The following is a 144,179-nucleotide window of genomic DNA, read 5'->3' as shown; positions in this document are numbered from 1 at the left end:
TGATCAATGGGATATACTGAACAGGAGGAGGAGCTTGAGGCGGCATTCAGATGGAATATACACACATACACCACAGACACAGACAATCACAGTGAATGCTTACAAAAAACAGAATATCTATAAAAAAGAAATCGATCAGAATAAGCACATACAGACATGACTAACCGATTGACCACCCCAAACAATCCACATCCTAGAAAAAATTCCGCATGACCCCTACACATATGTGACCAAAAGCTTTATGCTATGTAACAAACATACACTCGAGACCCCGTATCAGGCAGAAAAGAAAACTACAGACTACAACTGTTATCGTATCATACAATCAAACTATAATACCTCAATAACCCTCTCAAGACATAACCAAAACTTCTATAAGTAATGACAACTTGAAAGACTGCACCTGCCCATCCCACGAAGCATATTTATTGAAAAGGGAAAAAAGTGCAGTGAGGGGAATGAGTTTAGTGAAATGTTCGTTTTAATAAATTATTAACAATTGGTGAAATTTTATTAGGTTGTAAACCTTAATAAGAAAACGACGGTTCATTTTTAAATTGTTAGTTACAATTTATTAATGTGAAACGGTACTTTTAACGAATCTCGGACTTCGATACCCAAACTCAAGTCTCTAAATGCATATTCATTGATTAAAAATTTAATGTCTGAAGTGCTCTTCTTTTTCAGTGCGTGCATTTTTGTGACAGTTGGTTTATTTTTATTTAAAATTAAGGTGCCTCTGAAGCGCACGTAGCGCATGCAAAGTGAACGGTAGGTTGATTTTAATTTATTAGAAAAATGTGTGTTTGGCGAGAGCGCGCGTGCCATGGTAGTGTTTAGGATTCATTTTAAGAATTAATCGTGAATTTTAGGATAGCAAAAAATAAAAAATAGGAAGGAAAAAAAACCCGGAAGTGGGTATGTGTGTATGCAATGAAATGGAATGTGCACGTCTCAATCCCAAGATGTAAGTCAGCAGTCCAAAAGGGAAAAAAACCACGAACTAAAAATGATATGACACGATAAGGCAATGTTAGTGGATGTATATTTATTTGGTATGCACAATTTATTTTTTTCTCTTTTTTAAATTGTGTTGTTAGGTTACTATTTATTTTTAATTTTTAATTAATTAATTTATTTATTAAAATATGATTAAAATGGAATAAATGGGACACATGAATATATTGTAAATTTTGATGGTGAGATTTCATCAGTCCACCATGAATAAAAACTAGATCATCAAATTATAACAATGATTCTAGATTTATCCAATATTTTTCCGCTTATTTTCAGAATTGAAAATGATTTTTCATGAATTTAGGTATTGAATTTAGCATTTTTACCTTAAAATAATAGTTGGACCATTTGGCAAAGCATTTTCAACATATGAAACATTCTAGAAATATTTATATGAGTTATTGGAAATTTTTGAATTTTTATTGAAGTTTGTTTAATGTTCAATGGATTTTGAAGAATTTTTAATATTTTTACTTTATTTGTAATTTATTTTTTGAATTTCAACAAAAAAAACCAAAAAATTTTCCAATTTGGTAAAGAATTTTTTAGTTATTTTTTGTTTTTAAATTGATTTTTTTGTGATTTTTAAAGGAATTTTTAAGATTTTAGGTGTTTTCTCGAGTTTTTGAGTGGGTTTTGAAAATTTAAAATAAGTACCCGGGCTGCGTGTGAACAACTGCGTGGAAATGGCTGAGCACACACCACTGCAAGACAAGTCTGGACGCGCGTCCTTGCGTGTGAACGCCCGCAACAACTACCAACACCATGACCATGTACCATGATGTGTGACCAAGCACTAGGAAGACCCGCAAGCCGCACCAAAAAGTCAACTGCGGCGCGTGAAGGGGGACGTAACAGGGGTTTAGGGTTTAAGGGGCTTAGGTAGGGGGTGGGATAGGGGGCTTAGGTAGGGGGTGGGACTAGGGGCTTAGGTTGGGGGGTGGGGTTAAATTGGGGGGGTGGTAAAAATAGGGGTGGGGGGTAGGGCCAAAATGGGGGGGGGGGGGGGGGGTGGTAAAAATAGGGGTGGGGTAGGGTTAAATTGGGGGTTGGTAAAATGGGGGTGGGGTAGGGTTAAATTGGGGGTTGGTAAAATGGGGGTGGGGTAGGGTTAAATTGGGGGTGGTAAAAATGGGGGTGGGGGTAGGGTTAAATTGGGGGTGGTAGGGGTAAATTGGGGGTTGGGGGGGGGGGGGTAAAATGGGGGAGGGGGGTAGGGTTAAATTGGGGGTGGTAAAAAAAAGGGAGGGGTGAAAAGGGTAGGGGGTGGGACAGAAACGGGCGGCGGGGGGGGGGGAGGGTTGTGGTGCCCAAGGGGGGGGTGTCCAGGGCCAGGCAGGCGGGGTGTTTGCGGGTGGGCGGGCAGTGTCCAAGGCGGGGGGGTGGGTGTTGCGGACCAGGCGGGCAGCTGGTGGTCCAACGACCAGATGGGCGGGGGGATGGTGTCCAAGGCATCCAAGGCGGGGGCCCAGCGGGGGGGGGGGGGGGGGGGGGGTGTCCAAGGTATCCAAGGCGGGGGCCCATCGGGGGGTGGGCATTGCGGACTAGGCGGGCGTGGTTTGAGCCAGGCAGGCGTGGGGGTGTCCAACGACCAGGCGGGCGGGGTTTGAACCAGGCAGGCGGTCCAAGGCCAGGTGGGCGCGTTTTGAACCAGGCGGGTGCAGGGGGTTGCCCAAGGCAGGGGTGAAGGAGGGGAGGGAGGGTGGAAGCGCAAGAAAGGGAAGCGTGAAGGAGGGGGAGGCAGTGCTATGGGAGGAGGAGGGAGAGGAGGCGCTGCAGGAGGAGAAGGGAGAGGGAGCGTAGTGAAGGAGGGAGGGAGGGGAGGCGCATGCGAAGGAGAGAGGGAACGGAGGCGCAGGTGATGGGACGGTTGGTAAGTGGGGTTTTTTTTTTTATTTTTCTCGTTTGTGATGGGTTTATTGTTTTGTTTTTGGTTTTGTGTTTTTTTTAAAATTAATTTTATTTTTAAAGGTTTTATTATTATTTTTTTTGTTTTTTTAATGTTTGCTTTTTGTTGTTTGTTGTTTGTATTTTTATTATTTTATTATTTTTTGGAAAGGTTCGCTTTTGTTTTTTATTTTTTTTTGTGTGGTTGTTTTGTTTTTTTTTGTTTTTTGTTTTTGGTGTTGTTTTTTTTTGCGTGTTTTGTTTTTTGTTGTTTTTGTTTGGTGGTTTGGTTTTTTTTTTGTTTGTTTGTTTATTTGTTTTTTTTGTGTTTTTGGTTTTGTGTAGGTGGTAATTTATTTATTTATTTTGTTTGTTTTTGTTTATAAATCTATTAAAGGTGAGCTCACCCCCCAGGGCGAGAGTAAAAAAATTTGCATCGACGGGATCAAACGGGGCTAGGACGGCGACACGCGAGGCATAGACACCACGGGGCGTCCTGAGGTGCTTAAAATCGAAAACATGCACGTTCACGCGTGACATGAAAGATGTGGCCACACGTCGAGAGGAAGAAAAATGTCCGAAGGAAGGGGATTCACAAGACTGTCATGTCAAAAATCACTTCTGGTGGAGTTAAAAGGGGTTCAACATATGTGAAAAACACAAAAAACAAAATCGAAAACATATTGAAAAATTAGTAACGAAAAATCTAGCAGTTGAAATAGGGTGGAGAAAAAAGAAAAATGTGGGGAAAGATTGGCGGGACATAGCCGTCAAATGAAACTGGAATTCCGGTGAAAATAGGGCATGTTCACATGGAAAAATGAAAAAAATATGCACAAAAATGGCTCGAAAACGTGCAAAAATTAAGATCAGATGAACCGTGGATCAGAAGGACAGGGAGAAAAAAGGAAAAATATCAAGGGGAAGATGGAGGGTAGGGGTGTCATGTCAGATTGTTGTTCGGAAGAAATAAAGGTGCGTTCACATGGAAAATCATTCAATTTACGAGAAACGCTTCAAAAATTAATAATGCAAGAACCGTCGACCCAAATAGGGGTTGGTAAAAAGAAAAAATGGTCAAGTCGAAGGGGCAAACATGGCTGTAAGGTTGGATGTGGGTTTCGATGCACGTAGGATGTGTTCACATGTAAAAATATCACAACAAGGGATAAAGGGAAAAAGAGAAGGAACGGCCCCAAGGGTGGGCTGAACATGGACGAGTGGGTGGGAAAGGGACCATATCAGGGTAAAATTGGGTCATGGCATACATACATGATTAATTAAGGCATATGTAGGGGGGTATGCATCATAGATGAGTAGGGACGCGTCCCCACACTTAAAACCTTAACAGACAGGGTTAGATGCAGCAACATAGTCTAGGACTCATCAATCGACTGGAATCTGATGTCCCCACACTTAACACATAACATACACTTGAAATCATAAGGATAGGGTTAGAAAAACTTGGCCCGTTTCGCGTATGGTCGAAGGAACCGTCACTACTATAGAAGGGTTGGAATCGGCTGCAGGAGGTATCACAGATCGCTCCAGCGTTCAGCCAGCATGGTAGGGACCATGCATCAGCACCCAGGGAGGTATCTGGTTGATAAAGCCCATCGAGGTGTCGTGGACGAAGGATAGTCACTCAACTTACAGGCACTCAAATGGGATGAGAGAACAGTCATTCGCCCCATAACTTACATCACACGAGTGAATATTGATGGAAACCCAGATCTTACACCCGGTTTAGGAATCGACAAGGGAATGGTAGAGAGGGAGTATGCTAGGGTGTAGAGTTGATGGTGCATTAGTGCATCCAACCCTGTCTGGCATAGGTGCAAGTAGGAAAGCCAGGGAGCCTTGCAGTACAGTGTACAGAACAGAGTGACATGTCTTGTGCTGATGGTAGAGACCCATCCCATGGGTGCAAAGGAAAACAAGAACGTACCTGACTCCAATTGTTGTAGCGTTCCTCAATCCTCACCACTCAATAATTGATTGAAGAAGCACTAGTCACACTCAAACCCCCCTCTGTCTCACGCTCTGTCGATAGATATAGGAGGGCAACCCGTTCCTGAAATCCATTGATGTAATCCTCATTGTCACTTGTGCAGAGGTTGTATGCCTTGTGCACATGTGATGGTGCAATTGTGCATCCCGCCCTGTGCCGACATACGGTGCAAGAAGGAAGGCCAGGGAGCCTTATAGTGCAGTGCACAGGAACAGATCGTGCTTTGTGCATTGAGAGGCCCAGCCCGTGCGTGCAAAACTCCTTTCACACATCGTACCTCTCTGTTGAATGTAAAGGGCAAGGACTGGTCACTCATTCCACCTTCTGTCTCACTCACATTTGATAAATATAGAGGGTAGCCCATACTCACATCTCCATCCGATTAGGATGAAAGCTCGCATCGCTCAAGGGGTTGTCGATGAAGATCGCGTTGTCTGTTGCTGGCATCAGGGTGTTGAAGATGAGGCGTACCCAGGGAGGCAGCCAACACGTCTGATACTTCGATTGTTTGTAGAATATGTCGTTTGTTGTAGGGGTAAGACGGACTGATCAAGTTACAAAGACAGCGCACCAAGGGAGTTGGCTTTGAAAGTACATCTTGAAAAGTTTGGCTAGTGATTCCGCTATTCTGGACTATGGGGTGTTACCACCTTTTCCACAACCAGCTTCTTGCCCAAGGGTGTTTGCCACATTTTCTTGGAGCGAGGCCCGCTATAACAGGGAATTTCTTCATTTTTTCCCATAACAGTTATATATATATTTTTTATTTTTTTAAAATATTTTTTTTTCAAAAGGAAAATGGTAGAACCACCATTTGTCCGAACCATCCTCTCCACGGCTGATTGAAAATAGAGGATAAGAGATCAGGGGCAAGAGTTGGGGCCAGAGGGGACAGAGGGTTGCATGCACCTCTTAGGAGTGGCAAAAGAATGGCTATCAGAAGGAACATCAGAAGAATTATAGTGCCACGCCAATGGGGGAAAGGATGGGGTGACTATGATTGTCAAGATCCCCAAGGAGAGAAGTACTTCTTTTGGCGATAGCCATTAATCAAGAAGGGATCATTAGAGGCATCAACGATCTGCACCTGAACAGAGCCATTAGGGTTGATAGCAAGTACCTTGTACGAGCTAGTCCATCGTTGTTGAAGCTTACCACGAAACTTGCCAAATCTCAAATCATAGGCTAGAACCAAACTACCTTCGTTGAACTCCTTATGTTTGATGAAGATGTCAAGGTAAGCCTTACTCCGAGCTTGCGTGGCTTCCATGCACTATAGAGCCATCCTACGAGTCTCGTCTAAACATTCCAAGTGCAGAAGGCAGTGTTGCAGTGACTCATCATCTCCCAAGCATTCTTTAACTGCCACTCACAAAGAGGGTAACTCCAGCTCAATAGGGAAGACAGCTTTTGTGCCATACACCAGCTGGAAGGGTGTCTGTCCTGTAGCTGCTTTATGGGAGGTTCTGTACGCCTACAGGGCCTCTATAAGTCGATCATCCCAATAATGGTGATGTGCGGCAATCGTCCTTGTTAGGATCGAGGAGAGGATGCGATTGGTGACTTTGACTTGGCTATTGACTCTGGGATAGTAAGGAGTGGACTTGCGATGTCAGATCTTATACAACTCTGTCAGCTCTTCCATAACTTTATTAATAAAATGAGTGCCTCGGTCACTTACGAGCTCTAGGGGATTGCCAAAATGGGTGATGATATTCTCATACAGGAACAGGGCCACACTATTGCCACCATCCCACTTTAGAGCTTTGGCTTCACACCACTTCATGACATAATTCGTACATACTAAGATGTATCTGTTCTGCTTCTGTCTGGTGGGTGGATCAATGGGTCCCACGAAATCAATCTCCCACTTCTCGAATGGCTTTAGGGAAAGAATAGGTTGTAGTGGCATGGCACTTGTTTTGGTGGGTTTTCCCATTTGCATCTCTTGCAGTAGTCATATGCATCCTTGTGGAGGGTCGGCCACTAGTATCCTGCAAGTAGAGCCTTTTTGGCTGTTGCTTCTCCTACGAAGTGTCCACCACATGGTTCGTCATGGCATGCTTTCAATACTATGCTGATTTTGTCTCCTGCAACACATCTTCACAACACTTCATCTTTGCCTCTCTTGTACAGTGTACCACCTAGCAAGTGTAGGGGCCTGATTCTAACAGAAGCTTCTTCTTCTCACGACTTGGGATACCAGGAGGATACCGTTGAGTTGCCAGGAGGTTGGCTATGTCTGCATACCAGGGAGTAACTGTTTCGACTAGAAATGATGGGAACTAAAACGGGCCGGCACTGGCTCATGCACTAGCCGGACCTCTATCATGCGCTCAACAACCCCACGGCCTCGCGGCCAGGAGCGTGGATGACACATACATCATCTTCCTAAACATCTTGCGTTTGTATCACGTATCGTAGTCCAACTCTAACCCAATTAATACTCCTCAGAGGGAGTCCCAGCACATTGCCAAATAGCACGAAGTACAAACATAGGAGGTCCTCTCACGGCTGACTGTCACTACCTCACTGCGACTCTCCTACACCTTGGGGATTGGCCCCTCGATGTGTCGCTAAATATATATAACACAATATTGCACACATTTCCACTCAAGGTACCAATTGATTGTATCCAGGAATGTACCATACCTCACTTTACTTTCCCCTAGACCCAACGCCTAGCCTACAGCTTAGAACAACCTTACTTACTCAACGTTGGTCATGTCCTTCTAGAAAGTAATTGCCATGCATCCAGGAGGTATTGTCTGATACCCTTTATCATTTCTCTATGATTTATGCAAATTGTGAATGTCCGTGTGCTCAAACAATTAAGAAAATCAGCATTGGTGCACATGTGGAAAACATTTCTTTCAATGATTTTGACTATCGCTCGTATGCGGCGTTGCATGAACCTAGCATCGAGAAAACCCCGTGCTACTAGGTTCTTAATTTTCAATTAACGACCAACCTAAATGGTATGTATAAAAACTAGCAAGCTTTTCATCATTTCCTTCAGCTTTAAACACCTTTTATACACTCTACCCCCTCATCCGTTTAGGTTGTGCATTATTGATCGGTTTAGAGTTCATTTCCATGTTTTTTGTTGTATGAAAAGCAATAAAAACTCACTAGAACATAAAGGTAAGGCTGAACTGAGGCTAAACCTCATACTTCAGACCCCCCATACATCCACAAACATGGTTCTTATTTTTTCTTAATTTTCGGCACTCAAAATCCATTTTTCCCCTATTTTTTTCCATTTTTCCTATTTTTCTTGTATTTTTTACAATATTAAATGATTGAAAATACAAAATGAGTTGTGAGTTGTGGCCCTTAGGTTTCATTTGCAGCAAAAACACAAATTTAGTTGATGTGTCCTTCTATATTTTCCATTTATATCTCAAAAACACCCAATTCCCCCATATTTCGCGTGTTTTACGGGTTTTACACTATTAATTTCAATCACAACACTTATGATTTTTTGATTTTCTGAGCATAAACTGATCAAACTCATAGCAAACAACATTACAATGCATAATCATCCCATGGGAACAAATATTCATGAAGCAAATTGCATAAAATATCAATTTCCTTTGTAAAAATGGAATTACCATTCTTTGCGGGTTGCAGGTTTTTATTTGCCATGTCTCAGGATTGATTTCCAGCAGCCATTAATACTCATGACAGTCCACAATCAACAATCTTCATTCCTCTTGCACTACGGAGCAATCCGGTCTTCATTGGACAAGCATCCGTCATCCATTCTTCTTCTTTTTCTCCACCACATGAATCTGCCGTTAGGGGAGAGAAAGGGAGGAGAGAGAAAGACTAGATTCAGAATTCTCCAACCAAGCCACCATTTCTCAGGCGAGAGGCGGCGATATGATCAGCAGGGAGAAGGGAATGAAGCCCCAATGTCGATTGGGCAGGGTGTATTGAGGTTGCCATCTCCATTCTTCTCCCAAGAAGCGCATTTTTCGGCGCCATCAGGATGCGCCCTCTCCTCACGTTTTTCCTCTCCTCCTTCATGTGAAATTTCATGCTACATTAAAAGTTGCATGTCCCCCCCCCCAAAAGGTCATGACCACTTGACCAAAGTTTGGTCCACCTCTTCAAATCTTGCCCATTTCTTGGCTCCTTCCCCGTCCGGACTCCGAATCGAGCTCTGAAAAATCCTAGGCGTCCGGCTTGACATCTCGCATTGGTCGGTAACTCTTGTTAACCCACACGACCGTCTGAAAAGTTATGAAAAATCAACAAGTGTCGCTCGGGCGCCTTTAAAGCACTTTGATGCTTAAAATCGTCCTAGATCGAGCCGCCGCCTTCGACGTTGAATATTTTTCCCTTGATATTAGTAATTTTTAGCTATTTTTAAGCACTTCTCAGCATCAAAATTCCGCTCTCATTGGCGACCACGGGATAGGGCGACTTAGCTCGTCGAATCCCACAATAAATCTGCACAAAACAGCCAAACGAAGCATCAAGCTGATACAAAATAGATACATACTAAACACATCACAATGCTCACCCTACCCCCTGACAGAACCAAGGCATGATATCCATAAGGAGTAGGCCTAGCATAATCTGATAAAAGTCCGAAGCGAGTCACCAACCAACTGCTCAAACACGGCCAAACTAAAAAAACTGTCCAAGAGGTTGCCCCAAGTGGTGGTCTGAACTACCTACCTAACTAAGGACAACACAACTAGGAACTCCTACTAGGCGAGGACTCCTATAGCCTGATCAAGAAGTATTTTCTTGTAGTACATGTCTTCTTTTAGGGTTTTTATTTGATTGCCATACTCAGGTATGTAAAAAGGAGGGAGCTGAGCGTAGTAACCCAAGGAGAACAGGGCATCGACCTCAGGTCCTGTCTCAGTACCCAAGAACCTACCAAGCCCTCGCAAGGCGACACTTAATCCTTTTCTGATGCTCACTTTTATTTTCGCTCCAACCTTCCTTACTTTCTTCTTTTCTAGCAAGAAGCCACCCCTAGGAAGACAAGGTATCGGCCCCGGGTCTGACTCATCCCCAGGAACCTACCAAGCCTTTGCTAGGCGATGATCAACTGTTCATAAATTTTCCTTTGTTTTCCTCTTCAAGTTTTATAGGGGTTAGAACCCCTTTTTACACACCTTCGTATATTTATTTGTTGTCTTTAAGATATTCAGGGTTTCTTTTTCTTTATCATCTTTTTTTTCCTTCGACAGGCTTCTCTATCTGCCTCACAACTAACAAGAACTCCTAGAACGGCTGCCTAACAGGCTAGCAGAATAGGGTCACTAGGACTCCCTTCTAATACACGTCTTTTGATGTCAGGCAATGTCTTTACATGAGGCAACGACTATTCAAACCTCCCTCAGACATACTTAACCTAAACCTGGGACTTCATGCCTTGGGACTCCGGTCCCCAACAAGAACGAAAAACCCCTTAACAAGTACACAAACACATATAGCACAACAACCACAATACTCATAAAGGAAGGATATCACCTGGATAGGGCCACAAGAAGCTTCCACGCAGCAAAAGGCTCCTTCCAAGCTCTTCTTCCGAACCTGTCTAGCACAAAACTCAAACAAGAAACCATTAACCGCACCTGCACTAAACAGACAACTGGCCCTCTTGGCCTAATGAAATAAAGCACTTCACCACAAAACTAAATCGGCCCGCTTGGCCTAACAAGATAGAACACTAAAACCTCGCAAACTGGCCCTCTTGGCCTAACGAGATCAAACAAAGTAGCACCTACACATCCCTCCCTGAAATAGTGCGGATATACAATAATATGCTCCCTTCCAAGGAGGAAAAACAGGCTCGTAGCCCTAAACTAAATGCATAAGGTTATGACCCATCCCTTCGGCATAAATAGCAAGAGGCGTACGCATAACATGTTGTCTAATCAACCTATGGGTCCCAGATAATAACGATAGATTGGTCTCGGCTACTTTTTGCATCACCCATATCAACCATCGTCTGCCATATATTGCATGTTCTGATAACATACCCCACAAGCGATCGGGTCCTGTTTCATCATTGATAACAATATCCAGACTAGGACCACAATTAAAGAAGAGGTCTTCTTCATAAGCAAGATTTGCTAATGAATCTGCAAACTGATTCCAGTAACGCGGAATCAGCTGAAAAGACACTCTCTCAAACTCCTCAAGTAGGGTCATAGCAGTTCGATGATACATACAGAGAATGGGATTCTGCACTGTGTATGTCCCATCTAGCTGATTCAGGATCAACTGGGAATCCCCTTTGACTAACAATTGACGAATACCACCTTGTTTGGCAATATACAGTCCCATAATCAAGGCTCTATACTCCGCCATATTGTTAGTGAATCCTACCCCAAATAAGCAGCCAACTTTATCGTCACTCTTCGTCGGGGATCTCGGATTACTACTCCAACACTCCCTTTTTGATTAGGGCCCCTGGACGCTCCATCAAAATATAATGTATACGTCCACAATGGGTTTACACAGCCTGCCATCACAAACTCCTCTATTCGTAATTGTGGTAATCAAAGTTTAGCATATTGAGAGGATGAACTGACGGCTCCATCCCACCTTCTTCATTGAACTCAACAGGGATACTTGTCAACAGTCGTAAAAAGTGATGGCAAAAGACTTTAATCTCCCATACAAAGGTTCCGTCTTCTTGCTCAATCACTTTATATCCTTTGCTCCACCAGATGAGTTTCCCCTGATGGTATCTCTGCTCCAGATATGGGTGCTCCAAATAAGGGATTAACCGACCCATCCACTAGCATGGACCTGCAATGCATTTTCTTTGTATTAGCATACTTAGAAGTAATAAGGTTTAATCTTATTAAGATTAACCTTATTCTTAAACTCTACTCCCTGTAGATCAGCTAATAGGGCCGTAGACCTATTCTTCCCTAACCTGACAATCTTGTAGGGGCCATCCCATTTAGGTTTCAGCTTCCTAGAAACAACTCCCTACGCGCATCGTAATAGAGGACTAATTGGCCTTTTTTAAAGGTATATTTCTTCGCTCTAAGGTCATGCAACTGTTTCATGCGACGTTTAGCCACCTCTTGGTGTAATAGGCTTTGCATCTTGATTTCATCGAGGTGCGCTAAAGTCGTGAAACGTTCTAATAGGGCGTCCTCATTACCCAAAGAATGGTTTATTGTGAATCTGATGGTTGGCAACTCAATTTCTAAGGGTAAAACACACTCTTCACCATACACTAGTTTGAACGGCGTGTGGCCAGTGGCTCGCTTGAACGTGGTATTATATGCCCATACTGCCACATACAGCTTCTTGTCCCAGTCTCGTTTCTTTTCAGAGACTATCTTGGACAAGATACCCACAAGCTGTTTATTAGTACTTTCAACTTGCCCATTTGCTTGCAGATTATAAGGAGTCGTTTTATTGTGCTTGATTTTCCAGCTTTTGATCACCTTATTCAGGAAATGGGTTCCACGGTCCGACACTAATTCTTTCGGGGGGGACTAAAACGGCATATTATTTGCTCTAAAAGAAAACTAGCAGTTTCTTTAGCATCATCTTTCCTTGTTGCATGTGCTTCTGACCACTTTGTGAAGTAGTCAGTTACTACAATAATATACCTCTTTTGCGCAGTCGACGACAGAGTAATAGGACCCACAAAGTCTATTCCCTACTTCTCAAATGGAAGTATCGCCATAATAGGGGTGAGTAGTCTTTTCCTGTTCTCTCGACTATCATGTCATTGACAAATATCGCATCTCTTAACATACGCGAACGCATCCTGGAAGATGGCAGGCCACCAGTAACCTGCTCTTAAAGCCTTTTGTGCTGTAAGCCGTCCAGCAAAATGACCTCCGCAAGCGGAATCATGGCACTCTTCCAAAATGAATGGCACCTCGTCAGGCATCACACATCGGCGATAGATGTCATCAACCCCTTGCCGATATAATGTACCTGCGATCAAAGCAAACTTTAATGCCTGTTGCTTAATTTTTCTTCTCTCAGCTTTAGATAGTTCGGATCCAGCCTCTGCTGTCGATAAATAATGTGTTATTGCAGCATACCAGGAGGGAATATACACCGTATCTATCTTAAATAACGACTCCATGTCACTATCTTCAGCCACAGATTCTTTCGGCTTCCCAAAGTCCACAAGACATTCCACAATACCCTGTAACCTTGGTGGCTTACTCTTGATTTCATAATCAAACTCCTGCAAAGTGATTAACCACTTCGTTAGACGATCAGGCGGCTGTAGCTTATTCATCAATAATCGAAGCCCCTCCGCCTTCGTATAAAGCACAACTTTCTCATAGAGGATATAGTGCCTGAATTTCTTGGTCCCAAAGACCATCGCAAGACACAACTTCTCCATGTAGGTATAATTGATCTCTGAAATGCCCAATTTTCAACTAGCAAAGGCTATCGGATGATACCACTTTTCCTCCCAAATTTGGGCTAAACAGCAGCAGCTGATACTATGCATGGTGGCTGCTGAAAATATATAGAACACCTCGCCTCTTTTAGGTGCTTTTAAAACGGGAGCTTTGACTAGCTCCTGCTTCACATCCTCGAAAGCTACCTTACAAGGGTCACCCCATACAAACAAACAGCTAAAGGACAATAGATTTGTAAGCGGCAACGTTCTTTCTGCCAAGGCGTTTATGAATCTACGGTAATAACCAATGGAAGACAGAAAGCTATGAACTTCTTTCGGAGTGCGTGGTGGACCCATGGCAACTATGACTTTGACCTTCTCGGGATTTGTCACAATACCTACCGAACTGACCACATGGCCCAGCAATAGCCCATAAGGTATGCCAAAAACACACTTCCGTGGGTTTAGAGCGATGCAAAATTGCCTACACCGCTCAAAACATTTTTGCAAAATAATCAACTGCCTTTCTCTCACGGTGGTGGCCCCTAAGTCATCAATAAACACCTTCAACTCTTCAGGGGATATGTCACCGAATGTCTTATCTGCTGTTCGTTGCCACGAACCAGGCGCATTGCATAAACCAAAGGCCATCACATGGTACACAAAAGTACCAAAGACAGTAATAAAAGTTGTTTTCAACTTGTCTTCTTCTGCAATTGCCATCTGGTTGTATCTTGCAAAGCAATCCATAAACGAATATATCTCCCTACCCGCTAATTGATCCAAAATCTGGTCAATGAAGGGCAACGGGTAGAAATCCTTAACCGTCTGCTTATTTAGCTCTCTAAAATCTACACATAATCGGATTTGATTATTTTTCTTCTTTCTGATCACAACTGGTGAACACCATTCCGTGTGTTGCACAGGAAAAATCAAACCCGCTCTCGAAGCTTTTGTTACTCCTCAAACAGCCCGTCCCTGAGTTCGAAAGGCATATGCCTTACTTTCTGACGTACAGGGTGGCTTCCTTCCTTCAACGGAATTGTATGAACAGCGAAACTAGGAGGAATGCCTCTAAGTTCATCATAACTCTAGGCAAAAATATTGCGGAACTCTTGGATCAGAGAGACGTACTCCTCGCATTCTTGGACACTGAGCATGGACCCTAATTTGATTGGTCGCGACTCATCAGGCGTACCAAGGTCTAGCTCAATAACAGCTGCATCTCTTATACGATCTTGGGCCTCTATCGGCTCGTTCAAAGTGATCTGATAGATGTCTTCCGTGGTGGATCCCTCTTTGGACTCATCACTCGATGATGTCTCACTGGTGGATAAATCCTCTAATGTCTCCAATTCTGTGGAAGATAGAGGAGCTCTCTCACTCTGTGGGGACTCAGGATAGGCATCAATCACCACGCGCTGAGCACCTCTGCCGAATATCAGCCGACCGGTGGGTATATCCACTTGGCAGTCCGCTTGCAAGATCCAAGGTCGTCCAAGTAATACTTGATAACTTGGACGCCCTGCAAAACGAATTACCCTAAAGTCCAACAGGCATTCTACATTTGCAACAGTGACATGGACCTTAGTAATGCAGCCTTCCGGCTGTCTCAAACTATCATCTGCCATTCTGAGAATTGTGGAGGTATCTTTCTGGATCACAAGACCCAACCTTTCCATCAATTCAGAGCTCATAATGTTAATAGATGATCCCGTGGCGGCAATGGCATAATCTACTAATATCCCATCGACATAGGCTGCAACCCTTGGGCAATGCTTCTCAGCATGCTTGAACCAGTCATCACCAACTCGCACAATACCCAAAGGTTCTACGATATACCCGGTATGTAGGATCTTTCTAAATTCCTTGCGTACTCCTGGGGAAAGATTAATAAGCTGTAAAAGGTTCACATCTAGCTTGACTCCGCAAAGAGAGCTCGCCAAATCAAATTCATGATAGTTCGGCAGAGTTCACTTTTCACGCCAAACCATCTGCTCTTTAGGTCGCTGAACCGACTTTATTGCTTCTTTTTTAACTTTCACCTTCTTCCTCAGTGGTTCCTTATCCTTCTTAAAACCGTCTTTACTCTCCACGGGCTTTAGAGGTCCCCCTTCCATGGCATGATCCAGAACTTGTGTTCCTTTGTCGCCCTGTTTAGGATTTCCGTCGACATGCTTATCCTTGTCGGCCTCTCTACCCTTTTGACCTCTTGTAAGGACAGCTCGCAGATTAGAGGTTTCAGCGTCATTAACGCACACATCCTCAATCAAACGAACCCCACTACTACTAGGCAGCTCCTCCACTGTAGTCTTTGGTCGTTGGAGTATTTGTTTAGGTCCGTCTTTTCGCTGGGAATCATTATCAGCCTAACAATTTGATTAGGCACTGGTTGTTGAACCACAGCCATGGTATTAGGATTAACTGCATGGCCTCCACCATTTGGAGCCATTTGACTGCCCATAGGCATCGACATGCTAGGGGGAGCTGGTAATAAAGGCACATTCTGCATCATGTTCCCTCTCCCATTAGGATTAGCCATCGCTATCCCTTGTCTACTACTGCCATTGGCCGTCGCCATATTATTTCCCAATGCTAGACCCATATTCGAATTGCCTCTAGAGGCATAGGCTGCTTGTAGTCGGGATTCCACTTCTTGTGCTCGTGTAATGGCAGTATCTATATCCCCCAAAGGGACACTGGGCAGCTGCGGGGATAGGAATAGAGGTGTCCAACTTAAGGAAAACCTCTTTTAGTTTCTTTGCATAAGCACGAATATCCTCGTGTGGTTCTTGGCAGGTCACGTTAAGTACATGAAACCAATATTGCCCACCCCTTTCAGGGGCAAACTCCCTTCGAAAAGCTCCATAAAATGAATCAATATTCAATATGTTTCCAGCTTCTAAACCATGATACCATATGGCAGCTCTTCCTTTGAGAGTCATGTTGAAGAACATCATTAAATGTCATTCTTCTTGGATGCGATAGTTAAACATCAGCTTTTGAAACTCCCTGATGTGGAGTTCCGCATCTTCCTTAACTAGCCCATTAAAAATGGGTAACGGGTAACCTAGAGCCGACAAATCCGTCGTTCCTGTAGGAATTGCAATGGGCTGCGCCATGACGGTGAGGGCTGAAATGATGAACGGGTTGCCTCTTACCCGTCCAACCTCCAATCCTCACTAAGAGAACTAAAGAGGGGCACCACCTAGCCAAAGGGAGGATGGGCTAGGACATCCCTTTTCTCAAAGAGAATCAAGAGAACCAAGATACCAATTTACAAGAGAGAATATATGTACTAGACACCATATTGGAATATAAGAGAGAGAGATGAGAGGAGAGGGAGACAAGAGGAGAAGAGGTAGAAGAAGCTTGTCATTATACTACATGGAATGAGAAGATGAGAAGAGGGAGATAATAGGAGAAGAGGTAGAGGAAGCTTGCCATTATACTACATAATAAAAGAACTTACTCATGGCTTACCTCAAAGAGATGAGGATATTCTAGAATGCTCTCATGGACTTGTCATTGTCTTCCCTCCCCCTTCATTCTCTATGGGCTCTTTATATAGCCTCCATGAGGGATTAGATTAATCTAATCTTCTTGATTAACATAATCCTAGATGATGTATGGCATCTTTGAAAATATGGAGAGTAGTGGATGGGACAAGTCCCCACCTTGGTCATCATGCAAGAAGCCAAGGGTGGTGGTAGACAAAATAGAGAAATGGAGCTAGATTACAAGAGGTGGGTGCCCAAAGCACATTATTATAATATATTTACAAGAAGGATAGAGTGACCCGTGCAATTTGTAAATGTAGACGAGCGGTGGAAAGGAAGCTAGGAAAATAGAAGGACAATGGGAAAGAGGGCCTAGGCTACGGCCGGCCATATAAAAAAGGGGATGACCGCCCAAAAAGGGATTTAGGGTTTTGTATATAAAGTTGAAAAGTGAATGAGAAGCTCATTCTTGTGTGTGGCCAAAAGTAGCTCTCTTCTTCTTCTTCTTCTTCTTCTTCTTCTTCTTGCTTGCTTGCTTGAGATTGTGCTTGAGAGTGGGAGTGTGAGAGTGTGAGGGAGTGAGTGTGTGAGGGTGAGGGACCGGGGAGGAGAAGCTCTCCATCCTCTCCTCTCTTCTTCTCTTCTCTTCTCTTCTCTTCTCTTCTCTTGCTCGCGGTTATGGATCTTGGAGCATGGAGCTTGAGGATGGAGCTTGCTTGAAGCTTGCATTTGGATCGTGGAGCTACCGGAGTGCACGGGAGAGGAGGTAACTTGATTAGCATGGAGGTAAGCTCACTACACCCGTAGACATGGATGGCGCGTCGGCTATGTGAGAAGTAGCCATTAGTGCTCGTCTTGGAACGCTTGAAACAATAAGCGCTTTGTGGGTCTTGGCGGTTGACCGAAAGCTCCCACAACCCCCAAGCGTGGGATATCACCCTGGCTAGCCTTGTGTATTTGTGCCATGCTAGGCATTCTACTGATGTTGCATTTTAAGTTTCTCCTCGACCTCAAAAAGAGCCACGACCTCTACCGCCTCTACCATGCTGGCTAGAGTAAAGAACATTGTCTATGCTTTGAGACATACCAGAATCTATATTCAGCCCAAGCTTAACTTCCTCATGTAGTATCAAAGCAATCAGCTCATCCCAATTAGGGGATTCAGCTTTCATAGAAATGGACGTATCAAATGCTTTATACTCTTTGCCAAGTCCATTCAATGTCATTGCAATCATATCATCCTTAGACACTGAAGATCCAATGGTGGCAAGCTGATCCACTATCATCCCAATTAGGGGATTCAGCTCTCATAGAAATGGACGTATCAAATGCTTTATACTCTTTGCCAAGTCCATTCAATGTCATTGCAATCATATCATCCTTAGACACTGAAGATCCAATGGTGGCAAGCTGATCCACTATGTCCTTGATCTTTGTAATGTAGGCCTGAATGCTTCTGCCATTCCTAGACATATTATTGAACTATTGCTTTAGCTGAAATTTTCTTGCATGTGTTACATTTCCATAATTCTTCATGAGTATGTCCCATGCATCCTTTGGAAAACTACATCCAGTAATCTATATAACCATAGCATCTGATATACATAAGAAAATCCAATGTAACACCTTGCATGCTCTCTCAGTCCATAGCTTATGAGCCATTTTCTGATCATTTTTTTGGATTCCTTTCATGCATTTCAGGTTCAGCCTCATCACCTGTACATAAGTCCCAATAACCTTTTCCAACCAAAAAATTCTTCATACGAAACTTCCATAAATAAAAATTTTTGTTGTCTGGATTTCTCCCACAAATTGAGTGATAGGGCCTTGAGCATTTTCCATAGTTGCAGCTTAGGTATTTAGTGATGTATACAACCTATAAGTATCTGACTCCTTTTCCTATAGTTCAAGACCAGTTTCCTACAGTTCAAGACAATTTTTTTGACAACCTGCTTGCTATAAAGGGTTTCCAAAAATGAAAATGATCAAAAAATGGCTATATTTGACAGCCTGCTTGCTACATTTTCATAGTATGTAAGTAGTAGTACCAAATATAGCCAGCCCACTGCTATAACCAGCAGTATTTTCTCTATTAAAAAAAGAGTATGTAGATATCAAAATAGCCCCAAAACATCTCATTCATTTTCCACTCTATATAGGAGTTAATACTTGTCCAACCGGTCAGAATATATTGCATGCATATGTCAAGTGAAGATGATAGGTATCCTTCATGCAGACAATAACCAATCAATACCCTGGTATAACCAGCAAAAATTCAGTCAAAAATTTAGACTTTCAGCACTCACAATATCCCAAAAAGCATCTACCACTCAAGTGGTATGATCCAAGAATTTGTCAGTAGTAAATAAGCATCACATATATTTCAACCTTGTAGGTATATTGTTTCCAAATTCAGGACATCAACCAGTTCACTGTTTCCAGCATACAAATAAGCTCCAAAATTGAGCATTTAACACTCCAATATCATGCTCAAATACATGATAATAAGTGTATATAAATTTTTAGGATGAAAGCCACCAGTGCCTTGGAATCACCTTCTCTTTACTGCAGTAAACAACCAGTCTGCACATGTTTTTTGCTGAATATCTCAAAATCTGTGAGGAATTTGAAAAACCTTTCTTTTACAAAGTTGTAGATCACATTGAAATGGTTAGGAATTGTGGGCCATGTCTCTAAAAACCATTTCTGTAGAGTAAGATATGGCTTTTGCAAAAAAATGGGATGCAGGCACAGTCTCCTTTGATGACGTTTTCTTCAGATGTGATGTCTTGATGCCAAATGGCCATTGCCAAGCCTTCAGGCTTTAGGCATTCAAGCTCTGATACCATGTTGGAAGAGAGGGGGAGAGACAGGGTGGAGAGGAAGATGAGCCTCATCTCATTGTTGTTCTTCTTCCATTATTCTTCCATCATACAAACTGAAAGAGACTTACACACATAGGTATGACTAACCAAGTCTAATTGTGGTTAAGTCACTAACTACACTGACTTATTGAATGTCACACACGTGTACAACTGTATCCAGCTAATGTCCGTCACACACATAAAGATAGACTGATTGAAGAGTAACAAAAGCTTGATATTGTAACAAAAACTCCCTTCAAAATGCTGCAAAGAATAAATCGATTGTGGTTATGGTGTAATGTGCCTAGGTCCTGACACGTTTTAGTAGTCCATTGGGAGTTTGATCTAAAAGATGCCAACTAGAACTCCCATGGAATGTCATAGGGTTTGTTGGTTAGCCACTCCTAAGTCTACTCCACAACAAAACATATTGACTAACCCTATTAGGATCACTATCTAAGGTCAATACGTCATCACGATTTGAATGCTGAGAAGCCTCCCAGTTCTCTAGGACCGTCGTGCCGTAGGACGGACCCATCGGGGGTTCCGCCCACCTGCTTCCCTTGATAGCTTTAGTTTCCTACTTACCTAAGGGAACATTACTGGTAACACATACAAGTAGCTTCCTTAATTAACATGTTAGTCACATGTTCATTTACGTAATTTTATGCACTAGCATGAAAATAGATCAGACAAAATTCTTGAAAGTAAACTTAATATTAAATTTCAATTGAGATACAAATCCCATCCATAGGATGATTCCCGCAATTTGTAAGGATGCATCTAAATTTCCTCCAAGTTTCAGCCCTTGCACTAGTAACAGGGCCTCAAGATTCCTTCCTGACTCATGTAGATTATCTGAGTAGGACCCGGAGGCAGGGTATTTATAGTCAGAGCTCCCTGGCACGTGAGCATCCTCCTACGAACAGACGTTTCTATGAAGAGACCTCTCACGATGGGTTTGGTCCACATTCCCAGTGTGGTTATCAAAAAAGTCCCATTGGATAGGGTTGGAGGCTAGTTGGGGGTGCTCAACACGCCTTCTTAGGTGTTTCAACTTGAATCCAATTTGAAAGATTTTCTTCTTATCAATTCCTTTGTTAGATGACTCCTTTTCCAAACAGGTGTTCCTAAGTACAAACACAAGCAAAAGTGCACAATATTATGTACTAAAAAATTCTTTGTTCTCTTTGCCAAAGAAAATTCCGATTTGATGTGATAACATTTAGTCTTGACTTTATCCCTATTATTGTCTGAGATTCCTAGAGATAACCTAATTTAATTTCCTCATTCTTTTGAATGAAGTATCCTTGCAATGTTGATTGCAAATTGGGACATTGGCTTCCCTACAATGAAACCCTACATATTCATTTGAACTAGGGTTTGCCGCATAATTCATATAGTTACTTAAGGACTTTGAATTCCTTTTAGCTTCAATCAAGATGGGATTTGAATTCCTTTTAGCTTTCAATTCCTTTTAGCTTCAATCAAGATGGGATTTGAGAAGAATCATTCAACTCTTTAGGGTTTGAAATTATTTCAACTTCCTAGGATTCCTACATATTCTATCACAAGTTCAATCTATGTTTTGTGAGACGTAATAGGATTTCTTATTATTTCAACCAAGAAAACGAATGTGGATGCATAAAATCTATCTAGCTTAATTGCAGTTTATTGCATATTCTTGAAAATTTTCATATATATATATATATATTGGCATGAAATTTCCATGCAATTTATGTGCAATTTAATGGCTTCTAAGTGCAATTTTAATCGATCACCTAAGATGAATGTGATGAACAAAATTTTCGTAGTATGCTAATTATCTCGAAACATGCTCAATTAAGTTGTGATAGTTAATGTAAATGTTATTTTCTCCCAATTTCTTTTCCCTAATACAATGGGGTGCACTTGATTAATAAGATATGTGTTTCCCATGGTTGGGGTCCCTTGATTCACAGTCCCGTTGGTTTTGGTGGGAGTTTCAACGTTTGGAGAGATCTTTCACTTGGGGGCTATCGTTCGCAAGTGGATTTGATAGATAAAGAAGGATGAATGGATTTGATATGGGAGAGCATAATAAAAGATGGCTTATTTGAAGATCAATATAGGGGGAATTGAGCTAACTCTCTCCCTCATAGCCTCTCGGGGTAACTCCTCTCTTTCTCTCTCTCTCTCTCTCTCTCTCTCTCTCTCTCTCTCTCTCTCTCTCTCTCTCAAGCTCCTTCTCGCAATCTCTTGGAGGGGTATCCTTCTACCTCCCTCTATCTACCTCTCTCTCATAGCCTCTTGGAGTCTCCTTGGGCTTTTTTAACTTCTTTCCATGCCTCACGCTTATAGCTAAACAAGAGAAGAAGGATTGTGGCTAAGAAGAAGAGCTTTTTGTGGAGGGGATCTTGAAAAAATTAGCAATATGATGCTCAAATCACAATTCTGATAGTTCTGTTGGCTCTGAAAGGCGGGTAGAACCCCAAGACACTTGATTAGAAATCTTTTAGATCACTCCTTCTCTCTACTCGAAGTGTTGTTTACTACTTGTAAACTGCAATCGCGATGCGTACGATTTTGCTAATCCTTCTTTTTTTGTATTAAATCTCCAAAACAAACTGAAAAAACCACTTCCTCTTTTTTACATGACATCCTATTCTAGAAATCTCCATAGATTTTTAGGATATTTACAATAAGTAATATCTAAAATATCTAAAATATACTAGTTTTGCCCAAAAATATAATATTTTTGGACCATCCATACTATATATGTTAACACTAGTGATTAATATGGCTCATAACTCTTGTTCATGTTGTAACTTTCGTGAAGGATGGCTACAGTCCTTATCAATCGGGGAAAAATATCGAATTACGACTCTCAATTTTATTTATATTTTTAATTAAATAAAAATAGTTAGTTATTAATGTTAGTTAGTTTTTACTTCAGTTAGTCTTTAGTTAGTAACCTTACTAACTTATTAATTGATTGACTAACTTTCGAACTAACCAACTAATTTTTAATTGCGTGGAAGTATTACATATGCTTCTAGCCTCTAGGTTGTTATACCACATTGCGGCGCGTCCTTTCAAAGTCATATTGAAGAACATAATTAAGTGTCCTTCATGTTGAATCTGGCAATTGAACATCAACTTTTGGAATTCGTTAATGTGCAGTTCCGCCTCTTCTGCTGTTAACCCATTAAAGATGGGTAGAGGGAATCCCAAAGTTGCAAATCCACCGTTCTAGTAGGTATAACAATGGGTTGTGCCACCATTGTAACAACCGGATTTTCTACAAGGGTTTGAGCAATCAAAACTATAGCTCCACTCAAAGTGGAGGGGCTATTTGAAGAGGGGGAAGAACTAGAGCTTCCTCCCCCTAACGGATTGTGTAGTACCGAGCTAGGGTTATTAATACCCCGCCCTTGCAAAGATATTGGGCCAATCCTTTGTGGAGAATATCTTCTGTTTATCTCGGCTCATTGTCTAGCTCATTCAGTCCTTTCTTGATTTTGGAGCTCCGCTTGACGGCGGTCTTGTGAGTCTAGCTCACTAATTTTTGGCATACGCTAAACAATAGGTCCCAATCGACTAAGGTATAGAAACTGCCACTTGTAGGCAGCTCTCGGTAAATGCACCACCCATCGGGACCTAAAATGGGCCCAACACTAGCTATATGCACTAGCCAGGCCTCTCTAACACTCACAAGACAACCCCACATGGCCTCGTGGCTAAGAGCATCTAAAGGACACATTGCCCTGACTTCTAATATAGATCTTATGTTTGTAGTAGAATATAGATCTTCCTTACTCCTTAGAGGGAGATCCCATACATCTTGGTATAATATACCATTGTAAATACAAAGATAAAGGGGGCATCCCTCCGACTGAATGTTGTAAACCCACTATAGCTCTCCTACACCTTGGGGATTGGCCCCTTGATGCGCTGCTCTAACATAAAGCACATACAAACAATCTTCACTCTTATACATTTTAAACAGTCCAGGAGATTTGATATTTTCTTACCAAGCTTGCCCTAAGAAACCGTTCATCTACCATGCAATAGCTCGGGTTTCCTTACACACTCTATGTAGGTCAACGTTTGGAAAACAATTGCAACGTGTCTAGGTTTAATACCATGTTATGCTGAATGCAAGTGTGAATGACCATTGTGCTCAAGCTTTTTATATTTAGAAACCAACTAGGTGAAGTGAAAAACAACCCTTCAATGATTTTTCAACTAATCGTACGTGTGGTGTTGATAGAGACTAGCACCGAATTCCTTCATGCTACTAGTCTCCTTTACTCAAATGATAGTCTGTCCTATATATTATGCATAGACAAATAGATTAAAATTTGAATCATTTTCAGCAACTAACCACTTTCACAAACCCTCTTCCCCCTACCATTTAGGTTTTGCATTCGTTGGGTAGGTGTAGGGTTCATTTCTATGTTGTTTTTAATGTAAAAACCAATAAAAACATACTATGACATAGAAACAAGACTTGACTGAGGCTTGATTCTCATGCTCCAGCCTTGATATATGTTCAGAAACATAAAATTTAATTTTTTCTACATTTTTAGGTGCAAAAACTAAAATTTTTCTTATTTTTTCTATTTTTCTCCATTTATTTATTCATAAATATGTGGCATTTTTTGATTTATGTGTGTTGACTAATCATATTGACTGAACACTAGTTTTTATCAGGTTTTTATCCCATATGAACTTCATTCCCCAACCTGAAACGGAAGAAATCCTCATTTTCCTTCATTCAGGATGCATTTTGGATTTTAAATTATTAAATACGACTATGTACAACTACGAGTTCTGCATTTTATCATGTAAAACCCTCAAACATACTTCAAACATGATTCATACAAATTTTCCTTCCATGCCCACATTGCTAAAGCCATCAAACATCAAAACAATGAAATTTTCTTTGTAAAAATTAAGCATATTGCTTATTTGTGTGTTACGGGTTTTTTTAAAAAATGGTTTCAGATAGCCAACGGACTCCTCATCAATTCTCCGACCACACGGATGTTGCCTCTCATCCTCCTTTCAATCTTGGAGCAATCCGGTTGATGCCGGTGGACAAGCATCCTTCATCGCATCCTCTTCTTGATTTTTTGCATGTGAAGTGCCACTTGGAGGAGAGAGGAGGAGGAGAGAGAAAGAAAGTTTTGTTCTCTCTAATCATATAGCCATTTCACGAGGTGGAGGCGGTGATCGGGAGTGAGAAAATAGAGAAGTTGATTGCTGTGCTTTGTTGTATTTGTTGTTTTTAGCCCCCCATGAGCCTCCCACACAAATCGTCGCCTTGTGGAGGGGGGCGGCACGTTCTGCCTGGCGCTAATTTGAAACGGCGTCCCCCCCTAAATCACAACTAAATTTTTTGAAAAGGGGGGACCCGAGGGCCCCCACAATGCCCATGCCAAAATATTTTTTACTCCTTGGCTCTTTTCCTTTTGGCCCTGCCCGACTTCATATCTCCATTGTCCACGGCTTCCGAATTGACCTCTGAAAATTTATGCTTGCCCGACTCGAGGTCTCGTACTACTGGCCACTTGCTTTGGCTCGATTGAGCGTCTGTAAAAATTATGAAAAGTCCGTAAATGCTCTTCTAAACCACTTTGAAATCCTCTCTTTCACGGCTCATAAAAATTGCAAAATCTATCTTTATTGCTTCCGATGATGTCCAATTCCTACCTTAAATTTGCTCTTCTCTGCATCTTTCCCGCACTTTTAGTATAAGTGTTTATTGCTTTTTATCATAAAGAAATATACATGAAAATCCCCACTTAATATACCCATCGAATGCAAAATCTTAAGCGATAGGGGGAAGGGAATTGTAGGAGTTAAATATCATTCAAAATTTGATTTTATGCATGCTCTATCATATAGGATTTGTTTGATTTACATCTTAAAAATGGTAGTAACACAAGTTATTCTGGTGCTGCCTTAGCAAGGACGCTATATGCTAGAGTGGAATCATAAAAGGGCTATTTGTACACATCTACATTGTTTGGTTTATGAGTTTACTTATTTGTGCACATATGTCATTCACTTTGCATCCGAATTTTCATACATGGTATCATGAGAACTATCTTCAGGATGCATAGCACTTGTTTTCAAACGATTGGCCCACGTTGAGTGTGAGGACACCTTGAGTTGTAGGTCTAGTGTTATCATTTTCTTTTGGGGACTGATCTGGAAAAGGATTAAATTATCTCTAATAATTTTTTATTAAAAGACAATGCTATTTTTTGCATGTGTTTTTTGTTGAAATGGCACATCTTGGGACTAATCTAGGGTGTGTAGGAGAGTTGTAGTGGGGCTAGTGATAAGCTGGGGGTGCTTCCTTTGTTTATGTTACGAGATGCTAGAGTCACCAATATGTTTGGTACTCTCTATTGGTTGGAGTCAGGAAGGACATCACGTTGGACTACAATCTAGAGATGATATCTACAAATATGTTCTTTGGATAAATGAGTTCATAGTGTTTGTACTCTCCTAGCTACGAGGCTAGGGGTTGTATAGGTGAGTTTAAGAGGCCCGGGCTAGAGCCATAGAGCTAGTGTTGGTCCCGATACCCCAGAATTGTTTTTGTATCATAGCTCCAAAAAATGCTCAAATGCTTCACATTTATGTTACAAAAAGTACACCTATGTCATTTTACTGAAATCATTGATGAAAGTGATATAGAACTTGCATGTTCAACTCAAAGAGACATTTTGACCTAGAGGTGCACCTTATAGAACATTTAAGATACCACGTGAGTTTAAAAAAAAGGGTACTTTATTTAGTAAATGTTATAGGATTATATTTATACAAGGGATTTTTAATTACAATTTGAAAAAAATCTATAAGTTTAGTAAAGTAAAAGGGATCATTTTATGGCCTTATTGGATGTAAAGAAAGGGTATCTTTTAATACCCTTTAAACACATGTTATATAGATGATTTCTTATAGATACATCCCCTTGAGCATTTTGACATGGACCCCAAATATTGGAATATACCATTCTCAAATGATAACTACTCACTTTCCCTCTCTTTAGAAGTGGGAGCCTAGATTGCTTACCAAATTAACAAGCCATATGACATACATTATCATAATTTGCATATCCAAACTGCGAAAGTCCATGAACCACTTGTTTAGACTACGTCTATTTAAGTATTTGCAAATTGACATGTCAAATCATTCTATGCCATAGTGTGTGTGAGAAGCAAGATTTTTGATTGAGCTTTTTTGGGCAACCTCAATTTCTTGTTCCACATAGTCCACTTATTCCTCCTCTTCTCTTGTGCACATATCAAGCACCACTACTACCCCCTACTATCACCACCATCTCCACCACCACCACCACCACCACCACTATCGCCATCCACCACCAGCACCACCACCAGCACCACCACCACCACCACCATCGCCACCCACCACCACCACCACCACCAACACCACCATCTCTACTGCCACCTCCACCACCACTATCACTACCACCTCCATCGGTTCTATCACTATCGTCCCCTCCCATGTTTCACCCCCCATGTTAATTACCTCAAGTATAGGTCTCTCTCTCTCTCTCTCTCTCTCTATCCCCCATCTTCCACCAATTATTCTCTCTCTATTTTCTCTCCTCCCCATCTCTCTCTCTTTTTCTCTATCTATCTCTCCCAGTGTCCCATGTAGCAATCTCTCTCCTCTCTCTGTCTCTCTCTCTCTCTTTCCTTTCCTCTCTCTCTCTCTCTCAAATAGCCGCTCCTCTCTTTCTCCCCCTCTTACACACACACACACACACACACACACTCTCTCTCTCTCTCTCTCTCTCTCTCTCTCTCTCTCAATTAGCAACTTTTCACTTTCTCCCTCTCCTGTACTCACCCTCTCTCTCTCTCTCTCTCTCTCTCCCCTTGTGCGTTCACAAAAACACACACACACACACACACACACACACACACTCTCTCTCTCTCTCTCTCTCTCTCTCAAATAGCTACTCCTCTCTTTTCCCTCCTCACACACACACACACACACACTCTCTCTCTCTCTCTCTCTCTCTCTCTCTCTCTCTCTCTCTAAATTAGCAACTTCTCTCTTTCTTCCCCTCTTAATTTTGCAATGGTCATCCATCCATTTTTTACAACCCTCTTATTTTTGCAAGGGTCAAGGGTTTGCATGAGGTCCACTGTCTTAGACACTTTGGTTGTTAATATCAAGACGAAAAGAATATCAGATTGTTACTTTCACATGCATATATACATTCACGTACCTCTCACTTTTATGTGCATGATGTGGTATTATATCGTGATATATCACTTCCATTGTGCACAGATAAGCAAAACTACATCACACATGTTTTCACTACTTTCAATTGAGCATTGTTGTGTGGACTTACTACAAGACATCAAACAATTTGTTACATTCATTGCAATAATGTGTGATATCTATTATTTTTCACTTTGTTTGAATAGTTAATATCGGGAAAACAATATTACCTCATTGTTACTCAATCCACTTATACATTCACATGCATGCATGTTTCTACACTCCACCCTTCCCTAGATATTTTGTACGTGCTTTATTTACACATCTTGTAGTATTGCAATTGAGCAAATGCCAATACATAATCTCCTTTACTTGCACATTCCTCTCTCTTTCTCCTCTTCCCTCTCATCCTTATTTCAGGGGGGAAGGCAAGAAGTGGGTTTTGTGGGGCAAGAAGTGCATTTGGGGCCGGAAGGAGAGCACTGGGTGGCAGGGGGTGACAAGAAGTGGGTTTTGTGTATATGTGGGCGGGAGGGGAGGGCCAAGGAGTTGCTTTGTGTGGAGGGAGGGGGAGCAAGGAGTGGGTATTTAAGCCCTTGAAGGGGATGCTCGTGCCCCCTTGTTGGGGTGACCATACCTAAGCTCGCACAACCCGCATCATCCTGCGCTCCTCTAGCTCGCTGCCTCTCATCCATATATCCCGTGCATCGCCTCTCTCTCTCTCTCTCTCTCTCTCTCTCTCTCTCTCCACACACACACATATATCCATATATACATCTATATCTATATCTATATATAAAAAGCAAAAAATACTTTTGCTTTTTCGAAATTAATTTATTAATTAACTAATTAACTAATTAAGTAACTAATTAAATATTTAATAATTAATTAACTAATAAAATTATTTATTAGTTAATTATTTAATTGATTATTTATTTATTAGTTATAAATTACTTAAATTAAAATCAATTGAAATAACTATTAACAACTAACAAATATCTTTAATTCAAGAAGTAATTACTAATTTTAATTTTATGTATTTATTAAATTGAATTTTTATTAAATAATTTATCACATAATTATTTAGTAATTAGTACTATTTATTACTCAAGTGATTAATATCAATCTATTAATTAAATTATTAATGATTTCTTTTATTAGTATGAAAATTAGTTATTTGGGTTTAGGGTCCAAGGTATGCAAGAGAGAGTGCGTATGGACCATGATTGTTGAAGAAAGAGAGAGAGCATGTGGACTGGGATCATTCTGTCGCCAAAGAAGGGGTTGCCGGTGCCCCAATATTTGGTGTAGAAAAATATGACAAGCACCCCTCTCACATCTCTCTCTTCGTACAACACATGTCTCCTAGTCTCCCTTCCTCCATCTCTCTCTCTTTCTCTCATGTATTTAATGCCCCACTATCTCAAAGTGGTTATATAAGGCCACACGCCCCCTATGACACAATGCCTCTCCCTCCCTCAAGTTGTGGAATATTTTCTTAATCTCACAAGTACATACACCTCTCTCTCTCTCTCTGTGTCCGTCTCCCCTCCCCTTCGTCACTCTATCCATCACCCCCTAGTCTCTCTCCCTAGCTCCCTCTTGCTAGTCTCCAACCTCTCTCTCTCTCTCTCTCTCTCTCTCTCTCTCTCTCTCTCTCTCTCTCTCTCTCTCTCTCTCTCTCTCTCTTTCTCTGTGGCACCCACATCCACTCACACACACACACACACTCTCTATCTCCCTCCCACACAAATCTATATATCATCTCTCTCTCTCTCATATATTTGGCCCTGCACACACACACACACACACACACACACACACACACACACACACACACACACACACACACACACACACACATGCTCTTTGTCTCCCTCACTTTCTCTTATGCACATGCTTTATATTTACTCCTCTCTCTCTCCCTCTCTTATATATGACATACACCCCCACTCTAAGTCTTTCAATGACACCCATATATGACATGTGTATTCGTACATGTGTAACTAGCTTTGGAAATGGATCCAACATCAAGTGCTACACCAAACATTGAGGTCTGCATATATGTATCCTCCCTCTCTGCCAAACCTATTATGCACTACATAAGTAGTGAGTTCCTGGTGAAAAAGGAAGACATTGGCTACCGTGTTCTTGCTATCATCCATGCAAATGGTCGAATACAAAGCATGTCAATCCATTGTAACAATGACCATGAGTCTAGCCAGGTATATACTCTGGATACCTTGGTCTCGCAAGACTATCTTGTCGAACAAGGAAATGGGCCTACATTATAGCCTTCCCCCACCATAGACCTCACCCAAAGCCCTTGCAGCTTTGAGAAAACAACAATCACTATGGAAGCCTCACCACCCCCCTAGACATTGAGAAAAACAAAACCATCCCTATCACGCTAGATGTGGAAGAGGAGGGGATGCAACAATCCTCTTATGCTATAAGTGTGGTTGAGCACATAATGTCTTTAGGGGGCCGACACCCGAGTGTTATGCCATTTGCTTCATAATATGAGCGCTATAGAGAGAGTGGAGGAGATCCTAGTTTTGTATGATGGCAATGTGGTGTACGAGCTTCCACCAATGTACCATACAAATGTAGGGTATGGAGCAAAAGTACGATGGCCATTGGTGGACAAAGCCTACGTCAACATCGATGGCATTCCTCGAAACTATTTGCTGAAGAAAATCTGTCAGAGAACTAGAGTGTCCCATTAAAAATTGTGCTTGTAGGTCAATTTTTGTCTCCCCAAACAAGGTGGCATGGATAGGTACAAGATTCTTCATTCGCTCCACTATCATTAGAATGATTGCAAAGTCAGATAACATTGTTCTAGTATCCTATTGCAAGTAAATCATACTAATCAACTCCCAATAGATGCCATGCAAGTAAACACAATACCAACATACTGACCATCAGAATGTCAGCTAATAGTCTCGTAAGCCTTGGATGCTTCTATTGTAAGAACTTCCCATTCTACTCTCCAAGTGTGAGTGTGTAGTGTATTATGTGATGTTAGTGAGGACAATGCCAAGATTGTTCATTCATCAAGGCACACATAACCATGAGGTGCAAAGAGGTACGTGTAGAGCTAATGTCAAAGAGGTGCAAAAGATTGTAGAGGAAATGGTATGAGACTTTAGTGCAGCTGGATCTCTACACCTGCAAGTGACTGTGGCTAGAAGGCTAGTGATGAGTGCTGACGAAAGAAACTCAATATGGCAACCTCTATACTATGCCAAACTCCCTTCTGCCACAAAGTGTATGAGGTAAGGGCACCACCTAGTCATAGAAGAGCGGACTAGGATGCTATGCAAGAGGGAGAGGAGCTTGTGAGGGAGAAGAGAGGAAAACTAAGAGAGAGAGAGAGAGAGAGAGAGAGAGAGAGAGAGAGAGAGAGAGAGAGAGAGAGAGAGAGAGAGAGAGAGAGAGAGAGAACTACAAAAAATAGATGAATCAATAAAACTTAAGAGGGCACAAGAGATGGAGAACCCTCAAGACATAACCAATATACACAATATGGACACCAATAGCATGGGCTTATTACACTGTAGAGCATACATAAGCTATAGTAAGGGAATGAACTGCATAAGCTCATGAGAGAGAATGGAGAAGGCTCAATAGGGCTGAAGAAGGCCTCTTGGCTCTCTCTCTTGAAAATTACAAAGGAGAAGGCCTCTTTATATAGGCCTTGAGGGTGCTTAGGGAGGATGTTAAGATAGAATAGGAATTAACACCACCAAAGTAGCATTAAGACGGTTCCACCAATGTGGAAGCTCCATCTAGAAGTTTTGTTGACCAATTTTGTACTTAATCAAGTTCCATCATAGGTGAGTTGTCTCCATTCTCCCCCCCATAGCTTGAGTCCAAGAGCTCTTCTATAAAAAAAATATAGAGAATCTTCATAAAATAAGATCATATTTAGCAATAATGGAGAGGGAATAGTGAAAATTCATACATTACTACTACAATTAAGGATGATTTGAGGGTGATAGTGTTAAGTGTGGGTGTGTATAAAATTGGGAGGTGGTCTCCACCGTAGTTGGAAAAAGTTGGCGTCCACCCATTTGGCCATATCTCTCGACTCGTATCTCCAAAAACTTATAAAAAAATACCAGCCAAAACTTCAGCTCATGCGCTATAATTTTTATGTTGAAAAGTTTTTTTGGATCGGAGTGGAAGTATTTTAAAAAAATCTTACAAAATCATGTGCCTGATTTTTCTTCCACTAATGCTTTCAAGAAGAGTCCCATTTGTTTGAATTATCATAAGGCTCCAAAGCCATGACATTATGAGCCTCACATGCCCTTTGGATGGCTCCAAATCCATTTCATGACTTTTCTTTTCACATTACACATTTTTCCTTCACCTTCCTCCATTGATCTTTGCTCTTCATCCCCCCTTGGTAAACCGATCCATGAAATATTTCCATCTAGTGATTTCTTGCATTTCCCAAGAGGTTGTTCCCACCCTCTTATTTATTTCAAACCTCCAAATGTACAAAAAAATCAACAAAGTGTTAGACAAATTTTTTTTTGTGATTTTCTCGAATCATATAGCCCCCCCCCCCCCCCCCCCAACCTCACTAGAGGTATTTATGCCTCTAGACACTCTTTGGTATCTTGAGCTGACCCCACCTTGATGTGATAGGGTTTTAAGCGCCATCCATTTACCCTGGTATTGTGCACTTTTCCCTCAATATCTTGAATTTTGTAGGAGCCATTGTTGAATTTTTTTGTGACCCAAAATGGTCCCTCCCACCGGTAGAGAAACTTGCCATCCTTTCTTTTATCAAAGCAATTATCATATCGAAGCACTAAAGATCCCTCCTTGATGTTTTTATCTGTTAGCTTCTTGTTGAACTTTTCTCTACGCTTCTCAGCTTCTTGGTAGTAGTGGTTGATGGCTTCTTCACGATCCAATTGTAGCCTCTCTAGGTCTAGTAATCTTTGATGTAACTTCTCCTTTTGAGAGCCTACTGTGCCACCTAATACCCAAAGGCTAGCTAATTTCACCTCAATAGGCAAAAGAGCCTCTTGTCCATAAACTAGATGAAAAGATGTGAACCCTAACATGGTTTTGAAGGAGGTTCTGTAAGCCCATAGAGCTCCGCTAAGGTGCTTGTCCCAATCCCGGGGCCTTGAATGTACCTGTTTGGTGATGATTTTACAAATCATTCCATTTACCTTTTCCACCAATCCATTGCATTGAGGGTAGTAAGGGATAGAGTGTCGTCGTTGAATATTTAGCTTTAGCATGAGTTCACCCACCACATTAGCTCTAAACCCTGGTCCTCTATTTGATAGTATTTCAAGAGGGGTACCAAACCTACAACAAATGTGGTCAAAGACAAATTTACTCACTTTCCTTAGTAGTGATTCTTCTAGTTGGCATAGCCTCGGCCCATCTAGTCATGTAATCTACCCCCATAATAATATACTATTTTCCTGATGGAGTGCATGGTAGAGGCCCTATGGCATCAATTCTCCACTTCTCAAAGGGTCCATAGACCTTGATTGGGGTTTGGGGTTCTACTATGAGCTGTTGTGGTCTTGATTTCTGACATTCCTGCGGCAGAAATTCCTGCGGCAGCCTTATCCTTAGTTCTCTTGTATGTACCATCAAAGTAGAGGCTATAAGCATCTACAAGAGTCTTTATGGATGGGGGTGGTGGAGGGTCCTTTCTTTTCACCCTAAGATTTTTCTCATAGCACCTGTTTGTCAAAATATCAGCCAAACATGCTTGAGTTGTTTTTTCAACCTGCACTGTATAATCAAACTCTTGAAGTCGGACCACCCACTTTGCTATTTTGTTAGAGATTTTCATATGTTGTAGTGCATAGGGAAACATATCCTCCACAGTGATGATCACAAACCTCTTTGGAAGTAAATATGGCCGAAATTTGGTTACTGCAAACATGAGGGCCAACACTAGTTGTTCCATGGAGGTGTAAGCCTTCTCTGAGGCTTTCATGAGGCGGCTGGCAAAATACACGGGCCTCATGAAGGATGTTTTTGGATCTTTTTGTAGGAGAGCAATACCAATGGCCTCTTCTCCCACGCTAGGGTTTACAAAGAATGTTTCTTCCGAACAAGGCTGGAGGATTATAGAAAGTGACCCCAACATTTTCTTTATCTCCTTAAAATGTCCTTCACTTTGTTCACTCCATACAAGTGTTTCTTGGTGTGTCAGTTGCTGCAGGGGATATATGGCCTGAGAGAGTAAGTGTATAAATCTACCCAAATATCTTAGCTTTTGTAAGAAGGAGACTAATTGTTTGATGGAGGTTGGGGAAGGTAGAGCTAGCAATGTTTCTACCTTTTTTGGAGCTTCAATTGACACTTCATGCCCTAGTAGTGTAACCTTGCTTTCCCCAATGTGACATTTATCCTTATTTAGTTGTCCACCCAACCTAGCTAAGCGAGTAAATCCTTCATCAACCTTGCGTAGATGTATGTTCCTTGAGCTGTAAATACAAAAGTCATCTATGAAAACCCTTATGGACTTACCAAAGTAAGGTTGGAAGACCATATTCATGAATCATTGAAAGGTTGTTGGGGCATTTGTGAGACCAAAGGGTATGACTCGAAAGGCAAAACAATCCCATGGTGTGATGAAAGTGGTCTTCTTTTGATCCTCCTTTGCAATGCGAATCTGGAAGTAGCCAGAGTAGCCATCACACACTGTATACTGCTCATGTCCCACTACTTCATTCAAGATTTCATCCTGAAATGGGAGAAGGAAGTGGTCCCTCTTTGTTGCAGCATTTAGTGCTTTGTAATCTATGCATACTTGCCACTTACCATTTTTCTTTGGCCTCAATACTGCTGGGGAGATCCATTCTGAATCTCCCACTAGGTATATGAATCCTGCATTCAAGAGTCTCTTCACCTCCGTCAACAGTGCATCCTATTGCACAACTCCCAGTCTTCTCAATCTTTTTACTACAGGTTTGCTTCTGTCTTTGAGTTGGATGTGATGCTTCACTACAGTGACACCTGTAATGTGAGTATAATCAGAAATAAACAATGATGCATGCTTCTTGAGAACATTCACATAACCCTCCCTTTCTTCATCCTTTATATCCTTGGATATCATCTTCTCTAGGCTAGCATCCCACACATATTCTCCTTGGATTCTTGGGTTGTCTTCTGATGAGGTAGGTTCCTTTAAGGTGATGCCCATAACTTTGAGAGTGCTATCAGTCTCTCCACTTAAACTCTCTTCCTCTTCTACCGATGAGGAGCATCCACTTGAGCTCCACTCATCGGCAGATGTTTCTAGTTCAAGGTTCTCTTGACGCCCACTCTTCAAGTTCTAAACCACCCTTTGATCGTGGCTACCCACCTTACGTGGCCTCAACTCCAGATCCCCTGTTGCCCAATCTTTCCTAGCTTAGATGCCCATAAGCCAAGGTCTCCCTAGGATGAGGGGATATCCTTCTCCCTTTATTGGGATCACATAAACATCCAATGCTATAGTGATTCCAAAAACAGAAACTCTCAAAGCTTTCACTACATCCACACATGTGACCGCATCATTGTTGGCCATCTTTGCCCTAAAGGTTGAGGATTCCATTACTTCTAAGCCTAATTGATGCATAAGCTTTTCTGTCATGACACAAACCTTTGCTCCACTATCGATGTATATTTTTTGAATCCATTGACCTTTGATTTGAGCCTCCACTAAAGGCACTATATCTTTGAGGCCATATGCATTGATTGCACTAACCATTTTACCTTGCCTTGCCCTTGTGCTTACCATTTTTGACCATTTTCATTGTAGCTTTAGAGAGGCATGAAGTAGTTGTGGCCAAGTAATTTTTGGCCCTTGAGAGCTCACATCTATTATCAGATCATAAGGTTGTGTCTGAGAACCCAAAGGGAAGTCAAAGATATCAATTTTAGATCTAGTTCGAGTCTTTCTCTACTTCCCTTCATCTCTAGGTGCCCGTGATGTACTTGCCTCATTGATTGCTTCCTTGCTTGCCTCAGTTTGGACACGTACCCACTTGATAGGCATGGTCTCTACTACATCTATCTTCATCTTATCTCTCGCTATTTCTTCTTGGACCCTTCTATCCCTGACCACCTCCTCTATTTTTATGACATTAACATTTGGTTGAACAGCAGGGGTTTCAGCTTGAACATAAGGTGGTTGTAAAATTGCAGGTTGTGACTGCTCTTGCTCTTGAGTCCTAGCACGAGGAGGGCTTACTTGTTGTCGAGGACCTCTAGCAAGGTGATCATATCTTCTAGGGTGAGGACAATTGTACATGCCATGTCCATTTTCTCCACAGTTGTAACACAACATCTCCCTTGCTTGTTGCTGCATCTGTGGTCGATTCCCACCATTCCCCTCGATAGGTCTTCTTGCACCTTGCACAAGATTCACTCTCAAAGCCTCTAGTTGATTAGTAAGATTTTTTATTGTTGGATCATGTCTTCTTGACCTCTAACAAGGCTTGGAGCATTAGATACATTTGGGGGAACTTGAGAGGCCTCTATAGTTGTGATGTTGTTTCCCGAAACTGCTTGGCTAGCTTGGGCTTGGTAGAGAATATTTTGATTCTTTTCCTTAGTGATTCTCAAAGCATCTTCAAAAGTGTTTGGAAATTTCACCTTTACCTTCTCCCTAGCAAGGGGTACAAACCTGAAATAAATCGATCCTTTTGAAGGTAGTTTGGAGCTCTCTCATCGGGATTCAGTGAGTCTGACCACTGCCCCAAAAGCTTCAAAAACCCTTCCTCATAAGTTGCATAACCATAAGGATCACTTTGATGGAGGGCCAAAAGCCGTTGCCATAACTCTTCAGCTGAAATCTCTGCAAGAAAGCTGCCTTCAATCCCTCCCATTCAGCTCTTTGGGCCAGATTTAGAGTTTGGAATCACATTCTAGCTTCTTTCTTGAGCACCAAAGGAAAAGCCCTCAACTTTAATGCTTCATCATCCCTCCCAGAGACAAGGAATGCCATCTCAAGGTTGTCGAAAAAATCCACTACATTTTTCCCATTGCGCCCAAAGAAGCTTGGAAATGCCATGTTGCCTTAGTAGAGTACAAAGATGAACACGTCTAGACTTAAGTTGTATTTTATGAGGGGAAGGATGAATGGGTTCACAGATGCATTGATTTCAGCAAGACATCTAGGTCCCAGTATGCTTCTAATAATGCCTTGGAATAGAAGCTTTCTACTGGCTACAATATGCACACTTTGCATAGCAAGAGGTTGGATTGGTCCATACAACTCGCGGTGATTCATAAGAAACTATTATAATAAAATAAAGACATGTACATTGAAGGATGCATTGTAGTCTAGCATTGGAAAGATGATAGGTTTTGGTGATACAAGAATCTTCCTTAATCTTTCAGTCCCAAAGTACATGATAAGACGCTGCTGGAAGAAAATCTTCCTACTAATGCATACATTAACTCAAATATTTTGTACAGAGTGATAGGTGTAGAAATTCGGGCCATTATTATTATTCATAAGTGAAGACTACTTAAGAGAGTAGAGGGAATGCACTTTCTTGAATTATAAAAGATTTTTTCCATAGTGTTTCTTTTTGGAACCCACCAACTTTGCTATACAGAGAATTTGCTCACCAGTGATTGTTCTTGCCTTAGTGTGTCCATCCTCGACGACATATATTTCATAAGGTGTTGGCTATCTTTTCAACCACACCCAACCTTCGAGCTAGCAACAGTTGAAGGTAGTCTCCATACTTTGCACCTCTACAAAACTCCACATCATTCATGCATAGTTGTCCTCCTTTGATGTGGATTATGCCAGAGAAAGAGAGGGATTTGATGATTTGGAGACGAGGACCTCCCGAAAGGGCCTTCACTTTTTTTGTAAAATACTCACCACATTTATGAGAACCTAGCAATTGATGGCAACATGATTTTTTCCATTGTGAGAAAATGGAATTTCTAAGGTGAACACCTTTTACCCGCATACGTGCCGTCATTCGGTAGACATACTTCCTTTCTTGGGCTTCCTTGGGAGACCATTGTGGAAGTCATGGACTTTGACCAGCTTCAAAAAGAGTTGGTGAAGGCATTGGAGAAGAGCCACTTGGAGCACTTATTGTAGAGGATGCACCACTATGTGTTGTATCGTCCCGCATAAGGAGGTAGAGAATTGTGGATGAGAAGTTCCTTAGTGGGGGCACCAATTTATGATGAAGGAAACTCGGTATGGCAGCCTCTATACTATGCCGAACTCCATTCTGCCACAAAGTGAATGAGGTAAGGGCACTACCTAGTCATGGAAGAGCGGACTAGGACACTATGCAAGAGGGAGAGGAGCTTGTGAGGGAGAAGAGAGGAAAACTGAGAGAGAGAGAGAGAGAGAGAGAGAGAGAGAGAGAGAGAGAGAGAGAGAGAGAGAGAGAGAGAGAGAGAACTACAAAAAATAGATGAATCAATAAAACTTAAGAGGGCACAAGAGATGGAGAACCCTCAAGACATAACCAATATACACAATATGGACACCAATAGCATGGGCTTATTACACTGTAGAGCATGCATAAGCTATAGTAAGGGAATGAACTGCCTAAGCTCATGAGAGAGAATGGGGAAGGCTCAATAGGGCTGAAAAAGGCCTCTTGGCTCTCTCTCTTGAAAATTACAAAGGAGAAGGCCTCTTTATATAGGCCTTGAGGGTGTTTAGGGAGGATGTTAAGATAGAATAGGAATTAACACCACCAAAGCTGCATTAAGGTGGTTCCACCAATGTGGAAGCTCCATCTAGATGTTTTGTTGACCAATTTTGTACTTAATCAAGTTCCATCATAGGTGAGTTGTCTCCATTCTCTCCCCATAGCTTGAGTCCAAGAGCTCTCCTATAAAAAAAATATAGAGAATCTTCATAAAACAAGATCATATCTAGCAATAATGGAGAGAGAATAGTGAGAATTCATACATTACTACTACAATTAAGGATGATTTGAGGGTGATTTAGGAGGGGAATTCTAATGGTTTATTAGCTTGAGAGAGAGGAGAATAGAGGGGAAAGGGTCGGGAGTCTAATGAATGATGTTTTATGGAAGTGTTAAGTGTGGGAAAGAAAGTGTGGGTGTGTATAAAATTGGGAGGTGGTCTCCACCGCAGTTGGAAAAAGTTAGCATCCACCATTTTGGCCATATCTCTTGACTCGTATCTCCAAAAACTTATAAAAAAATACCAACCAAAACTTCAGCTCACGTGCTACAACTTTTAATGTTGAAAAGTTTTTTTGGATTGGAGTGGAATTATTTTTAAAAAATCTTACAAAATCATGTTATTGATTTTTCTTCCACAAATGCTTCCAAGAAGGATCCCATTTGTTTGAATTATCATAAGGCTCCAAAGCCATGACATTATGAGCCTCACATGCCCTTTGGATGGCTCCAAATCCATTTCATGTCTTTTTTTTTCACATTACACATTTTCCCTTCACCTTCCTCCATTGATCTTTACTCTTCACCCCCCCTTGGTAAACCGGTCCATGAAATATTTCCATCCACTAATTTCTTGGATTTTCCAAGAGGTTGTTCCCACCCTCTTCTTTATTTCAAACCTCCAAATGTACAAAAAATCAAAAAATTGTTAGACAAATATTTTTTTTTAAATTTTTTCGGATCAAGTGCCTTGGTTCATGAGTAAGGTGTCCCTAGGTGTGACACTAAAGTCTTGACAATGCTTGAGGAACTCTAACCACTTATTTAGAGGAGCAGGTAACATATTATTCCACTCACAACACATTCCAAAATATGATTAAAAATCCATTCATATGAAGATCAATATTTTGTGCATGCAGGTTCAAACACATAGTCCATGGTGCAGCACGTGCTAAGAGCAATCAAGGAATGGAATCTCATCTTTTAAACTTAAAGCAACATTGTGCATACAGATTTTGCCATGGCAGCCTATTTCTTGGGCAAGTCTTTAACAATGATAGAGAGAGTAAAGACATGGAGTAATTAGAGAGAGAGAGAGAGAGAGAGGTCTGGGCCATAGTGTTCCATTCCAGGGTGATTGCATGAATGAATCCATGTTACATGCTGGAGAGAGAGAGAAATTGTTTACATGAGATGGAGTGCTATTTGATCGAGTGTGCTAGAAAGAGAAAAAGAGACTATACACATAGAGAGAGAAACTGAGAAACTGAGAGAGAGAGAGAGAGAGAGAGAGAGAGAGAGAGAGAGAGAGAGAGAGAGAGAGAGAGAGAGAGAGAGAGAGAGAGAGAGAGAGAGAGAGAGAGAGAGAGAGAGAGAGAGAGAGAGAGAGAGAGAGAGAGAGAGAGAGAGAGAGAGAGAGAGAGAGAGAGAGGTACATAGAGTGAAGGTACTGGTGGCAATTGTGGAGGTGATGAGGGTAATGGTACTGGAAGTGGAGGTGGAAATAGTGGTGGTGGCACAGAAGGTGGTAGTGGTGGTGGAGGTAGCGATGGTGGTGATAGCGGAAATGGTGGCAACGACAGTGGTGGTCGTGGTGAAAAAAATTCTAGGGATGGAATAAGTGGACTATGTGGAACAAGAAACGGAGGTTGTCCAAAAAAGCTCGCTCAAAAGCTTGCTCAAAAAGCTCACTTATTTTCCTTCCCCTATTTCTTTCACCCTTTCATCTCTAAGTTGTCAATAATACTCATATAATCTTCCCTTCTATTCATGAAGGAATTCTTGATCACAAAAAGAAAGATCATGGTTGGTTTCTTGGTCAGGAGAACATAGTAGGCAAAAGATTATGCCTAATAGGTGCATCCTTGACGATGGAAGGGGTAGGGGTGAAGGGCCACATATAGGAAAATTTTTGTGAGCAAGAGTTGAGCCCCAAGGCTTGCTCTAGTGATATAGTAGCATACTATGTAAGTTTGTGACTATTATGTCACAAACAATCATCGATCACTGGCTTGCTCTAGTGATAGAGTAGCATCATGCTATGCAAGTCTATTGACTGCTATGCCACACACAATCAATAGCCTCTAACTTAACCAGGACATTAAGAATTCTAGCAAACATTGCCCAGATGTACTCTAGATATTGCACATAGGTGGGAAGTAGTGAAGAACTATATAAACATTGCAAAGTGCCAATTCATATGTTTACAAAAGGAATACACATATGGTTCAGCTTGAGTATTTAGCAGGTGGAGGTTGGTATAGGGGTTAATACTATCAGCAACAAATTATCAATGGTAATTGGCATGATTAGATATTAACACAATATTAGTGAGTTTGGGAATCTCCCAATTACCATTTTTTGAATACAAAAAAGGTGGCACTTGGATAACATGCCCATAAGTTTCTCAAAACCATATGATGTGACCTATCATTGGAAAGCACTTGAAAAATGGAATCTATTGAGATATAGAGTGATCAATTTGGAGTTATAGTGTTCAAGTTATGACAAATCTAAAGATTTGACCATGTGTCCCAAACTTATGGAAAATTCCCATATTCCCCAATATGGTGTTTATTATATTTGCAGTGGGTAGAGCACCATCATACACTAAAATTTTGGGCATTTACTGGGTTCCAAGTCTGTGAATATGGTTTGATATCTTAGTCCCTCATGTACATTTCTAATACAAAAGATTGGTTTAAACAGTCCCACAATCCTCAACAAACTAACTCAACAATTCAAAGTGTGTCATCTTGTGCAAGTGATCTGTTGGTAGAGCTACATGACAAAGGTGTTGAATCTTCTACATGCATATGCTGGGATGCAAGGAATGGTGTTTGGAACTTTTTCTATTTCAAGAAAGTAAGTCGTTAATATTTGGAAATCCATGAATAGAATCTGATGCTTAATTTGATGAGGGGAAATCCAATAAGCCACAATAGATATTGAATTCTTTTACATTTAGTTCCAACTAGTGGTCTTTCAACAAGGGTCAACAAAGTTTCTCCTCCAGTTCTAATGTCTGGGAACACATTGAAGTGGCATCATTATCCCTACCAAGAAAATTATGATTGATGTAGAGGCAAGCATAGGTTGATGCAAAGCTTGATTGCCTTATTGATGCAGAGAACTAGAGACAAAAACCTATTTGGAAAATTCAAGATTAGAGAGAAGAGGGAGAAGAGGAGGAGAAGAGAAGGAAGAAAAGGAAAGAAGAAGGGTGAGAGAGAAGAGGGAGAAGAGGAGGATAAGAGAAGGAAGAGAAGGGAAGAAGAGGGAGAGAAGGAGAAGGAGAGAAGGGGAAGAAGAAGGGAGAGAGAGAAGAGAGAGAAGAGGAGGAGAAGAGAAGGAAGAGAAGGGAAGAAGAAGGGAGAGAGAGAAGAGAGAGAAGAGGGGAGAGAAGAAGGGAAGGAGAAGAAAAGAAGGGGTAGTGAAGAGGGAGGAAATAGAGAAGAGAGAGAGAAGAGAGAGAGAAGAGAGAGAAGAGGAGGAGAAGAGCCTCCCATTTCACTCAAGAAACTTGCAAGATAACCACTTGTGTATAGGAATATTTACGCTCCAAATAGGAAGAATACAATGAAGAGTTCAATTATCTCTACTTCAAACAATTTACGGCTAGTTCAGCATTATTTCCTAGAATGCTAGAGGCTTGTGCTCAAGTGGATGATGGGTGTATCATGCAAGTGAATTCTCAACAATAGAGTATAAGAAGTGCTAGCCCTATAGAAGTAAAAATAGGAGAGGATGACTTGAAGCAAGATGATTCCTAATTATAGAATCTTCTTAGCAACAAGGGAGTGAGGTAGAGGAAGCTTAGTATTATTAATCAAGGAACATTTGGAGCTGATGATGTGTTCGAAGGAGTGAGAGGGATCAGTGGTATCAACAACAATCACACTAGGGGGAACACAAGTGAAAATTTAGTCCATATATGCTCTCGTAGTATCGATAAAGAGGGAAAGGTTGTGGGATTCCTTAAACCACAATCCAATAGGAGTGTCCTTGTTGGGGAGTACAAGTGAAAATTAGTGGTAGCAACAACAATCACATTGGGGGGTACAAGGGAAAATATATTCCATATATACTCTAGTAGTATTAATGAAGAGGGCAAGGTGGTGGGAGTCCTTGAAATTAGAAATCCAAAAAAAGTGTACCATCGTTGTTGGAGATTGGAATATGACTACCATTCAATAGGTCACATGCATGTAGTATAATGATCTATTGGTTGAAAAAGAAAGTTGGATGACAATAGTTGTCATCATGATCTAGTGGATGTAGCTCACATGATTGATAATGGAGAAGCCAAGACCTTTACATGGCACAATCATAATCAAGATGACCCTTGGCACACTGTAAGGCTTTGAGGTTGGTGGGTGGTACCACAACCTACTTTGAAAGTCAACACCAAAATCATGAACTTAGATAATTGAATGATCCATGTGACTTGTAAGATATCCACTCCATATGCTATCAACCATGGCCCACCTCCTTTCATGTTTAATTTCTCTTTCCTAAAATATAGGATATTTTTAAAAGAGCTAGAAGATAGTAGAATGAAAATAGCTCATCCATGTCTCTTCATCAACCTCATGTATCTCTTCATTTTTGGGATTGACATCAACTTTTAACAAATTGTTGGGAGACCATTTTCCCCCCACACTTTTAGCATAAACATTTTGCATGCATAAACACTTGTAACAAATTGTGGATAGGACCTTACTATATGACACCCATTTCAACCCATCTAATTTAAACTCAACATTAGGTTTGTTTTGATGTGTATGTATTGGGACAGATGGGAACTTTGCCATATTTCCATCTCTAAATTGGCTAAAATATAGCTCCATGACTTTAGGTTGAAAATTATTCAAATCTACCTTGTACTTTTGATGGTAATGTTCAGCTAGAGATGAATGGGTTCATGCACGGTTGAATGTTGCATAGCTCCAACCTCCAAATATAGGACTAGATCTAACCCAAAAATATACTTATTTATGTAGGTTTCTTTTTAATGGTACGCACAATGGTTGTTCAACTTCGAGGTATCCTCCTATTATTGAAGCACCTTACACACACTCAATTTTGAATGATATGATATTTATTGATCAAGAATGTGTTTTAAAAAAAATAGAGAATGGATGTAGAAACATTGCACCAAATTATTTCTATTATTTCAATTTTTATTTATTTTTAAGAGGTATTTATGTGCTTTTATTTTTTGCTATTTTTCATAATAAGACCAACAATTTTTTAGAAACAAAACTAATATGGCTATGAAAACTTGTAAGAAGAAAGTATTCCCTACAAACCATTTTCAAACTATGCAAAGAAAATCACAATTTGTGTGTAATTTTAGCAATTTTATGTGTTTCTCATATTACACTTGGCTACAGTGGACATGTGAAATGCTATTGATGTAGAAATACACCATTGACCACTCCCCAATGACTCCATTATGCTCAACAAGCACTTCTTTCAACCATCCTCACTCCTCGTGCTCCCATTTATCATCCCTCTCTCCCATATGAATAAGAATTAATGGACATGGAGGGAGGAGAGAGAAAGTTTGCAAAGAGGAGAGATAGATATTGAAAAATCACATTTTGAATGAGTGGTGTCATTGTAAAGAGCATGGAAATTAGGCTACCATCACATGCTCTAGAAGATGCAAATTATGGAGGTGATGATCAAGAATTAGGGTGCCATGGTGACATAAATTTTTACTTGCCTTCATCTCCATTATACTCCACTACTACATGCAATGATGACTAGTGGTCCATCCATTTTTGGTTTTAAAATGATTCATGCATTGCACTTTTTTCACCTTCATGGATATGTCAACTTTAAATCTCCTTCATGAACACATTCCATTGCTTATCATTCACATTCTCCAGCAAAAGGGATCCTTTTTAGTGCATAAAGTCATATTACATTAGAAGGTTTCCTTAGCACATGTGGTTCCTCATTGCTTTAATAGAAGAACCATTAGTACTAATGCCATATGTTCCATTTTCTTTCATCATAGACTCCTTTGAATTGGTCATATTAAGTGTTTTCCTTGGTATTATGTTACAAATATGAGATCACACATCTTGAGAGCTTAAGTGATGAATGTAAGCTATGTGGCTATTAGGAGATTTGGATTTCACCTCTATCATTTCTAGTATACTAACAAAATATGATGTTGTATGGTGGTGGAAACATCAAGGAGGCTTACTAGTATATACCTAGGAAATTTCCAAGCTTAAAGTAAGAATACAAAGGTTTGAAGGAGTACATAGAGAATTTAGAATACAAGAGCCTAAAACATTATATGAAAATGTAAACACACAATGTGCATGATGGTTAAGGTTGATTGGGAAACCCTGCATAGAACCGCACTAAAACAATTGAAAGGATCGCATGCATCTAGACTACATCTTTAAAGTCTAAACAAAGAATCATGTGTTGCCAAGTGCATTAACTGAGCTTGGTTGGAATTAGAGATTAAAAGACCCTTGGTTGGGTTGCGAATAAGGCATGTCTGTTGCCTTGACTGTTCTAGCTAATGCTTGAGTTAGGGACTAGATTATCCTAAGGTAAAACCTAAGGGAGAAGGGCAGGTATAAGTCAACTTACCAAGACCATTTGCTTGCGTAATCTTGTTTGAAATTATTGGGATCTCGCCAAGTCACGAAAAGACCCAAGATCGGATGCTGGGAGCATCCAGGAAGAAAAGGAGTCACACCTTAGCAGTCGGTTGCACAAACGACCTCTGAAATATTCGTGCTTGTACTTAGGTACATTATTTGATCTCTTTGCTCAAGGAACTAATTCAAGGAAAACACTTAATGCTTCAGGTTGAAAGCCTGGAGGGAGAGGCAGGAACAGTTACCTCCGATTGTCTGCCTGGCCCTATCATATTGAAAGTCTTCCTACACATCTATTGTATGGGGAAACTTCAAAAGTTCTCTCAAGCAGCTTGAACATTATGTTCATATCAAATTGCTAGTTCTTTGGCCTCAACTAGTGTCTTTGGGTAAATGAACATGGCATTTATACTAGCACTAAGCTCTACCCCATTGATAGAAAGTTAATTAGATATGTTCATAAGGAGCTTGGCAGGTAGCTGACCATCTTTCAAATCACCCTTAAAGAAAATCTCTAGAATTACCTAGAGCATGGATAATACAAAGGGAAAAGACTTAAGATTAGTGTTGTGAAAATGCCAAAACTGATGAGCAATTCACGTTGAACAATAATGGTATTGTTAGAGAAGAGGATCATACATGTGTATTAAGTGATGATTTAAGAGTTGTAGTAGCTGAGATAGGAAGAATATATACAAAATGGCTGCCTTCTTGAATGATAACTAGTGCTTGTCTAGTTGCATTGTATACCAAGATAAGGAATATGGCCTAAGAATGTTGAGATTATGTACTTAAAATTTGGAAGAAATGTTTGTGACTTGGTATGGTTGCATTATTAAGCAATGATTTAAACATCCTTGGCCAAACCTAAGATAATCGTGGAAGGCAGTTGTATAAGACTTAATATCACCAAGCATGCCTCTTAATAGCCAAGAGCTTCTGAAGAACTTGATCCACAAGCAAAGTCTTTTGGAACTTCTCTAGAAACAAGTCATAGAGCTCTTGGATTGAGCTTATGGTTCTTCTAGGTAAACTTCTATCCCACTTTAGTGCTTCCCGTTTAAGGATACTCGAGAACCACAGTCACTAGTGGATATTTTTTAAACCACTAACATAAAATATTGGATCAAATTCTTTGATGTGTACCATAGTGTCCTCTTTAGGAAGACCATGAAATATAGGAACATCTTGAAATTGAAGAGGATGACACTTTGACCTAATATGTGGGATCAACACATAGTCATCTAAGTCCTCATAGATGACTTCATTTGTAGTGGTCTACACATTTGTATGGGGATCATTCTATTCATTTGTAGTAACTATATGTGCATTAATCCCTCTCTCATTTATACTATCTCTAAATAAGTGTAACATGCCTACATAAATAAACATCAATAGCATGTATTTTAGTAGCCCATCAAGAAATAATCAAGATTACTCTCGCCTTGAACTCATTAGAATAGTCGAACATTCATAATCTTGATCTATTTGAGTCTACCTTGAAAGGGAAGCTCTCAATCCCATAAGGATATTCTTGAAAGTGGAAACCTAATTAAAATGTTTTAGTCTCCTATTAGCCATCTAGCATTGGCTTCTAAGGTGATTGCATGGCTATCATCCCTCAAGCAAAAGCATACAATTGGCACACTTGGTTCAAAGAGAGTGAGAAATAAGGGGGAGAGATGCACGTCAAACCCTCTATCCATAGGGTAAAATCTTAACTCTAGTCCCCCTACAATGGCATTGGTTAGGTTCTGATTATCGCATATGAGGATAGTCAATCTTCCACCCTTCCTAGACTTGCCTAATCTAACCTTTGACTTGTGATGGAAGCCTCTCAGTTTTTAACCAAGACCACCCTACCATTAAAAAGACCTCTAACTACCCACTTCCCCCAAGGGTTTTTCTATAGTTCTCTTATCCATATAGTATAATTTAGTTAAACATATAGAAATTGGCTTCATTAATTATCCCTTTAAAGAAATGTTCACCCACATAAATCAGGCAACATAATGAATACAAATAAAAATAATATTTCCAAATAGAATGTATTTATTTGATTATTATTATTTTATTTCAAGTATTGTTTTACTCCATGATTGAACTCCACTTGAAGGCCAAAATAAACCACCAAGTCCACCCACAACTAGTATCAAGGCCTTCCGGGAGATCCACTTGGGATCTCAGGGGTAAACTAGTCCTAGAATGCCAAAGGAATTATAGCCAGAGTCCCTTTGGCTCCTTGGCACCTCCTAGCCTATAATAAGTCCCTATGGAGAGACCTCTCGCATTCGATGTTGGTCCTAGCAATTTGGAGTAATAAACCAGCTCCCTTGGTCTAAAGCTAGTGCAACTATCCTTGGGAAGGATTAGTGTGCTCAATCATAAGTGTTTCTTTTTAAGAGATAACAAGCACTTTTTGAAAATTATTTCGATGCAACAAGCAAATGCTCTTGTGCATAAGTGCCCATATAGACCCTGAGTTCATAAATATAGGTTCCATAGTCTCAAGTTAAGAATTTCAAGTCTCTTAACAAGTTAACCACATCTAGGCAATAGTGATGCCTTAATTTGAGTATCAAGCTTTATTCCTAGAGGATCAATCCTTATGTTTTTAGCCCTAGCAAGGTACCTATTAATATCTACCCTAGTAAAGTCAGGTTAATATCTCACTTAGTTCCTTTTAGGAAATGGCTAGATATAGATTAAATATCTCATAACGTATTCTCTAGACCTATAATCCATCACTATAATAAGAAAACATCCTATCTTTATGAGGATTGCTATATGAGGAGTAGGTGCCATTACGAGGGGATAATTGTAGTCAAATTTCCTCCTAAGCGCCTAGTGTTTTGTCCTTCTACTCTGCATCTTGCTCGCATTTTGGGTATCCATAAGAATCTTGGACCACCCCACTAGTTATCTTTTTTTTAGATCATCGATGCTTTTACCTAGATTTTTCTCCCCTTATTTAAACAAGCTCACTTTAAGATATGAAGAGATAATCTGGACTTGGGTTTGTAGAATAGAGGCATCAATTGCATGTGCTACTTTGCATCCAACTCCAATAACTCCTCACTTAGGGGATATCTTTGTTGACACATTCCGCACTTGCTTCTTCTCCTATTTTTGTTGGACTTGAGCCTCAAACTAGAGCTCATCGAAATAAGAGAATAAATATGAAGGAAGTGTAGGTTGGGTTAAGTAGCTAGAAATTTGGCTTAGGAGGGTAGGCTTAGTGATGAGGCTACGACAAAACTTCGAAAGGGTTTTCAATATGTCCCTTAGATAGAGAATGAGGGGGATGACAAGGGTAGGGTGGTGATGATATGGGATGAAGGGAAACTGGTATAGGTAGAGGGTTTTGCTCTAGAGTAGGTAGGTGGGGGTAAAGAGAGCGGCAATGTGATTTTTCAAGGAAAAGGTCTAGGTGAGGAGGTTCATGGCAATCCTTCAATTGAGATTCTCTTCTTTGAAAATTGGTTTATATATATATATATATATATATCTCACTATCCCTCTCTCTTACTCCCTCTATTATGCCTCTCTTTTCCTCTCTCTCTCTCTCTCTCTCTCCCCCTCCCCCCCCCCCCCCACACACACACACACATTCAGTAGTGTAGTTCCCTGAAAAAGAGAATTCCCTTGAGCTTGTAGTGTAAGGATTTATATAGCATTTAGCTAGACAAGTTGTTAATTTTCATGGCAAGCTTTAAGGAGGGACTATCATGCTTTTCATCAATTTGTTTGGAAGGAATCATCATGATATTTGAGGATTAAAAACATGGCTTTTTGGCTTGATGAATGTGAAGATGATGAGCTCACATGGCTAATGATGATAATCGATGGTGATGGTGATGATAGAGGTAATGACTTCTTTGATGATGTGCGTAGCCAGTGGCAATTTTTAGTTTTGATGTTTTCTAAAAAAATTAAGGTTGTTACAATAGGGTGGGGTGGCTAACTCACATGGTCTTGAGCCTTTATCATTTAAAGAATGCTTATCCTTAAGGCTTGATATCTACTCCTTGCTTAGGAGGTATTTCCCTTGCACTTCAGATCATTCAAGACTTGATATATCCTTAGAATAGTGTCATGACGTGGGATCAAGTCACGAATTGTGGCATCATGCACAAGAGATCTAAGGCCACTCTTACATTTAGATACAAGTGAGTTCACCACTCTTAGGCTATAGTTAAAAAGGACATGCCCATTAGGCACTTACACAGGTTGATAAGCCTAATACTTGCAAGAAATAATAATCTACAATGCCTCATATCCAATCATGAGGACATTGGTAGGGAAAGGGTTTAAGAACATGGCCCAGTGGTCAACAATGGTCCTTTGCTAATCCATAAAGGATTGACAAGCCATCCTTAAGGCTTTTTGAGATATTAAACTTGATTATCATGCTATGCTGTGATCTTAAGACCAGTAGAACAAAGCATTTTAGGGAAACTCATGGAAAATGAACCAACTGTTGGGACCCAACAATGTCTCTTTTACAATGAAGTGCTATCAAGCCTCAATACACCACACTTCATAGCCTTGCGACCATTGAGCATCTTTTTAACTCTTTCTAGATATGCTTTAAGTACATTAGAGCTCTCTACATTTGCATAGTCCTCTTTCTAATTGACTAGTCCCAAAACTCAAGCAAAGGAATCACCCAAAAGACTTTGTGAATAAACACTGTGACCACATACACATAAGGCATCCCCCTCTAAAAAAATGTCATGGCCTTTTTAATATGGGTCTTCTATCTAGTTAAGTTTGGTTCCCACTGGGTCTCTTTTATTGAACATATAATCACAACAATCAATTATCTCTATCTCACCCAAGCCCACACTAAGATCCCATGTGTCTAAACTAAAGATTAGGACACCTCACGTATAGTTTAGACTATCATAAAATAAATGATATTCATTTATTTATGTACAATGTAAAATATAATGCATATGTGAATGAAGAGTGCTAATGAAACTTTTGAAACATCAAATGAATGTGTGAAAACAATCCTTATACTTTCCACAAGAAGATCACTATGAATTGTTGTGTTGTTGTATAGACTTAAGGTACTGATCCCTCTTGTCTTGTGCTACCTTTAGTGAAAGATGATACAAACATATTGTACTAATGTTAATACATCATAAAATACGGAAAATAAACATATAAGTGGTTTATTGGTTAGGTTTCTTTTTCATGATATGTACAATGGACACTATCAAGGCATTCTCATGCTATCAAACCATCTTACACACTCAATTTTGAACAATATTACATATTCTAATTAAGAAGTATATTTTCTTATAGAGAATGAATTTAGGAGTATCACACTAATTTTTTTATTAATTTTACCAATTTTTAGAGGAATTTTTGTGTATTTAATATTATTTTTCATAATAAAAATAACATTTTCTAGCAAACAAATCGATATAGCCATGAAAACCAATAAGAAGAACATACTCCATCCCATATGAAGACTTGAGAATCATACATTTTCAAAATATCTGAAGCCTAAATGACCATTTACATGTTATTTTAGCATTTTCCTATGTTTCTCATGTTAACACAAGGATGAGCCTCTACAATGCTCCCAATGCACAAATACATAGCTAACCACTCTAATTATGACATTATGTGCTCTAGAAGATGCCAATTATGGAGGAGATGACCAATAATAAGGTCCCAGGATGGCATGAGTTTTTAGCTGCCTTCTTCTCCATTCTCTCTCTCCATGTTTTTTGTTCCAAAAATCACATTTAGTTGAAGTGCTCTTTGAATGGGCTACACTTTTCAAATTTGAGCAGTTTTTGGCCCTTACATAGTTCCCCTTGTTTTGTGCATGTTTGAGAGCTCATTTTTCCACTTAAAACTTTGTAAAACAAGTTTTTTTAGGATAAGTGAGGTGTCTAAATACTCCACTACTACCCCCAATGATGGTTAGTCCTCCATTCCACTTTTAACTTAAAAATGCTTCATGGATTGTGCTTTTTTTGCCTTTGTGGACATGTTGCATTTGTAGGTTCTTTCTTCACTTTGAGCCACAAATGAGTTGCAAATATTTTTACCAATGAAAAAGACTTCTAAAACCCTGCAAATTTGAATACAAAGAAAACAAGTGCTCATGTGATTCAAAACTTTGATTTTTTTTTCCAATAAAAATGATATCTTAGGCTTTTTCCAATGGTGTGGATAAACAAAGAGAAAGAGAAACAATGAGAAGATAAAGAGAAAAATGAAGAGAAAAAATAAAATAAAAAAAGAATATATAGATTGTATAAAACTGAGTCTCAAGAATAGTTATAGCTAGGGACACCTAGCTTTATAGAAAGTTAGTAGACCCATGAGAAAGTTGAGTTGAGAAAAATAATTGATGAAGATGAGGTGATACTACCAATGATACTTTGTAGTTTAATGCAATGTCCAATGGTTGTGCAAGATTCCTTGATTTAAGAGGAGTGATTTCAAGTGCAGAAGGCCTTCAAAACCAAGATTTTGACACAAAACTAGTAGCCAAGTTGATGCTTCATGCAACGAAGGTGAAAAAATAAGTGCTTTTTGTGAAGAAACTAGATTATTCACCATGCCTTTGCAATCACTCAAACAAGAGGAATAGCTAGTCTATTATATGTTGACATTATCGTTTGCAAAATTTCTACCACATGTGAGTTCAAGAAGCATGAGAAAAATATTCATGCTCCAGAATCCAAACTCACACAAGATTGTAAAATTGAGAATGTTAGGTTTTTTATATTTTTTCAAAGAGAAAAGAAAAAAAAAAGTTTTATTTTAATCTACTTCAACTTAATATCCAAGCTATTTTTGAATATTTAGAAATCTAAAATTTCAATCTTTCTCTGTCTAAAAATGCAATCATTCTCTCTCCTCCTCCATAGCCATTAACATGTATTCATATGGGAGAAGGGGGATGGAAGTGTGAATGTGAGAGGTGAATATTATGTGGCAAAGAGGCATTGAAGCATGATGTTGGAGCACATGGGAGCATATCTAAGATCATTAGCAGCTTTAAGGAGCATCAGTGGCATTGGATCTTACATGAGGCAACAACATACATGTTATGGTGGCATAGTGGTTTACAAGTAAGTATAAGTATTTCAATAGCAAACGATATCGAAATGTAAACAATTTTAGAGGGAGGTAAATAAGGCAAATACTTAATTTTCAACACTTTTGATTTTCTCATTTTTATTTTTTTTGAATTTTCATGTAATAAATAGATATAAAATAGTGCAAATAAAAAACCAATAAATAAGAAAAACTAAAAAATATGTTAAATTTTCTAAAAATGATAAAGTAACATACATACATCTTAAATTTTTAAGAAAATAAGAGTTTTTATGCATAAAGGTGACATTTTGGTAGCACAGGGTCGGTCCACATGCTACAAGTTAGAATTCTGATCAAAATGGCTAAAAAGTGTTATCTTTTCTTATGCATCTCATATTGATGCTATTTATGTACTCTATGTATGCTCAAAGGTAGCACGACTTGGGAGCACTCAGTGTCTTTGGGTAAGTAAAACATCATTGTATCATGTAGGGCATATGCATAAACAAGGAAAAGAAATGTATGCTACACCTCCACCTCTATTTTCCACATCAAAATTTGTTTCATGACTTAGTATTCTCCTTATACATTTAGGCATCCCTTTGCATACATTGTTGCATAGGACTTTTTTTATCTTGACTAAGTGTGTGAGGGAGTCTAAGCCGTCTAGATACACTGGTTTAAGGGGATTCAATTGAGGTTAAGAGGAAAAAATGTGATGTTTTGTGAAATAGAATAAAGGCCAATGGATCAAATTCCTAATTGATAAAGGACACTTATTACTAGAGGCCATTGCATTCAGTCAAGGAGGCACCTAAGTGACATATTTGTGGTGTATTAGACACGAATATATTGGGACACTCCACCTTGGAGTTCAAAATAGGCAATTAGATAGTGGAATAAAAAACATTGTGTATCAATTGTGAAGTGAGATTGCTAGTCTATACACTAGTTTCTCATGGCCATAGGGCCATGAAGGTTGGGTGTTTGAGGTCTGAGAGTGTGCTTCAAGTGAGAGAGTTGCTTGAGCTTGTTTTAGGTCCCAACAAGTGGTGCATTTTTTAGAAGCCCTCTAGCATTCCTAATAAGGCCCTAAAACTCAAATCTAGGGTGTATGTCTCTTCTTCAAAAGAAGAGAGAGAATTTCTTAGTCAAGAACAAGAAAGAAGGCTAGAAATCTCTCATATCCAACAACAAGAGGAGTGTCAAGAGTGGTTAAGGAGATGTGTGAATTTTTTTTGCAAGTATTCCCTTGATCATACTAGTATTTTTATTGTGCACACACAAGAATTGGGATATTCATCACTGATTTAGGAACCTCAAGCTAAGAGAAAATTTGGTTGGGTGATTTTGAGGATCATGAAGGACTCCTCTAGTTGTGAGATGGATTGCCTATTTGGTCAACATCTTGAGGACCATTATTTTTTGAGTGTTTGTGAGATTTGGGTGGGTAGAGTGGAGTGCTACAATTATTTCTACCACTGAGTGATGAGAGGTGATGCCAAGAATTCTAATTAATCAAGGAATTATGTTTGCATTTTGCATGATGCACGGGCACTTGTAGATAGGTTAGGCACTAATCCTTTCAATGCATCTACCTTTCAATGTCTTTCATTTTCTTCTATGATTGTATGGCATTGGTTTAGACTTTGCACTTCTTCTCAAATAATGTGTCATTGAGCATGGATTTCATCTTCAAAGCATATTTTTTGATAAGACACATTGCATGATATGAAAGCAAATATATCAGAAAGAATAAATGCTCTACTGGGGACCTAAGAGAGGCTAGAACATTCCTTGGAGAAGGTTGATTGTGCATGGAGCTGCATGACTTGTATCTAGATATTTTTGAAAGCTCGGATTTCCTCCACACATAGCTACTAATTTGTTTGGAGTTTCTTTTTCCTAGAGGATGAAAAGACCCTTTGAATTTATGGTTTCATGGATCTATTAGCATGTCTTGATGATCCCACAAATATGCTCGATAAAGTACAATATATATTTTTCTTATGAGGAGGGGATGGTTATTGTCTACATGGATGGGACTTGGGTTAGTAATTAAGTATTTCAAGGATTTATGGAGTAATATATCTAAGCTCAAGCGTTTCATGTGGAAACTGATGGTGTTGGTCCTTAATTCTGAGCCAACTATTTAGTCTTGTTCAAGGTGCAGTTAGTACAAGCAACATTGCTTCCTGCTCTTTTGACCTTAGTTTTATCAACTTGAGGAATTTGAACATTATGAACTTGGGTGAAGACCAAGGGACAAGTGGATTTGTAGTGTGCCTCAAGATGAAGGGGCTAGTTAACGCCTTGAAGCTGGCCATGTTCTTGGTAATTATCTCTACATGGAAAGGTAATAAGTGCTATTGGAGTAGCATCAATGGGTGTTATGAGGCCTGAGCTCATAAAGCAGTCTATTGTTCAAATTGTTATGGCTAGAGTCTTGGTGTTTATGGTTTAATAAATGCTATTATAAGTACTAGAATCCATTCCGAAATTCAAGAATAATATTTTTTTGATGGATATGCACATTTATGCTCAGGCTATGCATTTGGTCTTACAGGCTTAACTGCTGGAATGGCTAGTGGTATTGTTGAGGATGCCACAACTTTGAGAAGCTAATTATTGTCCAAGAGAGGAGCATGTCATGTTGGGATGATTATTGAAGGTTATGGTGAATTTGTCTATGTAAAGTAGGGGTTACCCATCGGTACTAAAGGAGTTAGCCACTAGATCCTGGGGAACTCTCCAGGGGAGGTTAGTGTCATAAATATATGAATTTATCATGTGGGTTCAATATAAGGGATTTTTAAAATACTATCTTTACACATTTTTTACATATAGAAGAGTCCCATATAAAAGGGTTACTTACATATTGAATAGAAAAGGGTTATGTTTTATTATGAGAAAATTCACAAATAAGGATATTCATAAATAGGCCTTGAACACACATGATATAGAGGGTATACATATAGTGAATTCCCTAGGGGAACTCTTAATTGTTGCATGTCTAATTATTATCAATAATGAGTTTAAGGATGACGTATATGAGCACATCTTGTGGATGACGTATATGAGTTTAAGGATGACGTATATGAGCACATCTTGTGGATGATGGTGTTGTAGTATGCCAGAATTGAATAGTTTTCCTTCCTTGAGTTATTGATTGATGCAGTGATCTTGGAACGGCTCTAATAAGAGACAATGAAGGTCCCCAATATTAATGAGGAGAGCAGTTTGATTATTATGATAATGATGGTTGTGCTGAACTGGAAGAGTAAGAGGAAGACCATGGAGGGTGGTGATGCAATTTCAAACCTAGTTTCAAGGACATTGGGCAATTTGGCATTATGGAAGAGCATATGATATAGTACAATATTGCAACATGTTTGAGAGCCTATTATATATTGATGGTCTACATGCTTGTGTATCCCTAGGGTTTCGATTTTCATGAAGTCGAAAAACCTATCTATATGTTTGGATGAGGAAGTCAAGCTTTTTTGGGTCTTCATGGAGATTAGGGGGGATGACTGAAAGTGAGACATTAGTGTGAATTAGAGAGGATTATGATGATATGGCAGCTTGGTCATCATCCATCATGCTAGCATGTTAAGTTTGGAGGTGGCCAAATTAAGTCCCAGTATTCTTTTCAACATATGTGACTCATACATTAGGCATAATGACTAGACTAACCATGTCATTCACACTCTCCTAGGCTCGATATATTTTGGTTTTACCATGGATATTTGCAATTCATATGTAGTGCCTTACAATGAATCATCTAAACAGGTAGCTATGGATATAGAGTATCATATGTGTATATTTGAAACTACATTAGCAGGTGAATCCCAAACCAGAGGTTCATGTTGAATATTTTAGAGAAAGAACTTTGTGGTGTGGTCCATGTCTACAATAGAAAGAAGTGTGTTGGTTTGGTATGTTGATCGTAGTAAATGTGAGGGAGTAGCTTGCTTTCAAGAGAAAAGCAATGATGCTTTTGATAAAATTAAATAACGTAAAGAAAAATCTTAAAATGTTAAATAGAAATACTTGTTGTGTTTGACAGAAGAGTAAGCTATATAAGCATTAGAAATTAAGGAGTTAGGGGCCATTCTCTTAATTTTCAAAGTATGATTGTGTAAAAAGAGAGGAGGGTCACATGGAAATACAAATCAAATATGAGAAGCCTTAAGACTTGTTGTAAAATGGATATTTTGTCAAAAGATGAATCCAATGAATGTGGACTTTGATTCTTGTTGAAGAGGTAGGAAATATTTTTTGATTAAGAATATTTTCATATTGAACTCAAGTCCTTCAATTTTGGTTTATGAAAAGGTATGCTTTGTATTTTATGTATTGTGTAGCTACAAGTGGTTTTTTTATTTTGTTCGTATTTGGTCTTATATTCATGGTTTTTTTTAGTTGAGTTATTTACTTAGACAAATTCATACATCATTTTTGGCACTCCTTGTCATCTCATCATTGGGTTGGGAGATGTGTTTCTATATTACTCCACTCATGTGATAGCGTATAAGGATTATATAGGTAAAAACATGAAACTCTTGCATTGGATATCTATATATATCTCAAAGACATTAAATATAAATTGAAATTAAGATTCAATTTCTTGGATATATAGTTCAAATTGAACTTTTCCTATAGTTTAAATAGAGGTAATTTCCTTCACTAGTCAAGCCTGCTACCATCTTCTTCATTGCTTTAGATGCTAGATGCAATAGTCTAATTGTTTTTGGTGCAAGGAAAGAAAGAGTATGTCGGGACCTAAAATGGGCCCGACACTAGCTTTAAGGCACTAGCTGGGCCTCTACTACTCACCTCAAACCACCCCACATGGCCTTGTGGCCAGGAGCATCTAAGGGGTAAACTACTCTAACATTAAATACATAACTTTGCATTTGTACAATTTGTAGTCCAATGGATATCCTTCCTTGTTGAAAAACACAAACCTAGAACTAGATCGGCTATGGTGGACGCAAGTCAAAACACACGATACATTATCAGAATCAGGAATTGTAAATCAAGTGAATTAGGTTCCAAGATAGATTAGCTTGGACTCATAAACACAATCTTGAGTGACTGAAACTGAAAAAGTACCATACTCCTTGAAATGAGTGTCAACCAAGTACATGCCTTTATAGCTTTTTGGATAGTACCACTGTATCTCACTGTGCATATGGGATTTTTGACATCTCTTCCTAGAGCTTCTAGAACATACATATTTTTTCATATTTTCCACACAAAGCCACTTATGGGCAAGCCTCTTTTGGGTACACATTCAGCTTCTATGGGCATACATCATTTGATTTCTCAACACCCCCCCTCAAATGATGAGTCTCTACCCTTGCTGGATTTTGCCCCCCCTGCATGTGAACATGGACAAGAAGACTAGCTCTTTGGCAGCTTAGTCAAGTTAAGACTTGAAACTTTACATCTTGGTAGAGTTTTTGTTTTACAGAGCAAATCCACTAAGGGAAACAAAAGATCCACTATGGGAAATAAGGATCCACTATGGGAAATAAGGATCCACTATGGGAAAGTTTTTGTTATCAGCAGTGGCGTTGTCGTAGCGCGTAGGGTTGAAGGTCACCACAAGGGTTTTGCAAGAAAACTAGACAAGATAGATGGAGATGTGTCTTCAACAAATAAGCATATTAGAGTGAATGTTTGAAGGTTCAAGAGGTACTTCACAGTCAATCACAGCGGTTTGAGAGAGAAGAATATATAGGGTTTCAAGGGCTTAGACTCCGGAGATGGTAGAGATAAGAGAAGGGTTGAAGGTTTCAAGCCAAGTCCTTGAAGATGTTGATAGAGCTTCCAATTGCATGTTCTTAGCAAAGATCACAAGAGTGTTATCTCAAATCAAGCTTGTTTTCTTGTCTGTAAGAGCAATCACCAATTATAAAATCAAGTACAATATGTTGTCATGTATCATAAACAACTTTGCATCCCATCATTCATACATGATGCCATAGCATGAATCAATTTTGCATGATTACATTCAATGTAGAGTGTTAGGGACAAAAGCTTATGAGTCAATCACAAGGCTTGTAGGGCAAAGAGACTTGCTTCAAGAGAGGTTCAAATTGAGTTCCTGATAAGGATAAGTTATCACAGCCAAGAAATAAGAGAAAAAGGTCCTCTTAATTCAACTCAAAGCATCTATGAATGATCTACAAACATTGCCTTGACATAGGGGCACATAATACTTGCATATTTTGACAAGATGTCTTCTGTACAGTAAGAAATGAATTAAAAGAACAATGATATAGCTAATTCTCTGAATGTGGTTGAAGATATCAGCCCCAAATCAGCCCAAATATCTTCCAAAATTCACCTTTGATGATAGCATAAACTTCCCCTAACACCATGTCGGTGCATTTGGCATGGAGAGTCCACCACAAGGGTAAGAGACAACAGGGTGAAGGTAGATTCAGGAAAAGGAGTAGGCGGAAGAGAAGGGGTTCCAAGAAATTGAAGACGTAGAAGAATACTCCCAAAAAGAATTAGAAAATGTAGAAGAATACCAACGAAGATGAAGCTTGTCAGTTTCTTTCAGCATTATGAGAAGATATAACTCTAATAGACAAAAACGTGTATAAAATAATACCTTCCTCTATGCTGCTCAGATCTCCAATCTGATGCTTCCATTGGCCTTGAAAGGGAGGTAAAATACCAGCACACATGGCCAAAATTCTGCCAGATCACTCCTTCTTCATCTCCCCCTTCGGAGTGTTGTTCACTGTTTGAAAACAGCGATCACGCGTCATGCAATTTCGTCAATCTCTCTTTTTTCATAAAATCCTCTCAAATTGGCTAAAAGCTACATGCTTTCTTTTACATGCCATCCTAATCTAGAATTTGTCTATAGTTTTATGGATTTTTACAAGAGATAATATCTAGAATAACAAAAATTGGCTAAAACTTGTCCAAAAATCTAATATTTTTGAACCATGGACACTAACATTAATGTCTAAAATGGCATTGGCTCTCTAAATCAATAAGAAAAACACACTCTAAATTTTTTTACATGGTGTGCATGTAGTGACACGACATCCACCCCCTCTTAACCTGCACATCCTCTAGCATGTGCCAAAGTCTTACGGATCTGCAGTGTTAGAAGAAGTATCTTCTGATATGTTTATGTCCTCATCGTCTACCTCTTCTTCTTCCTCTATGTCTTCATGCTCATGAATTATATCCAAGTCTTCTAACTCATATGTTGAACTTTCTCTTCGTTTGAAGAGCTTGATTCTTTTTTCAGCTATGTGTATCTTCATGCTTGTTCCATCCCATTAGCCAATGAACATATGGGCCAAACCAATGCTTTAGCATCTTCTTAGAAGTACTGTATTGATTGTCTAGGCTGCTGTCATAGATAATCACCCAGTCATTTTCTTGAATTTCTCTCGGTCAAAGTCGATTTCACTTATCAAATCTTCTTTTGTTCTTTAGTTTTGATTTCTTTAGCTTCTAAATAGCTGCTTGAACATCTTCAGGTCTTCTTTCTAGCTGCCATATGCGCAAAGTCAACAACTCTTCTCTACTGATGCGTTCCTTCCAAGGTAGAAGACTCCATGTGAGAATAGATTCTTAAATTGGCATAATTGGTTGTTGTCCATGCATAACTTCAGCTGGCATATAGCCAGTCACTACACTATGAGTAGTCCAGTCAGCCCATAATGCAAAAGGTAGCATTTTAGGCTGTTCTTTGATCTTTCATCTACAAGACTTTGCTAGAGCTTTGAGAATAGGCTGGTGCCCTCTCTCACTTTTTCCATTGCCTTCAGGATTGTAGGCTGATGTTAAAGCCAACTTAATACCCAATTGAGCAAAGAAGTTGCGTGCCTCATCAGCATCCAACTCTCCTCTATCTGCAGTTACTTTACCCACATAACCATATCTACAAAACACTTCTTCAAGCAAAAAACAACAAACAGCTTGAGTAGTCTTGGTTGTTAAGGCTTTGCATTCAACTTTATTGGTTAGATCCTCTCTTGCAAGCACTAAATATTGCATATTCCATATTCTTATAGGCATATTTATAAGATCAATAACATGTCTATAATGTATAGAAGACAAAGGATAAGTTGGTTGTAACCCATCTCAATGCTTGACCATAGAATACATTTGACACACATAACAGGTTTCCAAAAAATGTGCTATGTCCCGATACATGTTTTACCACCAATATTTTTCTTTTTGACTAAAGGTTCCCCATATGCCTCTATGGCCAGCCCACAGGCTTTCATGAAATTCCTTCATTACCTATTGTTGCAATCTTTTGTTACCTAAAACTCAAACATGCACTCCTTTCTTCTTGTTTGCATGCTTCCATAGATGCCCTTCTTTAAGAAAAAAGCCATATGCTTTCCTCTTCATATGCTCAAACTCTTCATCAGTCCAAGACTCCACCTTCTTCATTGTGCTCAAATATTGGCCAATCTTCAGCCAATCTTCTTCATAATCTTCTTCAAGAAAATGAAGTAGAACTTGAGCAATGCAATGAGCATGTTGGCTAATAGTTGACCACCCTTTTTCCATAGATAAATCTTTGATCTTTGTTGTTGTATGATGATTTACAATAGTACCTTTTCTTGTTCTTACTGTACTTAATGCTATATCATTAAAAAGATCAGCTTTACTTGCAAGATTCAACTTTGGGTTTGTATATGCAACAACTGAAAATGTACTTTCAGCAGCCATGGAATGAAATTCAACAAGTATATATTCCTCAGCTTCATCTTCTTCCATAAGCTCTTCTTCATTGTCATATCTTGCACGTGATAGCATGTCAGCAACTGGATTTGCCTTTCCTACAATATGCTTTAATTTGGAATTGAGAGATTTAATATATGCAATACATCTTAGCATAACAATGTCGGGTGTAGAGCAGTTGTGGCAATCATGCCCAAGAGTGGAAGACAATCAGTTTCTACCACTACGAAAGCAGCTATAAAGTATTCACGATCACACTTCAATGCTGTTACAACTCCCCACAATTCCCTTTTTACTTGTGCATACCTTCTTTGGCATTCATTGAGAAACTTTGCTCCAAAATGAATTGCATACCTGTTACCTTCAAGGTCTTCTTGGCCAACAGCTCATCCTATCCCAATGGGACTTGTATCCACAGTAAGGATGATGGGTTAACCATTTGAATAATCAGCCCTTTTGAGAGTGGGGGTTGAACTTAACAACTTCTTTAGTTTGTGTATAGTGAGAATATGCTCTTCCCCCAAGAGAATCTTTGGCCTTTTCTTAATAATTGATAAAGATTTTCAGCGACATGAGCAAAATGTGGTATCCATATGAGATAGAATACACATGCGCCAAGAAATCTTCTCACCTTTGGGATATTTGTGCATTTTTCTTGCATTCTGCTGATGGCATCTATCTTGATTGGTGAAGGTTTATGTCCATAGGGGCCACACAGATGTCCGACCACTAGGACTTCTTCTACTCCAAAAATGGCATAGCTCCAGAAAGGGTAAGATGTACCTCTTCTAGCCTGCAATCATGAATATGGTTAACTACAAATGTTATGTATCCATTTTTGTCAAGCTCCTCATTCTTTTCATTGACCTCACATTCCTTGATAGGTACATCATCAAGAAATGGAAGAGTAAGTTGTGGAATAAAGTCCCTTAAGACTTTGTGCATGGCATTCATCATATGGGCTATGGAGTTTGTTACACCTTGTGGTAGAGTGCACATGCAGACCAATCCAAGAGATGTCTTCACTGTGGTAATGTCTCGGCTTTCTAATGAAAGCTGAAATTGGTCATATCTTGAATATAGGTTGCCCATAGAATAAATTGCTCTACCTGCAAAAGGTTCAGCAAGCTTGTCAACAATTGGACCCGAACCAACATTTCGGATTGTGACACAATTAACAGGCTGTAGATCTTGAATGAATTGTAAATATCCATTTTTCTTGGGCACAGTAAACCATCGATTTGAGTAAGGTGCTGAAGAATGTTCTAAAATCTTCATTCTGATCTTCTCATTTAGCAGTTCCAATAATTTGGGCAAATGCGCCCTTGGAACGGGAATGGGCTTGAGGTTCCAAGGCACATGTGGGACCATAAAAATGGCCATAGGAGCCACAATATTTGGATCCACGCAGCCAATTTCACTTGGTTGAAATGCAAAAGCTTTTCCATGTTTCATTAGCATTTGCATAAAAGAGTGTTTTTCAGCTGGCAAAAGGAAAGAATTTTAACCTATTTTGGGCTTTTTTATACTTTCAGATGTGAAATTATGATCAATGTTAAAAGGATCATGAATACTTGGCTGATTTGCTGCCCTATCAGTCAGCCCTTCACTTTTAGGAGGCAGTGGGACTGCCAAATGCTTGACTTTCTTATCCATTGTCTTGTATTTTGTCTCCACTTGCGCTTCAGCCTTGTTGAGTAAACCAATGTCTTCCTACTCAACAAATTCTTGAATTGTTTGATAAAAATCCAATGTACATACTTCTATGGAATGATTTCAGCTTGATTTTCTATATGAGTAGTTGTATATATTTCAGCCAATGTGTCAGTACTAATTAGTCCAAAAAAAAAGGCCAAAATATCTTCATTTTCAGCCATCATGTCATAAGTTTTCAGCTCCCTTTTTACATGACATAAATATTTTCTTCCAGCTTTAGTCATGGCTGGAAGAGCCATATAATAGCCCATACTATTGGATGTACATACATACAGATTTGCTAGAGATACAATTTTTGTAGCATAAGGAGGTTTAATCTTTTTACTTGACGCACTGCCATAGCCTCCTTTTATAGTAGTGCAGCCCAAAAACCCTTGAATTCTCGGGCTTTAGGAGGCACAGGATAATCATGCAATCGATCTCTGTTTTGATTATGGTTAACACACATAGTAAGAAATTGGACAACTCGTTCATTATCCTTGCTTTGGATTCGAGCATAAGAAGAACCATCATCAAGAGCTGTTGTTTCCAAGCAGGCTTCAGAAATGTAAGGTTACCCAAGAATGATAGGGTAACTACAAGCGTCTTGAACAAAAAAGTGAAAATTGTCTTTTATGTCTCCAATAGTTACCTGCACATTAGAACATGCATCATATAACTCTCCAGAAGAGTTGTTTGCAGCTCTCATTTTCCAACCTGGATCAACATCTATGGGCCATCCGCCACTTTCATAGAGTAAGTACTTCTCGGCATCAAAACTCCACTCTCATTGGCGACCACGGGATATGGTGATTCAGCCCGTCGAATCCCACAACAGATCTGCACAAAACAGCCAAAGGAAGCATCAAGTTGATACAAAATAGATACACACTAAAACACAGCATAATGCTCACCCTACCCCTTGACAAAACCAAGGCATGACATCCACAAGGAGTAGGCCTAGCATAATCTGATAGAGGGTCCCAAGCTAGTCACTAACCAAGTGCTCTAACACGGCCAAACCAAAAATAACTATCAAAGACTTCTTTATGATTGACATCAGCCAAATGTGGAAAGGCAGAAAAATAATCTACCAGTTCTTTCCAACCAATTATTCCTTGAATGCACTGACTGGCATTAGCCAAATATTCTTTGGCTGATTTACCATGTTCCATTTGATCTAGTGCGTACATCCATACTTTAGATTGCACATTAGCTTTACATGCTTTTAAATTTGATTTAGTTGGTTCAATTTGTAGCCCATAGGTAGCTACATCAATTGTTGTGTAGGCATTCTTTACAGCTAAATCTTCTAATCTTTTCTTCATTCCACCATTGCCAAAATTTGGCTCCAGTGGAAGACCAGTTTCAGTTGAATGAATTTTTCTGTCAGACGAGCTTCGGTGCGTCAGCCTCATGGAAGGCAGAACACTCCCTCTTGTCATGTTGTTGGCTGTCACACCAAATACAACGCCTCTTAAAGCCTTCTCTCATGGGTCTTTGAGTTGATGATCGTCCTCATTCTTCAACTTTGACATCTAACTTCTCCACCTTGGAACTAATTTCTATAAGATTCAGATGAAGGTCACACGTGCTTTTAATGAGTTCATTCATGAAATCATTTTTAGAAGGAACAAAAGAAGAAAGAGTTGGTTGATTAGTCAAAGGAATAGGGGATTTTGAAGGTGGAACAACCTCCATCAATGAAGTTGTTAAAGTCTAAGTAGAGTCCAATCTTAGTCTCATTTTCTCTCTTCGAGCAATCATGTTAACTGCATTAGTCACATCTGTCTATGCAGTCTTGACTCCTAATTTGGAGGTAGCATCTTCTAGGTGATCAGCAAGCTTCTCTTGCAGAATGGGATCTGTAGCCTTAAGGAATAATTCAATCTTCTGACCTTCCATCCTTTGTTGGTCTTCAGCGTCAAGTTTTCCAAATTTACTTTCAAATTCATGGTATAAAGTGGTTGTAGCTAAACCTTTGTTGGGTTTCTCAACCCAATCAGTGAAACTTTTCTTCGTCATTAGGCCAGAGTCTTCTAAGAAGAACTCTTCGCGTAGGGCTTTTTTGAATGCAACCCAATCCGCATCTCGTTGAAAAAGACTATGGATTCTTTCTTGAAGACCATGCTTGGCTAGTCTAGCAAAATAGCGACTCCATGCATGTTGCAGTATACAAAAGAAGAGCATTTTCTCAACATACAAGCAAATGAAAGCATAGACATTTTGACCATTAAATTGTTTTAATTCCCACCCAACCTCCTCTAGGGCTTTGATAGCTCTGGAATCAATCTTCTCTTCATCTTGCATTTGTTGTTGTTGTTATAACATTTGGATTTGTTCAAATGGAGTACCCCCGAAACGAAATAGGGGAAAGTATCTACCTCTTTTAACCATTCCCTTATGAATCAAATTGAAGAGATGGAAGAAAAAGCTTGTATTCGGTTGAAACAGAATCTGTACTGAACGGATGACTTGGGGAACGAAGTAAAGATAAAGGGATTGTACCCCCTGTCCCATGCGAGTGGCAAAATTGGAAAGAGAAATGATTCATGATTTATTTGAAGCTGCCACGGGTATGCAAATGGGAACTCTTTCCGGATGTATTCCCGCTAGGATTCCTTACTTCCCAGACCTTGCACCCACCTCAAACCGGGGGATTCCTTATCTCATATGTAGGAAATTGCTATTTTTCTCCCCCCGAACCTGCAAAAAAATCTCGAGGGTAGGGGCATATTACTTGTGTATTTATACTCAACACATTCTATAGTTATTTACTCCAGGTTTTGTTTCCTCGTGTCACGAATGACTCAAAATCTTGTAAATTAGGCCGTATCCGATTTATTATTTGCTAAGTCTGCTGCAGTATGCGCACCAACTGTTGTAGAGTATCTCTTGAAGAATCCCCCATCTTGGAGTTCTCTTACACCGACCTTCACGGCAGGTTCACCAATGTCACAGTGCGTAGGGTTGAAGGTCACCACAAGGGTTTGACAAGAAAATTGGACAAGATAGATGGAGATGTATCTTCAAGAGATAAGCATATTAGAGTCAATGTTTGAAGGTTCAAGAGGTACTTCAGGGTCAATCACATCGGTTTGAGAGAGAATAATGTATGGGGTTTCAAGAGCTTAGAATCCAGAGATGGTAGAGATAAAAGAAGGGTTGACATTTTCAAGCCAAGCTCTTGAAGATGTTGATAGAGCTTCCAATTGCACGTTCTTAGCAAAGAACACAAGAGTATTATCTCAAATCAAGCTTGTTTTCTTGACTGTAAGAGCAATCACCAATTATAAAATCAAGTACAATATGTTGTCATGTATCATAAACAACTTCTCATTCCATCATTCATACATGATGCCATAGCATGAATCAATTTTGCATGATTACATTCAATGTAGACTATTAGGGACAAAATCTTATGAGTCAATCACAAGGCTTGTAGGGCAAAGAGACTTGCTTCAAGAGAGCTTCAAATTGAGTTCCTGATAAGGATAAGTTACCACAGCCAAGAAATAAGAGAAAAATATCCTCTTAGTTCGACTCAAAGCATCTATGAATGATCTACAAACATTGCCCTGCCATAGGGGCACATAATACTTGCATATTTTGACAAGATGTCTTCTATAGAGTAAGAAATGAATTAAAAGAACAATATTGTAGCTAATTCTCTAAATATGACTGAAGATATCAGCCCAAATATCTTCCAAAATTCACCTCTGACGATAGCATAAACTTCCCCTAACACAGTGTCGGTGCATTGGTGTTGAGAGTCCACCATGGGGGTAAGAGACATCAAGGTGAAGGTAGATTCAGGGAGAGGAGTAGACGGAAGAGAAGGGGTTCGAGAAAATTGAAGACGTAGAAGAATACTCCCAAAAAGAATTAGAAAATGTAGAAGAATACCAACGAAGATGAAGCTTGTCAGTTTCTTTCAGCATTATGAGAAGATATAACTCTAATAGACAAAAACGTGTATAAAATAATACCTTCCTCTATGCTGCTCAAATCACCAATCTAATGCTTCCATTGACTCTGAAAGGGGGATAAAATACCAGTACACCTGGCTAGAATTCTGCCAGATGTCTCCTTCTTCATCTCCCCCTTCGGAGAGCTGTTCACTGCCTGAAAACAACGATCGCGTGTCACACGATTTCATCAATCTCTCTTTTTATATAAAATCCTCTCGAATTGGCTCAAAGCTACATGATTTCTTTTACATGTCATCCTAATCTAGAAGTTGTCTATAGTTTTATGGATTTTTACATGTAATAATATCTAAAATATAAAAAATTGACTAAAACTTGTCCAAAAATCTAATATTTTTGAACCATGGACACTAACACTAATGTCTAAAATAGCATTGGCTCTATAAATCAATAAGAAAACCACACTCTAATTTTTTTTTACACGGTGTGTGTGTAGCGGCACGATAGTGGAGAATATTTTCTTCATCTTCTTTGGCATCCTTTGGTCCTTTGCTCGATCTTCTTAGTCTTCTTGCTCTTTGCTTTTGTTGTGATTCTTGTCCCTTTGTTGATGTGTGGTTCATGCTTTTTGCTCCATTCCTCTTGACACATTCTTTTATGCTTTTACAAATGGATACATTGATGAGTACATGGCCTTGTCTTGTTAGGCTTTCTTTGACATACATGGCATATATAGACTCGGCTTTTGGCTTTTCATAGATCTTAGGATACATAACTTTTGAGTCATCATGGGTATTGCAGTGGTTTAGGCATGCAAGCTGAATACATTTCTTTTTGGATAGTTCTCGGACTTGAAATACATGACTTGACATTTGAAAGTGGTACACACAAATCACTTCAAGTGCGGAAAGGTCTTACCAATCAACTTTCCGCTCAATGGTAGTGTCAAATCCTCATTACAAGATGCCTTAGAAAAAATTGAAAAGTGTCAAAAACACTTGATGGAGAATGTAAGAAAATGATTAATCACTTTAAGGATTTTAATCAATAAGGCATGAATATGTGGACATCATTGATTTACAATGTCAATGGTTTTCCAATTTCAAGTTAGACTAGATTGAAAGAACTTTGAGAAGAAGGGCTGGTGTGAATGGGTTTTGGAAGAGGCTTGTTTGAGGGAAGATGGTGTGAATTGTCCTTATGAAGAATAGGCTTTTAACTTTAGACTTAAGCTTAAAAAAATGTGAGCATCAACGTGAGAAAATGGCACCTTCTTGGAAATCTCCATATTTGAATTCGACCAGTCGTTCTATTGCAATAAACACTTTAGAGAGCATGCGACTTTCGATCTGTTGATGTCAATTGTGATTAGGGATTCCCTTTGAGGCTTCAGCACGCTTCATAGTTTGTGACTTGCAGTAGAGATTGAATGACCTGCTTCTTGTCATTCTTCAAGACTTGGTAGGCCTTAGAGATGTTCTGAGAGTGGTGTGCAGTAGAGCAAACAACTGGTTCGATTGGAAGGCCTGCAAGAGGCAGTCCGGGTGGACCTACAGGAGGGTGAGCTTCAAGGAATAAGTGGAGACAAGGATGTTGTAGCCTAGGTTGATACCGCACTGGCCAGGAAGGGAGCTAGTACGACCTTGCTGGACCCTGAGTTTTTTTTTTTTGGCATTGTCCTCAATGCACTAATAAGCATTGTGGTGGTGGGCAAGCTACTGGGAGCCAAGGGTCTGCTTATAGAGGATATGTACACCACTGCAGCAGGCTGGGGAAGGTTGTGACAATAGGCTATGAAGTATAGAGCTTCAAGGCTCTCTTTACTCTTCTCTCTGACTCAAAACTTGCTTGACAATCTTCTTTGTTAGTTGTGACTTCTATGAGCAATGGCTCTCAGATTTTCTTTTTAAAAATAGATTTGTCAAGCTGAAGCAATAGCAAATGACTTGCTGCTTCATCCACTTCTTCTTCTCTTCTCTCTCGATCTCAGAACCAAAAAGTAGACCCCTTTGCTTAAGCAGGCCCTGAGCTACCCTCAAGGGCACACCAACATGAACTGTGTGTTGAGAGATTAAGCTCCACTCGTGATATGCCAGGGTGACCGTTGTGCATTTATGTCACCGACGTGTCAGTTGCAGATGCGGTTGGTACACCGCCCATGAATAATAGCTAGATGACAGCTATCCTTATCTACTCTAGTTCGTGGCTCAGTTAGTATGCCACCTTAGTTATTTGAGTTTGGTTTGAGACCCATATATAGGGTTCTTCTATTTCTTTGTATGAGACTTCTTTTTGGCTTACACTACTAAGAAGAGGAAAACTGTTTTCAGCCTCCACCCTTGTGTGTATTCCCCCATTGTGCAAGCAAGAAAGCTACAAGTGAGACTCCTTCCTTCTCTCCCACAATCTTGACATGGTATCAGAGCCTTGTTCGTGGTAAGGAGCTCAAGAAAGCAAGCCAAGCTCGCGGCGTTCTGGTAAGAGGAGCAGTGTTGCTTTCATTTTCTGTTTTGGGAGCAGATCTCTGCAGGTACCACAGCCGGAAATTGCAAGAGTGCATTGTCTCAGGTTGAGATGCCCTTCGCGGTAAAGCAAGAGGGCAGTATATGCTGCGGGCAAGGGCTTTAGCCCTTGGCGACCCTGTTTTTTTGATTTGAGGCTATTTCGGGGCCTGTTTTGGAGGTGGAAGTTTTCTGCACGCACTCAGAAAAAGGCCCAGTTTTATGCTGTGCAGCCACTGTTCTACAGGTCGGTGAAAAGTTACTATAGAAATTGCATCGTATGCTTGTGCGCAGAGACATTGGGAGTTACAGAATCATCCTTGTTGCCTGTTGATGCAAAATCGTCACTAGGAAGTGACTGTGTGGTCAAATACCACTTTCGTCAGTTTTGCAGATTTGCCCTTGTGAAGCTGAAGTTGTGTTCTTTGCAGTGACAGAATTTTTTGTAGTGTTCTGTAATGGCGTCTGATTCTCTTTCACAGATTGTCACTGAAAAGCTTGACAAGAACAACTTCCAAGCATGGAAGTTTAGAATGACGAATTTCCTTATGGGAAAAGGATATTGGGAATTTGTTGCAGGAAATGAAGAAGAACCAATTCTTCCTGATGTTCCCAATCAACAGCAAATGCAGGCATTCAAAGCATGGCATGAGAGAGCCAGGAAAGTTATGTACTGGCTGTCTATCAGTATTTCAGACTCTATGATTGTGCATATTCAGGATGCAAGTATGCCAAAGGAGGCATGGGATACTTTGTCAAAAATGTATAGCACAAATATGCAAGCCAGGAAAATGCAGCTCAAGCAAGAGTTGCATAATGTGCAAAGAGAAAGTATGAGCATCAATGACTACCACATGAAGGTGAAGAAGATTGCAGATGCACTTGCTTCCATTGGGTCGCCAGTGGAAGATGATGATTTAGTTTCTGTGACCTTGAATGGTCTAGGAAAGGATTATGCACAGTTTCGGACATCCATTTCAGTTCGTGAAAGATTTTCTGATTTTGAGGAGTTGATTGCTCTTCTAATTTCTGAGGAGCAGAGAAATGGTGGTGCATCTTCTTCAGGAGGAACTTCAAAAGAAGCTGTCTTCTACTCAAATGATGGAAGAGGTAGAGGCAGAGGTAGAGGAGGCCGATTTGGAGGCCGTGGTAGAAATCAGAATATGCAGCAAACTCAAGAAAACCAGTCCTATGGAGGAGGACGTGGTAACTCTAGAGGCAGGGGGAGCTAAAGAGGTCGTGGTGGATGGCAAAGAGGCCAAAATGCAAACAGTAATGTTGAATGCTACTACTGTGGTAAAATGGGTCATATGGCTAAAGACTGCTATAAAAAGCAGAATGACATAATGAATGGAAAATTGCAACAAAGGAACTATGCATCTTCTAGTAGACAGGGTGATGACAGAAATGAGCATTTGTTTATGGTGCAGCACATGAACAATTCTATGACAAGTGCAGAAGAAAGCAACGATGTGTGGTATGTTGACTCAGGTGCATCAAACCACATGACAGGTCATGCAGAATGGATGGAGGATGCAAGGAAAATGGAAAAACCAGGATTTGTGGAGACTGGTGATGATACTGCACATCCTATTGTGCAGATTGGAAAAATTCCCTTGTCTATGCAGGATGGGAAAAAGAAATACCTGTCCGATGTATTTCATGTCCCGAATATCACCAAGAATCTAGTTTCTGTTGGTCAAATGGTTGAGCAGGGCTTGCAGGTCAGATTTAATCCTCCTGGATGCTTTGTTGAGGATATGAAAAATAAAGGTCGCTTGATAGCAAAAGGAAAGAAGAAGGGAAGAATGTTTACATTGGATGCAGACATGCCTGAATTGAGTGCAGGAATGTTTGCACATGGGACCGGTGTAGTTGCAGATATTGATATCTGGCATAAACGCATTGGTCATGTTAATGTACAGCGACTTAAATCAATGCAGGCCCAAAACATTGTTGCAGGATTGTCTAAATTCAAGGTTGCAGAAATGCATAAGGTATGTGAAGCCTATCAGTTTGGAAAATAGGCAAGGAAACCATTTCCTAGACATGTTCAAGAGAGTAAGAAGCCATTGGAATTAATCCACTCTGATGTGTGGACTACTAAAGCTGCATCTCTTGGAGGCTGTCATTATTTTGTCACTTTTATTGATGACTGTAGCAGAAAAGTTTGGGTGTATTCTATGAAAAAGAAAAGTGAAGTTTTTGGGCATTTCAAAACTCTTAAAGCTATGGTTGAAAAAGAAACAGTCCTGCAAATAAAATGCCTAAGGTCAGATGGAGGGAGAGAGTACCTCTCAAATGAGTTTGCAAGGTTACTGTAGGAGCATGGCATAAAGCAGCAATATTCATGCAGTCATACCCCACAACAAAATGGAATTGCAGAAAGAAAAAATAGGCATATTGGAGAGGTATCTCGTGCCATGCTCAACGAAAAAGACTTGCCAGATTTTTATTGGACTGAGGCAGTTGCTACAGAAGTCTACATAATGAACAGGACTCCCACTGCAACAATACATGGGATGACTCCAGAGGAGAGGTATACTGGTAGGAAACCAGATATTTCTCATTTGAAAATTTTTGGTTGCATTGCCTATGTACATGTGCCAGATGAGTTGAGATCCAAGTTGGATCCAAAAGCTGAGAAGTGCATCTTTATTGGTTACTCTCTGCAGCAAAAAGGGTATAGATGCTATAACCCTTCTACTCGTAAGTTTACAGTGAGCAGAGATGTTGTTTTTGATGAGATGAGTAGCTGGTATAAACCAGTAAATGTGATTGATGATGTAGATGCACAAAATGGTAATGCTGCACAGAATTCACAGCAGCAGTCACAAAATATTAGTGGACCTGGAGCGTCCTCTAGCAGTGGTTCACATTCTTCGCCATGGACAGACAGATTGAGATCAGGAGAATCTTCTCAAAGCAATGCAGATAGTGGTATGCAAGTATCACGAAAAGGAAAAGAGAAGGTAGATCAGCCCATGTTTGATGTGAATGCAGGTCACTCTTATGTGGATGGTGAATCCAGTGGCTCAGAACAGAGCATTGATGATGAGTTGGGTATTCCTTCTATTGTTACGCTTGGAGTAAGGAAGACCAGGGATGTTTTGAGAGCACCTGGGAGTGAAGCTATTTTACGCAGGTCTACGAGAGCTAGGTATCCTGTGGATAGGCTGAAATATGATGGATTTACAGCCATTCACTATGCATATATGGTCAAAGTGATACAGGAACCAGAACCCACTTCTTTTGAGCAAGCCATGGGAACAGAAAAATGGGAGAAATCCATGGATGAAGAAATGGATGCCTTGGAAGCAAATGCTACATGGGAATTGGTACCATTGCCTAAAGGTAAGAATGCAATTGGATGTAAGTGGGTTTATAAGGTGAAGCACAATGCAGATGGTTCTGTGAATAGATACAAGGCAAGATTAGTAGTCAAGGGGTATGCACAAACATATGGCATTGACTATGAAGAAACATTCAGTCCGGTTGCAAGGATGGCAACCGTAAGAGCAGTCATTGCTATGGCTGCATCAAAGGGATGGTCTTTACATCAGATGGATGTAAAGAATGCCTTCTTGCATGGTGATTTGCAAGAAGAGGTCTATATGGAGCAGCCACCAGGTTATGTGCATGCTGTTCATCCTGAGTTTGTTTGTAGGTTGAAGAAAGCCTTGTATGGCTTGAAGCAAGCACCTAGAGTATGGTCTGACAAGATAGGACGGTATCTTGTCACTATTGGCTTTCAGATTTCCAAGGCAGATTTCTCATTTTATGTGAGAAAAACAAAGAAAGGTATTATGCTACTTGTCATTTATGTTGATGATTTGATTATGACAGGTGACAGTGATGAAGATATCCTTCATGTGAAAATGCTATTGAAGCAAAAGTTTGAGATGAAGGATTTGGGAGAGCTGCGTTATTTCTTGGGCATTGAGGTGATTAGATCACCAAGTGGGATACAGCTCTTGCAGAGGCAGTATGGATTGGACATGCTGTCCAAATATGGGATGACAGGCTGTAAGCCTATTTTAGTTCCTTTGGAGCAGAATGTGAAGCTGAGCACAGATGCAGGTGAGCTTCTGGAAGACCTTACTATGTACAGACGCATAGTAGGAATCTTGATTTATATGACTATTACCAGGCCAGATTTGAGCTATGCTGTTGGATTGGTAAGCCAGTTTGTGCAGGCTCCAAGGAAATCGCATTTGGATGCGGCTAGACGCATACTCAGGTATGTGAGGTCCACATTGCAGTATGGACTATTTTATGAGATTGGGGTTCAGATACAGTTGCATGGATACACTGATGCTGATTGGGCTGGTAGCATTTCTGATAGACGATCTACCAGTGGATATGTGTTCTCTTTTGGGAGTGCTGCAGTCACTTGGAGCAGCAAGAAACAGCCTACAGTTGCCTTATCCAGCACAGAGGCTGAGTACAGGGGTGCAGCAATGGCTGCATGTGAGGTAGCTTGGTTGCATAAGCTACTTTATGATATGCATCAGTCTACAGATGGGCTAGTTGTCATTTATTGTGACAACATGAGTAGTATACACTTGGCAAATAACCCAGTCTATCATGCTAGAACAAAGCACATTGAGGTGCATTATCACTATGTGCGGGAGAGGGTTTTACTAGGTCTTATTGATCTAGTTTATGTCAGCACAGAGGATCAGGTAGCTGACATATTCACGAAGGCATTGGGCGCAGAGAAGCTGCGCAAGTTCAGAGACCTGCTTGGTGTGCAGGAATTGGGATTGAGCTTGAGGGGGTGTGTTGAGAGATCGAGCTCCACTCGTGATATGCCAGGGTGACCGTTGTGCATTTATGTCACCGACGTGTCAGTTGCAGATGCGGTTGGTACACCGCCTATGAATAATAGCTAGATGACAGCTATCCTTATCTACTCTAGTTCGTGGCTCAGTTAGTATGCCACCTTAGTTATTTGAGTTTGGTTTGAGACCCATATATAGGGTTCTTCTATTTCTTTGTATGAGACTTCTTTTTGGCTTACACTACTAAGAAGAGAAAAACTGTTTTCAGCCTCTACCCTTGTGTGTATTCCCCCATTGTGCAAGCAAGAAAGCTACAAGTGAGACTCCTTCCTTCTCTCCCACAATCTTGACACCGTGAACTAGCCTTCAATAGCTGCACTGCAACACCTCCTTTACCTCATACGCACTAATGGATGTTTAATAGCTTGAGAGATTGGAATATAATTGGTGCGCAGATCGGTCGTTGTATGCTCACATAGTGAATCCCGGAAGGTCCCCAAGAACAATGAACTCTACTTTTTGCACAAGTTACAAGGTAAAAAGCATGAACGACAAGAGCAAGAGACCAATTGGGTTCAATCTCCCCCCATGCCTTGTGTAAGCGCTTCACAAAGCATGTATTTTATGTATATTTCTTCTTCATGCTCAATAATAGTCCAATTTACAAAAATATATCAAGCTTTTAGCTTTTGAGTTTGCTTTTACAAAAATAGGAATAAAGCTAGTGGACGGTGCCCAAAGAGTCTGGCACGCCCAATACAATGTCCAAATAGAAATAACATATCCATGCGCGTAGGCGCATACAAAATGATGATAAATAATCGATGCCTCAATAGACATAACAAAATATAGGCGTGGCGCCTATCAAAATATAATCCATAGGTCGAATACTCGCTAGACTCTAATGCTTTCCTCCACCACTGCTGCTATCTCTACACATCAACTGAAGCATTCACAATCGTTAGTAAAATAATACAGTCTTCAGCTACATAAATAAATCAACTGGTTAGAAATAAATCCTAACCTTAATTTATTACGAGTGTGTACTCTAAACTCATAAACGTTTATTAATTTAATATGCATTTTGCGGAATCACCCGCTATGGAATCACCCATGTACACACTAAATTAATGAAACGCCCGAAAAGGACAGGCGTCCCCATCAACTTCTCGCACAAAGAATCCACTTTGTGTATTAGCCCCGGTCATCAAAGTTTACTGAATCCACCGTAAAACCTCATGGAATCCACCATGGCACGGAATCCACCGTGAAATATGCCTCCTGGCATCATACCTCCGGGGTGGGATAGCAATTGACCTCAATTACTATTAGCTCAATGTGGAGCTAACAGAGTGGGGAAAGCATTTAAGTCTCTCGCGTGCATCCATTGTGCTTCCTCTACAGGATGGTTCTTAAATTTAACTAGATATCTAGAATACCTTCGGCCAGTTCTAGTGGTCATAAAGTCAGTGTCTATAATAGCTTCTGGTTCAAGTATTTCAGTCTCTTCCTCTAGTAAAGGTGGGTTTTCATAAACAGGGTGTACAGGTAATTGGCCTCTAAATGGTCTCAATAAACTAATGTGAAGTGTATTGTGAATTTTCCAATGAGGTGGTAATTCTAACTTGAATGCATTGTCATTAATTTTATGAATGATCCTAAATGGTCCATAGAATCTAGGAGCTAATTTGACAACTGGATGTCTATCTACACTTTGCAGTCTACGTTTTTCTATTCTCAGCCAAACATAATCATCAACTTTGAAATTCATGGCTTGTCTTTTCTTGTTGGCTTGTTTGGTATATGATTGCTGGGCTTTAGTAATCATATCTTTAACCTCATCAAAAATACTGTTATGCATACTAGCAATATCATCAGCACTCTGAATTCTATTTGACAAAGATGCAACAGGTGTAGATAATCTATATCCATAAATCACTTCAAATGGTGCTTTCTTTGTAGATGTGTGCGGTGTATTATTATATGCAAACTGTAATAAATGCAAATGAGCGTCCCATGTCTGAGGTTTAGAGATAGTATATGCACGTAAAAGATCTAGAATGGTGCTGTTTGTGACTTCTGTTTGTCCATTAGTTTCTGGATGAAATGCAAATGAGAAATCAATCTTTGTGCCTAGGTTAGCAAATAAAGTAATCCAAAAGTTGTTACAAAATCTAGAATCACGATCTGAAATAATAACTTTTGGCAATCCATGCTTAGTTAAAACAATTTTCAAAAACAATTGTGATGCTTGTGATGCTGTTAAAGTTTTCTTACATGGAATGAAATATGCTTGTTTATTAAATCTATCTACAACTGTCCAAATCATATCATGGTTAGATTTAGTATTTGGTAAACCAGTAATGAAATCCATAGAAATTTGCTCCCAAGGTTTAGATGGAATAGACAAAGGCATAAGTAATCCATACTGTTTACCATGATGTCTCTTAACTCTTTGACAAATCAAACATTCAGAAACGAAGTTAGATACATCAGCATCCATATGCGGCCAATAAAAATCTTCAGTTAACATACGTAATGTAGATATGATACCTCTATGACCTTGATATGGGGGACAATGAATTTCATTCAAAACAAAAGATCGGAATGGAATTGTAACACACAATCTATTTTCATAAAACATAAATCCATCATTATATGACAATGAATCAATAGGAATGAAGTTATTTTGAACTAATTTATTCCAATCAGAATGAAAAGTAATATCCTGGTGATATGTATCTTTCATAGCAATCAAAGAATCAAAAGATATGATAGAAATATTATGAATAGCAGGTCTTCTACTCAATGCATCAGCCACTACATTTTCTTTTCCAGGTTGGTATTGAATGATAGGATGAAAACTTTGAATAAAGGAAGCCCATTTGATATGACGGTCAGAGATTTGAGGTTGGCTAAGTAAATGTCTAATACTTTGCTGATCGGTCTTTATCATAAATTCTGAACCCATTAAGTAGTGTTTCCACTATCTTAATGCTTGTACAACTGCTAATAGTTCTTTGTCATATGTGGAATATTTCAGCTCAGGGGTTTCAGCTTACAACTAGAATATGCTATAGGATGATTGTCTTGCATAAGTACGGCTCCTATTCCTGATCCACTAGCATCGGTCACTACTAGAAAGAATGGTCTATTAAAGTCAGGCAACTGTAAAACAGGGGCATTGGTTAATGCATGTTTCAGTAAGTCAAAGGATTTCTGTTGATTTTCAGTCCATTGATAAACAATTCCTTTCTTCAGAAGTTTGGTTAATGGTAAAGCAAGTAATGAAAAATTACATACAAACTTCCTATAAAAACTAGCAAGACCAAGGAATGAGCATAACTCATGCACGTTTTTAGGAACATGCCAATTCAATATTGCATCAATTTTCTTAGGATCAACTTTAATTCCATCAGATGATACAATATGACCTAAATACTCAATTTCTGTCTTAAAGAATTCACTCTTTTCAGGATTTGCATACAGTTGATTTTCTTTCAATAACTGAAAAACTAATGACAAATGCTCATAATGTTCTTTCTCATTTTGACTAAACACCAAAATATCATCAAAGAAAACAATTACACAATACTGATATTTCAAAAAGATACGGTTCATCATTCTACTAAAGGTAGCAGGTGCATTAGTCAATCTGAATGGCATGACTAAAAATTCGTAATGACCAAGCTGTGTTCTGAATGCAGTCTTGAATATGTCAGACTTATCCAGCCTCACCTGATGATAACCAGACTTAAGGTTAATTTTACTAAATATAGAAGATCCTTGCAGTTTGTCCATAAGGTCATCAACTCTAGGAATAGGGTACCTATTCTTTACAGTGATCTTATTTAAAGCTCGGTAGTCAATACACATACGATAGGTATTATTCTTTTTCTTGACTAACAATACAGGTGCACCGAATGGAGAACTGCTAGGTCGAATTAAACCTCTATTTAGTAATTCCTCAACTTGACTCTGGATTTCTTTTTGCTCTATCTGGTTATGCCTATATGGTGCTTTGCAAGGTGGCTGTGTGCCAGGGATCAAATCTATCTTATGGTCTTCTGGACGTGAAGGAGGTAAACCTGGTGGTAGGTCTTTTGCAAAACAGTCCTTAAAATATGCAAGAAATTCCTTATGCCTAGGGTGCATATGATTTTCCTTTACTTGCAATTCATTCACCCAAATGAGATAGGATTTACTACTCTTGCGTAATGCACGTTTAGCTTGAGTATGCGAAAGCAGTGGAAAAACATTAGATGCATGCATACAATATAATGTAATAGATTTTCCTTGAAAATTAATATTCATTGTGTGTGTGGAATAATCTATATCTGGATTATGCTGGTGTCGCCAAGGCATACCTAAAATAATGTCGCTCGACTATAATGGAACAACTAAGAAATTTCCTCTTTCAGTGTATGAACCAATTTGAATCTCTAATTCTTGCACTTCCTGTGTACCATTATACCTAGTGCCTAAAAATGTAGCTTTTATGCGATAATGCGTAGGTACAGTCTGTAATTTCAATTCCTTTACCAATTTTGCTGAAATAAAATCATGAGTACTACCGTCATCATGCAAAATAGTCTTTTCCTTTCCATGCACCAAACATTTCATAGTCAATAATGAATGTGGAGTAGGCATACTTGGTAAAGTATCGGAAGTAGTAGTAGTGTCATCCTCATCTTCAGTGAAGTCAGGCATATCCTCATGTTCGTCTTCGTCCATGGCTCCAAGATACTTGATATGAGCTGGTGGCTTCTTTGAATGACAATTTGCTGCTAAATGTCCAGACTGGTGGCATTTATAGCATACTATTGGCTTGGCTTTGGTTACATTGTTTGCAATGGCGGGAAGTCTAGGTACATTTGGATTTGGCTGTGGAATAGGCTTAGGATTTGGATTGACATTGGATGGTAATGCAGGTGGTTTAGCCCAATTCTTGCAGAAAGATGATGAAGAGAAATAACCTGGATTAAATCTTCTAAAATTGGAATTGAATTGTTTAGATCCATAATTACCATTGGCTTGGAATTGCTGTGGTCGTCTGTCTTTACCGCGTAGCTTATCTTCAGTGTCGTGAGCTAGTGAAATGGCGTCTTCAAGGGTAGCAGGCTTGAACATGTTAACTTCAGCGTAGAATGCCCAAGGAGTCCAGACATATACTTGCGCTTGTGTGCCGCTTCTGGTACGTCTTCAAGCATGCGTAGCTGGAGGAGTGCATTCCAAAAACGCTCAGTATATTGAGGTATAGGCTCACGATCCCATTGTTGGAGTAGATCCCATTGCTTGATAGCTTTCTCATGAAATTGCGGTGGAAGGAAATTCTGCATGAACTTCTTCTTGAAATCTTCCCAAGTAGCAGGACATTCTATGCTCTTGCGTACTACAGTCCACTAAAGTGATGCTCTGTCTACCAAATGATTAGTAACACACTTGATTTTATCTTTTTCTGGATAGGTTTCCTCATGGAAATAGTCATCAAACTGACTAATGAATGCTAGAACAGTCTTTCCTTCTCGTATGCCATTGAAAGTACAAAATTTGAAACTTCGTTTACTTATCTTTGATTCCTTGCGAATGGTTTGAGCTTCAAGGGTGGCGTCGATGGTACGTCGAATCAAATCTTCAGCTTGAGGTTCTTCTTTGTCGGTAGACGCTCTTTTTAATTTTGCCAGTTGCGCTTGCAATGCTTGCCTAGCCCTTCGTTCTTCTTCCAATTGCATCATGATTAAGTCCAGCTTTTGCTCCATCATAGGTTCAGATAAGTCGCCTTCAGCCATAAGATCATCCATATGTGGTTCCGTCATCCTATAAAACTCAAAAGATCTTTCTCACTCAAAATCAAGTTAGCGGGATGAGCGTAGCTCAAATTCGGGGTTACAAGGCTTATGTGTTTTTGGGTATTTCTTTCTTAATCTTTAGAAAATCTGTAAGTTGCTGAAAATGCTTCAGCAAACCTGCGTATGGGTAGAGTTCCAACGAACAACTTTGCAGTTTGGAGTTTTTGCACAGGAACAGTCCTTCTAGGAGTTTTGAGCACAAGTCAGTTCTGACTCCAGTTGACTAGTTTGACTTGCAGAGTTGCAGATTTATGTGATTTGCAGAGTTGTAGACTTGCAAAACTTAGCCGACTTAATGAACTTGCAGAACTTGATCACAGATTACTTGCAAAACTTGATTTCTTTGGTGTGGGACCTGGAGTTGTTGACCAGAGGTGACTTGCAGAGTTAAGCTTAGTTGCTTAAGCTTAGTGGGGGGGGGGGCTTTTTGATCAGACAATGGCGAATTCCTAGCGGGGGGGCCGTTTTTTTCGCCGCCCGAAAAAATCAGAGGCCCCTCTGAGACCTCGATGAGAATTTATGAAGCTTTTAAGCTTCTTTTAAAGCTTATAAGCTTTAGGATTAAACTTTTGAAGAGATAAGATATGGAGTTTCTCACTGTTTGCCCACGACTTGATAATGGAGATGAAGGAGTGGTCCTTCGCATGTACAGCCCGGTCCTTCGTGATCTGATGACAGAAACAGGGGTTCTTGATCGCCAGAAGTCTGCCTGTATCGACGGTTCGCGACGAGGTTGACCGTAGAGCCCGATCGTTCCAGGAGCTCCGCCTTCACACGAGATGGGTAGCGATTGGAAGCTCTTGATCTCAGCTCCGCTCTGATACCACTGGTGCGCACATCGGTCGTTGTATGCTCACGTAGTGAATCCCGGAAGGTCCCCAAGAACAATGAACTCTACTTTTTGCACAAGTTACAAGGTAAAAAGCATGAACGACAAGAGCAAGAGACCAATTGGGTTCAATCTCCCCCCATGCCTTGTGTGAGCGCTTCACAAAGCATGTATTTTATGTATATTTCTTCTTCATGCCAATAATAGCCCAATTTACAAAAATATATCAAGCTTTTAGCTTTTGAGTTTGCTTTTACAAAAATAGGAATAAAGCTAGTGGACGGTGCCCAAAGAGTCTGGCACGCCCAATACAATGTCCAAATAGAAATAACATATCCGTGCACATAGGCGCATACAAAATAATGATAAATAATCGATGCCTCAATAGACATAACAAAATATAGGCGTGACGCCTATCAAAATATAATCCATAGGTCGAATACTCACTAGACTCCAATGCTTTCCTCCGCCACTGCTGCTATCTCTACACATCAACTGAAGCATTCACAATCGTTAGTAAAATAATACAATTAAACCGACAAAAGTGAATACCTAGCAGTCTTCAGCTACATAAATAAATCAACTGGTTAGAAATAAATCCTAACCTTAATTTATTACGAGTGCGCACTCTAAACTCATAAACATTTATTAATTTAATATGCATTTTGCGGAATCATCCGCTATGGAATCATCCATGTACACACTAAATTAATGAAACGCCCGAAAAGGACAGGTGTCCCCATCAACTTCTCGCACAAAGAATCCACTTTGTGTATGAGCCCCGGTCATCAAAGTTTACGGAATCCACCGTAAAACCTCACGGAATCCACCGTGGCACGGAATCCACCGTGAAATATGCCTCCTGGCATCAATAATAGAGCTTGCAAGGAAGAAAAAATTTAGAAAACAACAAACCCTACATGACATGCATCATAAAATATCAAAATTCATGGTATTTTAAACACTCAACAACCCCCTTCTCCCTACCGTTTAAAGTCATACATTAGTTGGTAGGTTTAAGGCATATTTTTCATGTATTTTTCTTTTACAAAAGCAATAAAAATCCACTTTGACATAGAGATAGGGCTGAACTGAGGGTAAACCTCACATTTTAGCTCTACCAGACATTTATAAACATAAATCTTATTTTTTCTTATTTTTTGAATGTTAAAAACTTATTTTTTATTTTTTCTTATTTTTTACTATTTATTTATAAAAAATTATTGATTTTTATTGATTTACTGGTTTGGATTGATTGATCTCATTGAGAATGATTTTCTTATCATTTTTCAACCCATAGGAACATCATACACATGACAAAAACCCAAAAACCGCATAATTTTCCTTAAACCATAGAGTCTTGGGTTTTGTGTGTTTAGCATAAAATTATTATACGATTGATTTTTTACTTCGACATGATTGATAATTCAAAATATTGGCAACCAAATGCAATCATTTCCAACCAAAATATATCATAAAACAATGAAATCTAAGACTTATCATGAAATCACGCCTTACGACGTGTGTATTTCAAAATTGAAGGCCCGCTAACGCTCTTCAATAGCCGATGATGATCCATCCAACCTTGATTTATGTCCCTTTGCACTCTAGCATCATTGCACGATCAAGATCTTTCATCTCAACCCACCCCTTTCTCTCATACACTAATTCATGAGAACATACAACAAGAGTAGAAAGGAGAGAGGAGATTGGAGAGAGAAATACTAAAATTAGATCTCTTCATAGAATGCATCAATTTCTGATCCGTCTTTCACAATGGGGGGCAAGAAAGTTCTTCATCCTGTTGTCCTGAGCATTTCTTACATCATCACCGGCTAAGAAAATCAAACTTTTAATCATTTTGGGGGCATCGAAAAAAATGGCACCCCCTCCCCCCAGGTTTCATAAATCATTATATCCTTTCATTTCTCCACTAATTAAGCTTATTAAACTTTAAACTAAATAAAAACTAGTTCATGTCCTTGTGTTTACACTTGGCAAAGTGGGTTTTTCCTTGAACAGAGACCCAAACAAACTCCTATTCACAAACATACTAGATGATCGGCTTCCTGACATCAAAAGCCGGTTATCATTATGCACTTTTTTGCTTCCAGATCATATAATTGCTTCATAACACGAAACCTTGCAGGGATTGAATGGGGGGGTCAAAAGAACTCCAATCAATGGATAGACTTGCATTGGGTTCTTGGCATTGAACTCCATCTAGGAAAGCTTCATCTCATTGATATGCAACCATTTCATTTGCATGATAAATTGGTCTTTTACGGCCTTTTGGACTCTTTTTTGCTTCAAAATGGGCTCTAAAAATCCGCTCTCATTGGCGACCACGGGATAGCGCGACTTAGCATGTCAAATCCCATGAATTGATCAGCACAAATAACAAACATAAAAAGCATCAAGCTGCCATAAAAACTGTACTCAACAAAGCTCAAGAATAACTGTTACCCTACCCCCTTGAAAAAATCAAGGCATGAAGATCCTCAATGGATAGGCCCAGCATTATCTGACATAAATTGAGAGTGAGTCACTAACCAACTGCCCAATACAAACTAGCAAAAAGAACAATCAAAGAGGTCATTCTAGTGGTGGTTTGAACTACCTACCTAACTTAGGACAACTAGACCAAGAACTCCTACTAGGTGAGGACTCCTATAGCCTAGTCATCACAAATTTTCTTTTTAACACATTTTTTCTTTTTAAGATTTCCATACTTGGGCATGTAAAAAGGAGGGAGTTGAGCGTAGAGTGACCCAAGGAGAATAGGGCATCGGCCTTAGGTCCTGACTCGATACCTAATAACCTACCAAGCCCTCGTAGGCAGCACTTAATCCTTTTCTTCCACTCACTTTTATTTTCACTCCAACCTTCCTTATCACTTTATTTTAGTTAGCTGCTACCCCAAGGAAGACAAGGCATCACTGACTCATCCCCAGGAACCTACTAGGCCTTTGCAAGGTGATAATCAATTGCTCTTAGGATTTTTCTTTCTTAAAAAAAAGAGGTTAGAATCCCTTTTTACACACCTCCATATGTTTTATCTTTCAAGTATATTCAGATTTTCCTCTTCTTTTTACTTTGGCAGGCTTCTCTAATTGCCTCACACTAGCAAGGACTCCTAGAAAAGCTACCTAGCAAGCTAGCAGAACAAGGTCACTAGGACTACCTTCTAAAACAGGTATTTCATTGCCTGACAATGTCTTGATAGGAGGACAACTACTCGAACCTCCCCTAGATATACCTAACCAAACCCTGGGACTTCATGCCTTGATTGCTAGTCCCCAACAAATGAAAAGAAAATAACCCCCACATACATATATAACAATATTAGCTTAAGGGGAAAACTCAGACATGCAACGACACCAGCTAGAATGGCCACAAGAAGTTCTTGCGTAGCAAAGGCTCCCTTTAGGCACTTCATCAAACCTGCCTGATGGAGTCAATAAACAGAAAACTATTAAATACACTTGCACCAAATAGACATATGGTCCTCTTGGCCTAAAGAAATATAACATTTCACAACCAACAAAATAGCCCTCTTGGCCTTACACAATCAATCCTTAAAACCCAACAAAACCCAACAAACTGGCCTTCTTGGCCTTACGCAATCAATCCATAAAATGACCATTCAATAGTGTACTACTGAAACAAACCCTTGGTCTTGACATACCTCTACTAAAGCACAAGATCCGACCAAGGATAAGGGCTGCTCCGGCCCTATACTAAATGGAGCAGGTTATTCGCTAACCCCCTTACATAAAGAGCAAGGGGTGTTTGATGAATATGATGATAAACTATCCTATGTGACCATGACAAAATAGGAAGGTGCTCAATTGCTACCTGACTCATAACCCAAACTAATCATCGGTGGCCAAAATAGGATGTGTCAACAAGAAGACCCCAAAGTAGTCTAGGGAAAATGTTAGAAAATAATTGTAAGAGCTCCCTCAGACCATAATTGAAAAAAACATCTTCAACAAAAGCATAATTGGCTAGGGAATCTGCAAAGTGATTTCACTGTCGAGGAACTAGCTGACAAGTCACCGTCTAAAAAATATGCAACATATCTAAGGCTGCATGACGGTACATCCGTAAGACGGGATCCCACATACTATAGGTCCCATTCAGCTGGTTGATTACTAACTGCAAGTCACCTTTCACCAATTATCAGCAAATACCACCACATCAGGCTTTATTTAGCCCCATAATCAAGGCCTTGTATTCTGCCATGTTATTAGTAAAAGAAGGTCCCAAATATACTCCCATTTTCATGACAACCCTCAATCGGGGATCTTTAATGACCACCCCAACACTTGCATATTAACAGGCCCTCTAGAAGCTCCATCAAAATATAAAGTATAGATTAAATCTTCAATGATAGGCCATGCCATATTGATCAGCTCACTCGTATTTATGATAATCAAAATCAAGTTGAGAGAGAGGATGTATAACAAGTACAATCCCTCCTTCCTTGCTAAATTTGATAGGAACGCTAGTCAAAATTCTTTGATAATGGTGACAATAGACCTTAATCTCCCACGTGAAAGATCTATCTTGCCACTCACTAACATGATAAACTTTAATCCTCCACCAAATCACTCGATCTTGGTGATAATGTTGCTCTAGATATGGATGCTCAAGATAGGGAATGATTCATCCCATCCGATCGTCTTGGTACCTTCTACAAGTTAAAGCTGAATCATGAAGGACCTCCACATGCACCAAGCCCAATGTCAGCCCTTACACATAGTAAGGCTTTAGCATATTAAAGTTAACTTTTTTCTTAAACTCTACCCTTGCAAATCTACGAAAAGGACTGTGAAGCCATTCTTTCCTAAACGGACAATTTTATATGGTCCATCCCATTTGGGTTCTAATTTACCAAGGAAGAGCCCACGATGAGTATCATCATACAACACCAACTAACCCTTCACAAATTTATATTTCTTAGCCCGAAGATTATGAAGGGATTTCATTCTCTTCTTCCCTAACTCTTGGTGTTGTAAAGCGTGAAAACCGAATCTCATCAAGATGTACAAAAGAAGTATATCTTTCTTGCAACGCTTCTGTCTCACCCAACAAATGATTAAGAGAAAAACACATAGCGGGAAGCTCTATTTCCAATGGCAAAAACACCCTTCCCCATACACCAACTTGAACGGGGTGTGGTCTCCTGTAGCTCTCTTGAATATTGTATTGTAAGCCTAAACTGCCACATACAATTTCTTATCCCAATCGCGCTTACTTTCTGAGACTATCTTGGATAAGATTCCCACTAGCTGTTTATTTGTACTCTCAACTTGGCCATTGGCTTGCGGATTATACGGGGTAGTTTTATTATGTTTAATCTTCAAAACTTTTTTTAAGGCTATGATAAACTTATTCAAGAAGTGTGTCCCTTGATCAAACACTATCTCCTTAGGTGGACCAAAATGACAAACAATTTTCTCCGTGATGAAACTGGTCATTTCCTTAGAATTATCCTTCACTGTTGTTCGAGCTTCAGACCACTTTGTAAAGTAGTCCATTGCTACAATAATATAACTCTTTTGCATAGTTGATGTAGGGTATATTGGTCCAACAAAATTGATATCCCACTTTTTGAAGAGTAACACAATTGAAATGGGGTTTAGAGTTCGCTTACGATTCTCCCTAGCATCGTGTCTTTGGCAAACATCACAATGCTTAACATAACTAAAAGCATCTTGGAAAATCGATGGCCATCAATAGCCAGCACATGAAGAGCTTTCTAGGTGGTAAGCTGTCTAGCAAAATGTTCCCCACATGCTGAATCATGGCATTCCTTAAGAATGAATGGCACCTCATCAGGTACTACACATCGATGATAAATATCGTCCATACCTTTCCAATACAAACCACCCTCTATAATTGAAAAACATAGGGCTTGTTTCTTAATCTTTCTCTTCTCAGACTTCGATAAAGCAGCCCCAAATCCCCTTGTAGATAGATAATGCATTATAGCTACATACCAAGAAGGGATGGAAGTTGTATTGATTTTAAATAGACTTTGCCTCACCAAGTGACTGATAGAGCATGGGCCCACATACATCTGAGTCCACAAGAGCCAAGGGCTCACTTATGTGTTTCTTACCAGACTTTTTATACGTATTTCTAGTCTGCCTGCCATACAAACAATGATCACGAGAATCAAAATGTGAAGAGTCAAAAGGCGAAAGATATTGCAAAGCATGGAGCATTTTCATTTCTTTAAGAGACATATGCCGCAAACGAGCATGCCAAAAAGATACATGGGGAATAGAACCCACAGACAAAACATGATCCAATGTAGCTCCTGATACAAGTAAGGGATAGAGGCTGCTAGACTTGGCACCTCTTGCAAGTAAAAGCCTGCCATGAGTAATCTTCCATGCAGAGTCTCCAAAAGACACAAAATACCCTACATCATCAAGCTGTCCAGTTGACATAAGGCTGTGTGTCAACACAGGTACATGGCATACATCACACAAAACAAAAGAGCTGCTAGAAGGAAACTGTAGCCTAACATCTCCAATGCCCACAATGTCAAGAGACCTGTCATCACTAAGATGCAGAGAACCAAGCATGGTACGATAGGTATGAAACCAATCTCGATAGGGTGTCACACGAAAGGACACATCCGAATCCAAGAGCCAGCACTATGCATACATGGAATGTATCTCTGAAGTCTGTAAGGCATCACATGCAAAAGCTGCAAGTATGTAATCATCATCTGAATTAGTGGCCTGCATGACATTAAACTCTTCTATCTTCACACTGGACTTTGCAGGTACAATACTGTGCTTAGAAGACTGTTCCTGCACTTTTTCTTTTCCCTTTACCTTGCGCTTATCATCGCGCATTTTATGGCACTGCGGCCTAATATGTCCTGCTTTCCCACAATAATGATAGGTAAGATCAGACTTCCATCCATGGAACTTATTGCAACCACGTGACTTGGACTTGGACTTCTGAGAGTCCCTGCCCTTATGATCATTATCATGCCTGCCATGTCTGCCACCTCTAACTATCAATGCATGTGAAGAGCAGGAAACATCATTGTTTCTCCTATTGATTTCCTCAGTCAATAAATCACTCTCAACATCTTTGATTTTCAGCCCATCAAGCTTGTTCGTGCATATGGCAGTATGGAAGACATCCCATGATTCAGGAAGGGTGTCAAAGCAGAAATAATGGGTGCAAGTTATCGTTGAACTCAATACCCTATGACAACAGATTCTTCATGATAGCATGAAATTGATTGAAATGGGATGATAGGGATGACCCCTCCTTCATGCGAAGGTCCATTAACTACTTCAGCCAATACATATGTGACACACGACTCTGCTGTGCATAAAGCTCTTGAATTTTCTCCCATAAGTCCCATGCACTCTGACTCTCATCTTCAATAACATTATGATGGACCTCTTCTAAGAGTGACAAAATAATGGTAGACTTGCATAGCTCATCAACTTCCATCCAAACAACATCATCCATATCCTCAGGTTCGACACCCTTGAAATGCAAGAGTTTAATCTGTAAATCTACACCAAAACCTGCCATATTTGGGACTTCCAATACCCATAGTTGGTACCATCCAACTTAGAAATGTTAAAGAGAGCTGTGTCTTTCAGATGACTAGCCATATTGTCCCAAATCAATACAAAAAGGTAAAATTGTAGGTTGTTGTAATTAGCAGAAAATGCACTAAAACCACTGCTAAAACTGGCTGAAAGAGTGGATTTTACCCAGAGAAGCACCTGTCCTCCAAATATGACTAAGATAACATTAAATAGTAAGCATTACCCTCAGAGAAATGCCCAAAATCTGTAGATTTTAACTTGCTGTAATAAATGAAAAATTTCAGTAAATGAGAGCAAACTGTGCCAAAAGCGGATTCCAATCAAGCCACTGGATTCACCATCCACATAAGAGTGACCTGCATTCACATCAAACATGGGCTGATCTACCTTCTCTTTTCCTTTTCGTGATACCTGCATACCACTATCTGCATTGCTTTGAGAAGATTCTCCTGATCTCAATCTACTTGTCCATGGCGAAAAATGTGAACCACTGCTAGAGGACACTCCAGATCCACTAACATTTTGTGACTGCTGCTGTGAATTCTGTGCAGCATTACCATTTTGTGCATCTACATCATCAATCACATTTGTTGGTTTATACCAGCTACTCATCTCATCAAAAATAACATCTCTGCTCACTATAAACTTACGAGTAGAAGGGTTATAGCATCTATACCCTTTCTGCAGAGAGTAACCAATAAAGATGCACTTCTCAGCTTTTGGATCCAACTTGGATCTCAACTCATATGGCACATGAACATACGAAATGCAACCAAAAATCTTCAAATGAGAAATATCTGGTTTCCTACCAATATACCTCTCCTCTGGAGTCATCCCATGTATTGTTGCAGTGGGAGTCCTGTTCATTATGTAGACTGTTGTAGCAACTGCTTCAGCCCAATGAAAATCTGGCAAGTCTTTTTCGTTGAGCATGGCACGAGATACCTCTCCAATATGCCTGTTTTTCTTTTTTGCAATTCCATTTTGTTGTGGGGTATGACTGCATGAATATTGCTGCTTTATGCCATGCTCCTATAGGAACCTTGCAAACTCATTTGAGAGGTACTCTCCCCCTCCATCTGACCTTAGGCATTTTAATTGCAGACCTGTTTCTTTTTTAACCATAGCTTTAAGAGTTTTGAAATGCCCAAACACTTCACTTTTCTTTTTCATAAAATACACCCAAACTTTTCTGCTATAGTCATCAATAAAAGTGACAAAATAATGACAGCCTCCAAAAGATGCAGCTTTAGTAGTCCACACATCAGAGTGGATTAATTCCAATGGCTTCTTACTCTCTTGAACATGTCTAGGAAATGGTTTCCTTGCCTGTTTTCCAAACTGACAGGCTTCACATACCTTATGCATTTTTGCAACCTTGAATTTAGGCAATCCTGCAACAATATTTTGGGCTTGCATTGATTTAAGTCGCTGTACATTAACATGACCAATGCGTTTATGCCAGATATCAATATCTGCAAATACACCGGTCCCATGTGCAAACATTGCTGCACTCAATTCAGGCATGTCTGCATCCAACGTAAACATTCTGCCCTTCTTCTTTCCTTTTGCTATCAAGCGACCTTTATTTTTCATATTCTCAACAAAGCATCCATGAGAATTGAATTTGACCTGCAAGCCATGCTCAACCATTTGACCAACAGAAACCAGGTTCTTGGTGATATTCGGGACATGGAATACATCCGACATGTATTTCTTTTTCCCATCCTGCATAGACAAATGAATTTTTCCAATCTGCACAATAGGATGTGGAGTATCATCACCAGTCTCCACAAATCCTGGTTTTTCCATTTTCCTTGCATCCTGCATCATTCTGCATGACCTGTCATGTGGTTTGATGTACCTGAGTCAACGTACCACACATCGTTTCTTTCTTTTGCACTTGTCACAGAATTGGTCATGTGCTGCACCATAAACAAATGCTCATTTTTGTCATCACTCTGTCTACTAGAAGATGCATAATTCCCTTGTTGCAATTTTCCATTCATGATGTCATTCTGCTTTTTATAGCAGTCTTTAGCCATATGACCCATTCTACCACAGTAGTAGCATTCAACATTGTTGTTTGCATTTTGGCCTCTTTGCCATCCACCACGACCTCTTTGGCTCCCCCTACCTCTAGAGTTACCACGTCCTCCTCCATAGGACTGTTTTTCTTGAGTTTGCTGCATATTCTAATTTCTACCACGGCCTCCAGATCGGCCTCCTCTATCTCTGCCTCTATCTCTTCCAGCATTTGAGTAGAAGACAGCTTCTTTTGAAGTTCCTCCTGAAGAAGATGCACCACCATTTCTTTGCTCCTCAGAAATTAGAAGAGCAATCAACTCCTCAAAATCCGGAAATCTTTCACGGACGGAAACGGATGTTCGGAACTGTGCATAATCCTTTCCTAGACCATTCAAGGTTACAGAAACTAAATCATCATCTTCCACTGGCGACCCAATGGAAGCAAGTGCATCTGCAATCTTCTTCACCTTCATGTGGTAGTCATTGATGCTCATATTTTCTCTTTGCACATTATGCAACTCTTGCTTGAGCTGCATTTTCCTGGCTTGCGTATTTGTGCTATACATTTTTGACAAAGTATCCCATGCCTCCTTTGGCGTACTTGCATCTTGAATATGCACAATCATAGAGTCTGAAATGCTGATAGACAGCCACTACATAACTTTCCTGGCTCTCTCATGCCATGCTTTAAATGCCTGCATTTGCTGTTGATTGGGAACATTAGGAAGAACTGGTTCTTCTTCATTTCCTGCAACAAATTCACAATATCCTTTTCCCATAAGGAAATTCGTCATTCTAAACTTCCATGCTTGGAAGTTGTTCTTGTCAAGCTTTTCAGTGACAATCTGTGAAAGAGAATCAGATACCATTACAGAACATTGCAAAAAATGATGTCACTGCAAAGAACACAGCTTCAGCCTCACAAGGGCAAATCTGCAAAACTGACGAAAGTGGTATTTGACCACACAGTCACTTCTTAGTGACGATTTTGCATCAACAGGCAACAAGGATGATTCTATAACTGCCAATGTCTCTGCGCACAGGCATACGATGCAATTTCTACAGTAACTTTTCACCGACCTATAGAACAGTGGTCGCATAGCATAAAACTGGGCCTTTTTTTGAGTGCCTGCAGAAAACTTCCGCCTCCAAAACAGGCCCCGAAATGGCCTCAAATTTAAAAAAAAGGGTCACCAAGGGCTAAAGCCATCTCCCGCAGCATATACTCCCCTCTTGCTTCACCGCAAAGGGTGTCTCAACCTGAGACAATGCACTCTTGCACTTTCCGGCTGTGCTATCTGCAGAGACTTGCTCCCAAAACAGAAAAATAAAAGCAACACTGGTCTTCTTACCAGAACACCGCGAACTTGGTTTGCTTTCTTGAGCTCCTTACCACGAACAAGGCTCTGATACCATGTCAAGATTGTGGGAGAGAAAGAAGGAGTCTCACTTGTAGCTTTCTTGCTTGCACAATGGGGGAATACACACACAGGTGGAGGCTGAAAACAGTTTTCCTCTTCTTAGTTGTGGAAGCCAAAAGAACTCTAGTATATAGAAATAGAAGAACCCTATATATGGGTCTCAAACCAAACTCAACTAACTAAGGTGGCATACTAACTGAGCCACGAACTAGAGTAGATAAGAATAGCTGTCATATAGCTATTATTCATGGGCGGTGTACCAACCGCATCAACTGACAAGTCGGTGACATAAATGCACAACGGTCACCCTGGCGTATCATGAGTGGAGCTCAATATCTCAACACCCACAAGCTTTGCAATATCCAAAGATAGCATGAAGCTCCCATTGGGCAGAAAGATCAATGTCAATCGAGCAACCAATGAATCATTCAGTGTGCCAAGGTCTAACTCAATTACATCCACATCTCTTATCCTCTCATGAGACTCTATTGGTTTATTCAAAGTTACTTGATATATATCCTTTGTAGTGGACCCCTTATTGGATTTGCCACTTTGATGAAATCTCACTAGTAGATAGAGCATCTAATGTATTGAGCTTTGATGAGGATAAAGGAACTCTCTCACTTTGAGGAGATTCATGATAGGTATCTACTACTACATGTCTAGTACCTCTGCCAAAGTTCAATTGATCAGTGGTAGGGGCGGGTATATCAACCTAACAGTTTGCTTGTAAGATCCATGGCATGCCTAGTAGTACTTGATAACTAGGTCGCCTTGCAAACTTAATAACCCTAAAGTCCAAAATTCATTCCACATTAGCAATAGTCATACAGACTTTAGTAATTCACCCTTCAAGTTGTCTTAAATTGTCATCAGCCATTCCAAGAATTGTGGAGGCATCTTTCTTGATTTCTAATCCTAGTCTCTCCATCAATTCTGAACTCATAATGTTGACGGAGGATCCCGTATCCACAATGGCATGATCCACTAATATCCCATCAACATATGCTGCTACCCTTGGACAATGCTTTCCCGCATGTTCAAACCAATCATCTCCTACCCGTGCTATTCCCAAGGGCTCCACCATATACCCAATGCATAGAATCTTCCTGAATTACTTTGCACTCTTGGAGACAACTTGATTAACTGTAGGAGAGGTTTACATCCAGCTTAACTTTGCAAAGAGCACTCACTAAATTGAATTCATGATAGCTAGCAAGAGCTCACTTTTCTTGCTAGACCGTTCTCTCCTTTGGTTTCTGAGTGGACTTAGGTGCCTCCTTCTTAGCTTTTTCCTTCTTTCTTGGCAACACTTTATTGGGGTCGGTTTTACCATCTATGGCCTTTAGAGGTCCACCTTCCTTATCGGGGTTAAGGACTTGTGTCCCCTTATCATCTTGCTTAGGGTTTCCCTTGATAGGTTTTACCTTGTCTTTATCAGATCCTTTGCCCTTTTGACCTCTCGTAATGATCCCTAAATTAGAAGCTTCAATGCCATTGACACAAATAACTTCTATAAGACTAACTCCATCGCCACTAGACAGCTCCTCGACAATAGCTTTCCCTCTTTGTAGTATTTTTTTTGGTCCCTCATCATGCTAGAGATTATTCCCTTATGCTTGATGGTTGACTGGAACGACTTGGCTCTTTACTTCCTTGTTGGAGAGAACTAATCTTGCTCCAACAGGTACTAGCTAAGTGGCCGGACTTTCCATATATGTCACATTTAACATTTGGACAATTCCTAGGGAAATGTTGGTTGCCACACCACTTACATCTAAATCTTGAGGGGGCACCCTTTTCATGGCATCGACTCTTTATCAAATTTTGCTAGTTCTTAAGGAAATTGACATCCATAGCTATTTGGCTATATTGTTCGATGATCATGTCCATATAGTACTTTTGCAGTTTTTGATATTTATATCCAGTTTTAATAGGGAGGGTTTATCAAGCCCTCATTTTTATGTGCTGCCGGCCTAGCAAGTCAACATGTAACCATTTTTTTAATGAGATACTTTTAAAATCAATTTACTATAATCACACATACATAATCGGAGTGATAAGGGATAGATTGGTACATAACATTAGATTATTAGACATTATCGTAGCCTAATAGATGTAATCTATATGGTTTTCTCATTTAATAAAAGAAAATACAAAGCCTCATATGAGTTGCTTTTGTCATTTTAGTGAGGTTCAATTTAAGTCTTTAAAAGATGACACCTATGCAAGCAATAGGCGACTGCATGCTTATTGAGTAAATATCCATTTCAGATAATCATCCTTAAAAATCGCTTCCATGACGATAACTTTGCCAAGGACATTCGAGGTACTTGACTCATAGCCACAATCATCTACATGTCATTCCAATGGCCAAACCACTTGATTGGGAATTGGTTGTTGATTTCTTGGAACAATGGTAGGATTTATTGTTTGGCTTTCAACATTTGGTGGAGTCATGTGACTAGCCATAGGCATGGTCACACTGGCAACATGGGCACATTTTGAATCATGCTTCCTCTCCCATTGGGAGTACTCATGGGCATCTCTTGACCTCCATTTATCAGTGCTAAAATATTTCCAACACCTAGACTCAGATGTCAGTGTGCCCTAGAGGTATAGGCCGTTTGTAATCACGATTCTACCTCTACTCTTATAATGGCTGTATCAATGTCGGCAAGAGCAACACTCCTCAATTGTACTTGAATGTTAAAATTTAGCCCATTCAAAAAGTATTGCAACTAAGCAGCAGTTGGAATAGGAATATAGATTTGCAACTTTTGAAACACTTTTTTCAGTTTCTTGGTATACCCTTGAACATTCTTGTGAGGTTCTTGACGTGTTACATTGAGAATACATAGCCAATACTGGCCTCCCCTTTCAAGGGTAAACTCTGTTCAAAAGGCCACAAAGAAAAAGTCAATCGTAGTTATGGTTCCAGCTTCTAGCTTGTGATACCATACTACTGCAGCTCATCCTTTCAGGGTCATATTAAATAACATAATCAAGTGTCCTTAATCTTGGATTCGGTAGTTAAACATTAACTTTTGGAACTCATTAATAAGAAGTTTCGCATCTTCCTCTACTAACCCATTAAAAATGGAAAGAGAAAATCCTAAGGCTGGCAAGTCCGACATTCTTGTTGGGATTGCAATGGATTGTGCCATGGTAACAACTGGATTTGCTAAAGGATCTTGCATGATGGGAACTATTACTCCACTTGAGGTGGGCTGACTAATTGGAAGAGGGGGAAGTACTAGAACTTCCTCCTCCTAACAGACTATGAATAGGGCTAGGGTTGTTAAGATCCCTCCCTTGTAGGGATATTAGACCACTTCTTTGTGGAGAATATCTTCTAATACTTTTAGTCCACTATCTAGCATGTTCAGCTCTTTTTTGCTTCTGAAGCTCAGCTTATCTCATTGCCTTTTTTCATACATTAATAAATTGGTCCCTATTGATCTAGATTCTGACATTGCCCCTTATTAGCGACTCTTGAAAAATGCACCACTTGTTGCAATCTAAAATGGGCTTGACACTGGCTTTGAGGCACTAGTCGGGCCTCTACTACTCACCTCAAACCACCCCACACGGTCTTGCGGCCAGGAGCATCTTAGGGGCAAACTATTCTAACCTCGAATACATAATTTTGTGTTTATACAATTTTTAGTCCAACGGATATCCTTCCCCACACTCCTTAGAGACAATCCCTAAACATATCAATGTTATACACCACGTAAGTACACACAAAGGGAGCACCCCTTGGCTGATCATTGCAGCTCCACTATGACTCTCCTACACCCTGGGAATTGGCCCCAAGATGCGCCGTGAACATAGAACACATTAGAAACATAGTCCACTCTTTCAATTGATTGATCTAGGAGATAATAAATAATCCTCATTGAACAACCTCAAGGAAACTAATATCTAGCCCTACAACTTAGGATACCTCATACTCTCCATATAGGTCATCACTCATACAAACAAGTGCTATGCATCCAGGATGTGATACCATATGGTGCGTGCAATGCAATTGTGTATGAGTACCTTGCTCAAATAAGTTTATTCATTGACAATCAGCATCATGAAAGTGCAAAGACAATTCTTTTCATGCTTTTCTTCTAATCTGCGAGATTGCTACGTTGGTTAGGGCAGCTAGTATCGAGCATTCTCGTGCTACTACACCCTTTTAATTTTAAAAAACAAAAAACCCTACATGACATGCATCATAAAACATCAAAATTCATGTTATTTTAAACACTCAACAACCCCCTTCTCCCTACAGTTTAAAGTCATGCATTAGTTGGTAGGCTTAAGGCGTTTTTTGCATGTATTTTTCTTTTAGGAAAGCAATACAAACCCACTTTAACATAGAGATAGGGATGAACTGAGGTTAAAAATCATGCTTCAGCTCTACCATACATTTATAAACATAAATCTTATTTTTTCTTCTTTTTTGAATATAAAAAACTTATTTTTTCTCATTTTTTCTTTTTTTTAACTATTTATTTATAGAAAATTATTGATATTTACTATTTTACTATTTTAGTTTGATTGATCTCATTGAGAATGATTTTTTTACCATGTTTCAACCCGTAGGAACATCATACGCACATGACAAAAACCTAAAAACTGCATAATTTTCCTTAAACTGCATAGTCTTGGGTTTTGTGTGTTTAGCATAAAAATTATTATATGACTGGTTTTTCTTGATTACTTTGAAATCCAACCTTGATTTACGTCCCTTTGCACTCTTGCATCATCTCATGATCAAAATTTTTCAACTCAACCCACCCCCTTCTCTCATACACTAATCCATGAGAACATACAACAAGAGGAGAGAGGAGAGAGAAAGAGTAAAATCAGATCTCTTCATAGAATGCATCAATTTTTTATCCGTTTTTTACATTGGAGGGTGAGAAAATTCTTCATCATGTTACCTTGAGCATTTCTTGCATCATCACCAGTCAAGAAAATCAAAATTTTAATCATTTTTGGGGTGTTGAAAATCCCTTGCTCCCTCCCCCCCGCGCCCCCCAAGGTTTCATAAATGGTGATATCCTTTCATTTCTCCACTAACTAAGCTCATTAAACTTTAAAATTTAAAAAAAAACTAGTTCATGTCCTTGTCTTCACACTTGGCAAAGCGGGTTTTTCCTTGATCGGAGACCCAGACGAATTCCAATTTGCAAATGGACTGGACAGCCAACTTCATGATGTCAAAGTCTATAAACCTAGTCATTGTCATGCACTTTCTGGCTCTCGGATCACATAGCTCCTTCATAATGCGAAACCTTGTGAGGATTAAACGGGGGTCAAAAAAACTCCGATCGATGAACTAAGACTTGCGTTGGGTTCCTGGCATCGAGCTCCATCTAGGAAAACTACCTTATCAATCGACAAATGTTTCATTTTGCATGAACAATTGGTCTTTTACGGCCTCCTAGGCTCTTCTGTGTTTCAAAACGGGCTCTAAACATCTGCTCTCAAAGTACATCGACAATCAACCAAAACTTTCAATAACTTATCCTTGTTGTTGGTATTTGAATGATACAGAGTATTGGTAGTCCATTCCGTTATTCTCCATAATAGTATCATAGAGCAGCAACTTTGTACTTAGCCTTTGTACTTGATAAAGCAACTGTAGGTTGCCTTTTGCTACTCCATGCAACTATTGCACTGCCAAGGAAAAACATGAATCTCTATGTAGATCTTTTATTAGACATGCTACCAGCCCAATTTGCATCTATGTATCCAAATACATGTATAGCCTTACTTGCCTCATAAAAAAGTCCATAATGTAAAGTTGACTTTACATACCTCAATACACATCTAACTGCATCCAACTAAGGCTTCCTAGGCATGTGTATAAATTGTCTGGCAAGACTAGCAATATAACTCAAGTATGGCCTTGTGATAGTGATGTAAATAAGACTTCCTACTATCCTCTTGAACATAGTACGATCTTTTATCTCATCCCCAACATAAACACTCAACTTCACATTTTGCTCAAATGGCACTTAAAAAGTCTTACATGTTGTCATACCATACTTGGATAACATATCCAAGCCATACTACCTTTGGGATAGCCATATATCATCATCACATCTAATCACGTCCATGCCAAGAAAGCACCTTAACTCACCCAAATCCTTCATCTCAAACTTCTTCTTCAAAAAGTCCTTAACTTTAGCAATCCCACTATGAATGTCCATTGTAATAATCAAGTCATCCACAGATGACTATGATGACCAAACCTACATCTCCCAATTTCACATAAAATGAGTGATCAGTATAACAAACATAACAATCAATGTTGACAAGATACTCTTTGATCTTGTCAGACCATGCTCTAGGTGCTTGCTTTAGCCCATAGAGCACTTTCTTTAACTTGTGCACATATGTGGAATGCTCTAATTCCACATAACCTAATGGTTGCTTCATATACACTGCTTCTTGTAGTTTTCTATGCAAGAAGGCATTATTTACAACCATTTTCTTTTTATAGGCCCCAACCTTTGGTTTGATGCCAAAGTAATCACATACCTAATAGTTGCCATCCTAGCAATTGACTGAATGTCTCTTCATAATCTATGCCATATGTTTGAGCATAACCTTTTGCAAGTTTCCTAGCCCTATAGTTGGTAATGGAACCATTTTCATTATGCTTAATTTTCTAGACCTACTTATAGCCAATAGCTTTCTTGTCCTTAGGAAATATGGCTTCTAATGCAACCATCTCCTCATCCATTGGTGCATCTCAATGAGCATGACCAATAATATCCTTTAAGAAAAGTGGGTTCAACATCTATAGCCACCTTCACTGTATAAGCATAATGGTATTTGACCTTGCTAGACCTATGTACCACTAGATCACTCAGTGGAGCCTTTAGATTACTATGCACTCTCTAAGAACCTGGTGTCATGACTGAAGAAATACCAAGCAATCCAAACTCTCTAAACCAATGGAATCCTCATGAAACCCCAAATGACCAAGAGATGCATCATTACCATTTGAAACTTTTTTCTTCCCTTTGTCTTTACTCACAACATTGGTAGATGCACTCGAAGATGTTAGATTGCTCCTTAGTCTCTCTGACCAAGGGCCAACTATAGATGTAGTACTAGATGATGTCTTTGGTTTACTAAGGCTCTGTGATCTCTACTTTTTTGTTTGCATATAACTATCATGATCATCATCATTATCCAATGCATCCCCACCACTAGATGCATACGAACTACTCATCTCATAAAAAATAACATCCCTACTCACTTTGAACTCACCTGTGATAAGGTTTTAAGAGCAATACCCTTTTTACTCAAAAGAGTATAAAAAATGTTTTTTTTGCCTTTGGATCAAGCTTCTTTCATAGCTCATTTGGCACAAGAATATATGCAGAGTACAACCAAACACTTTCAAGTATGGCACATTAGGTTGCTTGCTTGTAAAGCATTCTTTGGGGTCATCCCATGAACTACAACTATGGAAGTTTTGTTCTCATAATATGGACAACGATATTAATATCTTTAGATCAAAAATGTTTTTGAAAATTCTTTTTAACCATCAATGTTCATGCAACTTCAATAATATGCCTATTTTTCATTTCTACAATCCCATTTTACTGTGGGGTATACTTGCAGGTGAATTGTCTCTTTATCCCATGAGACCTCAAGAAGCCATTGAACTTATTATAGAGGTACTCTCCCCATCCATTGAACCTCAAGCACTTAACTTTCAATCCAGTTTCTATTTCGATAACAGTCTTGAAAGATTTGAAGTGTTTAAACACATTACTCTTTTCCTTCATGAAATGTATCCATAAATTTTTTGAATAATCATCAATAAATATGGAAAAATATTTACTACCACCAAGAGATATGTTTTGAGTAGGCCCCCATACATCTATATTCACAACATCAAGTATACTTCTACTCACATCTCTATCATGCAAAAAAGGCTACCTTGTCTACTTATATCAAATTGACATGCTTCACACAATTTATGAAATTCTGCAACTCTAAATGTAAGCAACCCTATAACCAACCCTTTGAATTGCATTAACTTTAGCCTTTGCATATTTTTATGTCCAATACATTTGTGCCATATTTCAATGTTTTCAAAACCACTCATTTGCCTTTAGCATACATAGCAAAATTCATAGCAAGAATTCCAGCATCTAAAGTAAACATGCGAGTCAACTCTACTTCATTTTGCGACCAACTTGCACTTATCATTAAAGTCTTCTACAAAATAACATTTTGCATTAAATCAAACTTGCAACCTTTTCTCAATCATTTGACTAATAGACACTAAATTCTTTGTGATGAATGGCACAACTAATACATCTGAAAAATTCTTTATTTGAATATCATGTAAGGAGAAGGAAATCTTTTCAACGTGTGAAATTGTCTAGCACGAATCATCATCCATTTGCACATAACTTGGATTTTGTAAGTCCTACATCTCTTCAAAAAAGTCAACATGGTTGGTCATATGATAAGATGTGCATGAATCAACATGCCATAAATTACAATGTGTCCCTTTTCCTATAGCAATATTCATTATATGTCGCATAACAAACAAATGGTCAATTTTATCTTAATTCTATCATGAAGACAATGAATAGTTTCCTTGCTACAATTTACTACTACAGATATCATCCTTCTTAGCATAACACTAAGATGCAATATAACCCGTTTTTCCACAATAGTGACAAACAATACGAGAATTGCTAGAACCTCTATTCTACTATCCATCTCTTTCTAAGGAATGGAATTAAGATGTTCAAAAAGTCATGTACTAGCTTTCATTAGTGTTTTAGACAATATGATTGGACATATACATGATGTAGATAGTCTTGCAAATGTATGGAATAACTTGGTCAAACTCATCGGTACAAATACCAAAGTTCAAAAGTTACAATTGAAGCCCATTTTAAACAATGTCAACAAGCATGGAAATGTATCTATTAATGACCATGCATTGAAGATTAAGAGCATTGTAGCTCTTAGATGTATTAAAGTGTAGATTGATGATGATAATATGGTGGATGCATGTTTGGATGGCTTGGACGAGGAGCACAAGAAATTTTGGACCTCCATCAACATAAGAGACACCATTCCTGATTTTGTGAATATAATATCTATATTGATATTAGAAGAGAAAAGTTTGGATCTTGCTGCATCTTCATCACAATGTAAGAAAATTTTACAATAGGTTCTCTACTCTAACACAAGTAGAGCTAGAGACCATGGTGGTGATCATTATGGGCAAAATCAAGGGTAGTCTCATGACTCATTGAAGTAGTCGCATACCAATGGTAGAGGCCAATCTCGAGGTAGGGGTGAAAGGTGAGAATGATCAAATCTTGCACGCGAGAGCTATGGCGGGAGAGCAAGAGCAAGAAAGAGAGAGACAAGAAATGGGAACTCCAACAACCACAATGTGTGGCCAGGCCTTCCTTTATTCAAAGTGTCACTAAAAGAATAAAAAATAAGTGACTGTGACGAGCGCCCGCCACCTGCAGTGTGCAGTGGCAAGTACTGTCAGTGTAGTAATACACGAGCGGCTAGGCAGAGGCGCCTTTACCCCCAACAACCTCCCACTTAAAGGCAAATCTACCCCAGTGAGAGATAAAAAATAAAAGATAGTACAACATGTACACATGTACAATAGGATGAGGAAAAATACATCATCTCATCCAATGCCCATCAATCTCCTGAGGAAGGCAAAGTGCTTGGTAGTGAGGCTTTTTGTGAGCAAGTTTGTAGGATTCTGCTCAGTAGGAATCTTGACCAAGGCCAACAGACTTGTCCTCAACGACCTTGTGAATGAAGTGATACCTCACCTCAATATGTTTCGTATTCGCATGGAAGACCGCATTCTTGGCCAACTGAATGGCACTCATAGAATCCGAATGCAGTGTAGGCATAGCATCTATCATACCAAGTTCTGCAATCAAACAGCCTAACCAGATAGCCTCCTTGCAAGCCTTTGTGGCTGCAATATACTCAGCCTCTGCAGTAGTAGAAAGGGCCGTACACTTCTGTGCCCTCGACATCCAAGAGATAGCCCCTCCAGCATAAGTGAACACATAGCCAAAAGTGGACTTCCTACTATCTGCATGTCCTACATAATCAGAGTCAGTGTACCCCATGACTCTTGTATCCTGGCTGCCATAACAAAGACACATATCTGTTGTGCCTTTCAGGTACCTCATGATACCCTTCACGACATCCCAATATTTCTTGCTAGGTGTAGCCATATAACGTGCCACAACCCTAACTGCAAAAGAAATATCTGGATGGGTGGCTATCATGGCATACATAAGACTGCCCACGGCTGATGCGTAGGGAATCTTGGCCATCTCGGCCCTCTGCTCATATGTCTACAGACGATCGGCCTGTGAAACCTTTACATGAGAAGGTAATGGACAGCCAATAGGATTAACATCCTACATGCAGAAGTGCTCAAGGACTTTATGTACATACTCCCTCTATGACAGATAGAGGAGTCCCTGAGATCTATCGCGCGTGATGTGCATACCAAGTATATAAGAGGCATGTCCCAGATCTTTCATCTCAAAGCTCTTCTTGAGATGAGCCTTAAGAGCATCGAGCTCCTCATGAGTTGTCCTTGCTAAAATCATGTCATCAACATAGAGTACCAAAATCAGTAAAGAACCGTCATGGGCTTTCTTTGTGTACAAGCACGGATCCATAGCACTGCCGCTGTAGCCCTATGACTGCATGAATGCATCAAACTTATGGTACCATTCCCTAGGTGCCTACTTAAAGCCATATAGACTCTTATTTAGCTTGCACACTAGGTGTTCCCTGCCAGGGTCTACAAAGCCCTTAGACTACTCCATGTAAATCTCATCATGCAAGTCCCCATGTAAAAAATCCATCTTGACATCCATCTAGTACAAGTCCAGGTCAAGCAGTGCAACCAAGGCTAAGACTAAGTGTAGGGTGGTCATCTTGACCACATGAGAAAAGACTTCATCAAAGTCAACACCATACTCTTGCTTAACACCCTTAGCAACCAATTGAGCCTTGTATGCCAGCTTGGGGTGTCCAGGGATACTTTTCAGCTTATACACCCACTTGCATGGCTGGAGCCCCAAGAGGAACACCAAGGAAAAGGGAATTCTCTTGCAAGGAAATCTATGTTGTAATATCAACAAGCTTTTATTTCATTCTTTTGATCATCAAAACAAAGAAAACAACAAATCTTCACCCAGCATCATAGTATATTTCTCCCACGGATTTGATAGAATCAACCATAATCTTCAACATCTGCATAGAATCCATCAATAGAACAAAGAACACAAAACAATACACCATCTTTGAATGGAAATCAATCACATATTATCCTTCTTCAATGTCTTCATAGTTCTCTCTCTCAATCTCTCATATGCAATTACACTGTTTTAATAGAATTGACTATCTCTGACTCTCTCTCTCTCTCTCTCTCTCTCTCTCAATAGTACATCATCTCCTCACTACAATGCTCTCATAATAACCCTCAATAATCCTTCTTATGTCGTGGATGCACCTTCCAAGAGGTATGCCTAATATGAAGAGTCACCAGAGCCATTACAGTGTCTTTTCACAGCTCATTACTGTCACTGTCACTGTCACTTAGTCTTCTCTTCAGTCTTCAACAGCTACTTCTTCCACTTGTTTTAGCCCTTTTGAACTTAGATTCATCCTTTACAAAGGTTAGAAAACTTTCCCAAAGTCACACATACATTCTACAAAATACTTACAGAAGGTCTACAGAACAATTACAGTACAGTACCAGAACAGCTATAGTACAGTTATAGTACAGAGACAAAGTAGAGACAAAGGCTCTACAGAGGGTTACAGAAGGTCATCAAAACCTCATAACCCATACTCAAACCATTTCAAACTATCAAAAAATATTCAATAGGCTTCCAAAAGATCTCAATCTTCATCAATCATCCATGCTTCATACAGAAGACAATCAGAACAAAACAGAAGCTATTCAGAAGGTATACAGAACCAATTAGAACCTCAACAGAACCTATCAGAACATCACGGAGCTTCATATCTTCACTAAAAATCATCATGAACTTCCAAAACATAATCAATATCATCCAAAAAACTCTCAAATACTTCCATTAACAACTATACATCACTCTAAATCCATCAAAAATCAATCATTCAGTCCTCAAAAACAACAAAAATCAGTCAAAATTTCAGTCTTTTTCCATTTGAGTCATTTTATCCTGATCATTCAGTCCTCAAAAACAAATCAGGGTAAAATGAAATCATGGCATAGATCACTCAAATGGATTGAAAGAGTAGTCACTCACCCCATGGCTAATGTCACTCGAGGAAACAATAATGAAACCCATAGCTCGCACCTGGTTTAAAAATCAACAAGGGAATGATGCAGAGGGAGTATACCAGGGTGCACAATTGATGGTGCATCAATGCGTCCAACCCGTCTAATATAGGTGCAAGGAGAAAGGCTAGGGAGCCTTGTAGTGCAGTGTATAGAACAGAGTGATGTGACTTGTGCTGATGGCAGAAACCCAACTCGTGGGTGCATAGGGAAACGGGAATGTACCTAACTCCAAAGGTCGTAACGTCCCTCAATCCTCACCTCTCGGTAATTGATTGAAGAAACTCCAGTCACACTTAGCCCACCCTCTGTCTCACGCTCTGTTGATAGATACAGAGGGCAGCCCATTCCTGAAACCCATTGATGTAATACTCACTGTCTCTTGTGCAGAGGTTGTATGGCTTGTGCGCTTTGATGGTGCAACTGTGCATCCCGCCCTGTGTCGGCATACAGTGCAAGAAGGAAGGCCAGGGAGCCTTATAGTGCAGTGCACAGAAACAAATCGTGGTTTGTGCATTGAGAGGCCCATCCCGTGCGTGCAACACTCTGTTCACACATCTCACCTCTCATTCGATTTGAAGGGAAAGACTGGTCACTCACCCAACCCTCTGTCTCACGCTCTATTGGAAGATACAGAGGGCAACCCATACTCACATCCCCATCCTGTTAGGATGAAAGCTCACATGACTCAAGGGATTGGTGATGAAGATCATGTCGACTGTTGTTATCATAAGGATCTTAAATCCGAGGCATACTCAGGGAGGCAGCCAATAAATCTCATACTTCAATGACTTGTAAGAAGAGTCGTCTGTTAAGAAGGGCAGACGGATTGATATTGCAGAGACAATGCACCAAGGGAGGTGGCTTCAAATTACTTGCTGAAGAGGTTTTGCTGGTGAGTCAGCTATCCTGAACTACGGGGTGTTACCACCTTTTCCATAGTCAGCTTCTCGTCCAAGGGTGTATCCACCTTTTCTTGAAACGAGGCCTGTTATGACATGGAATTTCTTCATTTTCTCCCATAACAATTTGTTTGTTTTTGTTATTTTCTTCTTCTTTTCTTTTCGTATTTTTTTTCTCTTTTTTTTTAAATTAAGAAAGAGAATCGTAGAAATACCATATGTCAAGACCAACCTCGCCACCGTTGTTGGATCAGATGAGAAGAGAACAATGTCAGGTTGAGATGGTTCTGCGAGGGGGTAGCAGAATGAGACCGCCTCATGAGGAGAATCATAAGAGCTATTAGAAGCACAACAAGAAGGACAGTGCGACGCCCAAAAAGGAAGGGGTAGGTCAATTGTGATTGTCAAGATCCCTAGCGAGGGAAGTACTTCTTCAGGCGATAACCATTGATGAGAAAAGGATCATCAGAGGCATCAACGGTCTACACCTGAACAGAGCCGTTAGGATTGACAGCCAGTACCTTATATGGGCCCATCCACCGTTGTTGAAGCTTTCCAGGAAACTTACCAAATCTCGAATCATAGGCTAGGACAAGATCACCTTCTTTGAACTCCTTGTACTTAATAAAACTATCATGATAGGCCTTGCGTCGCACTTGAGTGGTTTCCATGCACTATAGGGCCATCCATCGTATCTCATCCAAGCATTCCAAGTGCAAGAGATGGCGTTGAAGTGACTCACTATCTCCCAAGCTTTCTTTAACTACCACTTGCAAAGAGGGAAATTCCAATTCAACAGGGAAGACAGCTTTTGTACCATACACTAGCTGAAAAGGGGTCTATCCTGTTGTTGCCTTATGGGAGGTTCTATATGCCCAGAGGGCCTCTATAAGTCGATCGTCCTAGTCGCAACGATGTGCAGAAATCGTTCTTGTCAGAATCGAGCAAAGGATGCAATTGGTGACTTCAACTTGGCCGTTGGCTCTAGGGTAATAGGGAGTGGACTTACGATGGCGGATCTTATACAGCTCAGTCAGCTCCTCCATAATTTTGTTAAGAAAATGTGTACCTCTGTCACTTACCAGCTCGAGGGGACTGCCAAAATGGGTGATAATATTCTCGTACATGAACAGGACTATGCTGTTACCATCGTCCTGCTTCAGAGCTTTAGCTTCACACCACTTTGTGACATAATCCATACATATAAGATGTATCTGTTCTGCTTCCGTCTGGTGGGTGGATCAATGAGACCCACGAAATCAATCCCCCACTTCTCAAACAGATTTAGGGGAAGAATGGGCTGCAGTGGCATGGCACTTGTTTTGGTGGGTTTCCCCATTTGCTGGCAAGCATCACATCTCTTGCAGTAATCATATGCTTCCTTGTGGAGGGTCAGCTACCAGTATCCTGCTAACAGAGCCTTCCTGGCTGTCACTTCTCCTGCAAAGTGTCCACCACAGGGTTCATCATGGCATGCTTTCAATACTATGCCGATTTCATCTCCTACAACACATCTTCGCAGCACTTCATCTTTGCCTTTGTTGTACAAGGCTCCACCTAGCAAGGTGTAGGGGACTGATTCTAACAGAAGCTTCTTCTTCTCACAGCTTGAGATGCCAGGAGGATATTATTGAGTTGCTAGGAGGTTGGCTATGTCTGCATACCAAGGAGTAACTATTTCAACTAAAAACAAGGAAGCGTCAGGAAGATCTGGATCATCCTGTTCCTCTTCTTCTGTTTGAGGGATCCGTGACAGATGATCCGCTAAGACATGGGAACGGCCAGGCTTAGTGACTACTTCAAAGTCGAACTCCTGGAATAGGAGAAACCATCTCATCAGTCATCCTTTAACATCTGCTTTGTTCATCAAGAAGGACAGGGCTTCGTGATCCACATAGAACTTGAAATGCGTTGACAATAGATAGTGTCGAAACTTCTCTAGTGAAAACACCATTGCCAAGCACTCAAGCTTTGTCACTGTATAGTTCCATTCCCTATCAGTGACCTTTGAGCTTGCATAATATATCGGTTGATCTAATTTAGAGGGGCCCTTTTGACATAGGACATCACCTAGCCCTTCAACTGATGCATCATTATGCACATGGAACTCCTTCGTCCAATCAGGAGGCTATAAAATAGGTGCTTGGATCAGGCACTATTTTAGGGTATTAAAGGCCTCTTCACAATCATTAGTCCAAAGGAAATCCGCCTCTTTCCTTAGGAGCCTGTGCTGCAGAGAGGGGCTGCCTTAGTTGCAAAATGTGCAATAAATCTTCTGTAGTAGCCCACATGGCCAAGAAGTCCTCTTAATTGCTTGAGGTTTGTCGATGCTATTAAGGCGGCAATCTTCTCAATCTTTGCCGGGTCTGTTGCAATCCTTGCGCAGAGACAATATGGCCCAACAAAACTCCTGAGGAGACGTCAAAGTCACATTTGTCGGGGTTGAGAGAGATCCCATACTCGTGGCATCTATCAAAACATTGCTCTAGGTGTCCCCAGTGCTCACGGATCAAACTATTGACACATTAGTCATCAAGATACACCTCTATGAAATCATGTAGATGATTCTGGAAGGCAGCCATCATTACTCGTTGGAAGGTGGCAGGAGCATTACAAAGCCCAAATGGCATCACTCTATAAGCATAGGTCCCCCATTCTGTGGTAAAGGTTGTTTTGGATTGGTCCTCTTCTGCGATTTGCACTTGGTTATATCTGCTGAATCCATCCAAGAGAGAATACAACTCATGGCCTGCCACTGTGTCCAACAGTTGGTCTATAAAAAGGATAGGGAAATGATCCTTCTTCGTCTTCGAATTGAGCTTTCGAAAGTCGACACATATTCAAAGTTTCCCGTTCTTCTTGGGTACTATCACAATGGGTGAAACCCATTCACTGTTAGCCATGGGATAGATGAACTCTGCTTCAAGAAGTTTCAATAATTCGGCCTTCACCAGAGCAGAATAATTAGGATTCATCCGCCTTTGTCTTTGCCTTACAGGTTTGGCATCAGGCTCTAGGTCAATGTGATGTTGGCATACTGTGGGATCGATCCCCTTTAGGTCTTTGTATGACCAAGCAAACACGTCTAAGTTCTCCTTTAGTAGATCTCGCAAGACCACTAATTCTTCTTGTGGAAGATGGTATCCACTTTCAGGTGACGTTCGATACCTTCAGTATCCAAGAACGTTACTTGTCTTTCACCTTCGAATTCGCGGATAAATGTCCCACCGATTGCTTCTGGATAGAGGTTTGACTCTTTTAAGAGAGTAGTATCCTCGTTTGATATCCCACTAGAACTAGTGCCCTCCTTCTGTACATATGACTCATTCATCTGTTTAGGTTGTTGGAAGAGTATCAAAGCTTTATTTGCTTCTATGTGAGTGGTAATTTCTTCTGGACTTAGGGATTCATCTTCAAAGGATGAGTCCAGAAATGTGACATAGCACGGACCTGCTAGAGGCCGTGGCTCGGAGGGCTTGGGCTTCTGTTGGCAAGGGGCATCATCATCATCTTTTCTCTACATTGAATAGTTAGGGCGATAGGAGCCACTGGTGAACTTAATTTTTATGCTTTTAATCCATTGCTTATACAGATTCTGCATACTTTGTGGTCCATTGATCAACCCAAATGGAAGCATAGTCATTCCATCTAGTACCCTGAGATATTCGGCCTCTAAGGTCTCTGTAGGGACATCAACCAAATCATCCTCTATCAGAGGGAATTCTTCATCTGCACGTTCATAGCCTGCTTCATTTTCTTCCTCATCATTTTCATCCTCTTCCTCTGGAGGCTCTGTCTCTGCTTCTGTAGAGGCTCTGTAAGAGAAGAACAAATCTTCTGCCTCTGCATCTGTTTCTACTTCTATTACAGCTTCTAACTCTGCTTCTGGCTCTGGCTCTGTATCTGTTACTGTCTCTATAACTAAGTAGATAAAAGAGACAATCTTATAAAGTTGAAAATTTTTGTGCAATTGAAAAGTAGAAATGAGCTCAACTATATATAACATGGAACTCCAAAGGACATATAACTTACATTTTCATATTTACTCACCTAGCTTCTAACTCATCCCCATGAGGTCTCAATACATCTACTCTACTTGCAACATCCTTGTATAAAAGCACTGCCTGAAATTCCAAAATAAATTATTAGTATTTGGATGGAAACTACCCTATCAATATGGCAAAGATGAATGAGTTACTAGTACTTGTGAGATTTTGGAAGGACGTTCCCTAGTAAATATCTTTAGCAAACTTACTATGCTAGTATTGGGTTCCATACCTTAATGTAATTGTTAGTGTCTAGGGTGAAACGGTGATACATGCCACGAGGAAGAGTGATCAAGTCATCTTTCTTCACTTTGAAGCGTATCCAATCATGGTTGTAGTCACGGATGTCCCATTACCCTAGTTAAGATATGGTGAGCATGGCCTTAAGTACATGGCTTTATTGACACCTTAAGTACTTTGTCATTGATACAAGAATTTTGATGCACCAATTGACCGAACAATTGACTTTGATTGAATGATGTATCTCGTATACTTAATGGCATGAATTGAACAATCACATCTGATTAGGTTTGGCATTAGCTGTATAACGTTCTCAAATTGCTGGAAATGCTAGAGTTAAGGCAATGAAGTATCGATAAATACGGAGAGTCTGTATCTGCTCTGCCTCTGTACTGTCTCTGCTCTATAACTGTACTGTCTTTGCTTTGTCTCTACGATTGTCATGTAACAGGGAGAATAGTACATCCATGCTTCTATTTCACTGTCAGAGGTGATTTCAGAAGTTGATTCTACTTGAGGCAGGAGGTATTCTCCCATGGACAAGGATTTTACATCCCATGGCAGTTGGCTTACAGTGCCCACTGTTAGGGACTGTGCCTCTGTTTTCTTAGAAAAGATTTGCTTAATAGCCGCTTCGTCTCCTGTGTACCATATGTTACCTTGTTAGAGGAGTTAGTTATGACTTCAATGGATGTGGATCCATTGCCTTTTTGCGATCCATACAGCTTTAACACCGCTTTTTTGGGTCCTCTACCTAGGGTTAGGGTTCCTTTGAACCAATCCGTCCTGGCTCTTGCTTCAAAAAGCCAAGGTCTTCCCAATAGTAGAAGGTATGAGGTCCCATAAGAATTTGGTTTGACCACCAAGTATGTCAGTCAATAGTGTCTTCTTGCAAGGGTTGTTTTTACGTGTGGGAGGATGCCCAATGGTTTGACTCTGCTTTGGTCTGCCAATCTAATAAGCCATTGTGTAGGTTGAATTCCTTGCAACCCTAAGTCCTTCATTGTCACATCCGCCATTATGTTTACTAATGAGCCTCCATCAATCAATGCATCTGAGATAAAGCATCCTTATATCCATACACTAATCTTTGGGGTTCCAGGATCTAAGAAGGCATTAGCCACATCTACTTCCTTTACAGGCTCCGGGGCCTTATTGATCTTGGTCTTTGTTGGAGCGATCCTTAGTCCACGTCTTCTTGTCAATATACTTTTAAATTTCTTTAGGCAGCTAGGAGATAGCATTAGTAACTGTCAGAATGTTAGGTTTGGTTTTAAAGTGTCTAGATCTTTGACCAAGTCATAATCTTTGATAGGATCCACAGGCTTCTCTAGCCTGCTGGGGAACGGGGCTACACCCATTTTCATCTTTCCTTTTTCTTCTAACAATTGCAGCATCGGCATTTCCTCTGTTTCTGGAAGTGCTTCTGTATCATCTATCTCCTGGACCTCTTGCCCTGTCTCTGGGACTGTCTCTGTAACTCTCTGTGGCGCTACAGTGCTCTGTACTGCACTGTTCTGTTCTATACTGCTCTGTCCCTCTGTAGGTAGGTTGAACTTCACAGTCTTGGCAGGAGAGTTATTTTCATCCTGAACCATTGGTTCCTTCTTCTTTGTGCGTGTAACAACAACAACTTCCAACTCTACCAAATTGGAGGCAGGTTCTTGTACCTTCTATTGGCTATCAGTAGCATTGGCCTTTACAGGGGTTGGACTGGGACAGTCCTTTGCAGTGTGGCCTTCTCCTTTGCATCGACTGCACAAGGGCTTGTAATCCGTAGATCATCTAGGGTTTGGAAAATTCAGGGAGATATGTCCCTTTTCTCCACACCTATAACATTCCACCTCTGATCTCTGACCACCACCAGACTGTCGTCCTCTGTAACTTTGAGAGGGAAACCTACTTAAACCAAATTAGGACCAAACTCCCTAGGCTTTGGTCCAATATCCTATGTTGTCATTTTGGATTCTAGTAAGTTGAATCTTGCATTTTCATCCTTCTGTCTTCGTTCATGCATCTCTTTCAGAGAGAAAATATCCTCTGTATGGTTCTTCCGCAAATAGTAGGAACAGAAGGCTCCAAGAATGGTTGGTTTTCGAGTACATTCTATGGCTAAATGTCCCGCTTGATGACACTTTCCACACCATGTATTAGAGCGCATCACATCTCTTCCAACTCTCACAAGAGTGGATATATTGGCGGTATTCACCTTCAGCATCTGTAGCTGTTCTGTAATCACATCCAAAAGCTCTTTCTTGATGCTTGCAACTGAGTTGGATAAGTAGTCCTTCAGATTTTCACCTCCTGAAGTACTTGTAGTGGGGTTTTGGGAAGCGTCTATAATTACTGCATACATTGGTTGGGTCAATCCAGAGGGTCCTCTGTTCTGGCTCTAATTCAGAGCTCCTGTTGAGACTTGGGGTTGTTGATTCCAGTTGGTAGGGTTCCACTGTTATTGAGTCGCCATTGAAGTAACTATTTGAGGCCACTGTTGTTGTGGTTGAACCATCATTTGAGGCACTATTGTCTGCGGTGACCACACTGGATGAGGTGCATTATACTGCATCATTGTTTGCATCTGGGGATAGGGGTAGGGAACTGTCCCTGGGACTGCATTTGGTGGGTATACCATTCCAGGCATGGGAGGAGGTAAGACTCCTCTTCCTGGAGTCATTGACAGTCTTGCTTGAACTTCATCATACAATCTTGCACCTTCCACTGCAGCTTGCAAATTGACTGGTCTTCTCAATTCTATGAACTTGCAAACTTCTAGTTGTAGGCCCCTGAAAAATACTCCTTTTTGGATTCCCTCGTCTAAATGATGGTTAGTCCATCTCTTCAGGATGGATTCCACTCGCGATACATAAGCTTCTACTCTTTCTCCACAGGACTGACTTAGGTTCATGAACTCTCCCTTCATGAATTCTGCTATCTCTGAATTCGGCTTTCAAACCACTACAGAGGGGAAGATATTCTGTCCTGAAAGTATCAAAACTCATTCTTCTTAGGATTGTTGTTGCGTCATTATAATAATGCCAGCTTCTGAGGGTTTCAACAATGTATGTTGTGAAAAACACTCTGTCTACCAACTTCCAGTGGGTTGCTAATTAGACAAACAGAAGATTGTCAGTGCACCAAGCATCCCACGTATCTTGCTGTTGAGCATGCACGAACAAATTCCAACTCTTTTCCTTCTTGTCTTCGTGAACCTCTACAGACCAAGACTCCTGAAGCTTCTTCACAATCTCCCACTTGATGATGTCTGGAAACTTCTCAATGAATGACAAATCTTCCATGGATGGTCATTCTCTCTGTTTCTTCTTTTCAGTTTGTTCCCAAATAGTTTGCCACCAAGATGCAAGTTTCTGCTACTTCAACAGGAAGAGGAAACAGTCCACCACATAGAGCATGCATCATGATGGTAATATGTTTCCGCCATTGTGGGATGAACTTCTTGTGGAAAGTGGCTTTGATTATGAGAAATTCCAACTCTTCAGTGGAAAAAGGAACTTTGCAAACATCCATTGAATTCTTCTCTTCTTGGCAATGCCATTTCCTTCGTTTTCAACCTCTTTTGATGCTTGTTGATGGCAAGTTTTCCCGGCTGCGCACCAAAAACATGGAGCCCCAAGAGGAACACTAAGGAAAAGGGAATTCTCTTGCAAGAAAATCTATCTTGTAACATCAACAAGCTTTTATTTCATTCTTTTGATCATCAAAACAAAGAAAACAACAAATCTTCACCCAGCATCATAGTATATTTCTCCCACGGATTTGATAGAATCAACCATAATCTTCAACATCTTCATAGAATCCATCAATAGAATAAAGAACACAAAGGAATACACCATCTTTTAATGGAAATAAATCACATATTATCCTTCTTCAATGTCTTCATAGTTCTCTCTCTCAATCTCTCATATACAATTACATTGTTTTAATAGAATTGACTATCTCTGACTCTCTCTCTCTCTCTCTCTCTCTCTCTCTCTCTCTCTCTCTCTCTCTCTCTCTCTCTCTCTCTCTCTCTCTCTCTCTCTCTCTCTCTCTCTCTCTCTCTCTCTCTCTCTCTCAATAGTACATCATCTCCTCACTAAAATGCTCTCATAATAACTCTCAATAATCCTTCTTAGGTCGTGGATGCACCTCCCAAGAGGTATGTTTGATATGAAGAGTCACCAGAGCCACTACAGTGTCTTTTCACCACAGCTCACTACTGTCACTGTCACTTAGTCTTCTCTTCAGTCTTCAGCAACTACTTCTTCCACTTTTTTTAGCTCTTTTGAACTTAGATTCATCCTTCCAAAGGTTAGAAAACTTTCCAAAAGTCAAACATACATTCTACAAAACACTTACAGAAGGTCTATAGAACAGTTACAGTACAGTACTAGAACAGCTACAGTACAGTTACAATACAGAGACAGAGCAGAGACAGAGGCTCTACAGAGGGTTACAGAAGGTCATCAGAACCTCATAACTCATACTCAAACCATTCCAAACTATCAAAAACTATTCAATAGGCTTCCAAAATATCTTAATCTTCATCGATCATCAATCCATGCTTCATACAGAAGACAATCAGAACAAAACAGAAGCTATATAGAAGGTATACAAAACCAATCAGAACCTCAACATAACCTATCAGAACATCACAGAGCTTCATATCTTCACTAAAAATCATCATGAACTTCCAAAACATAATCAATATCATCCAAAACACTCGCAAATACTTCCATTAACAACTATACATCACTCTAAATCCATCAAAAATCAATCATTCAGTCCTCAAAAACAATAAAAATCAGTCAAAAATTCAGCCTTTTTCCACTCTCAACAATGGCAAATCCTTCTTACCTTGAGGCAAGGAAACCAAATCCCAAGTCTGATTCTTATGCAATGAGTCAAGCTTAGACTACATAGCCATCTCCCAAGAGTTACAATCACCTCAGTGCATAGCCTCATCATAAGTGAGAGGCTCTCCTGCATCTGTACATAGTCCATAGAGGGCGCAAAACGGTCAGGAGGTCGTCTATCTCTAGTAGAACGCCTCAATCCAAGCTCTGCTATGCCTGACTGACATCCTGTCCAACATCAATATGTCTAACATCTAGGCCATTAGCATCAGATGATGTTGCACGCTATCTAGCAGGTCGTGGAGCAGGCTGAACGGGAGTAAGTGGCTCCTCCTGAAAGATAACTCTGCATACCTCAACCACTATTCATTTTGTCCTCATGAAAGATGACATCATGGGGTTGCGGATCACTTTCTGTGCCTGCGGATCCCATAGATGGTAACCCATCTCTCCTACATCTCCATAGCCAATGAAAATGCATTTGACACTCTTAGGATTCAGCTTATTGTGTTTGTCCTTGGGCACATGGCAGAATGCCTCACAGCCAAAGACACAAAAATGATCATAAGAGGGGGGTTTGCATGCCTATACCTCCTCCGCAACCTGAAAGTCTATGCCACTGCTAGGTGACCTATTAATGAGATGCAGTGTAGTGGTAATTGCCTCAGCCCAAAAGTGCTGTGGTAAGCCAGCCTGGCTAAGCATGCTACCGACACTTTCCTGAATGGTCCTATTCATGCGTTCAGCTATACCATTCTGCGGTGGGATGTAAGGGGCAGTCAACTGATGCTCAATACCCTGCTCATCACAAAACTGCTCAAAAGCAATCGAGGGGGGGGGAGGGGGCGGGGGCGGGCAGGGGGCGTCATTTGTTTTTATGCCCTCTCCTTGAATTAAAATATCATTTTTGTGCCCCTTAACATCAGGCAGAAAGAAGAAGGCAGCAAGATAGAGAATTTGGATTCTCTCCAACACTTCAATCCATTTAGAAAATGATGCATTCTATCAAGAGATCAATTTTTAGTCTTTCTCAAACTTTTTTATTGATGTTTGAGAACTATACATCATATGCAATTGCATTGTACGTCCCATATGGTATCATCCTAGATGCATAGCAATTGTTTTTATGAACAATGACCTATGTTAAGAAGGTGAGGTACCCTACGCTTTGTAGGGTTAGTGGTTCATTCCTTTGGGGAGTATTCAGTGAGGACTACTTATTATCTCCTGGATCAATCGATTAAAAGAGTGAACTATATATCGAATGTTCTTTATGGTGTCATGGGGCATCTTAGGGCCAATCCCCAAGATGCTTCGTGAACACATAAAGCATCTTGGGCCAATCCCCAAGATGCTCCTACATCTTGGGGTCCCCAAGATGTAGGAGAGCCATAGTGGGGCCGCGGGAATCAGTCGCACTCCCTTTGTTTGTGCTTATGTGGTGTATTACACCAATATGTGTAGGGAATCCCTGTAAGGAGTATGGGAAGGGTTATTCGTTGGATTACAATCCATACAAACAGGAAGTTCTACATTTGAGATAAGGGTAGCATACCCCTTAGATGCTCATGACCATGAGGCCACGAGGGTTGGTTTGAGTGCATAGTAGAGATAGTGCTAGTGCCATAGAGCTAGTGCCAAGCTTGTTTTAGGTCGACAGGTGGTGCATTTACCGGGAGCTGCTAATAAAAGTGACGGTCTCCGATTCTCGGTCAATAGGGACCAGTTTATTAATGTATGCCAAAAGGCAGTGAGATAGATCCAAAAGACCATCAAGCTGAGCTTCAGAAGCAAGAAAGAGCTGAACAAGCTAGACGACATGCTGAAATTATAAGGAGATATTCTTCGCAAAGGAGTTATGCGATATCCCTAGAAGGGAGGGGTCTTAGTAACCCTAGCCCCAAGCATAGTCCATTAGGAGGAGGAAGTTCTAGTACTTTCCCTCTTCCAATTAGTCAACCCACTTCAAGTGGAGTAATAGTTCCCATCATTCAAACTCCTTTAGCAAATCTGATTATTACCATGGCGCAGCCCATTGCAATCCTAGCACAACAATGCTAAAGATGCGAAACTTCACATCAATGAATTTCAAAAGTTAATATTTAACTGTCAAATCCAAGATGAAGGACACTTAATGATCGTTAATATGATTTGGTTCTAGCCCTTGAAATAGAAAAATAAAGAGAATGGAAAAAAAACATCAAAAGAGCAGATGGTCATCACCTTGCAAAGGCCTAATAGGTTCTTGGGGATGAGTCCAGGGGCTGATGCCTTGTGCTTCTAGAAGTAACCTCTAGCCAAAAGAAAATAAGGATGGTTAAAGAGAAAATAAAAGTGAGCAAGAATAAAAAGAAAATTTGTATTGCCTTGGGAGAGCTTGGTATAGGTTCTTGGGTATTGAAGACTAGACCTGAAGCTGGTGCCCTGTTTTCCTTGGGTTACAATATGCTCAACTCTCTCATTTTTGCACATTCAAGCATCAAAATAAAGAAAGAATAAAGACTAAAATAAATGAAATAAAATATGTAAATGAGATAAGCTTTAGGAGTACTCGCCTAGTAAAATTCTTGGTCCAGTTGCCTCTCACCTATGATGAGGCTATACAGTCTAAGATAGACTCCCTGTACAAGAATATGACTTGGGATTTTGTTGCACCGCCTCAAGGAAAGAAGGCTTAGCCATGCAAATGGGTGTATGATGGAACCTAAAATGGGCCCGCACTAGCTATGACATTAGCCGGACCTCATGCATACGACAGACAACCCCACCACATGGCCTCTTGGGCCAAGAGCGTCTATAGTAACTAATGCACACTAAATGAATTTAATATTGCGTTTGTAGCTGGATGATAATCCAATGACACCTTCCCCAAGACTTCTCAGAGGGATTATCCCACATGTATTGGTAATAAATACCACGTATCACATACATAGGAGGCACCCCATCAGCTGATTTCCGTGGCTCCACTGCAGCTCTCCTACATCGCAAGGATTGGCCCCTTGATGCGCTACTAGACATAAATAACATTCGCACAAACTCCACTCTTTTGATGCGCTGCTTTAGGGACTAGCATCGGAACTTCTGTGCTACTAATCGCCTATATTTAATTATGGAACAATCCCTAAATGCTATGCACAAAGAGAAAAATTATAATTTGTATCCTTTCAGCAATTAGATCATTACACAAACTTCCTCCCCCCCCCCCATCGTTTAGGTGTTGCTGTGTTGCATAGGTGTGAATGGTTGTCTTGTGTCACTTTTGTATGTTAAAAAATAGTAAACATGTACTATAACACAAAGGACGATGCCAAACTGAGGCTTGACCTCATGCTTTAGCCTCGCCAAATATTCACACACATAAATCTTATTTTTCTATTTTTTAAAGCATTAAAAATCTAATTTTCTCTTTTTTTGCTATTTATTATTCATGAAAAATAGATATTTTCTTATTTATTTGTGTTTTCTTATTATTTTGATTGAAACTTAATATTTTCTATGATTTTATCCCATGTCCACTCCTTTTTTCCAACTCAAATTCAGAAAAACCACTAATTTTCATTTAAAAATGACATTTTGCAAGTTTTAAAAAATTAATAACGGCTCTAAATCATTACAGGTTCTGCATTTTTGTAGTTGCAGCCCTCAAACATGATGCAAACTATTGAGATGACAAGCTCAACACATGCGGACATTAATGATGGACCGCCGATTAGATAGGTCCACACGTCTACACTTAGCACGTCGGTGGTCATTATGACTCTCACATGGCCACTGACTCATTACTTATTATATTCTGGTTGTTACACCTATTTACAGCTGGCATAGTTATAGCATCAGTCGACTAGTGTAGTCGATTATGCATTGTTTGACTTAATAGGCCATTTTCCTTTATGTTGTATCTTATCTAAACTTTGTGTACATTGTAAAGTGTGTGGAAGAAGAAGAAGAAACCAGCAAGAAAACGTTTTGGCCTCCATCTCTCTTCTTGTCTCTTGAGTGAGCTTCTCGTTGTGCATTTTGTATGTGTTCTGCGCAGCATCTTGAGCAAGTCCCCCCAACATGCGATTCTTGACATGGTATCAGAGCCGTGCCACTGAGAGAGGCTGATTTCGAAGGCTGAAGTGAAGGAGAAGAAGCAAGGTTCGAGCAAGTAAGCCACGGGTAAGAAGCTCTCCCATTCTTCCACTCTTTCTCTTGGACAGTGCCTGTGGAGGCACCAGAAGCAGGGCAGAGCAAAAATCTCAGATTGCAGTGAGATTTGGTGTACGTGAAGAGCACTGTGTATTCTGCACATATGCCCTTTAGGACTTTTGCTGCTGTTATTTTGGCCATCCGAGGTCATTTCAGGCCCCGTTTTAGAGCCGCAAGGTTGCAGACAGTAGTTTAAGATAACTTGCAATTTTAGCTGTGTCTACCGTATACAGGTGCACAGGTTATAGATTTCATATCTGTAAGTTTAAAGGTAAACACCAGCGAGTAAACACAAGGTTTATCTACAAACTGGTTGCAGATTGCATGTATTGTTGAGCAGACAGTGAAAAAGGCTGTCTGGTTTATTGCTGTTTTGTGATAATGGCAGAGAACAGTGGAAACCCCATCATTGAGAAGCTCGACAAGAACAACTACCCTTCATGGAAGTTCTGTGTCACGAACTTCCTTATTGGAAAAGGCATCTATGAGTTTGTTTCAGGTGAAGAAAAGGAGCCGGAGGTGAGTGATCCTCCAACTGCAGAAGAGACAAAGGCACAAAAGAAATGGAATGCAAAAGACAAAAAGGTCATGTATTGGCTGTCTGCAAAAATTGACAATAATATGCTGGGACATATTAGAAATGCAGAGAATTCATATGCAGCTTGGACCATACTTGAAAGTATGTTTTTCGTAAATACAAAGGCACGAAAGATTCAACTCAAGCAAGAGTTGAATACATTGAAGAAAGGGAAGATGTCTATCAATGAGTATGCACTGAAGGTAAGGAGCATTGCAGATGCCTTGGCAGCGATTGATGCAATGCCCGATGATGATGATTTGGTGTCATCTACCTTGGGTGGACTTAACAATGAAAAGGCTTGGAAGTCTTTTATAACTTCCGTATATGTCAAAAAGCCATTTCCAAATTTCGATGAGTTGGTCTCCCTTATGATCACTGAAGAGATCAACATGCAGAGTGAGACATCTGAAAGAAGTGGTGAATAGGTCCAAGCTTTCTACTCTAGTTCAGGAAGGAGACATGGCATGTTCTCTTCAAGAGGCCATGGTACAAGACGTGGTAGTGACAACCAGCAAAACAGATTGAATCAACAATTTGGCGATATGCAGGTTTCAAGAGGTAGTGGTAACTTTAGAGGCAGGGGAAGCTTTAGAGGATGAGGTGGATGGCAGAACAGAGGTTCTAACAACTCTGGTATTGTGTGTCACTACTGTGGAAAAACCGCTAATTTTCATTTAAAAATGACATTTTGCAGGTTTTAAAAAATTAATAACGGCTCTAAATCATTACGGGTTTTGCATTTTTATAGTTGCAGCCCTCAAAATGATGCAAACTGTTGAGATGACAAGCTCAACACATGCAGATATTAATGATGGACCGCTTGGTTAGATGGGTCCACACATCTATACTTAGCACGTCGGTGGTCATTATGACTCTCACATGGCCATTAATTCATTACTTATTATATTCAGGTTATTACACCTATTTACAGCAGCTGGCATAGTTATAGCTCCAGTCGACCAGTGTAGTCGGTTATGCATTGTTTGACTTCGTAGGCCATTTTCCTTTATGTTGTATCTTATCTATACTTTGTGTACATTGTAAAGTGTGTGGAAGAAGAAGAAGAAACTAGCAAGAAAACGTTTTGGTCTCCATCTCTCTTCTTGTCTCTTGAGTGAGCTTCTCCTTGTGCATTCTGTGTGTGTTCGGCGCAGCATCTTGAGCAAGTCCCCCCCACCACGCGATTCTTGACACAAACAAGATTCAAACAAACATTCATCACATATGAACAACATTTGGACCATGAAACAACAAAAACAAGTAAATTTCTTTGTAAAATTGGAGCATACCGTGTGTTTTGCATGTTGCGGATTTTTTAATAATTATTCTGGGCAACCCACCGACCAACCAACAACCATTCTTTAGTGCTAAACCTCTTTCCTCAGCCTCCTCTTCATCTTGGAGCAATCTGATCAGAGTCGGACAAGCATCCTTCAGCCCCTCTTCTTCTTAATTTCTTGCATGCAAACCATCTCTTAGAGGAGAGAGATGGAGGAGAGAGAAAGACTAGATTCTGATCTCCTTGACCGGGCAGCCATTTGAGGAGCGAAGGCAGGCAATAGGAAGCATGAAAAATCTTCAGTCTGCTGCTGTCTTCCGATGGTATGGGTATATGGAGGCTCTTCTATGGCTATGGAGCCCCCCCCCTCTTCATTTCGTCATCTGTGCCTCCCTCCTCCTTCATTTTTTTCACAGCCCGAAAAAAAATGGTCCCCCCCCTCGATGCGAAAATTTTTGGGGCCACCTAAGGGTCACACCCTTTGGCTTCTCACTCTTTGGCCCTTTTTTTGGACTATCTCCCGCATCCGGGGTCCCAATTGCGAGCCAAAAATTTCTATACGTCCGTCTTGAGGTCCCGCACTATTGGCAGCTGCTTTGACTTGCCCAGGTGCTCAAAAAAATCACTAAAATCCGCAACTGATGCTTGGGCGACCTTCAAGGCACTTTTGAAAATTGTCTTTTGCTTGCTGCTTAAAATCGACCCAGCTGCGTCTGCCGCCTTTGACGAAGTCAATTTTTTCCCTTGAAATTTAGATTTTTGGGAAAATTTTAGGCACATCCCGGCTCAAAATCCAACTCTCATTGGCGAACACAGGATAGGGTGACTCAGCCCGTTGAATCCCACGAACAGATCTGCATAGAAAGGCAACCACAAAGAGCATCAAGCTGATACAAAATAGATACACAACAAAACACATCACAGCTCTCACCCTACCCCCCTGTCAAATCCAAGGCATGAAATCCATGAGGAGTAGGCCTAGCATAATCTGACAGAAAGTTTGAAGCCAGTCGCTAACCAACTGCTCCAACACAACCAAGCTAAAAAGAACTATCAAAGAGGTCATCCTAAGTGGTGGTCTGAACTACCTACCTAACTAAGGACAACTCAACTAGGAGATTCTACTAGGCGAGAACTCCTATAGTCTGATCAAGAAATACTTTCTTTTAGCCTATTACTCTTTTAACCTCTCATTTCCCATACTTGGGCGTGTAAAAAGGAGGGAGCTGAGCGTAGTGACCCAACGGAGAACAGGGCATCGGCCTCAGGTCTTGTCTCAGTACCCAAGAACCTAGCAAGCCCTTGCAAGGTGACACTGAATCCTTTTCTAATGCTCACTTTTATTTTCGCTCCAGCCTTCTTATATTCTTTATTTTCCAGATAGATCTATCCCGAGGAAGACAAGGCATCGGCCTCGGATCTTGTCTCGGCCCCATGAACCTATTAGGCCTTAACAAGGCGATAAACAACAGCTCAAGGATTTTTCTTTCTGTCCTTGTCTATTTTTATAGGGATTAGAACCCCTTTTTACACACCTCCGTATATTCAAAAATTGGCTTTCAGGTCTTTAGGGTTTGTCTCTTCCCATCATTATTTTAGTAGGCTTCTCTAACTACCTCGCAACTAGCAGGAACTCCTAGAACGTCTGCCTAGCGGGCTGGTAGAACAGGGTCACTAGAACTGCCTTCTAAAATAGGTCTTTCAATGCATGGCAATGCCTTGTAGGAGGCAATGACTACTCTCCCCCAGACATACAAAGCCTAAACCTAGGACTTCATGCCTCAAGTGCCAGTCCCTAACAAACAAAAGAAAGTAACCCTCACCCGCACATATATCATTAATTGCTTAAGGGGAAAACTCAAAAAGGGGACGAAACCACCTGGAATGGCCACAAGAAGCTCCTTTGCACCAAAGCCTCCCTCCAGCGACTTTGTCAACCTGTATGGTGCAATCACTAAAACAATAAAGCATTAAACGTACCTGCACCAAACAGAGATAGGGCCCTCTTGGCCTAAAGAAATAGCACATTTCACTGCAAACTAACTGGCCCTCTTGGCCTAAATTAAGAGATAGATTATTAAAACCTCAAAACAACTGGCCCTCTTGGCCTAAAGAAATCAGATATTAACTACTTAAAGCAACTGGCCCTCTTGGCCTAATGAAACAAACAAACTAGCTCATAGAGATCCCTCCTTGGAAAAAGGCAAATATATGCAAAGACACTCCATTCCAAGGGGAAAAATAGGGCTCTCAACCCTAAACTAAATGTATCAAGTTATGGCCCATACCTCTTGCATATATAACAAGAGGCGTACGCATAACATGTCATCGGATCAACCTATGGGTCCAAGATAATAGTGGTAGATGGGTCTCGGCCACTTTTCGCATTACCCATATCAACCATCGCCTGCCATATAACGTGTGGTCTCATTACATTCCCCACAAGCGACCAGGTCCTATGTCATTATCAATAGCAGCATCCGAACTAGGACCACAGTTGAAAAAGAGGTCCTCTTCATAAGCAAAATTAGCTAAGGAATCCGCAAACTGATTCCAATAACGTGGAATGAGCTGAAGCGATATGCTCTCAAATTCATCAAGTAGTTCGATGATACATAGAAAGGAGAGGATTCCGGACTGTATATGTCCCATTGAGTTGATTTAAGATTAGCATCCCCTTTTATTAACAACCACCTAATACCACCTTTCTTACCAATATTCAATCCCATAATCAGGGCTTTTTACTCGGCCATGTTGTTAGTAAATCCTACCCCGAGATAAGAAGCTAATTTCATTGTAACTCTACGTCGAGGATCTCGGATAACTACTCCAACACTTCTTTTTCTATTAGGGCGATGCTCCATCAAAGTATAATGTATACGTCCATAATGGGTTTACACAACCAGCCATCAAGAACTGCCCTATTCGTAATTATGATAGTCAAAGTTCAACATATTTAGAGAATGAACTGACGACTCCATCGCACCTTCTTCATTAAACTCAACAGGGATGCTTGTCAAGATTTGTAAACAGTGATGGCAGAAAACTTTAATCTCCCCACACAAAGGTGCCATCTTCTTTCTCGATCACTTTATATCCCTTGCTCCACCAGATAAGCCTCCCTTGATGATATCTTTGCTTGAGATATGGGTGCTCCAAATAAGGGTTTAACCCCCCCATCAACCAATTTAAGCTCTCCTACAGGTCTCAAATTAACCCCAGCATAAACCTGCAATGCATTTAGTGCGTTAGCATATTTAGAAATAATAAGGTTTAATCTTATTAATATTAACCTTATTCTTAAATTCCACTCCTTGTAGATCAGCTAATAGAACTGTGGACTTATTTTTACCTATCCGAACTATCTTATAAGGGCCATCCCATCGAGGTTCCAACTTTCCTGGAAAAAAATCCCTACACGCATCGTAATATAGAACTAACTACCCTTTCTTAAAGGTATACCTCTTCGCTTTTAAATCATGCAACTGCTTCATCCGACGTTTAGCCACCTCTTGGTGCAACAGACTCTGTAGTTTAAGTTCATCCAAGTGGGCTATACTCGTAAGCTGCTCAAATAGGGCATCTTCATCACCCAAAGAATGATTGATTGCAAATCTTATAGTCAGCAACTCAATTTCTAAGGGTAAAACACACTCCTCCCTATAAACTAATTTGAATGGGGTGTGGCCAGTAGCTCGTTTGAACATCGTGTTATACGCCCAAACTGCCACATATAATTTTGTATCCTAATCCCGCTTCTTTTCGGAGACTATCTTGGATAGGATACCCACAAGCTGCTTATTGGTACTTTTGACTTCTCCATTAGCTTGCGGATTATAGGGGGTCGTCTTATTATGGGTAATTTTCCATGCTTTAGTCAAGCTTCTAATTACCTTGTTTAAAAAATGGGTTCCACGGTCCGATACTATTTCCTTTGGTGGACCAAAATGGCAGATGATTTTCTCAAGTAGGAAACTGGCAGTCTCTTTTACATTGTCCTGCTTTGTTGCCTATGCTTCTGAACACTTTGTAAAGTAATTAATTGCTACTATAATGTATCTTTTCTGAGTAGTAAAAATGGGGTAATCGGTCCCACAAAATTGATGCCCCATTTCTCAAACGGAAGGGTGGCCATAATCGGTGTAAGTGGACACTTCCTATTCTCTCGACTATCATGTCTTTGACATGTATCACATCTCTTGACATAGTCAAAGGAATCTTGGAAGATGGATGGCCAACAATAACCAGTGTGTAAAGCCTTTTGTGCCATTAACCGCCCAGCAAAGTGCCCTCCACAAGCAGAGTCATGGCACTCTTCCGAAATAAAGGGAACCTCGTCAGGCATCACACATCAGCGATAGATATCATCAACACCCTCCCGATATAATGTGCCTGCGATCAAGGAAAATTTCAATGCGTGCTGTTTAATTTTCCTCTTATCCAATTTTGATAAAGTAGTTCCACTCTCTCTCGTAGAAAGATAGTGTGTTATAGCAGCATACCAGGAGGGAATAGATGCTATATCAATCTTGAACAAAGTTTCCATGTCACTTCCTTCAACCACGACCTCTTTTGGCTCTCCGAAATCCACAAGACACTCTACAATGCCCTGAAGCTTCGGCGGCTTGCTCTTAATCTCATAGTGCCTTAAGCATTTTCCATATTTGCAACTAAGGTATTCAATGCTATATGTAATTTGTAAGTGCTTAACTCTATTAGAAATCAAGCTCACCATCAGTGTGTCTTTATCTATGATCGACATTTATGACAGCTAGAGTGTGCAGCTATCTACATGTGGCTACATTAAATAAGTCGGGTTAGTAGTTAGTTAGTGACCTAACTAGAGTTAGTCTGTCTAGTCTACACTTACACTAGGTCACTTTATCTTTGTATGGTGGGTGCTTTTTAGTTTTGGAGTGTGGAACATGAAGAAATGACCTTGAGAGCCTGAAGGCTCATGACAATGGAGTCTCCCTGTCTCTCTCTCTCTCAACTTTGAACATGGTATCAGAGCTTGACTTGGTGGACCTCTTGGAGCAAGAGGGAGTGAAGACGATCTGCAGTTGAAGACTTGTGTCATTGGTCAAACAGACTGAATGCCATTGTAAAATGAAAGGTATGCACTGAGTGATTGCCTACTCTATGGTTCAAGCTACAGGTTGTGGCTTGTTTAGAGCCTTGTGAAGGGGGTACTAAGCACTAGTGTGTGCTCCATCAGCATCAACCTCATCAAATCGAGCTACTGGAGCAGAGGATAGATCTACGCAAACTGCGACTGGTTCTGCAGACATCTTCGTGGCTGGAAATATCATATGCAAGTGATATGAAGTGGCTAAATGCTTGTAACTGGACTTGGTTGTTTACTCCCTTGTTGGAGAGAACTGATCTTACTCCAACAGGTAGCAGCTAAGTGGCCAGACTTCTCGCAAATATCACATTTGACATTCGGGAAATTCCTAGGGAAATTTTGGCCCCCACACCACTTACAACTGAATCTTGAGGCGGCACCCTCTTCAGGGCGTCTTTGCTTCTTAAGGAAATTGACATCCATAGCTATTTGTCGATACTGTTCAGAGATCATATTGGTGTAGTGCTTCATCATGTCCTTAACTTCACCAAGGACATTAGAAGCACTCGACTCATAGTCACGATCGTCAGTCTGTCATCCCATGGGCCTAACCACTTGATTAGGAATTGGCCACTGACCAACTGGGACAACATTAGGATTCATTGTTTGGTTTCCACCACTATTTAGCGAGGCCGCTTGACTAGCCATAGGCATAGTCATGCTAGGAGGAGTTGGTAACATAGGCAAATTCGACATAATACTCCCTCTGCCACTCGTATTTAACATGGGGTCCCCTTGACTCCCATTGGTCAAGGCCAAATTATTACCATTCCAATTTATCATTGCTACATAAGCCGCTTGCAAGCGCGACTCTACTCCTTCTACTTGGGTAATGGCAGGATCAATATCATCCAAAACAACACTACTCAGCTGCATCTGGATATTAAAATCTAATCCATGTAGGAAATATTGCAACTAGGCACCCGCAGGAATGGGAATATAAGCGTTAAGTTTGCGAAGAACTTGCTTTAGTTTCTTGGTGTATGCCTGGACATTCTCATTTGGCTCTTGGCGTGTTACATTCATAACACACAACCAATATTGTCCACCCTTCTCAGAAGCAAACTCCCTACGGAAAGCCGTAAAGAATTGGTCACTGCTAGTTATGGTTCCGGCTTCTAGACCGTGATACCACACTGCCGCTCTTCCTTTTAACGTCATGTTGAAGAACATCATTAGGTGTCCTTTGTCTTGGATTCGATAGTTGAACATGAGCGTTTGAAACTCCTTAATGTGGAGTTCTCCATCTTCTTCTACTAACCCATGGAAAATGGGCAACGATGCTCCTAATGCTGGTAAATCTGGTGTACCTACTGGAATTGCGATAGGTTGTGCCATGGCTACAACCGGATTGACAACAGGAGTTTGTGTAGGCAACACTACACCCCCACTTGTTGTGGGTTGATTAACTGGAAATATGGAAGTATCAAGACTTCCACTTGCACTCGAAGAGCTACTCGTAACACCTAGGTTACTAGAACCACTGCCACTTATGCATAACGGGCTACTCCTTTGAGGAGAATAACGTCTTACAATCTCCAACCGTCGTTTAGCCCTCTCAACACGTTCTGCTTTTTATATTTCGGCTTGACGGTTCTTGTCAGAGGACATAAACCAACTATTTGGTCCCTAAAAACCCTAGATTCAAGAACCACCACTTGTTGGCGGCTCCCGGCAGACACACAACTGATGGGACCTAAAATAGGCCAGCACTGGCTATGGCACTAGCCAGACCTCATGCATACGACAAACAACCCCACCACACGGCCTCACGGGCTAGGAGCGTCTATAATAACTAATGCATACTAAATGAATTTAATATTGCGTTTTTAGCTGGACGATATTCCAACGGCACCTTTCGCAAGACTCCTCAGAGGGAGTATCCCACATGTATTGGTAATAAATACCATGTATCACATACATAGGAGGCACCCCATTGGCTGATTGTTGTCGCCCCACTGTAGCTCTCCTACATCATAGGGATTGGCCCCTTGATGTGATGTTAGACATAAATAACATTCGCACGAACTCCACTCTTTCATAATTCAACATTCCAAGAGATTTTGATTTTCCTCACAAAACTTTCCCCAATGGAAGCGCCTGTCCAACCCATGACTTAGGTTTCCTATCCTCTCAGCGTTGGTCAAAGTTTATCAAACAATTGCAATGCATTCCAGGAGATACCATGTGACATGCTTGATTCAAGGTGTATGAACATTATGCACAACCATTTTATGATTTTAAAAAAAACAGACATGTGAGGTGCGAAAAGCAGCCCTTTCATGAATTTTAACTAAGCGTTACGTGCTGCCCTGCTTTAGGGACTAGGACCGGAACTTCCGTGCTACTAGTCGTCTATATTTAATTATGAAATGATCCCTAAATGCTATGCACAAAGAGGGAAATCAGAATTTGTATCCTTTCAGCAATTAGATTATCGCACAAACTTCCTCCCCCCCTCACCGTTTAGGTGTTGATGTGTTGCTTAGGTGTAAATGGTTGTCTTGTGTCACTTTTGTATGTAAAAAAATAGTAAACACGTGCTACAACACAAAGGACGAGGCCAAACTAACCTCATGCTTTAGCCTCGCCAAATATTTAGACACATAAATCTTATTTTTCCATTTTTTTTTAGCGTGAAAACCCTAATTTTCTCTATTTTTCCTATTTATTATTCATAAAAATAGGTATTTTCTAATTTATTTGTGTTCGCCTATTATTTTGATTGAAACTTAACATTTTCTCTAATTTTATCCCATGTCCACTCCTTTTTCCCAACTCAAAATCGAAAAAACTACTAATTTCCATTTAAAAATGACATTTTGCAGGTTTTAAAAAATTAATAACGACTCTAAATCATTACGTGTTCTGCATTTTTGTAATTGCAACCCTCAAACATGATGCAAACAAGATTCAAACAAACATTCATCGCATATGAACAACATTTGGACCATGAAACAACAAAAACAAGCAAATTTCTTTGTAAAATTGGAGCATACCGCGTGTTTTGCGTGTTGCGGGTTTTTTAATAATTATTCCAAGCAGCCCACGGATGGACCAGCAACCATTCTTCACTGTTGAACCTCTTTCCTCAGCCTCCTCTTCATCTTGGAGCAATCTGATCACAGTCGGACAAGCATCCTTCAGCCCCTCTTCTTCTTAATTTCTTGCATGCAAACCACCGCTTAAAGGAGAGAGATGGAGGAGAGAGAAATACTAGATTGTGATCTCCCTGACCGGAAGCCATTTGACGGGCGAAGGCAGGCGATCGGAAGCGTGAAAAATCTTCAGTCTGCTGCTCTCTTCCGATGGTATGGGTATATGGAGGCTCTCCTATGGCTATGGAGCCCCCCCCCCCCACTTCATTTCATCGTCTGCGCCTCCCTCCTCCTTCATTTTTTTCACCGCCCAAAAATAAACGGTCCCCCCCCCCCCCCCCCCCGTTGTGAAATTTTTTGGGGCCAAAGGGGCCCCCTAAGGGTCACACCCTTTGGCACTCTTTGGCCCCTTTTCTGGCCTACTCCCTCGTCCGGGGTCCAAACTGCGAGCTAAAATTTTTTGCACGTCTGTCTTGAGGTCCCACACTGTCAGGCAGCTGCTCTGACTTGCCCAGGTGCTCGAAAAATTTACTAAAATCTGTAGCTGATGCTTGGGTGACCTTCAAGGCGCTTTTGGAAATCCTCTTTTGCTTGTTGCTTAAAATCGACCCAGCTGTGTCCGTCGCCTTTGACGAAGTCAATTTTTTCCCTTGAAATTTGGATTTTTGGGCAAATTTTAGGCACATCTCGGGCTCAAAATCCAGCTCTCAGTGTACAAGCCGAAAAGTGCCCCTGGAAAACCGAAGCTGGCTTATAAGGCAAGACTTGTCACTAAGGGTTTTAAACATGAGCATGGAGTTGACTTTGATGGAGTCTTTTCTCCTGTGGTCAAGATAACCACCCTACGCTTGGTTTTGGCCTTAGTAGCGCAGCTTGAATTGGACTTGTACCAAATGGATGTCAAGATTGCATTCTTGCAGGGGGTTTTACATGATGAGATATACATGGAGCAGCCTAAGGGCTTTGTAGAACCTGGCAGGGAGCACCTAGTGTGCAAGTTGAAGAAAAGCCTTTATGGGTTGAAGCAAGCACCTAGGGAGTGGTATCATAAGTTTGATGCCTTTATGTAATCACAGGGCTACAGCAAAAGTGCTATGGATCCATGTCTTTACACCAGGAGATGGCTCATTTCTTATTTTGGTACTTTATGTGGATGATATGCTGATAGTAGGGAAAGCTCATGATGAGATGGATGCTCTTAAATCTCAACTGAAGAAGAACTTTGAGATGAAGGATTTGGGACAGGCCTCTCACATTCTTGGTATGCGCATTAAGCATCACAGGCGTCAGCTACTACTCTGCCTCTCACAGAGGAAGTAAATTCATAAAGTCCTTGAGTGTTTCCACATGCAAGACGTAAAGCCTATTGGCTGTCCATTACCTTCTTATGTAAAGGTTTCACAGGCCGATTGTCCGCAAACGGATGAGTAGAGGGCCAAGATGGTCAAGATCCCTTATGCATCAGCCGTGGGCAGTTTGATGTATGCCATGATAGCCACTCATTGAGATAATGCCTTTGCAGTTGGTGTTGTGGCACGCTATATGGCTACACATGGCAAAAAGTATTGGGATGATGTAAAGGGTATCATCAGATACATGAAGGGCACAACAGATATGTGTATTTGCTATGGCAGCCAGGATACAGGAGTTGTGGGCTACACAGACTCCGATTATGCAGGACATGCAGATAGTAGGAAGTCCAATTTCGGCTATGTCTTTACCTACGGTGGAGGTGTTATTTCTTGGATGTCCAGGGTTCAGAAGTGTACGGCTCTCTCTACCACTGAGGTTGAGTATGTTGCGGCCACTGAGGTTTGCAACGAGGCCATATGGTTGGGTTGTTTGGTTCATGACCTTGGGATTGACACTATACCTACATTGCATTCGGATTCTATGAGTGCTATTCAGTTAGCCAAGAATCTGGCCTTCCATGCGAAGACGAAACACATTGAGATGAGGTATCACTTCATACGTGGGGTCGTGGAGGACAAGTTTGTTGACCTTGTCAAGGTCTCCACTGACGAAAATCCTACAGATTTGCTCACGAAAAGCCTCACTATTGAGCACTTTGCCTTTCTCAAGAGATTGATGGGCGTTGGATAAGATTATGTTTTTCCTCATCCTGTTGTACATGTGAACATTGTACTGTCTGGCGCCTCTGCCCTTTAAGTGGGAGGTTGTTGGGGTAAAGGCGCCTCTACCTGGCTGCCCGTGTATTACTACACTAATAGTACCCGCCACTGCACACTGCAAGTGATGGGCGCCCGTCACCATCACTTTATTATTTATTCTTTTAGTGACAGTTTGAATAAAGGAAGGCCCGGTCACAATTATGACTGTTGGACTTCCCATTTGTGTCTCTCTCTCTTCTAGCTTTTGCTCTCCGACATAGCTCACTTCCAAGCAAGCATTGATCCTTCTCACCTTTCACACCCATCGTCGGACATTGCTGTTGTCTAGGGGCTGCGCCCGCCACTCTGTTTTGCTCCTACCCCGCACCACACATCGTCCATCCCGCCGCCCAGTGGGCCGCTGCTGCAGACACCGCCACCGCTGCCGTCGAAACCAGTAGACGCCACCATAGAACTAGCCAACATTGCCGCCACAATGCCCACCCACAAGTCACTGCCTCATCCACCGTGAGCCGCTGTCCAGCATGAGCCACCCACAGGTTAGCGCTCGCCGCACTGGCGTGAGTCGTCATTGCTCCTAGTTTGTTGTTGCCCACCCCCGATTTGGCCATCTGCCGCACCCGCCACCTGCAACCCCACCACTCCCATCCACCACCCCACCCCACCACCCCCATTAACCCCTTCCCCCCAAACCCGATATGCAACCCCCCATTACCCCTTCTTAAGTCCCCCTTCCCACCCCTCCTCATCCACACCCGCAGAAACCCCCCCTCTCCCATAGCCCCCTTTCCCACCATCCCCCCAACCCACAGCAACCCCCCAACGAGCCCCCTTTTAAAACCATTTTTAAAAAAAGATTGTGGATGTTTGCATGTTCGTGCGTGAAAGCGAGTGTGCTCGTGCACGTTCATGCGTTGTTAGCAAGTGTTCACACATGAGGATGCGCGCGTGGATTTGTCCGTGCGATGGTGCCTGCTGACTCGTTTCCACACAATTGTTCACAGGTAGTCCCGAGTACCTATTTTTTATTTCAAAACCTGATAAAAATCCAAGGAAACACCTAAAAACCCTAAAAAATCATATAAACTCATATAAATTCAATAAAAAACAAAAATAGCTTTAATTTTCTTTGTTAAATTGAGATTTCTTTGGATTATTTTCATAGTCGCAATACAAAAATATAATTGTAGAAAATTACAAATATTCAAAATCCTCCAAAATCTATTGAAAATTGAATAAATTTCATTTAAAATCAATAACAATCGAAAAATATTTTCAAAAAAATAACACCAACTCATTTGAATATTTTTGAAATATTCCACAAGCTGAAAATACTTTGGTAAATGGTCAAACTATTTTTTAAGGTAAAAATGCTAATTAAATACCTAAATTCATGAAAATTTTCATTTTAAATTCAAAAATAGGCTTAAAAATACTGGATAAATTCAAAAACATTACTGAAACTTGATGGTTTAGTGTTCACTCATGGTTGATTGCTAAAACCTCACCATTAAAAATTTGAAATTTATTCATGTGACCCATTTAACCAATTTTGCCAAAGAAGAATAATAATAATCAATCCACACCCGAAAATTTTCCCTATGTTGGATTCACACTAGCATCTCCCAACAACATGTTTTCAGGTGAAACATCCCCACTTAACCACAACCAAACAACAACAATAAATTATATATATATATATATATATATATATATACAACCTTTATTTTTATTTTTAAAACAACCAACAAGAATAACCAAACAAATCAAATACACTTACACTAAACTTGACTTGATATTTTTTTAAAATGAGGTGTTGGTTTTGGTTTTTGTACGCTTACTTTGTCACATCTTTTCCAGTTAGTGGCCTTTGTCTTTTTGGACTCACTTGCATCTTAGGACTGATACATGCGTATTCAGTTTTATTGCATACACACCCCTGCCAGGTATTTCTTTTATTTCTTGCTTTATTTATTTTTTATTATCCCAAAACCACGATTAATTGTTAAAAGGAACTTTAATCACACACTTTTCCACATGCACTCGTGCCAAACACACATTTTTCTAATAAATTAAAATAAACCTAGTGTTCACTTAACACGTGCTTCGTATGCTACAGACATGTATAATTTTAATTAAAATGAACCTACCATCACAAAAAACACACACTGGAAAAAAAGTGCTCCACAGACCATTAATTTCTAATCAATGAATTTGCATTTAGAGACCTCAGTCGGGTATCGGAGTCTAGGTTTCGTTTAAAGCATCGCTTCACCCTAATAATTTGTAATTAACATTTTAAGAATGAACCGCCGTTTTCTTTTAAAGGTTTATAACCTAATAAAATCTCACCCATTCTTAATAACATTATTAAAATGAACCCTTCACTATACTAATTTCCTTAACTGCACTTTTTTCCCCTTTTTAATAAGTGCACTTTGTGGATGGGCTTGTGTAGTCCTTCGAGTTGTTTCTATTGTCAAACCTGATTATAGAAGTTCTGGTAATGTCATGTGTGGATTATTGTTGTATTATGGTTTGGTTGCCATGACACGATTAAGGGGATGGTTTGTAGTTTTCTCTTCTCTGCCTGATACAGGGATCTAGGGTGTCTAATTATATTGCATCGTATGAAGTTTTTGATCGCACGTGTGTAGAGGTCATGCCCAATTTTTTCTAGGATGTGGATTGCTTGGGGTGGTTAGTTAGTCAGTCGAGTCTGTGTACATTTCTTCAAATTGATATCTTATTCCTATCACATTGTTTGGAGTCAGTCAATGTGACTGTGTGTGTGTGAAACCATTTGAATGGCAACTCATACCCCTCCCTCGATCCAATATGTCCCTCTGGTATCGCATGATTACTCCTTATTACCGGATTCAGACCTTGTCGCTAAAGCGGGCTTATCCAAGTTTGTGGGTCTTTCCTTACCACTAGTTCTAGATGATCCTACCCTCTTCTGTGATCATTTTCTAGCCTCTACAATAAGAGGTATGGTTCTGTCCATGGTACTACTATTCTTCTGACACCTAAGAGTCTGGGCAAGGCTCTGTGTTTGCCATATTGTGGGGAGTCTATCCCTATTTCCCATCAGTTGTTTTCTAATTAGGATATTTTGAAGCTATTGCCAAAGCAGACTCAGGATGTTTGGGATCCGAAGAAGGTTGTTACCATGTCAGGGGTTAGTGTCTCCATGATTTCCAATCCCCTTTAGAAGCAGACATGCTAATTCCTTCAAGACAGGTTTTGCCAAAACCCCATCTCATTACCTCTCCAGGGAGTTGTTCATAGCTTCCCGTATGGTTTTGAAAGGCATCACTATTGATTGGAGTACCTACCTCCTATCCAAGATGGATCAACATTTTGTCCAAGTTACTCGAGGAAATGTGATTAATGTCACCTTTGGGTAACGCATTTGGATCACCACCAAAAGATATGAGCTTGGCGACACACACGAAATCCATCAATAATGAAAGAGCATCAATATGCCCTCTCTCCACCTTCACACTTGCCCCTTCTAGCTAGGAGCATGGGAGGGTATGTGGCATCACTAGAGTCAAGAAGAATTGTCCACCCATAGGCCCCAAGTGAATATAAATAATGTAGACACACACATGGTTTCATGCTTCGTCAAGCATGGGTATTGGGCTAGCTTCATGGGTTGACTTATTGAATCGTATGTGAAGAAATGGCACTGGGAACCTACACACTTGTTGCTGCGCAATATCCATAGGTGGCATGTATTTTAATAGGGTTACAAACTTTGAGTAATAAGCTTCCATGGTTAATTCCAGCTGCTTGAGCTTGAAGAATTCATTCATCTTCAAAGTCTGGTAGGTTGGTGGAAGATATCGTTCGCATACAACATCTTTCAGCTAAGCCCAAGTGACAATAGCTTCAAAAACACCACGATGTTTGCACCATTGCTTCCACCATATCCGAGCCTGGCCAACTAACTCAAGTTTGGCTATCATTGCTTGATTGGTAGACGTAGTCCCTGAAGTAGAGAAATAATCATCCATCAACTCAATCCATATCTCCGCCTCTGCTACGACGTCTATCCCTTCTCCACCAAATTCGAGTGCCTTAAATTGCTTGAGAAGGAATTTCTTCTCTTACATGTCAGCATTCGTGGGTGCAGAAGGTGTTGAAAATCAAGCCATACCACTTAGGTTATTTTGTTTAGGATATATCTACAAACCATACATTAAGCAATCACACATCATTACAAATTTTTGCTTTGATACCAACTGTAACATGCCTGCCTGTCGACTTGTTCACGCACGTTTTTTAGTGGTCCATCAAGAGACAAATCTAAGCAAACTTGCCCGAAACTCGCATGGAATGTTGTAGGGTTTGTCGCCTAAGGTTTCTCGAGTCCACCTCACAACGGAATGTTTGCAGCCCGAACCCACTAGGATTGACTTGAAACTTGGGTCTATAGTGGCCAAGGTCTCTTGACAGCATTCTAGCATCAAGTCCTGGACATCCTACTTTATGCAAAGATACCCAAGCGTAGGCAGACTGCACTTGGTGCAAAGAGAATGGGAAACAAGAGGGATGCACCACTCAAGCTTTCTGCCTGTAGGGCATAGTCCCATTTTGGTCCCCTAAAACGGAATGAATCGAGATTATAACCTAACAATTATCAAGGCTCGAACATTGGTAAAACCTTGCGAGAAGCCTCCTAGTTCTCTGGGACCACCCTGCCATAGGACAGAGCTGTCGGGTTCCGCCCACCCACTTCTCTCAATGTGTGTTCTTTAGTTATCTAATTAGGTCCTATCATGTTTATGTATGACATTTAAAATCAACTTCCTTAATTAAGCCTTTAAGGGAACAAGGTTCGTTCACGTAACTTATAGCACTGACACAAAGATAGAGCAAACAGTCCTTTTGAAAAACAAGTTCATTAACTTATCTTCAAATTAATCTTTGTCTCTTGCCCACAAGAGAATTTATCTTTCCCTTCTGTCTTGTAGAAGAACCCGATCCAAATCACATGGCACCATAATTTCCATCCTTTATCTAGAATAGGATCTTCCAACGCCATAGACGTTGGGCTCACGGTAGTCTTCAACTCCATTCTGGACTTAGCAAGGGGTGTCTAGAGCTCCACCTGACCCCAAGAGCCCTAGGAGTGAAACATCATTTCCATGGTTGACCTTTTCACCACTCGACCTTCGGCCCATGAGTGAGCAGTGCCCTTTTTGAGTTAATCCGCGATGCGACCTTGGAAATGATCCACCTCTACAAAATATCCTTTTATTAATTAATCCAATTAAGAATCAAGCACAATAATCAAGGCATTCATCCCTATTATCATCTTCCAAAAAACATTTCTTCATTCCCATGGCAACTTGTCATCAAGACCCTTGCCATGCATTCACCATCAAACAAGCACTTGGAATAATCATCCAAATCACATTCCAACAATCAGTTTAATGCAAAAGCATTTAAGATGTTGTTTGATCAATCAACCAAAACAATGGTATCCTTTTCCAAACATTGTAGGAATAGTCATGATAACCCTTCCATCGTGTATTTTCTCTCCCCCTTGGGATCAGGAGTAGTTCTATGTAAAATTTACTTAACACACCCTTCTTTCAGCTAAGGCATATGTTAAGGTTTCAAACATTGTACAAGATATAAGTTCTGTTAGTCGCTTACATTGATCGATAACCCAGCCTTCTTCCCAACAAGCACAAAAGCATCGGTCTTTCATTTGACTTAAGGTTTCCTAATTCCTTGAGCTCTTCATTTTCCTTGGAATTGTTGTTGCATCTAGCCCAACCTTGAATATGATTGATAAACATAGTAGCTATAGGACAGATCTCAAGGCATCTTAATTTTAATCCTTATGATCGTTATTTGTGTTAACTACACACAATATCAAGATCCCAATGAACTAACCATTTGAGATATTAGGAGGATCTTGGGCAAAGATCTTAGAGTTTCTGGGAATGGATTTCCTTTAGGCTAGACTTCCTACCATGCAATCTATCAAGCGTGCAAGCTACAACATACCTTCAGTGGGGTGAAAAACATTACTACTAATATGCAAGAAGGGAAAATCAACAATACCTTGGAACTTTATACGCTGTTTATGCTATGCATGAATTTTATCACATAACATCTAGTCATGGTTTTATTTCTCTTGATACAAGTACTTTACAAACTACATCTTTCGAATATTTGGAGTGAACTTTATCCTTTCAGTTAATCCATTCTTGTGCGGCATAGTACGGGTCTAATGCATCTCATGCGGAAATCAAAGCAAGCATCTGTCAATTTGGAAATGCATTACTTACAACTGGTACCGCAGTTGGATTGGCAGTGACGTCCTCGCTCAAGACTTCGATGCTCCTTGTGGGGTTGCCATCCGCACGCGACATCTTTTGCTTGGGGGCCATTCTCGATCTTTTTCTCTCATAGATGCGATTTGCACAAGACTTTGGAAGACACTTGCTCGAGAAGAGGGGAAAGCGGCTTGTGAGTTATGAGATGAGCTTGGGGAAAACGAAAGAGAATGCGTGTGGCCACCCTCTAAAGGAGGGGAAGACAAGGAGAACCTTCTTGGAAGGTTCTCTCTGTTTCTGACTATCACTCCCTCTCTCCCTCTCTCTCTTTCTCTCTCTCTCACCCTCTCTCTCACAGCACCATATTTTCAGTTTGTAGCCCCTTTGTAGCCATTATCTGGAGTACCAGAGCTACATACGCACATACACATACACGACACTTATCACACTCACAACACCGTATTTTCAGTTTCCAATTTTTAGCTTTTCATTCAGCACTTTTATTTTGGATAGATGGACCTCATTAGTTGTATCACAGTTTGTCTCATAGGCCAGTTTTGGTCTTTAGAAGACGTTAATATAACTTTCTTTCTTTCTCCCTCTTTCTTGCTCTCTCCCTCTCTCTTTCTCTCTCTCACCTCTCTCTCTCTCTCTCTCTCTCTCTCTCTCTCTCTCTCTCTCTCTCTCTCTCTCTCTCTCTCTCTCTCTCTCTCTCTCTCTCTCTCTCTCTCTCTCTCTCTCTCTCTCTCTCTCTCTCTCTCTCTCTCTCTCTCTCTCTCTCTCTCTCTCTCTCTCTCTCTCTCTTATAGGCTAGTAGCAAGAGGGGGGGAAGAGGCGATACTTCCCTTTTTTCCTTTACGATGGGGGAGGGGGGTTTATAATAGGGAGGGTGTTATTATTGGGGGGGGGAGGGGCATGGGGAAAAGGTGGAGTGGTGGTGGTGGTGACCACCATCTATTCTTCAATGGTGGTGGGGGACTCATAGCCTCTCAGCTACCCATGATCTAGCCATTATGCCCAAGGGGGAGGAGGTGGTAGGCCACGTGGCCTCCCCCTCTCCATTGTCATAATCTCCCTTGTCTTCCCCATCAGCTGCCTCCACCACATCATAGTTGACATCTTCTCCTCCCTCGTTTTCCATGTCAGAGACTCATATCGCCCTTCTATGTCATCATCACCTTGTCTCCCCCTCCCTCCGCGAGCCGTCGGCGTTGACAAGGGGTGTAATAAAAAAATAATTTTAATTATTTTCTTATGAAAATTAGGGGGATTTTATGTAATGTGGGCAGGGGATATTACACAAAGCCATCATTACGAGAAACAAGAGACTCGCAGAACCAACCACAAAGTAGCTTTAAATTTTTCCAAACTCACCCCTAGATATATTGGCAGGGTGGCCTTGGATCACATCATGGTTGTGATCATGTGCTGATCTTGAAATTTAGAAAGGGGTACTATAGCTAGACATGTTATACATTCAATTTTTTGGACATATAAATCTTTAGATGTTAACCTTATACTATGATAGATTTTTCTTTCACTTTCATGAAGATGAGATGACATTGGACATAGATATACTTTGATTTTGTCTCATAAGACATGTTGGCCTTTTGTATACGTTTATGTGTGTGTGTGTGTGTAGAGAGAGAGAGAGAGAGAGTAGTCACCAAAGTGATGAATCCCAAAATCATGATCAAAGCTTACAAGGGCATTCCATTTTGTCTTAGATTGAAGCCTTCTACCATTACTTGTATGTCTTGTTGTTCATATAACCCACTATATGTGGGTGGAGATGAAGCTCAAAGGACTGATGATGACCCAAGGAAAAGTGGTTATGGCTTTGGTGTCGTAACATTCTTACAATACCTATAATGGCGATGGTTGCTATCTCCTAGTCATCGCGCAACATCCATGGGCTACATGATTTACAAGGCACATATGGTTAAGAGGTTCATATAAGTAGTGCTTTGGATAATGCTTAATAATTGTTCCTTTGTGGACTTGTATATTTTGATACATTTGTAGAGCTTGCATGTGTAGCAGCAATTGAGATCTTTTTTTAGTTATTCACACTTTCTTTGCTAGTCTCTCCCAAATAAGGTAATGTGAACTCTCATTTCACTTCATTAACGATCATTTTGTACCCTTGTGATTGAAAGATTCAATTTTCCAACATACTTCATAAATCTTTAGTTGAGTGCAATGGTGCTCACTTATGCTTTCATAGACATGTTGGATTGCCCCAGCCTTTAGAGGAGTCTTTGCTTCTATCATGATGTAGTTGAGCAATGATCTTGCACATGAAGGTAAAGAGATAGAATGGTGTGACATAGTATCACATATGAAGAGGGAAGATATGCAAGATATGATGCTATTTTGTATGGTCAAACCCACTTTGATTGTCCTAAATTTTCGGGCTCCTAAATTCAAATGCATCTCCTAATAGCCAGCTAGCATAAGTAATTTTGATTTCCCACTCCCTCAGGATTACTTGAACTAAAGTGGACTTGCCATTGCACTTGGTTCAAAGAGAATGGGAGACGAAGGGGAGTCTAGTACAGCAACCCTCCTACCCATAAGGTAAAATCCAATTCCAGTCCCCTAAAATAATGCAAGTCGATTCTACCTAGCGACTAGTTGGTTAATTTATCATCTTCCCATTTCTACCACTAATTTAGAAAAGCTCCTAACTAATTGGAACCACCTTACCATTGGACAGACCCGCGTCGAGGATCATGCCCACCCACATTTCTTTTATGACGGTATCGTTTTTTTAATTACATGCAACACATTTATTGAAACATATACAACCAACTCCCTTAATTAGTCCTTTAAATCATGGCTTCATTCACGTAATTTATCTCATGGACACACATACAAATCAAAAAAAACTTGAGTAAAAACAAATTCAATTTTACATTGGAAGTTTATTACAATTTGCATCTTTTCGACCTTGTGAAATATATACAGAATTCTAGGAGAGTATTCTGCCCACCAAGGTTCCACCCTTGTAACTAGTTTAGGGTTCGAGGATCCCATCCTGGTCACTCATCACGAAGGGGCTCGTCAGCTTCTATAGGAGTAATGTGAAAGTTACGACCAGAGCCTCCCCCGGCATCCACATTTCCTAGTGCTCAAGTCTATCCCTACGAACAAACCTTTCCACTACCGAAGCCGTTCTAAGCATCTCAAAGAAATATTCATGACCCCCTTGGAGTAGGGTCTTGCAGCTAGCTTGGGGCTAGCCTAACATGACCTTTCCTTTTATCTTATTTGTCAATTTTTTTAATCAGAGATCTAGATTCTAGCAAACACAAACAATCCTTTCAAACAATGAAAATCACACCATTGTGTAGTTCACAGCTTCACATAGCCAAGGTAGATCTTAGCCTAAGATAACCTTACTTTCTAATGAGGATTCTCCTCCCCATAAAGAAGCGTTGAGTACGAATCTTTCAAATTTGTTAAGCAAGACATGAATTTCTTGTTTAGGGCTAACTTACCCAACATAAGTGAATTTCTTTAGTTGGTACTTAGAAAAATATTGCGACAATAACTTAACTAGATGATTTACAAGACCTTTAGATACACTTTCACTTTTTAAGCATTAGTCAACTCTTAACCATTGTCACATTTGATAATAAATATATCGAGTTATTTTACTAATCTCGAGTGTGCATAAAGTCCTTTACTCATTTTGTGAAATATCCTCCTGCAACTATTGCCATCATAATTTTACAAATTATAATCTTGATTAATCTAACTACAAATCATAGGTAGCAATTAACCGTTTATGTGTGTATTAATACTCTCTCTAGATGAAAGCTGTCATTTTGTGTAAGTGTAAATATGGAAGCTAATATTTTATGTACTTAATTTTTATATGGATGTTATACATGTACTCTAACAAGTAGTTCTTATACCATTTAATGCAAAAGCTAATGTTTTATGTAAAATTTTGACAAAAACCTTATTATTTTATGTGGCGATATGAAAATAATAGCCTATTTTCAAGTTGTGAATAACTTGGTTTGGCACGACGATATTGGGAATTTTGTTTTTCATTGCACTTGCGTTCGCCACACTAATGTTCCGTTTGGTAGTGGCAACTCTGGCAACCTTGGACACTCTTACATCTCTATCAATACCCGTTCTTTGACCGATTGTGGTATTCAAGATGGGAGAGCGTGAGAGAAGATTGCCAAATTGAAGACCGAAATAGGGGGAGGTTGAGTTAATTCCTTTCCTCTATAATCCTATCTCTAGTTCCCTCTCTCGTAGCCTCTTGGGATCTTCTTCCCTCTCTCCCTCCTTTTAACTCTCTCCCTCTCTAGCTTCCACTCATGGCCTCTCAAGGTCTCCTTGCACCTCCCTCCAAATTGAGTAGAGGGCATGCCTTTATATAGGAAAAAGGGAGTGCATGATGCCTCTCCCTTCCCCTCTCTTTCTACTCTCTTTGTGTAAAGACAACTCCTTCACTCAGGGTGGGGAGCTTCTTTCTCTTTTATTTTATTTTTTTAAAGATAAAGGGGGGAGTTGTGATGCTAGTTGATGCCTATTTTGGTGGTAAAGGAGATATTTATGGTAAAGAATATATTTATGATAAAGGAGATGACGAAGATGATGATGATGATTATGATGACGAAGATGATGATGATGATTATGATGATGAAGATGATGATGATTATGATGATGAAGATGATGATGATTATGATTATGACAACAATGGTGATGATAACGATGAGGGGGCGGCCTTTACGACGGTTGCTAGTTTGACAGCCCCCCTTTTTTTCTATAATTAACATTAGTTTTTTAACGTTAGTTAGTTAGTTGTTAGTTTTGCTTTAGTTAGTAAGGTTAGTTATTAGTTATTAGCCTAACCTTACTTACTAACTTTACTAACTTACTTATTATCTTACTAACTTATTACTAACTAACTGACTTTACTAACTAACTAACTACTTTTTAATTTCACAGAAATATTCATGCATGCTAAGGGATAGACAAGGAACCATATTTCTTATCAAGGAGACACTTATGTTGTTAAAGATTTGGACAGGCAATGGTGGAAGGATAATCATTTCATGGTGCAACAAAACCCTAATTTAATATAAATGGGTCACAAATGAAACTCTTCTCAATTCAAGAGTTTCTTGATCTCACATAATGGCCTATTTCCCAATAAGGATCCCCCTTATTGGGACCTAAAATAGGCTTGTTGATTGTGGCTCTCTCACTCAAAGCACACCCTTGGACCTCAAACACCTAACCTGCATGGCCTTGTAATGATAAGCAACTGGTACATAGGCTAGCAACCACACTTAACATCAATACATGGTGTTTGGTGTCTAATACACCACACATAGATCACTTAGGTGCATCCCCAATCGAATGCCATGGTCTCTAACAATGATCTTTGCTTATTAGGGGTTTGGCCCACTACCTTCGTTTTATTTCACAAAATGTCACACTTTGTCCTCTCAACCTCACTTGAATCCCCTTAACCCTTGCACCTAGATAGCTTAGACTCCCTCACATACTTAGTCAAGATCAAACAAGTGCTATGCCACGGTGTATGTGAAGGGATGCATACATGCATAAGGTGAATACTAAGTGCTCAAACAACTTTTAATGTGTAAAATAGAGGTTTAGGTGTGTAGCACACATATATTTCATTTTTTATGCATATGGCCTATAGGATGTGGTGGTGTTTTACTCACCCCAAGGCACTGATGAGTGCTCCTAACTCATGCTACCTTTGAGCATAAATAGAACACATAAACATCCTAAATATGAGACACATAATAAAAGACAACACTTTTAGTCATTTTGATCAAAATTTTAACTTTTTATAGCATGTGGATCACAACATATGGTATCGGGGCCAACCTATGTTTACCAAAATGTCACTTTTGTGCGTAAAAACCCTGATTTTCTTAAAAATTAAGGTCATTTTGATAGCATTCCCTATTAAAATGCTTATACTTACTTATAGATCAATATGCCACTATAATGTATATATTGTCCCATGTGAACTCCAATTCCATTGATGCTCCCTAAAGCCGCTAACGATCTTGGACATGCTCTCACATTCTCAAGCACCACACTTTGATGCCTCTTTGCTACATACTATTCACCTCTCCCACTCAGACTCCCATCCCCCTTCTCCCATATGAATATATGCTAATGGCAATGGAGGGGGAGAGAGAAATACTACATTTTTAGAGAGAGAAATATTGAAAAAGTAGATTTCTTAATACTCAAAAACAACCCATAACAATGGTATCATCATGTAGAGGGTGAAGAGTAGGCTCCGTTTCTATATTCATATGCTTGATTTGGTATATTGTGGAAGGAGAAGAAGTGAAATATGATCTCATTTTTATTTCTTTCATGCTATTTATCTTTCTATTCCTCTTCTTTCTCATGCCATTCTTTCTCTTTTTAGGTGGATTGCTAGCAATGGGACATCCCATATAACTGACTAGGAACTCCTCTCAAGGCTAGCTACCTTATTGAGAGAAGGTGACAATTTATTGACTGCCTAGCTACCTTACTATGAGAAGGATTGATTCGGAACTCCTATCAAGGCTAGCTCCCTTACTGAGAGAAGGTGACAACATATTGACTAGACGATACCCCCGCTACACATGCTTTCAATACCTTTAGACACAAACACGCTAGAAGGCACTAGTATATCTTTCTCCACAATGACAACAATTCGATGTCATAAGAAAACAAGAACATACTATGTTTCCTCACAAGTCCATATTGTTGAACAAGTAATAAAGAGAACGAAGCAAAAATATCATAACACTTTCATTATCATTTTAAAAGGGAGAAACTTAAGTATTATCAATAACTTAGACTTTGCATAGTTGTCACTAGACATAATGACAACAAAACTCAATCCTCCATTGTGCTATCATTTGTGAGAATGCAATTCCTTATCCTATTTCTTTTCACATTGGTTGTATCATATTCTGAAGTGCTTGCCATATGTTTAGCTATATCATTTGCATAACATGGAAAATAGCTATAATGTGTCAAGTTATAGGTGAAAAAGTATTACCACACTAAGAAACACAGTAGACTTGTTCACTTTACTTGTTGGATGGAACATCACACATGAATTTTTCAGCATCATCATCATCCTCAATCTGAACATCCGTAGTTCCAATTATGGCATCCAT

This window comes from Lygodium microphyllum, chromosome 12 (genome assembly GCF_053477565.2).
Source record: "Lygodium microphyllum isolate KBCC chromosome 12, Lygodium_microphyllum_v1.1.10, whole genome shotgun sequence".
Lineage (NCBI taxonomy): Eukaryota > Viridiplantae > Streptophyta > Polypodiopsida > Schizaeales > Lygodiaceae > Lygodium > Lygodium microphyllum.
The sequence above is the reverse complement of the archived record's forward strand: the minus strand, read 5'-3'. Positions refer to the sequence as shown.